The following is a 144,179-nucleotide window of genomic DNA, read 5'->3' on the forward strand; positions in this document are numbered from 1 at the left end:
TGATATGCACCCACCCCCATATATCTGTCCACTGCTGGTAGTGATATGCACCCACCCCTCATATGTCTGGACACTGCTGGGAGTCATATGCACCCACCCCTCATATGTCTGTTCACTGCTGGAAGTGATATTCACCCACCCCCATATGTCTGTCCACTGCTGGTAGTGATATGCACCCACCCCTCATATGTCTGGACACTGCTGGTAGTGATATGCAACCACCCCCATATGTCTGGACACTGCTGGTAGTGATTTGCACCCACTCCCATATGTCTGTCCACTGCTGGTAGTGAGATGCACCCACCCCTCATATTTCTGGACACTGCTGGTAGTGATATGCACCCACCCCCATATGTCTGGACACTGCTGGTAGTGATATGCACCCACCCCCATATGTCTGTCCACTGCTGGTAGTGATATGCACCCACCCCTCATATGTCTGGACACTGCTGGTAGTGATATGCACCCACCCCCATATGTCTGGACACTGCTGGTAGTGATATGCACCCACCCCCTTATGTCTGTCCACTGCTGGTAGTGATATGCACCCACCCCTCATATGTCTGGACACTGCTGGGAGTCAGATGCACCCACCCCTCATATGTATGTTCACTGCTGGTAGTGATATGTACCCACCCCCATATGTCTGTCCACTGCTGGTAGTGATATGCACCCACCCCATATCTCTGTCCACTGCTGGGAGTCATATGCACCCACCCCATATATGTCTGTCCACTGCTGGTAGTGATATGCACCCACCCCTCATATGTCTGGACACTGCTGGTAGTGATATGCACCCACCCCCATATGTCTGTCCACTGCTGGAGTCATATGCACCCACCCCTCATATCTCTGTCCACTGCTGGGAGTCATATGCACCAACCCCCATATGTCTGTCCACTGCTGGTAGTGATATGCACCCACCCCCATATGTCTGTCCACTACTGGGAGTCATATGCACCCACCCCTCATATGTCTGGACACTGCTGGTAGTGCTATGTACCCACCCCCATATGTCTGTCCACTGCTGGTAGTGATATGCACCCACCCCTCATATGTCTGGACACTGCTGGTAGTGATATGCACCCACCCCCATATGTCTGGACACTGCTGGTAGTGATATGCACCCACCCCCATATGTCTGTCTACTGCTGGTAGTGATATGCACCCACCCCTCATATCTCTGTCCACTGCTGGGAGTCATATGCACCCACCCCCATATGTCTGTCCACTGCTGGTAGTGATATGCACCCACCCCATATGTCTGGACACTACTGGGAGTCATATGCACCCATCCCTCATATGTCTGGACACTGCTGGTATTGATATGCACCCACCCCCATATGTCTGTCCACTGCTGGTAGTGATATGCACCCACCCCTCATATGTCTGGACACTGCTGGTAGTGATATGCAACCACCCCCATATGTCTGGACACTGCTGGTAGTGATTTGCACCCGCTCCCATATGTCTGTCCACTGCTGGTAGTGATATGCACCCACCCCTCATATGTCTGGACACTGCTGGTAGTGATATGCACCCACCCCCATATGTCTGGACACTGCTGGTAGTGATATGCACCCACCCCCATATGTCTGTCCACTGCTGGTAGTGATATGCACCCACCCCTCATATGTCTGGACACTGCTGGGAGTCATATGCACCCACCCCTCATATGTCTGTTCACTGCTGGAAGTGATATGCACCCACCTCCATATGTCTGTCCACTGCTGGTAGTGATATGCACCCACCCCCATATGTCTGTCCACTGCTGGTAGTGATATGCACCCACCCCTCATATGTCTGGACACTGCTGGTAGTGACATGCACCCACCCCATATCTCTGTCCACTGCTGGGAGTCATATGCACCCACCCCTCATATGTCTGGACACTGCTGGTAGTGATATTCACCCACCCCCATATGTCTGTCCACTGCTGGTAGTGATATGCACCCACCCCTCATATCTCTGTCCACTGCTGGGAGTCATATGCACCCACCCCCATATGTCTGTCCACTGCTGGTAGTGATATGCACCCACCCCATATGTCTGGACACTACTGGGAGTCATATGCACCCACCCCTCATATGTCTGGACACTGCTGGTAGTGATATGCACCCACCCCCAAATGTCTGTCTGTTAGAAAGGATAGACGGACCGGGAGGGTCGGCCGGGGTCAGGAGGAGAGGTCTCCGGGGAGAGCCGTCTCCAGCGATCGTACAGACAAGTAACTTCCCCCCCACAGACAGATACCACACACGGATAAGGTTCAGTGTTCTTTATAAGCACTTCTTAAGGTACGGTTGAATGGTACAAGGAGGTCTGGACTCAGGGGTCCCCTCGATTCAAGTCTCTCAAAGTAGGGTAAGGGGTAGCGGGACAGTCTGTCTACCAGTCAGGTAGTTTGGATGAGATGATGATTAGCTCACAATCCTCGAGCTTAGTTGGTGCGGGCCGCGGCAGCGCCAGCAGGTCCCGGAAAGATGGTCGATGTACGGTCCGCGGCAGCGCCAGCAGGTCCCGGTGAGGATGGTCGTTACAACGGGCCGCGGCAGCGCCAGCAGGTCCCGGAAAGATGGTCGATGTACGGTCCGCGGCAGCGCCAGCAGGTCCCGGTGAGGATGGTCGTTACAACGGGCCGCGGCAGCGCCAGCAGGTCCCGACGAGGATGGATGTTGTAGAAGGCCGCGGCAGCGCCAGCAGGCAGGACGATGGTTCACAAGAGCGGGCTACGGCAGCGCCAGTAGTCCGTCAAGGCTGAGTTCTCTCGGTGTCTCTCGACTCCAGGATACAACTGCCTTCCTGCTCCGGAGTTGCCCCAGTTATAGGGCAGGCGCTCTTTGATGTCCGGACCCTCGCACTTGGAGGTCGGAGGGCCCGGGATGAAGGTGTCCAGACACCCAGCAGGGGGTGGAGCCAGCGCCTGGGGGAGTTGGAGGCGATCGGCACCTGGCGGGGGAAGAGCTCTTGACACTTCGTCCTCCCATTGACCTGCCAAGTGGTCCGCTCACCTCCCGGGTGGAGGGTGGTGCCGGGATGTCGGGGCCGGTCAGGCCCGGGGTTAGGGTCGGGGCGAGGCCACGCGGCCTCGTGGTGCAGGGCCCAAGATGGCGGCTTGAACCGGCCGGGGGAGCCGGTGGGGCTGGGCCCCGTGATGAGTAGAGGTCCGAGGGCAGAAGATCCGTCGGGAGACGGGGTACGGGTGCTTTTCGTGGGTTATGCCTGGTGGGCCGGAGCTCGGGCCCTGTCGTGCGGGGAGGGAGCAAGCCCTTCGTGTGGCCTGTCCAACATGCGTCCCCCCCAGCTGAAGGCGGGGAGAGTCACCCATCTCCTTGGGGACTCTCTTCGTCGAGGCGGAAAAAGCGGGACAGGCCATCCGCGTTGGCGTGGTCTTGGCCTGGTCGGTGCTCCACAGTGAAGTCCATTCCCTGCAGGGAAATGGACCAGCGCAAGAGTTTTGGGTTCTCCCCCCGCATCTGCATCAGCCACTGCAGGGGTCGATGGTCGGTTTGTACCCGGAAGTGGGTACCGAAGAGATAGGGCCGGAGCTTTTTGAGGGCCCACACCACTGCGAAGGCCTCCCTCTCGATGGTGCTCCAGCGCTGTTCTCGGGCCAGGAGACGTCGACTGATGAAGGCCACCGGCTGGTCATGACCTTCGGGGTTTAACTGAGAAAGGACGGCTCCGATGCCGTGGTCGGAGGCGTCGGTCTGTACCATGAATTCCCGACTGTAATCGGGGGCCTGGAGCACAGGGGCGGTGCATAGAGCGGCCTTCAGCTTCTCGAAGGCCGCTTGACAATCGGGGGTCCAGTTAATCCGCTTCGGCTGGTTCTTGGACGTGAGACCCGTGAGGGGCCCCACGATGCTGCCGTAGTCCTTCACGAACCGCCGGTAGTAGCCGGTGAGCCCCAAGAAGGCTCGGACCTCGGTCTGGGTGACGGGGGGCTGCCAGGACTGGATGGCAGCAATCTTAAGTTGTAGCGGGGCCACCAGCCCGCTTCCCACTTGGTGCCCAAGGTAGGTCACAGACCCTTGGCCAATTTGGCACTTGCCTGCCTTAATTGTGAGGCCGGCCCGCTGGAGGGCCTGTAGGACCTCTCGGAGGTGACGGAGGTGGTCGGGCCAGTGGTGGCTGTATACAGCGATATCGTCCAAGTAGGCAGCGCTGAACTCTTCGAGCCCCGCCAAGACCTGGTTCACGAGGCGTTGAAACGTGGCGGGGGCATTCTTCATGCCGAAGGGCATGACCTTGAATTGGTAGTGGCCATCGGGGGTAGAGAAGGCTGACCGTTCCTGAGCCCTGGGTGTGAGGCCGATCTGCCAGTAGCCCGCTGTTAGGTCGAAGATACTGAGGTAGCGGGCGGCCCCCAGCCGGTCGATCAGCTCGTCTGCTCGGGGGATCGGATGAGCGTCGGTCCGGGTGACAGCGTTCAAGCCCCGGTAGTCGACGCAGAATCTCAGTTCAGGTGCGGTGCCGGGGGCAGCGGCTTTGGGGACCAATACAACCGGACTGGCCCAGGGACTGTCCGAGGGCTCGATGACCCCGATGGTGAGCATCTTGGCCACCTCCTCCTGTATGCAGGCCCGTACCCGATCTGGTACGCGGTAGGCCCGGTGTCGGACAGGGGGACTGTCCCCGGTGTCCACGTCGTGCAAACACCAAGGGGTGACCCCGGGGGTGAGGGAGAACAGGGTAGCGAACTGCAGCAGGAGGTTCCGGCAGCCCTGGCGTTGCTCCGAAGTGAGGGCGTCAGAGAGCCGGACCCCGTCCACGGAGCCGTCATTCTCCTGAGTCTTCAGAAGATCCGGGAGGGGTTCGGAGTCTTCCTCTGCCCCACTGTCCGTAGCCATCAGGAGGCTGAGTTCTGAGCGCACAAAGTGTGGTTTGAGTCGGTTGGTGTGGAGGACCCGAAGGGGGTTCCGGGAGGTCCCCAGGTCGATGAGGTAAGTGACGGGGCTTTTGCGCTCGACCACTTTGAAGGGCCCCGTCCACTTATCTTGCAAGGCACATGGTTCGGTGGGGGACATCACCCATACTTGTTGTCCAGGCTCGAACTCAACGGAGGAGGCATTGTGATCATACCACTTCTTCATGTCCTCCTGGCTGGCCTCGAGGTTCGCCTTGGCCATCTCCCTGAAGCGCCGGGTCTGATTGCGTAGGGCCAGGAGGTATTTGAAGACGTCTGGAGGGGTCTTTAGGGGGGCCATCTCCCAACCTTCTTTTACTAGGCTGAGGGGCCCTCGCACAGGGTGCCCGTACAGGAGTTCGAAAGGGCTAAAACCGAGGGACTTCTGGGGAACTTCGCGGTAGGCGAAGAGGAGGCACGGGAGTAGTACATCCCACTGGCGACGGAGGGGCTCTTCCAATCCCCCAATCATCCCCTTGAGGGTGCGGTTAAAACGCTCCACTAGTCCGTTCCCTTGGGGGTGATAGGGGGTCGTGAATCTGTAGGTGACCCCGCATTGTTGCCAGAGGGACTTCATGTATTTGGATATAAAGTTCGTGCCTCGGTCACTGACGACTTCTCGGGGGAAGCCTACCCGGGAGAAGATCCCCATTAGGGCCCGGCCAACCACCGGAGCTGTCACGGTCCGTAGGGGCACCGCCTCGGGGTAGCGGGTGGCATGGTCCACCAGTACTAAGATGAACCTGTGTCCTTGTGCCGTGCGGGGGTCCAGAGGCCCCACGATGTCTATCCCCACCCTCTCGAACGGGGTGGTGACCACAGGGAAGGGTTGCAGAGGGGCTTTCAGCTTCCGACCACTCTTCCCGCTGGCTTGGCATGTGGGGCAAGATCGGCAGTGGTTCAGGACGTCGTTCCTCATCTTCGGCCAGAAAAAGTGGGTCACTAGGCGGCTGTACGTTTTATCTTGGCCCAGGTGTCCAGCCAGGGGGACATCGTGGGCCAGGTTGAGCAGAAAGTCTCTGAAGCGGAGAGGTACCACCAGTACTCGACCGGCCCCCAGCTCGGCGATTCTTTGCTCGCTGTATAGCAGGTCGTTATCCCAGTAGACCCAGTGAGTTCCGGTGGAGTCCCCTGCGTTCTGGGCGCTGGCTTGTTGGCGGAGTCCCTCGAGGGAGGGACAGGTCTTTTGTTCCTGGCGGAACTGTGCTTGGGTGGGCCCCCCCTCTTGACGCCACTGAGCCAGGTCAGGAAGGTCCTGGGGTTGCGCGTCCCCTTCGGCCGTCGGGTCTGGGAGGCTGGCCTCGTCGTTGTCTTCTACTGGGGCGACTGGGGGCGGAGGTGCTGGCCATTCTGGTTCTTCTGCTCGAGGGACGGCACGGGCGGCCATGGACCGGGTGGTTACGCAGGCCCAGTCCGGGAGGCCCAGCATCCCCAGGTGCTCTCTTCTCTCAACGGTGGCCCACGGGGAACTCTCGAGGTCATTCCCTAGGAGGCAGTCCACGGGGGCATCGTCCCGGACCGTCACCTTCAACAGGCCGGAGACCCCTCCCCATTCGAATGGAACGCAGGCCATTTGACACATACTTTCAGAGTTGTCTGCCGAGCGGACGGGGCAGAGAATGTTCGGCAGGATCTGCTCGGGCTTCACCAGGTGACAGCGGACGGCCGTCACACTGGCGCCTGTGTCACGCAAGGCCTCGGCTCGCTGTCCATTAATGGTCACCCACTGACCGTATTTCCTGGTGTTAGCGGGTAGGGGAGCCCGCGGGACCATGTCTCTTCCCCCTAAGCACGCCAGGACCATGGCGGCCGGTTCCCACTCTTGCTGGGCCGGCTCATACTCCTCTGGTTCCTCCAATGATCGCTCTTCCCCCAGGGCGGCGGCAGCTACCTGGCGGGGCTTGGGTGTTTGGTTCTGCGGGCAGCTCGGGTCATTGGCGTAGTGGCCGACTCGCTGGCATCGGTGGCACGTGACGTTGGCTCTGACCCCAGGACGCCACGGGGGGTTGCCCCGACCGGCCGGAGCCGGGGTGCTGGCCATGGGTGTTGCGGGCAAGGCGTCTCTCCCTCGCCCCTGGCCCCCTCCTCCTCCCCGAGGACGGTGCTGGCCTTGGTTGTTTCTGTTCTGTTCGTGTGGCCCCCTCCGGCCCACTCGGGTGCTTTCCCATCGGTCAGCTTCGGCGGCGAGCTGCCGGGGGTCAGTCAGCTTACTGTCGAGGAGGTGCTGCCTGAGCTCGACGAAGCAGTTGTTCGACAGGTGCTCCCATACCATCAGGTTAAAGAGTTGTTCGTAGGTGGTGACCTGGCTCCCCTTTATCCAACCCTCGAAGGCACGGCTGAAATAGTTCACGTATTCTACCCAAGTTGTACCTGGGATCCGGGTGCAATCTCTGAACCTCTGGCGGTACATCTCGGGTGTGAGGCCGTAGCGGGTGAGGAGGGCAGCCTTCATGTGGTCGTAGGACGACATTTGGTGATCTGGGAGCTGCAGTAGGGCATCGCGCCCCTCGTTGATAAACCTCCCCCAGAGTCCGGCTCCCCAATCACTCCGGTCGATCCGGTGGGAGGTCATGGCGATCTCGTAGGCTTTAAACCACTGTTGTATGTCGTCTTCTCGGACATACTCGCGGACAACATCCTTGGGGATGTGGACTTTTTTCTCGATTGGCCCCGGGGTGTGTGGTCGCTCAGGCACCCCCAGTTCTTTATTCTGTTTCCGAAGTTCTATTTCGGCCAGTTTGCGCTCGTGCTCGAGCGTTATTTTTTTCTCCTCCAGCTCTCTCTGTCTCTGCTTCTCTTCTCGTTCATCTCGGAGCCGCATGTGCTCGAGGTTGAGTTTCTGTTCGGCTAACTTGAGTTCCCCATCCATCTTGAGTCGTGCCATTTCCAACTCGTGCAATCTGGTTCTTTCTCTTTCTCGGATCTCCTCCTGCGAGAGGCCCGTTCCCCGCTCCTCGGGAGCCGTGGCGTTCCCCTCTGGTGTGATGCTGCTTTGGTCGGAGGGTCCGGCGACCCCAGTTTCTGTCCACGACTCTAGGGCGTGCTTTAGATCATCTTTGGTACTCAGGCCGGTGGTAGCAATGCCAAGTTCTATGCAGAATTGTCTCAGTTCGCGGTGGTTGTATTCTTCTAATTTATCCATTTGGAATTTCTCGGTGGAGTTGCTATCTTTGGCTGACATCGTGTTGTTGTCGTGGGGTGAGCTACTCTCTGTACGATTACGCGTTGATTCGGATCGCGCCGCTGGCCACCAATGTTAGAAAGGATAGACGGACCGGGAGGGTCGGCCGGGGTCAGGAGGAGAGGTCTCCGGGGAGAGCCGTCTCCAGCGATCGTACAGACAAGTAACTTCCCCCCCACAGACAGATACCACACACGGATAAGGTTCAGTGTTCTTTATAAGCACTTCTTAAGGTACGGTTGAATGGTACAAGGAGGTCTGGACTCAGGGGTCCCCTCGATTCAAGTCTCTCAAAGTAGGGTAAGGGGTAGCGGGACAGTCTGTCTACCAGTCAGGTAGTTTGGATGAGATGATGATTAGCTCACAATCCTCGAGCTTAGTTGGTGCGGGCCGCGGCAGCGCCAGCAGGTCCCGGAAAGATGGTCGATGTACGGTCCGCGGCAGCGCCAGCAGGTCCCGGTGAGGATGGTCGTTACAACGGGCCGCGGCAGCGCCAGCAGGTCCCGGAAAGATGGTCGATGTACGGTCCGCGGCAGCGCCAGCAGGTCCCGGTGAGGATGGTCGTTACAACGGGCCGCGGCAGCGCCAGCAGGTCCCGACGAGGATGGATGTTGTAGAAGGCCGCGGCAGCGCCAGCAGGCAGGACGATGGTTCACAAGAGCGGGCTACGGCAGCGCCAGTAGTCCGTCAAGGCTGAGTTCTCTCGGTGTCTCTCGACTCCAGGATACAACTGCCTTCCTGCTCCGGAGTTGCCCCAGTTATAGGGCAGGCGCTCTTTGATGTCCGGACCCTCGCACTTGGAGGTCGGAGGGCCCGGGATGAAGGTGTCCAGACACCCAGCAGGGGGTGGAGCCAGCGCCTGGGGGAGTTGGAGGCGATCGGCACCTGGCGGGGGAAGAGCTCTTGACACTTCGTCCTCCCATTGACCTGCCAAGTGGTCCGCTCACCTCCCGGGTGGAGGGTGGTGCCGGGATGTCGGGGCCGGTCAGGCCCGGGGTTAGGGTCGGGGCGAGGCCACGCGGCCTCGTGGTGCAGGGCCCAAGATGGCGGCTTGAACCGGCCGGGGGAGCCGGTGGGGCTGGGCCCCGTGATGAGTAGAGGTCCGAGGGCAGAAGATCCGTCGGGAGACGGGGTACGGGTGCTTTTCGTGGGTTATGCCTGGTGGGCCGGAGCTCGGGCCCTGTCGTGCGGGGAGGGAGCAAGCCCTTCGTGTGGCCTGTCCAACACTGTCCATTGCTGGTAGTGATATGCACCCACCCCTCATATGTCTGGACACTGCTGGTAGTGATATGCACCCACCCCCATATGTCTGGACACTGCTGGTAGTGATTTGCACCCACTCCCATATGTCTGTCCACTGCTGGTAGTGATATGCACCCACCCCTCATATGTCTGGACACTGCTGGTAGTGATATGCACCCACCCCCATATGTCTGGACACTGCTGGTAGTGACATGCACCCACCCCCATATATCTGTCCACTGCTGGTAGTGATATGCACCCACCCCTCATATGTCTGGACACTGCTGGTAGTGATATGCACCCACCCCCATATGTCTGGACACTGCTGGTAGTGATATGCACCCACCCCATATGTCTGTCCACTGCTGGTAGTGATATGCACCCACGCCTCATATGTCTGGACACTGCTGGGAGTCATATGCACCCACCCCTCATATGTCTGTTCACTGCTGGTAGTGATATGCACCCACCCCCATATGTCTGTCCACTGCTGGTAGTGATATGCACCCACCCCCATATCTCTGTCCACTGCTGGGAGTCATATGCACCCACCGAATATATGTCTGCCCACTTCTGGTAGTGATATGCACCCACCCCTCATATGTCTGGATACTGCTGGTAGTGATATGCACCCACTCCCATATGTCTGTCCACTGCTGGTAGTGATATGCACCCACCACTCATATGTCTGGACTCTGCTGGTAGTGATATGCACCAACCCCCATATGTTTGGACACTGCTGGTAGTGATATGCACCCACCCCCATATGTCTGTCCACTGCTGGTAGTGATATGCACCCACCCCTCATATGTCTGGACACTGCTGGTAGTGATATGCACCCACCCCCATATCTCTGTCACCTGCTGGGAGTCATATGCACCCACCCCTCATATGTCTATCCACTACTGGTAGTGATATGCACCCACCCCCATATGTCTGTCCACTGCTGGTAGTGATATGCACCCACCCCCATATCTCTGTCCACTGCTGGGAGTCATATGCACCCACCCCTCATACGTCTGGATACTGCTGGTAGTGATATGCACCCACCCCCATGTGTCTGTCCACTGCTGGTAGTGATATGCACCCACCCCTCATATGCCTGGACACTGCTGGTAGTGATATGCACCCACCCCCATGTGTCTGTCGACTGCTGGTAGTGATATGCACCCACCCCTCATATGTCTGGACACTGCTGGTAGTGATATGCACCCACCCCCTTATGTCTGGACACTGCTGGTAGTGATATGCACCCACCCCCATATGTCTGTCCACTGCTGGTAGTGATATGCACCCCCCAGATGTCTGGACACTGCTGGTAGTGATATGCACCCCCCCCATATGTCTGTCCACTGCTGGTAGTGATATGCACCCACCCCTCATATGTCTGGACACTGCTGGTAGTGATATGCACCCACCCCCTTATGTCTGGACCCTGCTGGTAGTGATATGCACCCACCCCCATATGTCTGGACACTGCTGGTAGTGATATGCACCCCCCCCCATATCTCTGTCCACTGCTGGTAGTGATATGCACCCACCCCCATATGTCTATCCACTGCTGGTAGTGATATGCACCCACCCCTCATATGTCTGGACACTGCTGGTAGTGATATGCACCCACCCCCATATGTCTGGACACTGCTGGCAGTGATATGCACCCACCCCCATATGTCTGTCCACTGCTGGTAGTGATATGCACCCACCCCCATATGTCTGGACACTACTGGTAGTGATATGCACCCACCCCCAGATGTCTGACCACTGCTGGTAGTGATATGCACCCACCCCTCATATCTCTGTCCACTGCTGGGAGTCATATGCACCCACTCCATATGTCTGTCCACTGCTGGTAGTGATATGCACCCACCCCCATATGTCTGGACACTTCTGGGAGTCATATGCACCCACCCCTCATATGTCCGGACACTGCTGGTAGTGATATGCACCCACCCCCATATGTCTGTCCACTGCTGGTAGTGATATGCACCCACCCCTCATATGTCTGGACACTGCTGGTAGTGATATGTACCCACCCCCATATGTCTGGACACTGATGGTAGTGATAGGCACCCACCCCCATATGTCTGTCCACTGCTGGTAGTGATATGCATCCACCCCACATATGTCTGGACTCTGCTGTTAGTGATATGCACCCACCCCCATACGTCTGGACACTGCTGGTAGTGATATGAACCCACCCCCATATTTCTGTCCACTGCTGGTAGTGATATGCACCCACCCCCATATGTCTGTCCACTGCTGGTAGTGATATGCAACCACCCCTCATATGTCTGGACACTGCTGTTAGTGATATGCACCCACCCCCATATGTCTTGACACTGCTGGTAGTGATATGCACCCACCCCCATATGTCTGTCCACTGCTGGTAGTGATATGCACCCACCCCTCATATGTCTGGACACTGCTGGTAGTGATATGCACCCACCCCCATCTGTCTGGACACTGCTGGTAGTGATATACACCCACCCCCATATGTCTGTCCACTGCTGGTAGTGATATGCACCCACCCCTCATAGGTCTGGACACTGCTGGGAGTCATATGCACCCACCCCTCATATGTCTGTCCACTGCTGGTAGTGATATGCACCCACTCCTCATATGTCTGTACACTGCTGGTAGTGATATGCACCCACCCCCATATGTCTGGACACTACTGGGAGTCATATGCTCCCACCCCTCATATGTCTGGACACTGCTGGTAGTTATCTGCACCCACCCGCATATGTCTGGACACTGCTGGCAGTGATATGCACCCACCCCCATATGTCTGTCCACTGCTGGTAGTGATATGCACCCACCCCCAAATTTCTGGACACTACTGGTAGTGATATGCACCCACCCCCATATGTCTGTCCACTACTGGTAGTGATATGCACCCACCCCTCATATTTCTGGACACTGCTGGTAGTGATATGCACCCACCCCATATGTCTGTCCACTGCTGGGAGTCATATGCACCCACCCCCATGTGTCTGTCCACTGCTGGTAGTGATATGCACCCATCCCCATATGTCTGTCCACTGCTGGTAGTGATATGCACCCACCCCTCATATGTCTGGACACTGCTGGTAGTGATATGTACCCACCCCCATATGTCTGAACACTGCTGGTAGTGATATGCACCCACCCCCATATGTCTGTCCACTGCTGGTAGTGATATGCACCCACCCCCATATGTCTGGACACTGCTGGTAGTGATATACACCCACCCCCATATGTCTGTCCACTGCTGGTAGTGATATGCACCCACCCCTCATATGTCTGGACACTGCTGGTAGTGATATGCACCCACCCCCATATGTCTGGACACTGCTGGTAGTGATATGCACCCACCCCCATATGTCTGTCCACTGCTGGTAGTGATATGCACCCACCCCTCATATGTCTGGACACTGCTGGGAGTCATATGCAGCCACCCCTCATATGTCTGTCCACTGCTGGTGGTGATATGCACCCACCCCCATATGTAGGTCCACTGCTGGTAGTGATATGCACCCACCCCTCATATGTCTGGACACTGCTGGTAGTGATATGCACCCACCCCCATATGTCTGTCCACTGCTGGTAGTGATATGCACCCACCCCTCATATCTCTGTCCACTGCTGGGAGTCATATGCACCCACCCCCAAATGTCTGGATACTGCTGGTAGTGATATGCACCCACCCCTCATATGTCTAGACACTGCTGGGAGTCATAGGCACCCACCCATGCACCCCTTTGGAGCTGTACACTGCTGGCCTGGACCTACACACACACCAATATGATGTTAACATGCTGGGCCAGTCCTCTAAGTCCACATTCATGGCGTGTGAACGCCTCGTATCCCAAATTTACTGATGCTGTAGGGGTACGTGTGGTACACACCGTACCCACACATTCATATGTGGGTACGGTCTATACCTGAGTTGTCATGGTGCCCTAGGGGTACGTGTGGTACGCACCATACCCATGCATTCATGCATGGGTACGGTCCGTACCACTGTTGTAATGGTGCCGTCGGGGTAAGTGTGGTACGCACCGTTCCCACGCATTCATGCGTGGGTACGGTCCGTACCTGAGTTGTCATGGGACCGTAGGGGTACGTGTGGTACGCAGCCTACCCACGCATTCATGTGTGGGTACGGTCCATACCTGAGTTTTCATGGTGCCGTAGGGGTACGTGTGGTACGCAGCCTACCCACGCATGAATGCGTGGGTACGGTCCATACCTGAGTTGTCCTGGTGCCGTAGGGGTATGTGTGGTACGCACCATACCCACGCATTCATGCGTGGGTACGGTCCGTACCTGAGATGTCATGGTGCCATAGGGGTACGTGTGGTACGCACCGTACACGTCCACTTCCATTGTTGCGGTACGCAGGGGTTGCTGGACAAGCCACCCCCCCCAAGTGACCAGAGCCTGGTGGTAATGTACGGTCCGGTCCAGTGAAGACATGGCTTGGCAGTTCGGGCTGGACTGTTCCCATGAGGCACAGGGTCAGACTGATTTGCATATGGCCATGTCTGAACTGGGGTGGCAGAGTGGGCTAAAGAACGGTGATGGATTAAACCCAGATCAGTTGACTGGTTGTGAGTGCTTGCAATGTTCAACACTCCGTCCATCATTTCCTTTGGTTTTTGCTTTGTTCGCAATAAGTTGGCAGGGTATGCTCAGACGTGAGTCCCTTGCTCACTTTGCCACTGGATTAAAGCAAGCCTGGCTGAAGACGGCTGAAATGCCAGAAACCGGTCCTAGGAAGCTTGTTTCCGGCCGAGGGAAGACATGGCTTGGCAGTTCGGGCTGGACTGTTCCCATGAGGCACAGGTCAGACTGATTTGCATATGGCCATGTCTGAACTGGGGTGACAGAGTGGGCTAAAAAACGGTGATGGATTAAACCCAGATCAGTTGACTGGGGGTGAGTGCTTGCGATGTTCAACACTCCGTTATTCATTTCCTTTGGTTTTTGCTTTGTTCGCCATAAGTTGGCAGGGTATGCTCAGACGTGAGTCCCTTGCTCACTTTGCCTCTGGATTCAAGCAAGCCTGGCTGAAGACGGCTGAAATGCCAGAAACCGGTCCTAGAAACCTTGTTTCCGGTCCAGGGAAGACATGGCTTGGCAGTTCGGTCTGGACTGTTCCCATGAGGCACAGGGTCAGACTGATTTGCATATGGCCATGTCTGAACTGGGGTGGCAGAGTGGGCTAAAAAACGGTGATAGATTAAACCCAGATCAGTTGACTGGGGGCGAGAGCTTGCAATGGTCAACACTCCGTCCATCATTTCCTTTGGTTTTTGCTTTGTTCGCCATAAGTTGGCAGGGTATTCTCAGACGTGAGTCCCTTGCTCACTTTGCCACTGGATTCAAGCAAGCATGGCTGAAGACGGCTGAAATGCCAGAAACCGGTCCTAGGAAGCTTGTTTCCGGTCCAGGGAAGACATGGCTTGGCAGTTCGGGCTGGACTGTTCCCATGAAGCACAGGGTCAGACTGATTTGCATATGGCCATGTCTGAACTGGGGTAGCAGAGTGGGCTTAACAACGGTGATGGATTAAACCCAGATCAGTTGACTGGGGGTGAGTGCGTGCAATGTTCAACACTCCGTCCATGATTTCCTTTGGTTTTTGCTTTGTTCGCCATAAGTTAGCAGGGTATGCTCAGACATGAGTCCCTTGCTCACTTTGCCACTGGATTCAAGCAAGCCTGGCTGAAGACGGCTGAAATGCCAGAAACCGGTCTTAGGAAGCTTGTTTCCGGTCCAGGGAAGATATAGCTTGGCAGTTCGGGCTGGACTGTTCCCATGAGGCACAGGGTCAGACTGATTTGCATATGGCCATGTCTGAACTGGGGTGGCAGAGTGGGCTAAAGAACGGTGATGGATTAAACCCAGATCAGTTGACTGGGGGTGAGTGCTTGCAATGTTCAACACTCCGTTCATCATTTCCTTTGGTTTTTGCTTTGTTCGCCATAAGTTGGCAGGGTATGCTCAGATGTGAGTCCCTTGCTCACTTTGCCACTGGATTCAAGCAAGCCTGGCTGAAGACGGCTGAAAGGCCAGAAACCGGTCTTAGGAAGCTTGTTTCCGGTCCAGGGAAGACATGGCTCGGCAGTTCGGGCTGGACTGTTCCCATGAGGCACAGTGTCAGACTGATTTGCATATGGCCATGTCTGAACTGGGGTGGCAGAGTGGGCTAAAGAACGGTGATGGATTAAACCCAGATCAGTTGACTGGGGGTGAGTGCTTGCAATGTTTAACACTCCGTCCATCATTTTCTTTGGTTTTTGCTTTGTTCGCCATAAGTTGGCAGGGTATGCTCAGACGTGAGTCCCTTGCTCACTTTGCCACTGGATTCAATCAAGCCTGGCTGAAGACGACTGAAATGCCAGAAACCGGTCCAAGGAAGTCTGTTTCCGGTCCAGGGAAGACATGGCTTGGCAGTTCGGGCTGGACTGTTCCCATGAGGCACAGGGTCAGACTGATTTGCATATGGCCATGTCTGAACTGGGGTGGCAGAGTGGGCTAAAGAACGGGGATGGATTAAACCCAGATCAGTTTCCTGGGGGTGAGTGCGTGCAATGTTCAACACTCCGTCCATCATTGCCTTTGGTTTTTGCTTTGTTCGCCATAAATTGGCAGGGTATGCTCAGACGTGAGTCCCTGGCTCACTTTGCCACTGGATTCAAGCAAGCCTGGCTGATGACGGTTGAAATGCCAGACACCGGTCCTAGGAAGCTTGTTTCCGGTCCAGGGAAGACATAGCTTGGCAGTTCGGGCTGGACTGTTCCCATGAGGCACAGGGTCAGACTGATTTGCATATGGCCATGTCTGAACTGGGGTGGCAGAGTGGGCTAAAGAACGGTGATGGATTAAACCCAGATCAGTTGATTGGGGGTGAGTGCTTGCAATGTTCAACACTCCGTCCATCATTTCCTTTGGTTTTTGCTTTGTTCGCCATAAGTTGGCAGGGTATGCTCAGATGTGAGTCCCTTGCTCACTTTGCCACTGGATTCAAGCAAGCCTGGCTGAAGACGGCTGAAAGGCCAGAAACCGGTCCTAGGAAGCTTGATTCCGGTCCAGGGAAGACATGGCTTGAAACTTCGGGCTGGACTGTTCCCATGAGGCACAGTGTCAGACTGATTTGCATATGGCCATGTCTGAACTGGGGTGGCAGAGTGGGCTAAAGAACGGTGATGGATTAAACCCAGATCAGTTGACTGTGGGTGAGTGCTTGCAATGTTTAACACTCCGTCCACCATTTCCTTTGGTTTTTGCTTTGTTCGCCATAAGTTGGCAGGGTATGTTCAGACGTGAGTCCCTTGCTCACTTTGCCACTGGATTCAAGCGAGCCTGGCTGAAGACGGCTGAAATGCCACAAACCGGTCCTAGGAAGCTTGTTTCCGGTCCAGGGAAGACATGGCTTGGCAGTTCGGGCTGGACTGTTCCCATGAGGCACAGGGTCAGACTGATTTGCATATGGCCATGTCTGAACTGGGGTGGCAGAGTGGGCTAAAGAACGGTGATGGATTAAACCCAGATCAGTTGACTCGGGGTGAGTGCTTGCAATGTTCAACACTCCGTCTATCATTTCCTTTGGATTTTGCTTTGTTTGCCATAAGTTGGCAGGGTATGCTCAGACATGAGTCCCTTGCTCACTTTGCCACTGGATTACAGCAAGCCTGGCTGAAGACGGCTGAAATGCCATAAACCAGTCCTAGGAAGTTTGATTCCGGTCCAGAGAAGACATGGCTTGGCAGTTCGGTCTGGACTGTTCTCATGAGGCACAGGGTCAGACTGATTTGCATATGGCCATGTCTGAACTGGGATGGCTGAGTGGGTTAAAAAACGGTGATGGATTAAACCCAGATCAGTTGACTGGTGGTGAGTGCTTGCAATGTTCAACACTCCGTCCATCATTTACTTTGGTTTTTGCTTTGTTCGACATGAGTTGGCAGGGTATGCTCAGACGTGAGTCCCTTGCTCACTTTGCCACTGAATTCAAGCAAGCCTGGCTGAAGACGGCTGAAAGGCCAGAAACCGGTCCTAGGAAGCTTGATTCCGGTCCAGGGAAGACATGGCTTGAAACTTTGGACTGGACTGTTCCCATGAGGCACAGTGTCAGACTGATTTGCATATGGCCATGTCTGAACTGGGGTGGCAGAGTGGGCTAAAGAACGGTGATGGATTAAACCCAGATCAGTTGACTGTGGGTGAGTGCTTGCAATGTGTAACACTCCGTCCACCATTTCCTTTGGTTTTTGCTTTGTTCGCCATAAGTTGGCAGGGTATGTTCAGACGTGAGTCCCTTGCTCACTTTGCCACTGGATTCAAGCGAGCCTGGCTGAAGACGGCTGAAATGCCAGAAACCTGTCCTAGGAAGCTTGTTTCCGGTCCAGGGAAGACATGGCATGGCAGTTCGGCCTGGACTGTTCACATGAGGCACAGGGTCAGACTGATTTGCATATGGCCATGTCTGAACTGGGGTGGCAGAGTGGGCTAAAGAACGGTGATGGATTAAACCCAGATCAGTTGACTGGGGGTGAGTGCTTGCAATGTTCAACACTCCGTCCATCATTTCCTTTGGTTTTTGCTTTCTTCGCCATAAGTTGGCAGGGTATGCTCAGATGTGAGTCCCTTGCTCACTTTGCCACTGGATTCAAGCAAGCGTGGCTGAAGACGGCTGAAATGCCAGAAACCGGTCCAAGGAAGTCTGTTTCCGGTCCAGGGAAGACATGGCTTGGCAGTTCGGGCTGGACTGTTCCCATGAGGCACAGGGTTAGACTGACTTGCATATGGCCATGTCTGAACTGGGGTGGCAGAGTGGGCTAAAGAACAGTGATGGATTAAACCCAGATCAGTTGACTGGGGGTGAGTGCTTGCAATGTTTAACACTCCGTCCACCATTGCCTTTGGTTTTTGCTTTGTTCGCCATAAGTTGGCAGGGTATGCTCAGACATGAGTCCCTTGCTCACTTTGCCACTGGATTCAAGCAAGCCTGGCTGATGACAGCTGAAATGCCAGAAACCGGTCCTAGGAAGCTTGATTCCGGTCCAGGGAAGACATGGCTTGAAACTTCGGGCTGGACTGTTCCCATGAGGCACAGTGTCAGACTGATTTGCATATGGCCATGTCTGAACTGGGGTGGCAGAGTGGGCTAAAGAACGGTGATGGATTAAACCCAGATCAGTTGACTGGGGGTGAGTGCTTGCAATGTTTAACACTCCGTCCACCATTGCCTTTGGTTTTTGCTTTGTTCGCCATAAGTTGGCAGGGTATGTTCAGACGTGAGTCCCTTGCTCACTTTGCCACTGGATTCAAGCGAGCCTGGCTGAAGACGGCTGAAATGCCAGAAACCGGTCCTAGGAAGCTTGTTTCCGGTCCAGGGAAGACATGGCTTGGCAGTTTGGGCTGGACTGTTCCCATGAGGCACAGGGTCAGACTGATTTGCATATGGCCATGTCTGAACTGGGGTGGCAGAGTGGGCTAAAGAACGGAGATGGATTAAACCCAGATCAGTTGACTCGGGGTGAGTGCTTGCAATGTTCAACACTCCGTCCATCATTTCCTTTGGATTTTGCTTTGTTTGCCATAAGTTGGCAGGGTATGCTCAGACATGAGTCCCTTGCTCACTTTGCCACTGGATTAAAGCAAGCCTAGCTGAAGACGGCTGAAATGCCAGAAACCAGTCCCAGGAAGCTTGTTTCCGGTCCAGAGAAGACATGGCTTGGCAGTTCGGTCTGGACTGTTTTCATGAGTCACAGGGTCAGACTGATTTGCATATGGCCATGTCTGAACTGGGATGGCAGAGTGGGTTAAAGAACGGTGATGGATTAAACCCAGATCAGTTGACTGGTGGTGAGTGCTTGCAATGTTCAACACTCAGTCCATCATTTCCTTTGGTTTTTGCTTTGTTCGACATAAGTTGGCAGGGTATGCTCAGACGTGAGTCCCTTGCTCACTTTGCCACTGAATTCAAGCAGCCTGGCTAAAGACGGCTGAAATGCCAGAAACCTGTCCTAGGAAGCTTGTTTCCGGTCCAGGGAAGATATGGCATGGCAGTTCAGCCTGGACTGTTCCCATGAGGCACAGTGTCAGACTGTTTTGCATATGGCCATGTCTGAACTGGGGTGGCAGAGTGGTCTAAAGAACGGTGATGGATTATACCCAGATCAGTTGACTGGGGGTGAGTGCTTGCAATGTTCAACACTCCGTCCATCATTTCCTTTGGTTTTTGCTTTGTTCGCCATAAGTTGGCAGGGTATGCTCAGATGTGAGTCCTTTGCTCACTTTGCCACTGGATTCAAGCAAGCCTGGCTGAAGACGGCTGAAATGCCAGAAACCGGTCCTAGGAAGCTTGTTTCCGGTCCAGGGAAGACATGGCTTGGCAGTTTGGGCTGGACTGGACTGTTCCCATGAGGCACAGGGTTAGACTGACTTGCATATGGCCATGTCTGAACTGGGGTGGCAGAGTGGGCTAAAGAACAGTGATGGATTAAACCCAGATCAGTTGACTGGGGGTGAGTGCTTGCAATGTTCAACACTCCGTCCATCATTTCCTTTGGTTTTTGCTTTCTGCGCCATAAGTTTGCAGGGTATGCTCAGACGTGAGTCTCTTGCTCACTTTGCCACTGGATTCAAGCAAGCCTGGCTGAAGACAGCTGAAATGCCAGAAACCGGTCCTAGGAAGCTTGTTTCCGGTCCAGGGAAGACATGGCTTGGCAGTTTGGGCTGGACTGTTCCCATGAGGCTCAGGGTCAGACTAATTTGCATATGGCCATGTATGAACTGGGGTGGCAGAGTGGGCTAAAGAACGGTGATGGATTAAACCCAGATCAGTTGACTGGGGGTGAGTGCTTGCAATGTTCAACACTCCGTCCATCATTTCCTTTGGTTTTTGCTTTGTTCGCCATAAGTTGGCAGAGTATGCTCAGATGTGAGTCCCTTGCTCACTTTGCCACTGGATTAAAGCAAGCCTGGCTGAAGACAGCTGAAATGCCAGAAACTGGTCCTAGGAAGCTTGTTTCCGGTCCAGGGAAGACATGGCTTGGCAGTACTGGCTGGACTGTTCCTATGAGGCACAGGCTCAGACTGATTTGCATATGGCCATGTCTGAACTGGGGTGGCAGAGTGGGCTAAAGAACGGTGATGGATTAAACCCAGATCAGTGACTAGGGGTGAGTGTTTGCAATGTTCAACACTCTGTCCATCATTTCCTTTGGTTTTTGCTTTGTTTGCCATATGTTGGCAGGGTATGCTCAGACGTGAGTCCCTTGCTCACTTTGCCACTGGATTCAAGGAAGCCTGGCTGAAGACGGCTGAAATGCCAGAAACCGGTCCAAGGTCGCTTGTTTCCGGTCCAGGGAAGACATGGCTTGGCAGTTCGGGCTGGACTGTTCCCATGAGGCACAGGGTCAGACTGATTTGCATATGGCCATGTCTGAACTGGGGTGGCAGAGTGGGCTATAGAACGGTGATGGATTAAACCCAGATCAGTTGACTGGGGGTGAGTGCTTGCAATGTTCAACACTCCGTCCATCATTTCCTTTGGTTTTTGCTTTGTTCGCCATAAGTTGGCAGGGTGTGCTCAGACGTGAGTCCCTTGCTCACTTTGGTACTGGATTCAAGCAAGCCTGGTTAAAGAAGGCTGAAATGCCAGAAACCGGTCTTAGGAAGCTTGTTTCCGGTCCAGGGAAGACATGGCTTGGCAGTTTGGGCTGGACTGTTCCCATGAGACACAGGGTCAGACTGATTTGCATATGGCCATGTCTGAACTGGGGTGGCAGAGTGGGCTAAAGAACGGTGATGGATTAAATCCAGATCAGTTGACTGGGGGTGAGTGCTTGCAATGTTCAACACTCCGTCCATCATTTCCTTTGGTTTTTGCTTTGTTCGCAATAAGTTGGCAGGGTATGCTCAGACGTGAGTCCCTTGCTCACTTTGCCACTGGATTCAAGCAAGCCTGTCTGAAGATGGCTGAAATGCCAGAAACCGGTCCTAGGAAGCTTGTTTCCGGTCCAGGGAAGACATGGCTTGGCAGTTCAGGCTGGACTGTTCCCATGAGGCACAGGGTCAGACTGATTTGCATATTGCCATGTCTGAACTGGGGTAGCAGAGTGGGCAAAAGAACGGTGATGGATTAAACCCAGATCAGTTGACTGGGGGTGAGTGCTTGCAATGTTCAACACTCCGTCCGTCATTTCCTTTGGTTTTTGCTTTGTTCGCCATAAGTTGGCAGGGTATGCTCAGACGTGAGTCCCTTGCTCAATTTGCCACTGGATTCAAGCATGCCTGGCTGATGACGGCTGAAATGCCAGAAACCGGTCCTAGGAAGCTTGTTTCCGGTCCAGGGAAGACATGGCTTGGCAGTTTGGGCTGGACTGTTCCCATGAGTAACAGGGTCAGACTGATTTGCATATGGCCATGTCTGAACTGGGGTGGCAGAGTGGGCTAAAGAACGGTGATGGATTAAACCCAGATCAGTTGACTGGGGGTGAGTGCTTGCAATGTTCAACACTCCGTCCATCATTTCCTTTGGTTTTTGCTTTGTTCGCCATAAGTTGGCAGGCTGTGCTCAGACATGAGTCCCTTGCTCACTTTGGTAGTGGATTCAAGCAAGCCTGATTAAAGATGGCTGAAATGCCAGAAACCGGTCTTAGGAAGCTTTTTTCCGGTCCAGGGAAGACATGGCTTGGCAGTTCGGGCTGGACTGTTCCCATGAGGCACAGGGTCAGACTGATTTGCATGTGTCCATGTCTGAACTGGGGTGGCAGAGTGGGCTAAAGAACTGTGATGGATTAAACCCAGATCAGTTGACTGGGGGTGAGTGCTTGCAATGTTCAACACTCCGTCCATCATTTCGTTTGGTTTTTGCTTTGTTTGCCATAAGTTGGCAGGGTATGCTCAGACGTGAGTCCCTTGCTCACTTTGCCACTGGATTCAAGCATGCCTGGCTGAAGACAGCTGAAATGCCAGTAACCGGTCCTAGGAAGCTTGTTTCCGGTCCAGGGAAGACGTGGCTTGGCAGTTCGGGCTGGACTGTTCCCATGAGGCACAGGGTCAGACTGATTTGCATATGGCCATGTCTGAACTGGGGTGGCAGAGTGTGCTAAAGAACGTGATGGATTAAACCCAGATCAGTTGACTGGTGGTGAGTGCTTGCAATGTTCAACACTCCGTTATTAATTTCTTTTGGTATTCGCTTTGTTCGCCATAAGTTGGCAGGGTATGCTCAGACGTGAGTCCCTTGCTCACTTTGCCACTGGATTCAAGCAAGCCTGGCTAAAGACAGCTGAAATGCCAGAAACCGGTCCTAGGAAGCTTGTTTCTGGTCCAGGGAAGACATGGCTTGGCAGTTTGGCCTGGACTGTTCCCATGAGGCACAGGGTCAGGCTGATTTGCATATGGCCATGTCTGAACTGGGGTGGCAGAGTGGGCTAAAGAACGGTGATGGATTAAACCCAGATCAGTTGACTCGGGGTGAGTGCTTGCAATGTTCAACACTCCGTCCATCATTTCCTTTGGATTTTGCTTTGTTTGCCATAAGTTGGCAGGGTATGCTCAGACGTGAGTCCCTTGCTCACTTTGCCACTGGATTCAAGCAAGCCTGGCTAAAGACGGCTGAAATGCCAGAAACCGGTCCTAGGAAGCTTGTTTCTGGTCCAGGGAAGACATGGCTTGGCAGTTCGGCCTGGACTGTTCCCATGAGGCACAGGGTCAGACTGATTTGCATATGGCCATGTCTGAACTGGGGTGGCAGAGTGGGCTAAAGAACGGTGATGGATTAAACCTAGATCAGTTGACTTGGGGTGAGTGCTTGCAATGTTCAACACTCCGTCCATCATTTCCTTTGGATTTTGCTTTGTTTGCCATAAGTTGGCAGGGTATGCTCAGACGTGAGTCCCTTGCTCACTTTGCCACTGAATTCAAGCAAGCCTGGCTGAAGACGGCTGAAATGCCAGAAGCCGGTCCTAGGAAGCTTGTTTGCGGTCCAGGGAAGACATGGCTTGGCAGTTCAGGCTGGACTGTTCCCATGAGGCACAGGGTTAGACTGATTTGCATATGGCCATGTCTGAACTGGGGTGGCAGAGTGGGCAAAAGAACAGTGATGGATTAAACCCAGATCAGTTGACTGGGGGTGAGTGCTTGCAATGTTCAACACTCCGTCCATCATTTCCTTTGGTTTTTGCTTTCTTTGCCATAAGTTGGCAGGGTATGCTCAGACGTGAGTCCCTTGCTCACTTTGCCACTGGATTCAAGCATGCCTGGCTGAAGACAGCTGAAATGTCAAAAACCGGTCCTAGGAAGCTTGTTTCTAGTCCAGGGAAGACGTGGCTTGGCAGTTCGGGCTGGACTGCTCCCATGAGGCACAGGGTCAGACTGATTTGCATATGGCCATGTCTGAACTGGGGTGGCAGAGTGGGCTAAAGAACGGTGATGGATTAAACCCAGATCAGTTGGCTGGGGGTGAGTGCTTGCAATGTTCAACACTCCGTTATTAATTTCTTTTGGTTTTCGCTTTGTTCGCCATAAGTTGGCAGGGTATGCTCAGACGTGAGTCCCTTGCTCACTTTGCCACTGGATTCAAGCAAGCCTGGCTAAAGATGGCTGAAATGCCAGAAACCGGTCCTAGGAAGCTTGTTTCCGGTCCAGGGAAGACATGGCTTGGCAGTTCGGCCTGGACTGTTCCCATGAGGCACAGGGTCAGACTGATTTGCATATGGCCATGTCTGAACTGGGGTGGCAGAGTGGGCTAAAGAACGGTGATGGATTAAACCCAGATCAGTTGACTCGGGGTGAGTGCTTGCAATGTTCAACACTCCGTCCATCATTTCCTTTGGATTTTGCTTTGTTTGCCATAAGTTGGCAGGGTATGCTCAGACATGAGTCCCTTGCTCACTTTGCCACTGGATTAAAGCAAGCCTGGTTGAAGACGGCAGGAATGCCAGAAACCAGTCCTAGGAAGCTTGTTATCGGTCCAGGGAAGACATGGCCTGGCAGTTCGGGCTGGACTGTTCTCATGAGGCACAGGGTCAGACTGATTTGCATATGGCCATGTCTGAACTGGGATGGCAGAGTGGGTTAAAGAACGATGATGGATTAAACCCAGATCAGTTGACTGGGGGTGAGTGCTTGCAATGTTCAACACTCCGTCCATCATTTCCTTTGGTTTTTGCTTTGTTTGCCATAAGTTGGCAGGGTATGCTCAGACGTGAGTCCCTTGCTCTCTTTGCCACTGGATTCAAGCAAGCCTGGCTGAAGACGGCTGAAATGCCAGAAACCGGTCCTAGGAAGCTTGTTTCCGGTCCAGGGAAGACATGGCTTGGCAGGTTGGACTGGACTGTTCCCATGAGGCACAGGGTTAGACTGATTTGCATATGGCCATGTCTGAACTGGGGTGGCAGAGTGGGCTAAAGAGCAGTGATGGATTAAACCCAGATCAGTTGACTGGGGGTGAGTGCTTGCAATGGTCAATACACCGTCCATCATTTCCTTTGGTTTTTGCTACATATTATAAGTTTGGGTTTGTGTATGGGGTATGTTTCTTGCCCTTCACCCCCCCCCCAGGCCCCTGGGTGTTGTTCTCACCTTCTGCGGCGTGTGCGTCAGGTGCGATGCACCAGGTCGTAGGCCAACAGGACCGGGATGACACGTATGATGGGGTTCATGGCGTGTACGTCGCGTACGGGGGCTCCGTTGCGTAGTGGTTCACGTCGAACTCTGCTTTTCCGGCTGTGTTTGACTCCCGTAAAAAAAGGGCCGTACGGAGTGACGTAGGGACGAATCGTACTTGCTGGGCCGGAAACCGCTGCCTGAATACGTCCGGACGTTGCGTGCAAGCTGTTCCGGATTAGAATCGTAGGTATTTTTTCCACGTACGGTCTTTTGTACGATTCGTACGGAAATAGGCTTTCTGTACGAATCGTACTTCCTAGGTTGTAGGGACAGTGTACTGGGTGCGAGTCGTACGGAGAAAACGCTCCGTACGACGATTCGTAGGGCCTTTTTACAGGATCGGAATCGACCCCTTATTTGGTAGAAAAATGTTTTCTCTTTAATGCGGTGAGAAATGTATATGTATTTATTTTAATTTTTTATAATAACAATATTATAATTCACAATATATTTTGTTTATAACTTATTTTTAATTAGATTGTAAAATAAGTGTGTTGTTTAATTTCTAATTTAAATTAAATTGATTCCCTTATTTACTTTTTTATGTTTTTGGTATATTTAAATATGTTTACATATATTTTTGATAATAATATGCTATTTAAGATTTCTTCAATTAAATTATTAGCTTACATTTTTCATATATGTATATATATATCTATATATATATTCACTGAAAAAACCACAGGTTTCAGGGGCGTTATAGTTAGCTGGACTTTTCACTCGTACAAAACCATTAAAATTCCCCCGTTATAGTTAGTTCAGCTAACTATAACTCATGCACCCACAATACACTGCTGATGACGTCACATATTACATCACTCATGACATGGTCAGTGACATCACTCATGACATCACTGATGACATCTCAAATGACATCACTGATTACATCATCCAGTGAATGTGTGTTTTTCTGAAAATTACATATGTTTTATATATGTATATCTCAAGGTCAATGGAAGAATAAATGGGTATATAAGTGTTTGAATGGATGATTTGTTTTTGAAAAATTGATTGTATAACTGACCGATTAAGTGTATCTTAGTGAATACATGGCTTAGTGAGTAATGTTTAAATATGTAAATATCTGTATCAGTCTCTCACTTTGTTTATAAGTGGCTGCATGGGTTGGTGAGTAGCTACATAAGTGTCTATATAGGTCATTAGTTGTTTTTTTGGGTATCAGTATGAGTGTCTGAGTGTCTGTATGGTTCGGTGGGGGGTATTACGTAGTGCATAGGTGCATGAATGAGTGACTCACTGTTTGTATGTGTTGAAGACAGCATGTGTGCAGGACTGTATGGGTGGATGAGTGTGTGCATGGGTGTGTTAGTGAGGGAATGACTGATCAATAGTGTCTTTATGAGTAACTACATATGTTTTAAACTAGTATATGTGACTATTGGTGTATATAAGTGAGTATATGTGAGAGTGAGAGATTGGAAGAGTTCCAGTATGAATAGGTATGTGTTTCTATACGTGATTGTTTAAAAGACTAAGTATGTGTACGTTTCTGTAGAAGTAAGTGTGGTGGTGTGTGTATAACTGTATATGCAAGTAAATGGCATTGTGTAACAGGATGTATAGGTGTATGAGTACATATGATGAGTGAGTACATGTATGAGTGACTGTATAGGACTGCTGGTGAATGAGTGGATGTGTATGTAGATCTTAGAATTACTGAATAGGTTGTTGTAACTGGTATTGGTATATCCATTGTTTTGAAAATTTTAGCTTCTATTTTTGAATGTGTGTATCAAAGGTTATATTAGGGGGAGAGGAGGTCTGCCACTCTATAACAAGGATGGTGTCATCAGTGATGTCATTTGAGATGTCATCAGTGATGTCATGAGTGAGGTCACTGACCATATCATGAGTGATGTAATATGTGACGTCATCAGCAGTGCATTGCGGGCGCGCGAGTTATAGTTAGCTGAACTAACTATAACGGGGGAATTTCAATGGTTTTGTACGAGTGAAAAGTCCAGCTAACTATAACGCCCCTGAAACCTATGTTTTTTTCCAGTGAATTTCTAAGGTTTTTTAAATGCTAATTCCTAACTATAACGTGCCTGAAACCTATGGTTTTTTCAGTGAATTTCAAAGGTTTTTTTAATGCTAATTTCTAACTATGCCTACAGAGATAGGACATGTGAAGAAAGAAGAAAAAACGCACAGAAAAAAAAGAAATGCAGAAAGAAACAACAGAAGTCCTCAAAGACGAAAAAAAGTGCAGGAAGAAGGATAACGTGCAGAAAGAACAAACAGAAGAGCAGAAAGAAGCCTTGTTGCAAAATCACCCTGTACCCTCAACTTTTTCAGACGTACACTGGTGGTAACTGAGTCTGACTAACCAGTCCTAGAGCCAGTGTTATGTTAAAAGACACTCAGAATACAGTGAAAACACCTACATACACTAGGGAACACTATGCGTTGGGGTCCCCCTGTGATTAGCATGACCTCCTCTGTAAGCCCCTAGTAAATAATAGGGCAGGGGATTAAAACTACCTCTTAAAACTCACCACATGGCGTGTTTGCACACGTCACCTCAGGCCCCGTCCCCTCCCTTCCCCACTGTGTAAACACGCCCTGTGGCCGTTTTTAGTTGGAAGGTTAAGTCCCCTTGAATCCTGAGGGTCCCTAGGGTCCAACTAGACCACTAGGTACCTCCAGTAAGCGCCACAGAGCTGCGTTGCAGAGAGGTGTAAAAAGTGGCACGGCCTGAACCACCTCTCTGCAACGCAGCTCAGTGGCGCTTACTGGAAGCACCTGGTGGGCTAGTTAGCCCCCAGGGGCCCTCAGGATTGAAGGGAAATTATTTCCCCAACTTAAAACGCGCCATAGGGCGTGTTTGAACACGACACCTCGGGCCCCGTCCCCTCCCTTCCCCACTGTGTAAACACACCCTGCGGCCATTTTAAGTTGGGAGATTAAGTCCCCTTGAATCCTGAGGGTCCCTAGGGGCAAAATAGCCCACTAGGTACGTCCAGTAAGCGCCATTGCAGAGAGGTGTAAAAAGGTGCACGGCCTGCACCACCTCTCTGCAACGCAGAGCAGTGGCGCTTACTGGAAGCACCTGGTGGGCTAGTTGGCCCCCAGGGTCCCTCAGGATTGAAAGGCAATTATTTCCCCAACTTAAAACACGCCACAGGGCGTGTTTGCACACGTCACCTCTGGCCCCGTTCCCTCCCTTCACCACTGTGTAAACGCGCCCTGTGGCCGTTCTGAGTTGAGAGATTAAGTCCCCTTGAATCCTAAGGGTCCCTAGGGTCAAACTAGCCCACTAGGTACCTCCAGTAAGCGCCACAGAGCTGCGTTGCATAGAGGTGTAAAAAGGGGCGTGGCCTCAGAACACCTGTCTGCAACGCAGCTCCCTGGCACATACTGGAGATACCTGTTGGGCTAGTTGGCCCTCAGGGATCCTCAGTATTGAAGGGGAATCAATTCCCCAACTTACAACTGGCCAGGAAGCGCGTTTGCAGAGTGCTGCAAAGAGGGGGCGTGGCCTCCGGGGCAATGCCTGTCTTTTATTTATTTTATTTTTTTAAGAAGGAGGGCTGTGTGGCCCCCCTTCTTTTTCAAATTTATTGGCCCTGGGGACCCCATCCCCCAGGGCCTGCATCCTAATTTTTTGTTGTTGAAAAAAATAAATTTGGAAGGGGGCCGCGGGGCCCCCCTCCCTAGGCCTTAATCGGCCCCGGGGACCCCAACCCCCGGGTCATGGCCTTTTTTTTTTTTTTTAAATTCTTTGTGAGGGGGGCTGCATTACTCCCCTCCTCAGGCCACTTATGGCCCCGGGGGCCCCATCCCCCGGGGCCGGCCTTTGTTTTTCATTATTTTTTTAAAAATATATATTTTGCGTGATATTCATTAACCCCTTCCATGCTGCGCAGATTCCGCCGCTGTGCTGACGGAATCTTGCGCGGGCGTGATCATGACGGAACGGTTCCGTCATGAGCACAGCTCAACCGTGGCTCATGACGGAACCGTTCCGTCATGAGCACCGAAGGGGTTAAAAGGCGACTATGCATACAATGAATCCACGTGGAATGTATTTACACCGCTAGTGAAGCTCTGACGTGTCTGACGCCCTACCATGCCTAATCCCGGCGCCCCCGCCGGTGGGTACTCTCCAAGTAGACACCCTTGTCGTTTATTTATACAAACATGGGTAGCTATTGACGGGCACATTTAATACACACGCACACCAAGCCATTCAAAGGGGATTCGACAAAAATTCAACCAAACTATTCAAGAAACCCCCCTCACGGTTAATAAAACACACATCCACCGCCGGATGTGTAATACTTTTTATTTTACTCTCTGGAAAGGAGACGAATCTCACTTGAGACGCACAGCGTGCTCCTGGCTGAGCCCAATGCTGTGTTACACCCACCAGTGCCCGCCGAGTGCCACACACCTCTGTGTTGTATTCCACTAGCTAGTGCGTATGCTATGACACTCTCTAGCCCATGTGCACTGTAACACCACCCTGTGAATATGTCATGCCACACTTGCCTTCGCACGGGTTATCTTGCCCCATCTAATGTGCCTTCCTCGATGCCTATGTTATAACGCACAGCGCTATGCCATACATATTACAATCTGGGATCCATATCTTTGTCACAGTGCATATGCAACGTTACACTCCCCAGCACATATTTTATATTACACCTTTAGAGACTAGTTAGGTTACACAACACTGCCCTGTGCATATTACACTCCAAGGCGCATATCGCATAGCACGCGCTAGTGCCTGTGCTATCTCGCGCTCTCCAATGAATCTGTCATTGCGCACAATGTATTGCATATTATATTTCACGCCCCGGTTCATCTTATATCACACTTTTTGGTGCATAGTTTATACCATATACTATATCTAGTTTTCATTTTCAATCGTGCTCTCAGGACTATGTTCTATATAACACTGCGTCCACCTACCCTTTTCAAGGGCATCACTTTTTGCGATGGGGGTGGAGGGTCAAGGGGTGTTTCTGCCAAGTGAGCCCGGAGTCACAGTTACAAACGTCCTCTTCTTCCTGAATAAAAGTGAGATTATGCTGCATACTTGTTCATATTTTAAGTAGTTCGCACAGACACACATTTTAAAAACAATAAAGTTCCTAATACCCACCTTTTCTGAACAGTTAGCTTGCTGCCCCATCCTCCTCCTCCCTATCCTCTGTTGTCTGAATCCATGGACTAGCCTCCTCCCTCCTGCCATGCATGGTCTGAATGTGCTGCCACTGCCCTCCATTTAGCATGATGTACCAGTCCACTCTTCCTGCCCTCTATTGCCCAATTCTATGGCCCATCATTGACCTCCTGCTTAGCCTCTGTGCTTAGCATGCTGTCCCTATTCTCCTTCCCCCTGCCCTCCGATGTCTTTGTGCATGCCCCTGCTCCATCCTTTTTGCCCACCATGTTCCATGGACCTACCGCTCCTATCTACTCTGAGTGTTCTGTTGAGCTGTCACTCCCCTCCCACCTGCCTAGCATTGTCAGATGACTGTAACCTGTCCCTGCCACCTCCACCCTGCCTGTCCACATGCCATGCCCCTATCCCCTTCCTCCTGTCCTCCATGGTCCATTTTACTGCCACACCCTTCTGCCCTCCCTGGTCTGTTGTGCTGCAACTGCTCCTCCTGCCTGCCCCACGCGGTCTGTTGTGAGGCCCCTTCCCCTGAACTCTCTTGTCTGTGCCCAGGTCCTGACCCTCCCATCTATCCTCCATGATCCTTTGTGCATGCCCCTGCACCCTCCTTCTTGCCCATCATAGCCATTGTGCTGCCACTAACCCTCCCGCTTGCCATGCATGGTCTTCTGTGCTGCCATGGCCCCTCCCACCTTCCCTGTGTGGTCAGCTAGCTGCCCCTGACCCTCTCCCACCTTCCCTCCATGGTCTGTGTGTATGCCATCATAGTCTCACTGTAGCTCTCCATGAATGAATGAATGAATGAAAAAAGTATTTAATAAAGCGCACTGTGGCCACGCGGCTTCCTGGCGCTGAGAACTCCGGCCAGCAATCACAGAAATAACCCAGAGAGATTAACAGGAGTAAGCCTGAGAAAACAAGAGGGTTTTCAGGGCTTTGCGGAAATGAGAGTAGATAGGGAGAGCACGCAAAGACATAGGAAGACTGTTCCAAAAGCGGGGGGCCAGAACAGAGAATCGGGTGCCTCCCGTTCTGGACTTGCGAAACCGGGGAACATTGAGGCGGGCCAAGGAGGAAGAACGAAGAGGGCGGGCAGGACTATAAGAAGAAATGACAGAGCAGATAAAGACCGGAGCAGAACGAGCAAGAGCCAGGAAAACCAAGCAGCCCAGCTTAAAAAGGGATTGCTGATGAACAGGGAGCCAGTGGAGGGACTTAAGTACAGGGGAAATGTGATGAGTGCGAGGAAAATGAAGAATAAGACGGGCAGCCTGATTCTGAATTGCTTGTAGGCGACGTGTTTCATAGGCTGGTATGCCCACATACAGGCTGTTCCCGTAATCAAGGCGAGAGGTAATCAGAGCCGAGATAATGATTTTAAGAGCTTCAAAAGAAAAAAAACGAGATATTTTTCGGATAAGCCGAAGAGAAAGAAAACAGGAAGAAACAACAGAACTAACTTGGGCGTGCATTGAAAGATCCTGACTAACCTTAATGCCTAAGGTCCTAACAGAAGAAACTGGTGTGGGAGAGGGACCTAAGGCAGGGGGCCAAAAAGCAGAGGACCACGGACTGGATGAGCCACCCGTCAAGACCAACTCGGTCTTATCCGGGTTAAGCTTAGGATGATTTGCGCTCATCCACTCAGAAATGAAAACCAAAGTAGAACGGAACTTAGAAAAAGACATAGAAGAAGAGGAAAGATCAAAAACGAGCTGGAGGTCATCTGCGTAGTTATACACTGAGACCCCCAGATCGAGAAGAGAAGTAATAAGAGGATAGATATAAAGATTAAAAAGAAGAGGAGAAAGAGAGGAGCCTTGGGGAACTCCACAGGAAACTGGACGAGCGGGAGTAGAGAATCCGGAGAGATGAACCGCTTGGGAGCGACCCGAGAGAAAGTACGCAAGCCAGGAGAATGCGGATCCTCGAATGCCCGCTGCACTGACACGGTTGAGAAGAATGGAATGGTCAAACGTGTCAAACGCAGCGGACAGATCGAGGAGGACCAGAGCTTGAGGAAGAGAGGAGTCGGCTTTCGATTTCAACTCGTCAAGGACTGCGAGGACCACCGACTCCGTAGAGTGGCCCGAACGAAAGCCTGCTTGATGGGAAGCCAAAAGAGGGTTCTCCTCGATGTAAGAGGAGAGGCAAGAAGTGACGTGGCTTTCCAGGATCTTGCCCAGAAAGGGAAGAAGAGAGATAGGCCTAAAGTTGGAGGGAAGAGAAGAATCTAAGCCAGATTTTTTAAGAATAGGCAGCACGATAGCAGATTTGAAAGATAAAGGGACTATGCCCTGAGAGAGAGAAGCATTAAGAAAAGAGAGAGGGGGGACAGGACAGTTAGAAAATAGAGCTCTCAAGATACGTGCCGGGGCACAGTCGGCCGGAGAGCCAGACTTGATTTTTGTGAGCAGAGTAAGAAATCAATCGAGGGAAATAGAGGAAAAAGAGTCAAGAAAAGAGCGGGGTGCAGGAAGAGGAGAAGAGGAAAAGGAAGAAGAAACAGAAGGGATGTTGGATTTAATCTTAACGATCTTCTCGATGAAGAAGTCGTTGAGTGAAGAACAGAGAACCTGGGAAGGAATAAGATTGGGATTGGCGCGATCAGAAATCGCCAAGTTGTTAACCAGAGAGAAAATCTCTTTGGATTTGTTGGCGGAGAGGGCAACTTGCTCAGAGAAATACTTGGTTTTGGCCGCAAGGACAGCTCTCTTATATTCATTGAGGAGAAGTTTGTATTTGGCCTGGAGAACCGGGCAGTAGTTACGTCTCCAATGACGCTCAGAACGTCTAAGGTCCAATTTTAGAGCTTTAAGCTCCTTATTGAACCACTTGTGAGCATCATGAGGGCGAACGGCCTTAATTTTCCTGAGCGGAGCAACCCGATCGCAAGAAGAGGATAACCAAGTGTTGACTGCTTCGGCTTGAGAGTCAAGGGAAAGTTCAGAAAGAACAGGAGTAGAAGAAGCAAGAGAAAGAGAAAGGGAATTGAGATCAACCCGGTTCCAGCTACGTGCAACCATTTTCTTAGGTAAGGAGGGTTTGTGAGGAGCACCAAGGTTTACAGAGAAAGATATGAGGGAGTGATCAGACCAGATGCAGGGAAGAATGCTAGGAGAAAGGACCGTGCAGCAAGATGACCAAATTTGGTCTAGTGTATGACCCAAGGCGTGGGTAGGGGCAGTGACATGGGACAAGAAATTAAGACACTGAAGGGTGGCCGAAAAATCTTTGGAGGACGTATCCTCCTTAGGATCACCCGCCCAGAAATTAAAGTCTCCCAATAGGAGAACCGAGGAATTATTAACCACAAGTGTGGCAAGGAGTTCCTGCAGGGTGGCTACGAACAAGGGCATGTTCTGAGGAGGTCGGTACATGAGGACAACTGTGAGGGGAGCTAACAGATTGAGAGAGCGGGCCACCAAAAAATCCACACTAGGTATAGGGGAGTGGGAAAGAAGCTGAAACTGCAAGTTAGAACGGACGATCATAGCCACCCCCCCGCCTGCTTTGCCATTAGGGCGATCCGCCCGGAGTGCATAATAGGTGTCGGGGAGAATGGCCAGGACGTCGGGAAGAGAATCAGAGGAAACCAGGTTTCAGTAAGGAACAGGAGGTCAGGAGACTCGGTGTTCAGAAGGTTAAATAGTTCCAGTCGATGCTTGCCGGCCGAGCGAGTATTAAGAAGACAAGCAGAAGCAAGATAGGAACAGGAGGGGGTTTACAAAACAAGGAGGAGAAATTGATGAGGCAGAGGACAAGGGGGTGTGACCAGGTGAGAGGATGCCCAGGGAATCAAGGCGCTGCAGCAATGAAGGAGAAAGAGGTACATTGACTGAAAGAGAAAACAATTGAGCAGAAGAGTATACCACTAAAGGAGCAGGGTCAGTGGCCCCTGGTCCCGGCCCGTCGTGGACGGGCGCAGACGGGCTTAACTTAGGCGCAACTTCGGCGCGCCTTCGTCGCGCCCTCTGCGCTCGTCCGCTGCGCTGCCGATGCTGTAGCGTCATAAATAGGCTGTGCAAAGGTACAATGTGGGCGTGGCAGGGGAGGGAGGGGCCAAAAGGCTGCACCGCCAACCCCAGAACAGCCCAAGATGGCGAGCTCGCCCGTCCCCGCTCCAGCAGCCAGACAGGCGGAGGAGAAGAGCGAACGGCAAGGGGCGTCCAGGAACAAGTGCAGGCACAGGTAAGGAGACTTAAAATGAGGGGAATGCGCAAGTCCAGAGCGCAATCACGCCAGAGTCAGTAAAATGCAGGAGGCAGGCAGGTAACGGTGCTCCCGGTGAGTGCCTCGGGAGATCTGCGAAGCAGGTCAGAGCTGAGCGTAGACACTGTCAGGCACAGGATATACTTGCCAGGGGGGGAGGGGCCAAAAGGCTGCACCGCCAACCTCAGAACAGCCCAAGATGGCGAGCTCGCCCGTCCCCGCTCCAGCAGCCAGACAGGCAGAGGAGAAGAGCGAACGGCAAGGGGCGTCCAGGAACAAGTGCAGGCACAGGTAAGGAGACTTAAAATGAGGGGAATGCGCAAGTCCAGAGCACAATCACGCCAGAGTCAGTAAAATGCAGGAGGCAGGCAGGTAACGGTGCTCCCGGTGAGTGCCTCGGGAGATCTGCGAAGCAGGTCAGAGCTGCTGTGGTGTGGTGTGTCTTGTTTCTAGTGCCCATCCTGCCTGACCTCCATGGTCATCTTGCTGCTCCTGCCCTGCCCCCTTGTCCCCAGCCCTCTGTTTCCATGTGCAGACCCCTATTCCCTCCCTCCTGGCTTCTTTGTTCCATTGTAATGCCCCTGATCCGTCCCTTCTGCCCTTTATGGTCTGTTATGCTGCAGCTTTCTCTCCTGTCTGTCCATTATGGTCAGCTAGCTACCATTGACTCTTTCCCCTCTGTTCTCTGTTGTCCATGTGCATGGTCCTGTCCCCTCCCTATTGCTTTCTATGGATTGTTGTGCTGCACTCCCGTCCCGCATGCCCTGTGTGGTGTATTGTGCTGCTGCAAACCCTGATGCCTGCCCTGTAGGGTCAGTTTGGTGCACCTCTCCATGTCCCTCCTGGCCTCTGTTATCCAAGTCCATGTCCCTACCCCAATTCCTCCTGCCTACCATGAGCCAATGTACCATACTTGCGAACATTTTGAACTTGGTAAGAGGGAGATTTTGAAAACAAACTGGGGTATTGATTTTCCCCTTTGAGTTACATTGAAAAAGAGGAGATTGTAGACAGCAGACAGATCAAATAAAGCCCATTTGAGCTTAAAAACATTGAACGTTTCCTGGCTGAAACGGGTCTATTGGCATGTATGGTTGTACTACCACTGCCTCTTCCTTCTGCCCACAATGGTCTATTATATTGCCACAGCCTCTCTTGCCAGTCCTGTATTGTTGGTTTGTTGCCCCTGCCCCCCTTTCCACTGCCCTCCATAGTCTGTTGTGCTGCCACTGCCCTTCCTGCCTGCCCAGTGTGGTCAAATTGTTGCCTCTGCACTCTCCTACCTGCCTTCAATTTTCAGAGTCCGTGCCCCTGGCCTCTGCCTCTCAACAGTATCCCAATGAACAACTAGATTGCTAACATTCTATATTTATTACAAAAGTGTGCAACGCCTGACGTCATCTTGATGTAATCAAAACTGTAATACCTAGAGCATTTCCTTTAGAAATTACATATATGAGAGGGCCTTATTTGTATCAAAATTATGGTTAGTGCTCTAAAAAACTAAAATGAGGACATATTTTCTGAGTTTTCAAATAGCCACAAAGAACTTTTAAATTATTTGTAATCTTTATGTTTTTATCCAGTTGACCACTTGATTAAATGTTGCACTTAGGGGAGAGGATGTGGTGTTACTTCCAGAGCTGCAGACTTTGCAAATGGGGAACCAGGTTGGAGTTTCTGCTTCAGCTCAACATTCTGTGATTCTGGTCAAATTTCCCCATGTCTACACTATATAAAACTGCAAATACACAAAAAATAAGTGTTTTTCACACTTCTGTCATTGGGCTACATGTGGGCTACATCTGGGTGATATTTGTGCTGCATTTGGGCTCTTTTGTCTCTGGTGGCCATCTTGGGAGATTTATTTGTTATGAAGTTTCCTAATTTCCTCATTTACTGCAGTCTCCTCAGTAGGAAATGCTTTCAGTTTTTTACTTTGATTCCATCAAGAAGGTATTCAGATATGTCACACATTTGCCATAAATTCTGAATGTTAGCACTCTAGTTGCTCATTAGATCACTGTAGTAAAGCTACGCTCATTAGATCACTGTAGTAAAGCTACTGCTCACCACGGAAGTCTGCTGCTGGTATTAAAAGTGCATGTTTCAGTCTGCATATCAGCATTTTTTAATGAAATAGAAGAGGGTTTGAGTCACTCAAAATGTGCCCTAATTTTTCTTTCTTCAGCACTAATCATAATTTCTATGGCAAAATGAACCCCCTCATTGTGTTCCTTTTTAAATTAAATGTTTTAAGTGTTACCAGTATATTCCAATCAAGATGGCTTAAGGTGTGCCATACTTTTGTCATAAGTAAGACAGTAAGCGCTCTAGTTGTTCTTAAGAACACTCTGGGACATTCTGTCATTGGGCTATACTTGGGCTACATCTGGGTGATATTTGGGCTACATTTGGGCTCTTTTGTCTCTGGTGGCCATCTTGGGAGATTTATTTGTTATGAAGTTTCCTAATTTCCTCATTTACTGCAGTCTCCTCAGTTGGAAATACTTTCAGTTTTTTACTTTGGTTCCATCAAGAAGGCATTCAGATGTGTCACACATTTGCCATAAATTCTGAATGTTAGCACTCTAGTTGCTCATTAGATCACTGTAGTAAAGCTACTGCTCACCAGGGAAGTCTGCTGCTGGTATTCAAACTGCATGTTTCAGTCTGCATGTCAGAATGTTTTTATGAAATAGAAGAGGATTTAAGAAGTCAAAATGTGCCCTAATTTTTCTTTCTGCATCACTAATCATATTTTCTATGGCAAAATGAACCCCCTCATTTTGTTCATTAGTAAAATAAATGTTTTAAGTGTTACCACTTTATTCCAATCAAGATGGCTTCAGGTGTGCCATACTTTTGTCATAAGTAAGACTGTTAGCGCTCTAGTTGTTCCTTAAAACACTCTGGGACATTCTGTCATTGGGCTATACTTGGGCTACATCTGGGTGATATTTGGGCTACATTTGGGCTCTTTTGTCTCTGGTGACCATTTTGGGAGACTTATTTGTTATGAAGTTTCCTATTTCCTCATTTACTACAGTCTCCTCAGTAGGAAATACTATCAGTTTTTTACTTTGATTCCACCAAGAAGGCATTCAGATGTGTCACACATTTGCCATAAATTCAGAATGTTAGCACTCTAGTTGCTTATTAGATCACTGTAGTAAAGCTACTGCTCACCAAGGAAGTCTGCTGCTGGTATTGAAAGTGCATGTTTCAGTCTGCATGTCAGAATGTTTTCATGAATTAGAAGAGGATTTGAGAAGTCACTCAAAATGTGCCCTAATTTTTCTTTCTGCAGCACTAATCATACTTTCTATGGCAAAATGAACCCCCTCATTTTATTCCTTTTTAAATTAAATGTTTTAAGAGTTACCACTTTATTCCAATCAAGATGGCTTCAGGTGTGCAATACGTTTGTCATAAGTAGGACTGTTAGCGCTCTAGTTGTTCTTTGGAACACTCTGGGAAGCTGCAGTAGAACACAAAGGAATCAACTGACACGTCTCTGCCCTTGTTGGATGTACATGTTTTACTGAGAATGTCAGACTTCATTCTCACATGACTGAGAAAGATAATGTGAATTTACAGAAAATATGCTCTCAGTTTAGCTTATAGATCACCTTCCAAACCTTTGTGGGAAAAGCATGAGAAAATAGTTTTCTCTCAAACATGATTCATGATATCACAGCAGAAGGCTTTTTCACATGGTAAAATCACCTTAGAACACACCACAATTCCTAAAATGAGTATGGTACCATCAACAAATGATTTATAATGTAACTAAAGTCTTAAAACCTTCTATTAACTGCAATGCTTTTTAATGAGGTGCTATCATGTATATTGGTCCAGGTCCTATGGGAAAATGCATGGGGAAAAAGCGTTTTGGGACCCCCCTTTTTTCTCGGCCCCCGCTTGACGAATCACCGTGAAATTTTCAGGATTGGAGCGGACCGGAGCTGGCCAAACGTTTGGAAAATTTCGCGAAGATTCGTCAATCGGCGCCAATGTTATTCCAAATAGAATGTTGCGGATTTCTTATGGAAAATAGGTCCTAACTATAACTACCTACTGGCGACTGCCAGTAGGTAATATATATATATTTATATGTGTGTGTTTTCATTTTTAAAAGGAAGTTTATTTGTTGTAGTTGTTAAAATATACATTTATTATATTTTTTTATAAAGTAAAGTTAGTATTTAATTTATGTTTATTTTAATATTTTTAATTATATATATTTTAAAATTGATAGTTAATACAACTATATTATTGTAAACAATATTTTTTCCCGATATTTTTGTACTTACCTTTTTAAGTATAGGGAGTCGATATTTTTGTATTCTATATCTCTACCTCAATAATTTTTAGATCTATGTTTTTGTGGTCAATATTCTGTCAGTGAACCATTGTTGGGGACTCAACTTCCCCTTCATATAGTTCTTTTTCCAGACACCAAACGTGATTTAGGGTCGATGTTTTATGTTGGGGTTCTGCTTCTTTTGAAGTGGACACTGCTCTCTTCTTTCCTCATAAAAGATGACTGTCATAGCAAGCATGACTCTGAAGTGGATTGACCCAAAACACAATTCACAGGAGTGACCATGAGTCACACCTGGATGTTAGCCACAGTGATATGTGCATCAAAAGGTTAATCCCAGGCTCCTGGCCCTGTGATTCCCTTATCAGATCCATCTCCCTTCCTGAGATATGTCCAGGGCCCTTCTCTATTAGTCAATCAATGAGCAGTCTTTTGAAATGTAAAGGGAGTCTGTAATGATAAACTCAATGTTAGCATTAAAAAGGATTTATCATTTCAATTCCAGTAAACATGACAGAGCTATCTCCTTCCAATTGGGAATTAAACATATTAGATGTAAGAAGGTATCCCCAATGCTAACCTATGGGAGGGGTATGCTGCACTGTAGTGACAAACAAATTTGGGAGTATTTCACTACCAGGGCATGTAAAACTTAAACGTACATGTTCTAACGTTTACTTACAGAGTACCCTGCCGTATGGGCTACCTAGGGCCTAGCATAGGGGTGACTTATATGTAATAAAAGGGGAGTTTAAAGCTTGGCAAGGGGTATTAAATTGCAAGTCGACATGGCAGTGTACACTTTATCCACTGGCCTGAGACATGTTTTAAAGGGCTACTCAAGTGGGTAGCATAATCAGTGCTGCAGGTCCACTAGTAGCATTTAAATTACAGGCGCTGGGCACATGTAGTGCACTTTACTAGGGACCTATAAGTTAATTAAATATGCCAATTGTGGATAAGTCAATCAAACTATGTTTAGGGAGAGAGCACATGCATTTTAGAGCTGGTTAGCAGTGGTAAACTGTCCAGTGTCCTAAAACCAACAAAAGCAAGATCAGAAAAATTGGAGGCAAGGAGGCTAAAGATTTGGGGGAAGACCACCCTAAGTCTGGTAGGTCTAACACAGGAGCAATCAAACCATTCCCCAGGAGATATCCATCTCCTTGCTTTTCCCCTACCCCAACATCAATCATGGCTGCCTTGCCACTGAGCTCAATCTCAACCCTGGCAAGTGAATACTCCATGCCCTCTCCACTGGCTACCAATCCTGTATCCTTGGTTCCAGGGAGTATCCACTCAGGCTTAAGCTACTTCCTCACAACCATAATGCGAAAGGCTCCAGTATTGCTCAGGGCAGGCACTTTCTTACCGTTGATACTAAGGGGTCCATAAGGATCCGCCCGCCATCCTCCTGGTGCTGGGACCGGCCGCCAAACATGCGGCGGTCCCGCACCACCAATTAGGTGGTGCGGGACCGCCAGGGTGGCGGTCGCATTCTGCATTTCCAACATTGCGGCGGGTGCTGCTATGAGTAGCACCCGCCGCAATGGTGAAAAGGCATGTTGTGCGCGGTGCCTGCCACCTTGTGCATGGCAATGTAGGGGGTACCATAGGTACCCCCTAAGTGCAGCCCCCCACCCTTCCCTCAGGGGCCTGAAACGGGCCCCCAAAGTGAATCCCCACCAGCCTTTCGCCACCATGGAAAGGCCTTGATTCACACCTACCCTAATATGGATGGCAGTGCCTGCTAGAAACGATTGCCGACCGGCGGAAAAGCAGCAGACGCACTTTGCGTTCACCACGATACCTCCCGCCATAACAATATGGCGGGGGGTAAATCAGGCTGATATGGCCGGCGGATCACCGGTGGCGATCTGCCCCCCATCATAATCATCCCCTAAGTTCCTGCACAAATCCCATTGTGTTAGTTTGGATCTATTTCAGAGCATCTGGAGCCCTCTCCAAAATGTTCATAACTACTGGGTTAAGCCCAACCGGTCCCTCTCAGGTACCTTCACCCATTTGTAACATGCTTGTTATCACCAGTGTTGCTGTGTCACGTTCCTTACCTTGACAGTCTCTTTTGTAATGTCCCACCTTGTGGTACCTAAAATAAGCCACCAAGTTGGATTTAGAAGGACTTTCTTGCCACTCTGTCTCATGATGCTCCTTCCCGAACACACTATGGCCATTTGCATGTTTCCTGGGCCCTCTTTGAGTCCCATGAGAATTACCCTGGCCCTTATCCTGCGGCTTCAAACCAGTGGAGAGTTCTTCTCTTCCCTTGCATTAGAACCATACTGCGCCAGCCCTTTGTGAACCCTGTTAGCTAACTACTTATCAGCTAACGCTGCAAGTTTGGTTGCACCCCTCTCTATCAGACCAAACAAGTATTGCCTAAGTGGAGTAGAGCACTCCTCCTTGAGTCTCTCTTTCAGCATCAACTGTTTACGGAACTGAAAATCCTTGGCCTCCATCCCTCTTATTCACTCATTACAATCAGGCAATACACCAGGAATCCAAGACTCAAACGGAACACCACCTGCTCTCTTGCAGTCACAGAATATCTGCAGTTACTGAGCTGGCTTCAGCCCAAACCTCCTAATGAGAGCTTTCTTCATTCACTCATAGACCATCTGGTCTGCCACAGGTTGTCCCTTCCAATTGCATACGCCCCATTAAGGCAGCTGCCTTAGACACCTCATTTAAGGCCTGCGCTTTACAAGCGACCTCAAAGCTTACAAACCATTCCAAAATATCCTCACCTTCTACATACACATGACAAGATCTTTTGGAACCTTGCCAAAATCTGGTCTGAAATAGAAGTAGAGTCACTTATCCCAGATGGAATTGTTTATTGCTGCTATTCTAAGTTTCTCTCTATAAAAGGCTATCCTTTCCCTTACCAGCTCTTTTCTTTTCTGTTCTCCTGCAGCTCTCATTAGTATTCCTCCCCTTCTCTCCCTTTCTCTTCTCTCTCTCTCAATTTCTTTTACTGAGCCAATTCCTCCTGTTTCTTCCTCCTCCTCTCTGCATGTCCCCAGTGAGTTATCCTTAGCTTCTCCCCCTCAAACCTTCAGGCTTATCTTTCTCAGCCTTTGGTTTCTGAAGTGCCAGCTGCAAGTTCAGAGTCTCTGCTATCAAGGTCTCTGCTAGACTCAACCTATTAAAGTGGTTTACTCCTGGAATTGGGGATAGCGGTTCCCTAGAAATCTGAGGTGGTGTACACACCGTAGATATTCTAGAAACTAAGGGGTCTATTAGGATGGCGGTCGGATGGCTGCCGCTGGGCAGGCAGTGGTCATCCACCCGCGATCGCAGCCCAGAAAACTGCCAGTCCCATTAGCATGGCGGTGACGACCGCGGTGGTGAGATTTACCCCCGCCACTTTTTCGCCGGTAGCAGTCCACACTGAGCTGGACCGCTAAAATGGGTCCGGAACAGGATCAGGCTCCACCGGCATGATTATGATGCCGGCGGTAGCCAGCCTTTCCGCGGCGGTGGAACCGCCATGGAAAGGCATGCGGAGAATGTCTCTGCGGGCCCATTGCGGGCCCCCAATGTGTTTGGCGGGGTGTGGGTGCACTGGGGGGGTACCATGTCCCTGTACCAGGTGGCAGGCACTGTGCAGTGCCTGCTACGCAGTGCAGGGAAATGCTGGACATGTTTTGGACATCACGGTGGTGCTGCTGGCACCACCGTGGCGGTCGGAGTGATTTTCTGACCTCCATCATAATTTCTATGGCAAAATGAACCCCCTCATTGTGTTCCTTTTTAAATTAAATGTTTTAAGTGTTACCAGTATATTCCAATCAAGATGGCTTAAGGTGTGCCATACTTTTGTCATAAGTAAGACAGTAAGCGCTCTAGTTGTTCTTAAGAACACTCTGGGACATTCTGTCATTGGGCTATACTTGGGCTACATCTGGGTGATATTTGGGCTACATTTGGGCTCTTTTGTCTCTGGTGGCCATCTTGGGAGATTTATTTGTTATGAAGTTTCCTAATTTCCTCATTTACTGCAGTCTCCTCAGTAGGAAATACTTTCAGTTTTTTACTTTGGTTCCATCAAGAAGGCATTCAGATGTGTCACACATTTGCCATAAATTCTGAATGTTAGCACTCTAGTTGCTCATTAGATCACTGTAGTAAAGCTACTGCTCACCAGGGAAGTCTGCTGCTGGTATTCAAACTGCATGTTTCAGTCTGCATGTCAGAATGTTTTTATGAAATAGAAGAGGATTTAAGAAGTCAAAATGTGCCCTAATTTTTCTTTCTGCATCACTAATCATATTTTCTATGGCAAAATGAACCCCCTCATTTTGTTCATTAGTAAAATAAATGTTTTAAGTGTTACCACTTTATTCCAATCAAGATGGCTTCAGGTGTGCCATACTTTTGTCATAAGTAAGACTGTTAGCGCTCTAGTTGTTCCTTAAAACACTCTGGGACATTCTGTCATTGGGCTATACTTGGGCTACATCTGGGTGATATTTGGGCTACATTTGGGCTCTTTTGTCTCTGGTGACCATTTTGGGAGACTTATTTGTTATGAAGTTTCCTATTTCCTCATTTACTACAGTCTCCTCAGTAGGAAATACTATCAGTTTTTTACTTTGATTCCACCAAGAAGGCATTCAGATGTGTCACACATTTGCCATAAATTCAGAATGTTAGCACTCTAGTTGCTTATTAGATCACTGTAGTAAAGCTACTGCTCACCAAGGAAGTCTGCTGCTGGTATTGAAAGTGCATGTTTCAGTCTGCATGTCAGAATGTTTTCATGAATTAGAAGAGGATTTGAGAAGTCACTCAAAATGTGCCCTAATTTTTCTTTCTGCAGCACTAATCATACTTTCTATGGCAAAATGAACCCCCTCATTTTATTCCTTTTTAAATTAAATGTTTTAAGAGTTACCACTTTATTCCAATCAAGATGGCTTCAGGTGTGCAATACGTTTGTCATAAGTAGGACTGTTAGCGCTCTAGTTGTTCTTTGGAACACTCTGGGAAGCTGCAGTAGAACACAAAGGAATCAACTGACACGTCTCTGCCCTTGTTGGATGTACATGTTTTACTGAGAATGTCAGACTTCATTCTCACATGACTGAGAAAGATAATGTGAATTTACAGAAAATATGCTCTCAGTTTAGCTTATAGATCACCTTCCAAACCTTTGTGGGAAAAGCATGAGAAAATAGTTTTCTCTCAAACATGATTCATGATATCACAGCAGAAGGCTTTTTCACATGGTAAAATCACCTTAGAACACACCACAATTCCTAAAATGAGTATGGTACCATCAACAAATGATTTATAATGTAACTAAAGTCTTAAAACCTTCTATTAACTGCAATGCTTTTTAATGAGGTGCTATCATGTATATTGGTCCAGGTCCTATGGGAAAATGCATGGGGAAAAAGCGTTTTGGGACCCCCCTTTTTTCTCGGCCCCCGCTTGACGAATCACCGTGAAATTTTCAGGATTGGAGCGGACCGGAGCTGGCCAAACGTTTGGAAAATTTCGCGAAGATTCGTCAATCGGCGCCAATGTTATTCCAAATAGAATGTTGCGGATTTCTTATGGAAAATAGGTCCTAACTATAACTACCTACTGGCGACTGCCAGTAGGTAATATATATATATTTATATGTGTGTGTTTTCATTTTTAAAAGGAAGTTTATTTGTTGTAGTTGTTAAAATATACATTTATTATATTTTTTTATAAAGTAAAGTTAGTATTTAATTTATGTTTATTTTAATATTTTTAATTATATATATTTTAAAATTGATAGTTAATACAACTATATTATTGTAAACAATATTTTTTCCCGATATTTTTGTACTTACCTTTTTAAGTATAGGGAGTCGATATTTTTGTATTCTATATCTCTACCTCAATAATTTTTAGATCTATGTTTTTGTGGTCAATATTCTGTCAGTGAACCATTGTTGGGGACTCAACTTCCCCTTCATATAGTTCTTTTTCCAGACACCAAACGTGATTTAGGGTCGATGTTTTATGTTGGGGTTCTGCTTCTTTTGAAGTGGACACTGCTCTCTTCTTTCCTCATAAAAGATGACTGTCATAGCAAGCATGACTCTGAAGTGGATTGACCCAAAACACAATTCACAGGAGTGACCATGAGTCACACCTGGATGTTAGCCACAGTGATATGTGCATCAAAAGGTTAATCCCAGGCTCCTGGCCCTGTGATTCCCTTATCAGATCCATCTCCCTTCCTGAGATATGTCCAGGGCCCTTCTCTATTAGTCAATCAATGAGCAGTCTTTTGAAATGTAAAGGGAGTCTGTAATGATAAACTCAATGTTAGCATTAAAAAGGATTTATCATTTCAATTCCAGTAAACATGACAGAGCTATCTCCTTCCAATTGGGAATTAAACATATTAGATGTAAGAAGGTATCCCCAATGCTAACCTATGGGAGGGGTATGCTGCACTGTAGTGACAAACAAATTTGGGAGTATTTCACTACCAGGGCATGTAAAACTTAAACGTACATGTTCTAACGTTTACTTACAGAGTACCCTGCCGTATGGGCTACCTAGGGCCTAGCATAGGGGTGACTTATATGTAATAAAAGGGGAGTTTAAAGCTTGGCAAGGGGTATTAAATTGCAAGTCGACATGGCAGTGTACACTTTATCCACTGGCCTGAGACATGTTTTAAAGGGCTACTCAAGTGGGTAGCATAATCAGTGCTGCAGGTCCACTAGTAGCATTTAAATTACAGGCGCTGGGCACATGTAGTGCACTTTACTAGGGACCTATAAGTTAATTAAATATGCCAATTGTGGATAAGTCAATCAAACTATGTTTAGGGAGAGAGCACATGCATTTTAGAGCTGGTTAGCAGTGGTAAACTGTCCAGTGTCCTAAAACCAACAAAAGCAAGATCAGAAAAATTGGAGGCAAGGAGGCAAAAGATTTGGGGGAAGACCACCCTAAGTCTGGTAGGTCTAACACAGGAGCAATCAAACCATTCCCCAGGAGATATCCATCTCCTTGCTTTTCCCCTACCCCAACATCAATCATGGCTGCCTTGCCACTGAGCTCAATCTCAACCCTGGCAAGTGAATACTCCATGCCCTCTCCACTGGCTACCAATCCTGTATCCTTGGTTCCAGGGACTATCTACTCAGGCTTAAGCTACTTCCTCACAACCATAATGCGAAAGGCTCCAGTATTGCTCAGGGCAGGCACTTTCTTACCGTTGATACTAAGGGGTCCATAAGGATCCGCCCGCCATCCTCCTGGTGCTGGGACCGGCCGCCAAACATGCGGCGGTCCCGCACCACCAATTAGGTGGTGCGGGACCGCCAAGGTGGCGGTAGCATTCTGCATTTCCAACATTGCGGCGGGTGCTGCTATGAGTAGCACCCGCCGCAATGGTGAAAAGGCATGTTGTGCGCGGTGCCTGCCACCTTGTGCATGGCAATGTAGGGGGTACCATAGGTACCCCCTAAGTGCAGCCCCCCACCCTTCCCTCAGGGGCCTGAAACGGGCCCCCAAAGTGAATCCCCACCAGCCTTTCGCCACCATGGAAAGGCCTTGATTCACACCTACCCTAATATGGATGGCAGTGCCTGCTAGAAACGATTGCCGACCGGCGGAAAAGCAGCAGACGCACTTTGCGTTCACCACGATACCTCCCGCCATAACAATATGGCGGGGGGTAAATCAGGCTGATATGGCCGGCGGATCACCGGTGGCGATCTGCCCCCCATCATAATCATCCCCTAAGTTCCTGCACAAATCCCATTGTGTTAGTTTGGATCTATTTCAGAGCATCTGGAGCCCTCTCCAAAATGTTCATAACTACTGGGTTAAGCCCAACCGGTCCCTCTCAGGTACCTTCACCCATTTGTAACATGCTTGTTATCACCAGTGTTGCTGTGTCACGTTCCTTACCTTGACAGTCTCTTTTGTAATGTCCCACCTTGTGGTACCTAAAATAAGCCACCAAGTTGGATTTAGAAGGACTTTCTTGCCACTCTGTCTCATGATGCTCCTTCCCGAACACACTATGGCCATTTGCATGTTTCCTGGGCCCTCTTTGAGTCCCATGAGAATTACCCTGGCCCTTATCCTGCGGCTTCAAACCAGTGGAGAGTTCTTCTCTTCCCTTGCATTAGAACCATACTGCGCCAGCCCTTTGTGAACCCTGTTAGCTAACTACTTATCAGCTAACGCTGCAAGTTTGGTTGCACCCCTCTCTATCAGACCAAACAAGTATTGCCTAAGTGGAGTAGAGCACTCCTCCTTGAGTCTCTCTTTCACCATCAACTGTTTAAGGAACTGAAAATCCTTGGCCTCCATCCCTCTTATTCACTCATTACAATCAGGCAATACACCAGGAATCCAAGACTCAAACGGAACACCACCTGCTCTCTTGCAGTCACAGAATATCTGCAGTTACTGAGCTGGCTTCAGCCCAAACCTCCTAATGAGAGCTTTCTTCATTCACTCATAGACCATCTGGTCTGCCACAGGTTGTCCCTTCCAATTGCATACGCCCCATTAAGGCAGCTGCCTTAGACACCTCATTTAAGGCCTGCGCTTTACAAGCGACCTCAAAGCTTACAAACCATTCCAAAATATCCTCACCTTCTACATACACATGACAAGATCTTTTGGAACCTTGCCAAAATCTGGTCTGAAATAGAAGTAGAGTCACTTATCCCAGATGGAATTGTTTATTGCTGCTATTCTAAGTTTCTCTCTATAAAAGGCTATCCTTTCCCTTACCAGCTCTTTTCTTTTCTGTTCTCCTGCAGCTCTCATTAGTATTCCTCCCCTTCTCTCCCTTTCTCTTCTCTCTCTCTCTCAATTTCTTTTACTGAGCCAATTCCTCCTGTTTCTTCCTCCTCCTCTCTGCATGTCCCCAGTGAGTTATCCTTAGCTTCTCCCCCTCAAACCTTCAGGCTTATCTTTCTCAGCCTTTGGTTTCTGAAGTGCCAGCTGCAAGTTCAGAGTCTCTGCTATCAAGGTCTCTGCTAGACTCAACCTATTAAAGTGGTTTACTCCTGGAATTGGGGATAGCGGTTCCCTAGAAATCTGAGGTGGTGTACACACCGTAGATATTCTAGAAACTAAGGGGTCTATTAGGATGGCGGTCGGATGGCTGCCGCTGGGCAGGCAGTGGTCATCCACCCGCGATCGCAGCCCAGAAAACTGCCAGTCCCATTAGCATGGCGGTGACGACCGCGGTGGTGAGATTTACCCCCGCCACTTTTTCGCCGGTAGCAGTCCACACTGAGCTGGACCGCTAAAATGGGTCCGGAACAGGATCAGGCTCCACCGGCATGATTATGATGCCGGCGGTAGCCAGCCTTTCCGCGGCGGTGGAACCGCCGTGGAAAGGCATGCGGAGAATGTCTCTGCGGGCCCATTGCGGGCCCCCAATGTGTTTGGCGGGGTGTGGGTGCACTGGGGGGGTACCATGTCCCTGTACCAGGTGGCAGGCACTGTGCAGTGCCTGCTACGCAGTGCAGGGAAATGCTGGACATGTTTTGGACATCACGGTGGTGCTGCTGGCACCACCGTGGCGGTCGGAGTGATTTTCTGACCTCCATCATAATTTCTATGGCAAAATGAACCCCCTCATTGTGTTCCTTTTTAAATTAAATGTTTTAAGTGTTACCAGTATATTCCAATCAAGATGGCTTAAGGTGTGCCATACTTTTGTCATAAGTAAGACAGTAAGCGCTCTAGTTGTTCTTAAGAACACTCTGGGACATTCTGTCATTGGGCTATACTTGGGCTACATCTGGGTGATATTTGGGCTACATTTGGGCTCTTTTGTCTCTGGTGGCCATCTTGGGAGATTTATTTGTTATGAAGTTTCCTAATTTCCTCATTTACTGCAGTCTCCTCAGTAGGAAATACTTTCAGTTTTTTACTTTGGTTCCATCAAGAAGGCATTCAGATGTGTCACACATTTGCCATAAATTCTGAATGTTAGCACTCTAGTTGCTCATTAGATCACTGTAGTAAAGCTACTGCTCACCAGGGAAGTCTGCTGCTGGTATTCAAACTGCATGTTTCAGTCTGCATGTCAGAATGTTTTTATGAAATAGAAGAGGATTTAAGAAGTCAAAATGTGCCCTAATTTTTCTTTCTGCATCACTAATCATATTTTCTATGGCAAAATGAACCCCCTCATTTTGTTCATTAGTAAAATAAATGTTTTAAGTGTTACCACTTTATTCCAATCAAGATGGCTTCAGGTGTGCCATACTTTTGTCATAAGTAAGACTGTTAGCGCTCTAGTTGTTCCTTAAAACACTCTGGGACATTCTGTCATTGGGCTATACTTGGGCTACATCTGGGTGATATTTGGGCTACATTTGGGCTCTTTTGTCTCTGGTGACCATTTTGGGAGACTTATTTGTTATGAAGTTTCCTATTTCCTCATTTACTACAGTCTCCTCAGTAGGAAATACTATCAGTTTTTTACTTTGATTCCACCAAGAAGGCATTCAGATGTGTCACACATTTGCCATAAATTCAGAATGTTAGCACTCTAGTTGCTTATTAGATCACTGTAGTAAAGCTACTGCTCACCAAGGAAGTCTGCTGCTGGTATTGAAAGTGCATGTTTCAGTCTGCATGTCAGAATGTTTTCATGAATTAGAAGAGGATTTGAGAAGTCACTCAAAATGTGCCCTAATTTTTCTTTCTGCAGCACTAATCATACTTTCTATGGCAAAATGAACCCCCTCATTTTATTCCTTTTTAAATTAAATGTTTTAAGAGTTACCACTTTATTCCAATCAAGATGGCTTCAGGTGTGCAATACGTTTGTCATAAGTAGGACTGTTAGCGCTCTAGTTGTTCTTTGGAACACTCTGGGAAGCTGCAGTAGAACACAAAGGAATCAACTGACACGTCTCTGCCCTTGTTGGATGTACATGTTTTACTGAGAATGTCAGACTTCATTCTCACATGACTGAGAAAGATAATGTGAATTTACAGAAAATATGCTCTCAGTTTAGCTTATAGATCACCTTCCAAACCTTTGTGGGAAAAGCATGAGAAAATAGTTTTCTCTCAAACATGATTCATGATATCACAGCAGAAGGCTTTTTCACATGGTAAAATCACCTTAGAACACACCACAATTCCTAAAATGAGTATGGTACCATCAACAAATGATTTATAATGTAACTAAAGTCTTAAAACCTTCTATTAACTGCAATGCTTTTTAATGAGGTGCTATCATGTATATTGGTCCAGGTCCTATGGGAAAATGCATGGGGGAAAAAGCGTTTTGGGACCCCCCTTTTTTCTCGGCTCCCGCTTGACGAATCACCGTGAAATTTTCAGGATTGGAGCGGACCGGAGCTGGCCAAACGTTTGGAAAATTTCGCGAAGATTCGTCAATCGGCGCCAATGTTATTCCAAATAGAATGTTGCGGATTTCTTATGGAAAATAGGTCCTAACTATAACTACCTACTGGCGACTGCCAGTAGGTAATATATATATATTTATATGTGTGTGTTTTCATTTTTAAAAGGAAGTTTATTTGTTGTAGTTGTTAAAATATACATTTATTATATTTTTTTATAAAGTAAAGTTAGTATTTAATTTATGTTTATTTTAATATTTTTAATTATATATATTTTAAAATTGATAGTTAATACAACTATATTATTGTAAACAATATTTTTTCCCGATATTTTTGTACTTACCTTTTTAAGTATAGGGAGTCGATATTTTTGTATTCTATATCTCTACCTCAATAATTTTTAGATCTATGTTTTTGTGGTCAATATTCTGTCAGTGAACCATTGTTGGGGACTCAACTTCCCCTTCATATAGTTCTTTTTCCAGACACCAAACGTGATTTAGGGTCGATGTTTTATGTTGGGGTTCTGCTTCTTTTGAAGTGGACACTGCTCTCTTCTTTCCTCATAAAAGATGACTGTCATAGCAAGCATGACTCTGAAGTGGATTGACCCAAAACACAATTCACAGGAGTGACCATGAGTCACACCTGGATGTTAGCCACAGTGATATGTGCATCAAAAGGTTAATCCCAGGCTCCTGGCCCTGTGATTCCCTTATCAGATCCATCTCCCTTCCTGAGATATGTCCAGGGCCCTTCTCTATTAGTCAATCAATGAGCAGTCTTTTGAAATGTAAAGGGAGTCTGTAATGATAAACTCAATGTTAGCATTAAAAAGGATTTATCATTTCAATTCCAGTAAACATGACAGAGCTATCTCCTTCCAATTGGGAATTAAACATATTAGATGTAAGAAGGTATCCCCAATGCTAACCTATGGGAGGGGTATGCTGCACTGTAGTGACAAACAAATTTGGGAGTATTTCACTACCAGGGCATGTAAAACTTAAACGTACATGTTCTAACGTTTACTTACAGAGTACCCTGCCGTATGGGCTACCTAGGGCCTAGCATAGGGGTGACTTATATGTAATAAAAGGGGAGTTTAAAGCTTGGCAAGGGGTATTAAATTGCAAGTCGACATGGCAGTGTACACTTTATCCACTGGCCTGAGACATGTTTTAAAGGGCTACTCAAGTGGGTAGCATAATCAGTGCTGCAGGTCCACTAGTAGCATTTAAATTACAGGCGCTGGGCACATGTAGTGCACTTTACTAGGGACCTATAAGTTAATTAAATATGCCAATTGTGGATAAGTCAATCAAACTATGTTTAGGGAGAGAGCACATGCATTTTAGAGCTGGTTAGCAGTGGTAAACTGTCCAGTGTCCTAAAACCAACAAAAGCAAGATCAGAAAAATTGGAGGCAAGGAGGCAAAAGATTTGGGGGAAGACCACCCTAAGTCTGGTAGGTCTAACACAGGAGCAATCAAACCATTCCCCAGGAGATATCCATCTCCTTGCTTTTCCCCTACCCCAACATCAATCATGGCTGCCTTGCCACTGAGCTCAATCTCAACCCTGGCAAGTGAATACTCCATGCCCTCTCCACTGGCTACCAATCCTGTATCCTTGGTTCCAGGGAGTATCTACTCAGGCTTAAGCTACTTCCTCACAACCATAATGCGAAAGGCTCCAGTATTGCTCAGGGCAGGCACTTTCTTACCGTTGATACTAAGGGGTCCATAAGGATCCGCCCGCCATCCTCCTGGTGCTGGGACCGGCCGCCAAACATGCGGCGGTCCCGCACCACCAATTAGGTGGTGCGGGACCGCCAGGGTGGCGGTAGCATTCTGCATTTCCAACATTGCGGCGGGTGCTGCTATGAGTAGCACCCGCCGCAATGGTGAAAAGGCATGTTGTGCGCGGTGCCTGCCACCTTGTGCATGGCAATGTAGGGGGTACCATAGGTACCCCCTAAGTGCAGCCCCCCACCCTTCCCTCAGGGGCCTGAAACGGGCCCCCAAAGTGAATCCCCACCAGCCTTTCGCCACCATGGAAAGGCCTTGATTCACACCTACCCTAATATGGATGGCAGTGCCTGCTAGAAACGATTGCCGACCGGCGGAAAAGCAGCAGACGCACTTTGCGTTCACCACGATACCTCCCGCCATAACAATATGGCGGGGGGTAAATCAGGCTGATATGGCCGGCGGATCACCGGTGGCGATCTGCCCCCCATCATAATCATCCCCTAAGTTCCTGCACAAATCCCATTGTGTTAGTTTGGATCTATTTCAGAGCATCTGGAGCCCTCTCCAAAATGTTCATAACTACTGGGTTAAGCCCAACCGGTCCCTCTCAGGTACCTTCACCCATTTGTAACATGCTTGTTATCACCAGTGTTGCTGTGTCACGTTCCTTACCTTGACAGTCTCTTTTGTAATGTCCCACCTTGTGGTACCTAAAATAAGCCACCAAGTTGGATTTAGAAGGACTTTCTTGCCACTCTGTCTCATGATGCTCCTTCCCGAACACACTATGGCCATTTGCATGTTTCCTGGGCCCTCTTTGAGTCCCATGAGAATTACCCTGGCCCTTATCCTGCGGCTTCAAACCAGTGGAGAGTTCTTCTCTTCCCTTGCATTAGAACCATACTGCGCCAGCCCTTTGTGAACCCTGTTAGCTAACTACTTATCAGCTAACGCTGCAAGTTTGGTTGCACCCCTCTCTATCAGACCAAACAAGTATTGCCTAAGTGGAGTAGAGCACTCCTCCTTGAGTCTCTCTTTCACCATCAACTGTTTAAGGAACTGAAAATCCTTGGCCTCCATCCCTCTTATTCACTCATTACAATCAGGCAATACACCAGGAATCCAAGACTCAAACGGAACACCACCTGCTCTCTTGCAGTCACAGAATATCTGCAGTTACTGAGCTGGCTTCAGCCCAAACCTCCTAATGAGAGCTTTCTTCATTCACTCATAGACCATCTGGTCTGCCACAGGTTGTCCCTTCCAATTGCATACGCCCCATTAAGGCAGCTGCCTTAGACACCTCATTTAAGGCCTGCGCTTTACAAGCGACCTCAAAGCTTACAAACCATTCCAAAATATCCTCACCTTCTACATACACATGACAAGATCTTTTGGAACCTTGCCAAAATCTGGTCTGAAATAGAAGTAGAGTCACTTATCCCAGATGGAATTGTTTATTGCTGCTATTCTAAGTTTCTCTCTATAAAAGGCTATCCTTTCCCTTACCAGCTCTTTTCTTTTCTGTTCTCCTGCAGCTCTCATTAGTATTCCTCCCCTTCTCTCCCTTTCTCTTCTCTCTCTCTCAATTTCTTTTACTGAGCCAATTCCTCCTGTTTCTTCCTCCTCCTCTCTGCATGTCCCCAGTGAGTTATCCTTAGCTTCTCCCCCTCAAACCTTCAGGCTTATCTTTCTCAGCCTTTGGTTTCTGAAGTGCCAGCTGCAAGTTCAGAGTCTCTGCTATCAAGGTCTCTGCTAGACTCAACCTATTAAAGTGGTTTACTCCTGGAATTGGGGATAGCGGTTCCCTAGAAATCTGAGGTGGTGTACACACCGTAGATATTCTAGAAACTAAGGGGTCTATTAGGATGGCGGTCGGATGGCTGCCGCTGGGCAGGCAGTGGTCATCCACCCGCGATCGCAGCCCAGAAAACTGCCAGTCCCATTAGCATGGCGGTGACGACTGCGGTGGTGAGATTTACCCCCGCCACTTTTTCGCCGGTAGCAGTCCACACTGAGCTGGACCGCTAAAATGGGTCCGGAACAGGATCAGGCTCCACCGGCATGATTATGATGCCGGCGGTAGCCAGCCTTTCCGCGGCGGTGGAACCGCCATGGAAAGGCATGCGGAGAATGTCTCTGCGGGCCCATTGCGGGCCCCCAATGTGTTTGGCGGGGTGTGGGTGCACTGGGGGGGTACCATGTCCCTGTACCAGGTGGCAGGCACTGTGCAGTGCCTGCTACGCAGTGCAGGGAAATGCTGGACATGTTTTGGACATCACGGTGGTGCTGCTGGCAGCAGCAACCGCCGCAATGTTAAATGCCGCGATCGTACCCCCGAGTTGGATTTTGACTGTGGAGCATACTAATTGGACTGGCGGTTATGCCCGGTCCTAGCGGGTGGTGTTTTCCCGCTACCATGGCGGTCGGAGTGATTTTCTGACCTCCATCCTAATAGATCCCTAAAGGTGGTGAGTGTTTTGGTGAAACTCTGGAAAATACATTAGGGAACACAATTGGCGTGTGTCTGGGATATATTTTTGCTAAGGGGATCGATCCTAGGGCCCACATGCACAGCCCTCTCTTCCTGGGATCCTACCATGTTTTCCTCCCGAGAGTCAGCTACAACCTCCTCCCTTTCACCCAGTATCTCAAACTGGTCCCTAATGAAATTAGCAAGAATCTCTCTTTCCCTACTCCTGGGAATTATCCACCTTTTGTCCCTACATAGATCCTTCATCTGATCTATGGACCTAGTGCTGAGGTCAATTCCCAAATCTAGGTTTTCCTTTGCCTATGCATGTTGCCTTTGTGCTTAGAAGAAAAAAGAACTGGACTTATTGCAGTACTGATGGAAATGGACAATGCCATCTCTGTATCTAAAGGTTTGATGCCCTTCCCTTGCCGGCAGTTGTCAGAACCCCTTTCAGAGGGCCACTGGGCATACCGGGGCTACTGGGCCCAACCGTTGTGGTTGAGGCCTTTTACTCCTGATGTCCTAGGGCCTGAACTGCTATGTACCCCACTTAATTGGGCCATGTACCTATTCTGTACTTCACATAGGCATGTGGTCTTGGTTCCCCTGCATGATGTAGTCTCACCCAGTGGGGAGACTACCAGGCTTTGGCTGCTCATCTTGATCACAGGCAGAAGTCTTGCAGAGCTTCCCACTGCTTGGCTAATGACACATTTTTGGTTACTCAACATTGCCTTTCTATAGTCCTTTTCCAGACACCAAATTTGATTTAGGGTTGAGTCTTCGAAGTTTTATGTTGTGGTTCTGCTTCTTTTGAAGTGGACACTTCTATCTTTCTTCTTTCCTCATAAAATATGTCTGTCACAGCAGGCATGACTCTGAAGCTGATTGAACCACAATACAATTAATGGGAGTAACCAGAGATCACACCTGAATGTCAGCCACAGTGATGTGTGCATCACAAGTTAAATTGCAGGCTCTCAGCCGTACTCCTTGTGATTCCCTTTGAGCCCCAGCAGCAAAAACTTAAAAAAGGTAAGTGAGCATGTAGGCCTCACTCCAGTGACAAACTAAAAAGATGTTGTTTACTGCTACTGATCACTACACGGTATGCTGCCACCACTCCTCTTGTGCTGTTTAACTCCTGGCAAAGGTTTTAGCCTTCCACCACTATTAGGTTAGCTCTTTAGATTCCCCTCCCAATCCAACAAGACCGCAATCTGTGAGACAGGCCTATGTAATGGCGTACACACAGGATCCATACTTGCCTATGACAAAATAAATCAGCATTAAGGATCCAGACAGTCTATACAAATCAGTGCAGCTGTTTGGGTGGCGTGGGGCTCCCACGCCTGGATGGCATCGACCTTCAACTGGAGGGGCGCCACCTGGCCACTCCCCACCTGATGGCTCAGATAGGTCACTGATCCTTGACCGATCTGGCACTTGCTGGCCTTAATCGTGAGCCCGGCCCTTTGGAGAGCGGCCAGGACTTCTCTGAGGTGTCCTAGGTGCGCGGCCCAGTGGGTGCTGAAGACTGCAATGTCGTCTAAGTAGGCCGCGCTGAAGGCTTCTAGTCCGGCCAGGACCTTGTTCACCAGTCTCTGGAAGGTCGCTGGGGCGTTCTTCATACCGAAGGGCATCACCCGAAAGTGGTAGTGCCCATCGGGGGTGGAGAAGGCGGATCGTTCCTGGGCGCCGGGTGTGAGCCTGATCTGCCAGTACCCAGCGGTGAGATCAAAAGTGCTTAGGTAGCGGGCGGCCCCTAAGCGGTCGATCAGCTCGTCTGCCCGTGGCAGAGGGTGGGCATCGGTCTTGGTGACTGCGTTTAGGCCCCTGTAGTCCACACAAAATCTGATTTCCCGGGGGGTGCCGGGGGCGGCGGCCTTCGGCACCAAGACCACAGGGCTGGCCCACGGGCTGTCGGATGGCTCGATGACTCCGAGGGCGAGCATCTTGGAGACCTCCGTTTGTATGCAGGCTCGGACCCGGTCGGGCACTCTGTAGGCGCAGTGTCGCACAGGGGGGCTGTCCCCGGTATCCACGTCGTGGACGCACCAGGGGGTCACCCCGGGCGTGAGAGAGAAGAGGGCAGCGAAGGGTTGCAGCAGCTGCCGGCAGTCATGGCGCTGTTCTGGGGTCAGGGTGGTGGAGAGTTTGACGCCCTCCAGGGAGCCGTCTTGGTCCGAGGACCCCAGGGGGTCGGGTAGGGGCTCGGAGTCGCTTTTGCCCCCATCGTCGGTAGTCAGCAGCAGGCTTAGTTCGGTTCGGGCAAAGTGGGGCTTGAGCCAGTTGGCGTGTAGGACCCGGAGGGGGTTCCTTGGGGACTCCATGTCGACCAAGTAGGTGACGGGGCTCTTCTTCTCAATAACCTTGAAGGGCCCGGTCCATCTGTCCTGAAGGGCGCAGGGGTCCACGGGCGACATGACCCAGACTTGCTGGCCCGGCTCGAACTCGATGGTCGAGGCATTTTCGTCATACCAGCGTTTCATGTCTTCTTGGCTGGCTTCGAGGTTGGCTTCTGCCAGGGCCCGGAACTTCCGAGTCTGGTTCCGCAGGGTCAAGAGGTACCTGTAGACATCGGGGGGGGGCATCTTGGACGCTCGCCTCCCAGCCCTCTTTGACCAGGCTGAGGGGCCCTCAGACGGGGTGCCCATACAACAGTTCGAAGGGGCTGAAGCCCAGGGATTTCTGTGGAACCTCTCAATAGGCGAACAGGAGGCATGGCAGCAGGACGTCCCATCTCCTCCTCAGGGGCTCTTCCAGGCCCTTGATCAATCCTTTCAAGGTTCTGTTGAACCGCTCGACCAGTCCGTTCCCCTGGGGGTGGTAAGGGGTGGTGAACTTGTAGGTGACCCCACATTGTTGCCAGAGGGATCTCATGTATTTCGAGATGAAGTTCGTACCCCTGTCGCACACCACCAACACACGGCCGGCTCCTAGTTCGGCGACTTTCTGTTCGCTATATAACAAGTCATTGTCCCAATAGATCCAGTGGGTTCCCGTGGGGTCCCCCGTGGCCTGGGCGGCCGCTTGCTGTCGGGCCCCCTCGAGGGACGGGCAGGCCTTCTGTTCTTGTTGGAACTGTTCGCGGGTGGGGCCCCCGTCGTGGTGCCACTGGGCCACCTCAGGGATCTCGCTGAGGGAGGCGGCCTCGTCGGGGGAAAGTTCGGATGGCCCGGCCTCATCGTCAGGCTCCTACGTGCCGGAGGAGGGTGGCAGTTCTGGACCCGCAGGCTCGGCGGGGGCCGCTGAAGCGGCTGGTTGGGCGGTCATGGACCGGGTGGTGGCGCAGGCCCATTCGGGCAGCCCTAGCATCCCCAGATGCTCTCGGCGCTCCACCTGGGCCCAGGGGGAGCTCTCCAGGTCGTTCCCCAGGAGGCAGTCCACTGGAGCGTCGTCGTGGACAGTTACTTTCAGGGTGCCTGACACTCCTCCCCACTCGAAGGGGATCCGGGCCATCCGGCACATGCTTTCGGTGTTGTCCGCGGTCCGGACAGGGCATAGGACATGCGGCAGGATCTGTTCGGGGGTCACCAGGTGGCAGCGGACAGCGGTCACACTGGCCCCAGTGTCACGGAGGGCTTCGGCCCGTTGACCATTGATGGTGACCCACTGCTGGTACTTCTGGGTGTTGCTCGGGATGGGGGTTCGGGGCACCATTTCTCGGGTGCCCAGGCATACGAGTGACATGGCAGCCGGTTCCCACTCGGGGGACCCGACATCGCGGTTTTCCTCCTCTTCTTCTCCTTCCCCCAGGGCTGCGGCGGCTATTTGTCGGGGAGGGGGCCCAGCGGTCCCGTTTCGTCGGTTCACGGGGCAGGCCGGGTCGCTCGCATAGTGGCCTGTCTGTTGGCAGCCGAAGCAGGTCACTGTTGGTCGGGGTCCAGGCCTGGCGATGGGGGTCCCCCTACGGACCAGGGTCGGGGACGTGTGGTTGGCGGCTTGGCCTCGTGGCGGGCTTCGGGGCAGCCCGGCCGGGAATTCTCGACTGCGGTGGGGCCCTCCTCCTCCGCCCCGCTGGCGAGGAGGTCCCGTGGTACTCCGTTGGTAGTCCCCCACGGGGTTCCGGGGGACCCGGGTGTTGACCCATCGGTCGGCTTCGGCGGCGAGCTTCCGGGGCTCGGTCAGTTTGCTGTCAAGGAGGTGTTGCCTTAGTTCGACAAAAAAGTTGTTGGCGAGGTGCTCCCAGACAATGAGGTCGAACAGTTCGTTGTACGAGGTGACCTTGCTCCCTCTTATCCACCCTTCAAAGGCTCTGCTGAAGAAGTCCACGTATTCGACCCATGTGGTACCGGGGAGCTTCTTGCAGTCGCGGAAGCGCTGCCGGTACATCTCGGCTGATAGTCCGTAGCGGGTGAGTAGGGCCTCTTTCATGTGGTCGTACGAGGTCATCACCGCGTCGGGGAGTTGCAGCAGGGTATCCCGGCCCTCGCTGAGGAACCTCCCCCACAGGCTGGCACCCCAATCCTTCCGGGGTACCCGATGGGAGGTCATGGCTACCTCATATGCTCGGAACCATTGCTGGATGTCGTCGTTTTTATAGTACTCCTTGACGACATCCTTGGGGATATGAACCTTTGGCTCGGTCAGTGGCAGAGCGTCCCGGGATCCGGGGGTGCTGGTCTCCCCCGTTTTGGATTTCAGTTCGAGTTCCTTGAGGCCCCTCTCGTGCTCGAGGGTTAGCCGTTTCTCTTCTAGTTCTCGATGCCGTTTCTTTTCTTCGATTTCCCCCTGCAGCCGTAGTTGCTCGAAGGCCAACTTTTTCTCCGCCAGCAGGAGTTCACCGTCCAGCCGGAGTCGTGCGAGTTCCAATTCATGTGTCCGGACCCTCTCCCGTTCTCGCATTTCTTCGTGGGATAGGCCGGCTTCCGGGATGCTTCGTCCCCCATCTGCCGGGGTCATGGTCGGCGGCAGGTTTTCGTCCCGGGCCGAGGTCCCTTCGCCTTGGGGTGGAGTGGCCTCGGATTCTGCCCAGGCTTTCAGGGCTTTTTGCATTTCTTCCTTGGTGCCCAATCCTGTGGTTGGGATCCCTTTGTCCTTGCAGAATTGTTTCAATTCTTTGTGGGTGTATTCTTCCAACCTTTCTTGTTGGAAAGTTGCGGCCACGGTTGTTTCTTGGCTGCTCATGGTTCTCTTTCTTTTTCCGTCTGGTTAGGCAGCGGGTGCGTTACTTGCCTGTACGATTGCGTCTGGCTCGGATCCCGTCGCTGGCCACCAAATGTTGGAGGGAGGACCACCGGGGAGTCAGGGGGCCCACTCCGGGGTACCTTCCTACCGCAAGGTTATAGCCGAGCGCCGCTGAGAAGCCTCCTAGGAGAGGTCTTTCTCCTATGATCGTACTAGGCCCAGTAACACCACCACACAGGACTCCGTATCAGTTGCTTATCTAGGTACTTTATCAATAATAGCACATTCGAAATATTTACAGGAGGATCGAGAGATCCAGAAAGAGTCTCAATGTCTTTGCAGGGACAGGGTAGCGGGACAGTCTTGGTACCAGCCTGGTACGGGGAAGCTCTGCGCCAGACCTTGCGTTAGGCCGAAGGTGGCTCCGGGGACCGGAGCGGCAGGTGCTGGTCTCAAAGCAGCTCGGACGTGGAGAGCCGCGACGGGGTCTGCAGGGCTCGGGTGGTAGTTCCGCTTGGGTCGAGCCGCGACACAGTCAGCAGGGCTCCGGTGATAGGTCCGCTTCGGTCGAGCCGCGACGAGGTCAGCTGGGCTCTGATGGCAAGTTCAACAAGGTCGGGCCGCGACAGCGTCAGCAGGGCCCCAAGGGTTCGTGAAGGTCTTTAAGCACGGTGGAGCCGCGACGTAGTCAGCAGGGCTCAGAGCGTGGTTCCAGGATGAGTCTTTCTCCATAGGGTCAGCTGCGATCCGATCAGCAGGGCTCTTGACTCCGGGATACAACTGCTGTCCTGTTGCAGGGTCGCCCCAGATATAGGTCTGGAGCCCTTTGATGTCCGGACCCTTGCGCCCGGGGGGGCGGAGAGGCCGGGCTGGGAGAGGCCAGACGCCCAGCGGGAGAGGCGCCAGGCCCAGGAGAGCTGTGGGGTGATCGCACCTAGGTGTGGGAGGATGGTTGGGGGTCCCATCGATACTGCCCTCCGCCGGAAGTGGGGAAGTGTTCACGTGGTACCCCCTGGCCAGTTGTTGGTGCCTTGATGTCGGGGCTTGCTGGGGCCGAGGCCGGGTTGAGCGGGGTCACGTAGGCTGGCGCGCAGAGTTACGTACAATCGAAAATGGAGGAGCCCCGAGGTGCAGGGGACCTCGTGCGGCTTGGCAAGGGGGAACAGGACCACGCCACGAGGCCGGCTCCAACAGGTCTCCTGATAGATTTCAGGTTCCTGAACAACGTTCTCCTCATTCTTCACAGGAAACATCGGTCTCACAGTCCGGTGAAGGAGAACGTGGCAAAGGTCGGGGTGCCCAACAAGGACGTGAGGAGCCCCGTCAGGCTGACGGTAAAGGCAAGCAGGACGAATTTGCACGACAACGACCCCCGTTTCAAAAGAAGAAAGTTGCTGCACTAACAGCGAGGTATGCCACAGATAGTGAGAACGCAGCTTCGGAACCTGACATGGGCACTAACACTGCTAGACAGCGCAGCAGAGGTTACAGTAGTGCGGCAAGCACTGCGTCCATATCTGAAGGTGACAGCAACTGACATATTCATTACTGTAGGAACTGCTGATACTAGAGTGGCTCCCCCTGACAGACTATATGACATAGTCCTTTTAATTGAAGGTGACATACAACGTACCATAAAAGGGATTTTTTGGGAAAATCTGACCTCTACATATGACATTCTGTTAGCAGAGGCAGACTGGCCCCCAACTTTCGTTTTGGCCTCTCCTAGAGCGGAGGAGGTAATCCTCCCATCTTTCGCACACACTGTGCCAAAGGAGCAAGCTCAGAACTTTGCAGAAGAGTCGGCTCAGGTACTTGCTCCGGCGTTGTACTGTACTCAGGTTGGATAGGATAAGTTGTCGCCAAGCCATGAGATTCCATTATGGTCTATGCCCCAGCCACAACCCCAATATCCCATGCACCGCGAAGCTAGATCTCACGTCGCAGAAATCCTTGAACAGTTGGAATATCAAGGTGTTATTGAAACATGTGTGTCACCCATGAATAATCCTCTATTGACTGTAACAAAACCTGATGGGTCTTATCGCCTATGACTGTAACAAAACCTGATGGGTTTTACCACCTAGTTTTGGATTACCGGCATTTGAACTCTCATTGTCGGACGTACGCGGTACAGAATACCCACAGTTCTGCCCTCGTTGATAGTCTCGTGAGAAAAAGGTTTAAGACCACACTTGACATCTCCAATGGCTTTTATAGCCATAATCTGTCCTCTATTAGTAGTCAGTGGACAGCCTTTACTTCTGGCGGCAAACAGAAACAGTTTAAAAGATTAGCCATGGGCTATAAAAACAGTCCTGGAGTCTTTGCCGCATGTGTAGTCTCTCTGTTAGAGAGCATTGACCCTGATGCGTACTCGTATGTTGATGATATCTATCTCACAGACGACGAATTATGGCCGCATCTGTGTTGCGTTGACCGCATCATTGTTATGTTTGCGGACTTCGGTTACAAATTTAACTTTGCAAATTCACACATTGCAGAGTATACAGTGTTGTTTTTGGGCTATGAACTCAACATTGAAGGTCGGGGTTTAGCACCCCACTTCCTGGAGAAGTGCGCATGTTTGCGTGCTCCAACAACACTGAAAAAATTACAATCTTTGCTGGGTTTTTTGAATTTCATGTGTACTTACATTCCCGATTATGCCAAGCATATCAAGCCGCTATATGCCTTGGTACAACCTACTTTTTCTAAATCGAGCTGGCTGCCAGAACATTCAGCTATCCTGCAATCTTTGCAGGTTGATCTTCTTGCTTTGAAATACTTACTGACGCGTGATAACCACACTAACCTGGTAATAAGAATTGTGCCTGGCGCAGTGGGTTACACGTACTTAACGTTCAATGAGGGCGACACAGTCCCCATTGCTTACAAATCGCACTTGCACACATCGGCTGAAATGCGCTTTTCCACTGTCAAAAAAGTTTTGACTGCAATGCAGATGGCGATTCTGAAGGAGAGAGCGCTGTCGTTGGGGAAACTCATGTTGGTTGTTACACCATATCCTGCCCTAGAGGCAGTGACGAAAGCCAGTGTACCTAATTCTAAAGCTTTGCATCCACGTTGGATACAATGGGCCACTTCTTTGACATCACCGGATGTCACTTACATCTTTGATGCCTCATTGCAGACTCAGGAGTATTTGCAGTATATATTTGTTCATCCGGCTCCTCTGTCCTTGCGACCGCTTGAGGATTACCATTGTATCATTTACACTGACAGTTCGGCGCAACCGGCGACGGAATCTAAGCATGCTTATTCGGCAGCCTGCGCAATAGTGGCTGGTACTTTCGTGAATGGTGAATTCAAATCTGATGTCGTGCACACGCAGACATTGGGTGATTGTACCGCCCAGTTGGCAGAGCTACGTGCTCTGGTGCTTGCACTGGAGTTTGCTGATCCTCGAGTTACTACTCTTATAGTGAGTGACTCTTTTTACTGTGTTCAGTCTTTCAATGACAATTTATTCTTTTGGTCTCACAATGAGTATCGGGATTCCAAAGGTAGCACAATCAAGCATAAAATGCTTTGGGTTCGAGTCGCAGACCTTAAACAATGTCTGCCGCTCGTGAATGTAATTCATGCTCTTGGGCACCAGCGAGTAGGTGTCCGCTCTGTCGGAAACAGCTTCGCTGATGAAGCAGCGAACACAGCAGTGACAACATATCTAGTAGCAGCAGTTACAAGATCCAAAAGTAAGATTGATGATGACATCTTGGCAGCTATTGCTGCGACAGAGAAGGGTGGTAATTACCCTCGGGGTTTCCCTTCTAAAGACTCTTATCATTTAAGTCCTGATAAAGTTCCCTATGTGAGAATTTACGACGTTGGTGACAGATTGATTCCCAACGTGGACTGCAGACTTTCTTTGATAACAGCGGCCCACGAAGGTATGGCTTCTGCCCATGCCGGCGTTTCGGCAACTGTTACTCTCTTACAACAATGTTACTGGTGGCGCGGATTGTATAAACAGACTTGTGCTTATGTCCTTAATTGTGACATCTGCCAGCAGATCAAGCCTTCGACTGCTGTGCGTCCACCTCAAACACAGTTGTACATATCTAATAAACCACTTGGGTGTGTTGATTTAGATCACTGTGTTCCTTTCTCCTCTGATACTGCGTATAAGTACATCTAAGTTGCAGTGGATTTGTGCACACGTTTTCTATGGGTATGGCCATAACGGAGTGCTGATGCTCGAACTGTCATCAGGGATTTGCGTGTCTTTGTGGGAATTTTTGAATGTGTTACCCTATATTCTGACCAAGGTCCTGCCTTCGCCTCTAAGGCGTACAAAGATGCCATGAGATCTTTGGGGGTCCAAGTCAAATTTTCGTCTCCATACCGGCCTGAGGGCAATAGTGTTGTGGTCTGGTGGCCCCCGGTGATTTGCTGCTGAGGGTGCTGTGGCACCATAGACACTTTTGACTAAAATCCTGAAGAGTCAAAGGGAACTCTTGAGTATGGCCTCACATGCTGCAGTCCATGAAGTGGCCACCAGTGAATGGATAATAACCCCAAACATGTTACTCAAAGGAGGGAGGGACATGAATGTGCCTGACAACTACTAGAGCCCCAACCTCAAGGGGGATCGTGATGGTGCCTTTGAATGTCTCATTTCTTTTCTGGCGTAAAGTTAGAAATAAAATAGTACTTTTTCTTAGAAAAGCAAATATTCGGCTGGACATTGATTTATCATTCATACTGGTTGCACTTTGAGTTATGATTTGCGTTCACTGATCTGTATCTACATCCCCCCCTTAGGGAGTCTTGACTACTCAATCACAGATACTACCTAGAGTGAAGTACAGAATAGGTACATGGCCCAATTAAGTGGGGTCCTTAGAAGTTCAGGCCCTGGGACATCAGGAGTAAAAGGCCTCAACCACAACGGTTGGGCCCAGTAGCCCCTGTATGCCCAGTGGCCCTCTGAAAGGGGTTCTGACAACTGCTGACAAGGGAAGGGCATCTAACCTTTAGATACAGAGGTGGCATTGTCCAATTCCATCAGTACTGCAATAAGTCCATTTCTTTTTTCTTCTAAGCACAAAGGAAACATGCATTGGCAAAGGAGAACATAGGTTTGGGAATTGACCTCAGCACTAGGTCTATAGATCAGATGAAGGATCTATGTAGGGACAGAAGGTGGATAATTCCCAGGAGTAGGGAAAGAGACATTCTTGCTAATTTCATTAGGGACCAGTTTGAGGGTCTGGGTCTTTGATGTTTAATTTGGGGTTTCTGCTTCTCTTGAAGTGTACACAGTTCTCTCTTTTTTCCTCTTGAAAGGCTCTCTGCCACAGCAATAGAGTCTCCGAAGCTGATAGTCCCACAACACAGACCATCTCCTTCCTGAGATGTGTCCAGACCGATTCCTTGTGATTTATCACTGAATCAAAGAGCACCCTTCTGAAGTGTACTGGGGAGTCTTCCTCTCTCCCTTATCTTTTGTGGCTGTTGTGGGGGCTTCCTCTAATCTGCAGTCTTCGGCAGACTGGCCTGCGCTTCCCAAAATGGAACCCTGGGCCATCCATGTAATGTACCATTGCAGGCAAACTTGCACTTAGTGTATATACACAGTGCACAAACTGTCCAGTACTGTTGCCTCCTTGTATTGTACAACCCAAGGTGCACATACACCCAATAAACAATTGCACTGTGCGCACTGCTCAGTACTGTACCCTTTCTTTAATGTGCAAGGGTGTGCTACACACACTGCTAGCACACACACTCACTATGCATGTGCAGCACAACACTCCACCCTTCGTGTATTATACTACTTGCAAGCACACATACACCCATCACATGCTTTAATTTCGCATGCACTGCACAACACTACATCTCTCATATAATGGATTCCTCTCAAATAACAAAAACACGCCAGTGCTGCACCTGCCTTCAAGTTCAAATTATAGTGCAATGAACCAAAATCAATGTCATGCGAACCACTGTTTCTGTTGGATTTAATCAAAAATAATTTCGCAATTTACATTAGAATTTTACACAAAATATTACAAAAATTATTTTTGTTTTTTATCACCAATTTTTTTTAAAATAAATCGTCACTCTCTCCAATGAAAGTGCTTGACTCACCATCTCAATTAACTTGTGCATGCTCTCAACTACACCATTCACTCACTCAAAGATTTCAACGTTGTCAAACAATCATTACATACCACTCACACTACTCCTCATTAACAATCATACATCTATACCAAAAGACATATTTTGACAAACAAGTTTTTTCTTATACTTGGTAGAAAGCCAAGAACAAGCCATCAAAAGAATGTTGAACTAAGTTGCCGACATAAACAAAATTTCTGATTGATTGGCCGACACTCCATGGTCTACGCGTTTCGAATCTCTCCAGATATGGAGATTCTTATCAGGACCAATATAGCTTCACAACTGAGCGACATTCACTCATTCAACTTTCAACTGTTAGCCTTTGGATAGGCTGGAAACGGCGTCAAGCTGATGGCAGGTCAATACTGTTGTTTATATATCTGTTTAAAATCTTGGTCTTCGCCTAACTCAAATGTAGCGGCATAGGTCGAGAGGAGGCAATTCACGAAAGTCTCTTACTTTGTCTCATGTAGTCAAACGGGGAAGTCTCGCTGTTTCTTCTACCCGGAATTGAAAAATAGATTCCGGGTAGAAGAAACAACGAGACTTCCCCGTTTGACTACATGAGACAAAGTAAGAGACTTTCGTGCAGTGCTGGGCGTGAGTGATGCGATGCCTGGAAGTCAGTGCGGTCACCCTCACCTTTAAGACGGGTTGATCGAGACAGAATGCTCACACCAGCACCTCCTCCGTCCCACATGTGGCCATTACACTCTCTTCCACAGGCAGCACTCTCTGAGGTGCCCAAACAAGCCACCAAACAGGAGTGAGCCCGGGAACCTGCCCCGAGGCAAACAAGTCTCCACAGAGCCAGCGTGAGGAGGAGACAGAAAATGTAATAGTGACAAGCACTGTGCAGCTCTCTGTAAGCTCCGGTCTCCTCTCCTAAGGGCAATACTCTAAAATGTTGGCAGGCTCTTTAGGGACATTAAAAAAAACTTGGAAGCACTCTTACCTTCCGTCAAGTCCTGAGGTAGTATGAAAGTGTAGAGAGGAGCACACCACCACCACAATCCCTAAGGTCTGCAGCCTCCCTGCTGCGACTCACCTTCACTCGCTCCACAAATCCATTAATCTAATCAATCATCTCTGTCTGCCACTGCTTCCCCCTCCCTGCACTCCCCTTCCTTTTCTTGAACTGACTGAGTGATGATGATTTGAAGTTGCTCATGATGTCAATCAGCTGAGCTCTGTGACTCCACTCTGTGAGGTGTAACTTGACTGTAAGGAGGCCACTGATTTGTGTGCTGCTAAGTCCAACCTGTTAGCAATTATCCACCGAGCAGCCCATTCTGCTTGGCGTTTAGATGTATGATGTATTTCCTTTGTGTGTGGGGGAGGCTAGGCACTTGGCATAGGCTTGGGTACAGAGGCACTGGCAGACTGTGGGTGGCAGTGCCGGTAACTCTGCCACGTTGTGGAGTGGAGTTTTTGGCCAAATTCTACGCTCGAAATGGAGTGTGGAGTAGCAAAAACGTTGCTAACTACACCGGCGGAGCGGCGTTGACAGTTCGCATTCCCTCAGGACCCACGTCTGGGCATACCCTTCCCACCTAGAACAACAAAAGAAAAAGAACAAATGAAGGACGGAATGCTGAACAAATCAAACATTTACCCCCAGTCACTGATCTATGTTTAATCCATCGTTTTTTAGATTATCAAGCCACCAATGTTTGGCATTGTTCAGCATTCCATCTATCAATTGTTCTTTTTGCATCAGTGTTAGCCGGCATCACCGGGTCACCCCCAGATGGGAGAACCCTGGTAAATGTATCCAACCTGCCCTGTTTTGGGCAGGCTTCATCAATAATCATGACTGCAGCTGCCCTCCGTGGGAGGGGAGATGGGAAGAAGAGAGTGAGGATGGGGTAAGGGAGCACCCCTCCCTCTCCGAGTCTCTGGTGGGCTGCATGCACCAGTCAATACGCTTGGGGGCCACCCCAGACCCTGCCCAGCCTATGGGAAGCACACGCAGTCAAATAGGAGTAAAATATATAGGGGTCAACCAATCCAAACACTGTCCAAACACTGAACCGATTGGGACATCAAAGAGATATGGCCTCACTCTGGCCCACCAGGTGACGAACCTAAGGGCTATGTGGAGCACTAGGGTAATGCAACGTGAGGGGTCTCCCCCTGCAAACTACATGGAGGGCCACCTCCCTCCAGACTCAGCCAGGAGTTGTCATGCCAGGGTACTGTGCTGAGGGGTGCCCCCTGGACACGGGAGCCTTTGTTACGCCACTGCTGCTCTTTCAGTCTCAATTTGAGAGCAAGCAAATGTTTCTTCTCCTCCATGGTCCTTTGGGCAGCAGCCTCCTCTTCGGCTGCTTCTATTTTTACCTTGGCCAGCTGCAGCTGGAAATCTCTCTGAGTCCTCCTGTCCTCCAGTCTCTTCGAAGGCATGGGTTTGAATCCCAATGAAAACCAATATTGGGGCAACCACCAAGATCCTTGTTAGGGTGAACCACAAAAGTCACTAAACCTGTGCTTAACCCTTTGGTAGTTTGGCACAAAGCAATCAGGGTTAACTTAGAAGCAAAGTGTAAAGTTTTTATGCAGCACACAAACAGCAATAAAGTAAAAACACAACGCAAGAAAAATCCCAAACTGATTTAGTAAAAGTAGAATACATTTTAAAAAATAAAGTGATACCAGAACAAAAAAAATCCAATAAGTAGAACTGGAGATCTGCAATCTCAAAAATGTAGGTGGATATAGTACCTAAAAGCACGGAGCACCACTCGCGGTCATCTGGTCATGCTAGACCGGAGAAAATGCTATTGGCAAGTTAATAAACAGAAATGAAGTGAAAACACACCACAAGAAAAATTCCCAAACCAATTTAGAAAACAGACTAAATTTTAATCAATATAATACAAACAAAACAAACAAAATCCAATCAGTAAACCCAGATATCTTAGAGTTTTTGGTGAAAGCAGCGCCAAGAAGCACAAATCAGGTCTGTGTTATCTTGTCATGCTGGACAGGGGGAAAGTCACAAGTTCAGGCCGACTGCGATGGAGCGCAGACCAGATACAAGGACCAGAGACCAGGTTAGTCCCGCTGAAAAAGTTACCTTCTCAAAGTCCGGCACAAAGAATTCCGTTCTTGGTGGAGGAGGACGCAAGGAGCGGGGAGAGTGTTGCAGATGATCATTGCTGTAGCGTGGAAAGCACTTTGAGCATGGCAGACGGTCGTAGCTGGGCGTTCACATTGGCAGTCACTGATGGCTGCTATTTCTGTAGAGCAAAATGCAGATCTCACATTGTTGGTCGCCACTCACGGGAGGTGTAGTGGGAAGAGTCAGGGCCACTGGAACTTCACGTTGGCTCATCGCGAGCAGCAGAGTTTCAGGGCAAACAGGTCCATTTGCGGTCGCAAGGAGCCCAAAGTGTCAGGATTCCATCTTTCTTCAGATGAGGTGCTCAACCAATGCCAACTGCGAGTCCAGGACCTGGTAAGTCACCTTTTGGGGATCAGGAACTATCTCCAGGAAAGGCAAGCAGGGCTTAGGCAGGTCCAGTTGCAGGTTGAGGCAGGTCAAGTGCAGCAGACCAGCTGAGCAGTTGCAACAAGCTCACTGGAGCTTGTTGTGACAAGCTCCAGTCAGCCAACCGACCCATGTAGTCATTCTGGTAAACCTGGGATGAAGGGAGCAGTCCAGTCTTCCGTCTCAGAGATCAGGGCAGTCCTAAAGCTGCGAGGCAGCCCTCTGTGGAGTCATGACAGTCCCCAAGCAGCAGGGCAGTCCTCTGGTAGCTGTAGGACAGTCCTCTCAGGAGCAAGGAAGGCCTTAAGCAGCAGGGTAGTTATCTGGCGAGCAAGGCAGTCCTTCTGTAATGTCCACAGATCCAGAACTTTACTGAAAAGTGGCTGTAGATACTGAAGAGTGACTGTGCAGTTCTAATATTTATACCTGGTGCCAGGCTTTGAAGTATGGTGATTCCCTCCATTAGCCATGCATCTGGTTCTGGAAAGTTCTTCCCTTCCCCTTTCATGGCTCCATGAAGTCTGGGGTGTCACAAGACTAGCGTCAGGTTCATTTGTGTGGACAAGATGAAAGTCCTTTAAATGTAAATGGGGCCGAGTACAGCTTTGCCCTCAGCCATCCTGGCAGGATGACCCATCCTGTCCATACCTAATCCCCTTTTGTGTCACTGTCTGGAAGGAATACGCAAACTCCAACAGCAGAACCATTCTCAGTCATGTGACCCAGGTTACTGGCAGAAGGCACAAATGGTTGCGATACGAAAATGCTAACTTTCAAAGTTAAAATCTGCCTTCACTATTAAAGAGGATTTAAAATGGCAATTAATGTGTGTCCAAACATGACATCCCCACCTATTCCCAATCTGAAGTTAGTACTTATTAAATGTAATAAGGTAACCCAATGCATGTCTATGGGAGAGGTAGTTCTTACCATAGTAAAAACATGAATTTAAGAGTTTTTCACTACCAGGACATGTAAGACTTAAGAACACATGTCCTACTTTTTAAATACAAACATCCTGACCAGCAAGCCTCTAGCGCCTACCTTAGGGGTGACCAAAGTGCATTATGTTAAACTTGGCCCTTTCTGCAGGGTCATTCCCAGATGTTTTGCCTTTGTCCTCCACTTTTTGCTGAATTCATTTTCATTGTCTTTAGGACTGTGCACAATTTATCACTGCTAATCAGTGCTAAAGCGCTTGTGCTCGTTGCCTAAAACATGGTAACACTGACTTATCCCCAATTGGTATATTTAAATTAGTTGTAAGTCCCCAGTAAAGGGGCACAACATATGCCCAGGGCATGTAAATTAAATGTTACCAGTGGGCCTGCAGCTCTAATTGAGCTACCTACTTAAAGTAGGACTTATGTGTTGTTTTTAACTGCCATTTTGACCTGGAAAAGTAAACCTTTTGCCAGGCCCATACCATCCTTTTTAATACTTATAAGTCACCCCTAGGGTAGGTCCTGGACAGACCAGAGGGCAGGGCGCAATGTATTTAAAAAGTAGGACATGTACTTTTAAGTTTTACATGTTCTAGTAATGAAAAACTTCAATTTGTTTTTCACTACTGCAAGGCCTACCTCTCCTATAGGATAACATTGGAGTTAACTTGTTATATTTTATAAGTTTGCAATTTGGATTAGGTCACCAATTTTGGTGTCTCTGGAAAACAATTTAAAATCCTGACTTATGGTGAGTTCAATTTTAAAGTGCAATTCTGAAAATGCCACTTTTAGAAACTTTTTATACAAACATGCTCGTAACCCCTGACTTAATGAGGCTGTTTATTGATTAAACAGACTAAGACCATTTTCTGCTTCAATTGGTCTGAAGTATTTTATTTACTTCTATTTACCTCTTTTTTTGCATATTAAAACATTATTGAAACGTCTTTCAAAAAGACAGACTACCTGCAACATTTAACATATATGCACCGTGCTCGACGTTTAATTAAACATAACTTACATTATATACAAGATGCAACATAAATGAGTTTACAATCAAACTACAACCTGTCAATATTGAACACACCAGCCATTTAGATGGTTATTTCTACACCATTAGTAGCTAGAACTGTAAAGGCTGTTGCCTGCTGGGTACACATTTTTAGAGGTCTAACAGGGCAAAATAACTTCTAACAAATTGCTCCACATAGACAAGTATTATTCATAAGTGTGTTATTCCAGAACAAGTTAATTCTGACGCGTTTCGAGCCCCTAAACAATTTTAGGGGTTCTCTTCAGGGCTTTTGACTGGATGAAATCTGGAATGAAAGTTCCAGCACATTTAATTGTATCTTACTCTGTTCTCTAAATCATTTCATAAATGCTACAATTTATTCTTTATAGTGTAAATAAAGTACATATTTAAATTCTTAAAGAAACCAAGAATCCTTTGTGAATTAGGATTTAGTGTACGATTAAGTAGACTGCAGATTCAGATTAATTACTCTGCAAAATAAAGGGAAAGAAGGACTTTAGGATTATCGATTGTCAATCATTTGGGGCTGAAAACCAGTATGGGCAAAATAGTGTCGCTCAACTTACTTTCGAGTACTTTCTGTTTGTGTTAATTAAACCATGAAAGAGTGTGGTGGTCCGTAACTGCTTTTCGTTTTAATCTGGCTCTTTTACCTCCTTTTAATGCCCAGCAACATCAAGCCGTGATTAGTTTGTACGTTGTCTCGCAATACTGAAAAAGAAGAGAACGCACTGTTATTGGTAACTTATTTGAGGCTAGAAACGAGTAAGGGCGAGATAGTGTCTCTCAACTAACTTTTAGAGCTTTCTGCTCGTGTTAATTAAACCATGAAAGAGCGTAGTGGGCTGTGGCTGCTTTTCATTTTCACCAGGCTCTTTTAGAAACTTGGCATTTTCTAGTCTTAGTCATTTAGCGCCTGCAACCTGCCTTTGGTCACATGACTGGGTGTAGTCAACAGTTATGCCTTATGTATTCCTACTAGACAGCCACACACAATGGGAAGCTTAGGTGTGATTGGATGCCATCACTGGCAGGATGGGTTGGAGGAGCTAGGCCCAAACCTACTTACACTTGAATAGGCTGTGTCCTGTCTCCAAACAAAGGGCTGCAGGCCCCCTGTAGTTAGTCTGTAGCCAGAACCAGGAAGGCAGGGCATCTGTGCACTTCAAAGGCAATACCTCTAGAAGCTTCTCCTCACTTCAAGGGCACAACCTCAGACACAAACTCTTCAGTACACTTCTGGGCCTGTGGATACTCTGCCAGGAAGAAGGATTGCTGTGTTGCCACAAGGACTGCCACTCTGCTGGACTGCTGCTCTAAAGGAACTACTGCCCTGCTGTGCTGACTTCCTGCCCTCTCGCATGGGGAAGGAGAACTGGACCAGCAACTTCATCTTGAACCAGGAACCCAGAGTGACTCCAAGGGCTCATCTGCTGGTCTCCTGATTTGAGCCACAAGGACATACAAGGCTCCCCAACAACCTACAGAGTTCCTGAACCCCAAGTGGAGCCTCTCAGATCCTGGACCCCATGGTGTGGCTCACGGGTGCAGAAATCAAGCTTTTGGGCTCTTCATGACTGCAACCGGGTCGTTCTCACAGAGACCTTTCAACTTGCACTGCAAATCAGCGCGAAACTTCATGAGCCCGTAGCATCAGTAGCATCGGCCGCTCAAGCCGGCTCCTCGTGCTTTGTTGACAGCCTGCCACAACGCTCTCCCTGCTCTTCGCGGTCCTCTGCAACACGAACAGGACTTTTGGGACAAACTTGAAAAGTTAAACCTACAGCGGGACTAACCTGGGACTGTATCCGACCTGCGCTTCATCGCGGTCAGCCCGAACTTTTGACCTTGACCCGGTTCAAGGCGACCACATATTCAGAGTTGATGCTTTGTGCTTTTAAACACTATTTAACACTTTATTCTTTAAAACTTCATAACTCCAGTTCTACTGATTGGATTGTTGTCCTTTTGATCTTGTTGAATTCATTAAATTGTGCTCTATGTTTCAAACTCGGTGTGGGATACTTTTTGTGTGGTGTTTTAACTGTTTTACTGTTTGAAGTGTTCCACAAATATTTTACACATTGCCTCTAAGTTCAGCCTGATTGCTCTATGCCAAGCTACCAGGGGGTTGAGCAGCACAGGTTAATTTGGGGTTTGATGGTGCCTTATACCCTGACAAGGATTGTGGTTGTTGCTTGACCGGGGCTTACACCCCACACAACGAGTAACCCAATTTATTACATATTATTAAAAGAAATGTTTAGTCTTTGCAAAAGGTTAATTTTTCCAGGTCAAAATGGTAATTTAAACCTGCCCAACAGACTGCAATGGCAGGCCAGAGAAATGTTTTAAAGTGCTACTTTTGTGGGTGGCACAATGAGTGCTGCAGGCTCGCTAGTAGTATTTCATGTACAGTCCCTGGGTACTTGTAGTACCATATACTAGGAACTTATAAATAAATTAAATGTGACATTAAAGGGCAAGCCAATTTTACCTTGTTTTAGGGCGAGAGCACAGCACTTAGAATTGGTTAGCAGTGGTAAAATGTACAGAGTCCTAATGTCAACAAAAACGAATTCAGCAACAGAAGGCACAATTCTGGGGAGACCCTGCAAAAAGGGCCAGGTCCAACAAGTGTAAACTCCTGTTTGCACCTGTAACAGTACATCAAGTTGGGCACTATTTGCTCATGTGCTGATTGCACATATGCAGTTTGCCTATGTGTAAATTACATGCCCTCGCTGCTTTTGGTATTCAGAGTTAGAATTATTAGCTTTTGGCAAACGGGTTGATTTGTGATTGTGAACTGATGTGGTTTTCCAGTATGAAGCCTAATGACTTGATGCATTCTATAATGTTAGGGTTGCTTCAAAGCAGTGTCTTCTCCTTGAGCTAGTTCTGTACTTGTATGGAATTGCTGGAAGAAGAAATTGTTAAGAACTCTTGGCCGGATGAGCAAATATCTGTTCAAACACCAGTATGTGAAAACTTGCATCTCAACGGGTTTATGAACAGGTTTGCAATTTGCAATACGTCTTTTGTACAAAGAGGTTGCAAGGCAAAATGCCCATTCACATGAGGTCGCAAAACAAACAACTTAATGCGTATTAATTATGCAGGTCACTATTTGCCCACCCTGCCAATGGCTGCAAACATAAAGATTGCAGCCTGCAAGGAACAACAGATGCCTGGTGCAGAAACCTGATTTTGGATATAGGACGGCATTTGAACCATTCCAAAATCTAGATCATTCATGATGCAGGGAATTCGAGCAAGTTTTTTTTTAAAGTGTTTTGTTATGATTCGCTTATAACAGGAAGTCAAGAAATTTGGAAAATTCAATAGCAACTGTCATATCGACACTTGATTGTATCAGTACCCCACAAGTGTGGATGCGGTTATCATTGGTACATGAAAACTCCCAGGCACGCAACCATGGAAACTACATGGAATTAGAATGATTATTGGGATGTGGGGAGCTGCTATATTTTGACCCTTGGTCGTTCCACAAATAGGGAAATCTCTCAAATGTCTGAAAATTACACACCCACGAGAGTCCTGGGTTTTGTTGCATGTGTGCATGCCATCACACTTTCTTACCCAGAATGCCATGCAGATGTCTACATTTGATGCAATAATCAAGAATTTCCTTACATTTCTTTGATATAAAGTTGCTGAATTTGCGGAAAACAGCAAAAGTCCCACCACCCAATAATACTGGTTAAAAACATTACCTCATATGCTTGGTTGGCCATTGAGAGAAACAAGCCAACACTGTGACCGTGTGAAGTCACTGTAATATCCATGTGGGATTCACACGGTCAGAGTTTTGACTACTTCCTATTCTATGCAAACACTCACGCACACATGCATGGCAACATTTTTAGTAGGAGAAGTGTGGTTACCTTGGGAAGTATAATTTTTGCCATTTTCCAAAAGCTCTGAAGATTTCTGTCACAGAAAAGTAAAGAATGTTCAGACTTTAATTATTGCAGTGCATTTATGTTAATTAAAGTGCATGCATTCGTTCACTGAAGCCACCTCACTCAGCATGGAGCCTTGGGTGTCCTCTTCTAGTAATGTCTGTAGTTAGTCAGTGAACCTGGTTGTTGGCTCGAACTGAACCCAAATACTGTGGACATCCCCTATGGACGACCCCCCAACAAATATATCCCATATTGCATAGTGTGCCCAAACCAATTGAAAACCTGTGCATGTCTGGTGGCTCTACACGCAGGAAACCCAATGGAACACAGATATGGGTCAAGCCTCGATAGAGATACTTCTCTTCATGAAGAAGACTGAGAGCAATTACCATTTGCTTACAAAAAATGCTGAAAAGCATCATGTTCAATGTGTAGTTCCAGTCAGCCTATCAAGGCGAGGGAGGTTTTAGTTTCACCAGCTTGTTAATCAGGGGAAGGAAGCTGTTGTTTGCACCAAATAAACACAGCACCACAGCCTCTCTCATGCTTGAGGGAGGTCTCTTGCTTTAGTTGCCTGGGACTGCCTGTGGGCTGCAGATGTGCCTGTATCTGGACAGCTGCAAAGCCACCTCAGAGCCACTACCCAGTCACTCGTGCAATGTCAGGGGTGGATGTGTCCTGGTCAGAATATGCTCTCGCTACTGGGATCAGGGTGCAAGTCAGTTGAACATGTGGTTCTTCAGATCATCACTGGTGCTTCTTGTCATTTTATATGGTAATGGTGCAGGACTTGATGCTCCAAGGTAGGTGGTCATGCGCATGGCAATGATGGAGTGGTTGCCCTTAAACGACCTGTAAGACAGGTGGCGATGACTTGTGTGGAGTAAGGGTGACTGGAGGGACTTTGCCGCCATGTAGCTCATTGCATAGTTAGTGCAGCTGTTCTTCTTTGGCATGTGCGATTGCAAGCAGGGATGCTGTATGCTTTAAGCAGCCGGTGACAGGTGGCTGGTCGGTCACACTGTGAAGTGTGTGGCAGAAACACAGTTTGCGCATGCAGGCGGCTTACGTTCGGTGCTCCCACTGAGCTGTCTCCTGTGACGTCACTGCACCCTGGTGACTGGTTTGTGTTAGTAGGTGCACTCAGGTAGTGGTACAAGTCCTCGTTCTTTTCCCCTTGTTAGTTTCTCCTGCACACCTGTGGTCCTCCATTCTTCAGTGTGACAGGTTTGTCACACTCCTTTCTCTCATTATTTCTTCTTCACGACAGGCTTCCCTCTTCCTCGTTGTTGCTTGCAGTGTAATGTGGCGTTTGGCCACATGTCTACTCCACACATGCTACAAAAGTGGTGACAGGCCACTGATTACATGTCTTTTCTACACATGCTGCAAAGTGACGACAGGCCACGTGTTGCATGCCTTCTCTGTACATGCTAAGAAAATAGTGTCAGGCCACGTGGTGGCAATTCTATTTCCATGGAGCTCTCGCCGGTCCCGTCCTGTCTGTAGGAATGGGTGTCTTCTCTTTGTGTTGTAGTGGTGGCAGCTTGCCACTAGTGGTGTGTGACTCTCCTCTTGACTGTAATGGGCCGATGTGTGTCCCAGTCTTAAGGCAGTGTTGGGGGTACTCCCTGAATAGTCTCTGGCCCATTGCGGGGTGGAGCTTCTCCTCCGGGAACTCCTTGGTGCTTCGTACATGGTGGGTACTCTCCCTTCCGCCTCCTCTTCGCTCGAGGGCATTACACAGGTGCCTCAAGGCTATGCTTTTGCGGCGCTCAGTCCTGCCTAGGTGTTTGTGTCTCTGGCATGGTTGTCCACTCCATCTGACATTCTAACTGACAGAACAACGGTGGCCATGCAGTGCTGGTCGGCCAGCTGGTGCTGCTCCTTTCATGCAGCCATGCATTGTCTAGATGTCCTCTTGGCATTGTCTCTGCTCAGGCAGAGGTGTGGCTATCAGCTAGTCCTCATGGGTGCTGTCTGCTGGCTCCCTTGGGATTGCTCATTCTTGCATTGGTGGCCTTCTGCCAACAGGGTCCATAATTGATCCTCCCCCCTTTCAGTGGAAAATCTGTGATTTTTTGCTTCTCTGCCAAGGAAGATTTCTTGGCTGGGGCAGCTTTTCGCTCAGCAGTTCTTTGTGGGGTTTAGCAGTTTCTCCCCTCAAATCGACAGGCAGCCACTAGGGGCGTGCAGCGCTATGTTCATGAGCACGGTGGCGGCAGACAGTGCTTTCTCGACCAGCCTGAGTTTCTCTTTTCAGTAAAGGCAGCTTGTGGCAGCGGCAGTTCAGCACCAGGGAGTGTGCAGCACTCTCTCAGCCAAGCTCAGGTGTGCTTCTCTGAGGGCTTGCCTCACTTGGTCTCATGCTAGCTTGTCAGTCACTTTCTCCGGTGTATGCAGGAGCCTCAGCGCAGTGGAGGGCTGATATGCTGAGGTCCGGTCACTGTTGCTGCTGACCCTTGGCAGTATTGGGCATCGCCACAAGAGTCAGGGTACATGCTGCATTGGTAGAGTACTGAATTCAGGCAGGGATTGGCCTTCTTGATATAAGCATAGAGCTTGAGTCAATCTATGCTTGTTTGTAAGGTGAGTTGCATTTTAGTTCATTTTATTGTTTATGCAATGGCGCCTGATAGTGACCCTCTGGCAGCACTGCAGCTTCTCAATCATGCCTGTAGGCAGAGACGTTTTAAGGATTTTGGGGGGCCCTTTTCGGGACAGCTTTGATTTTATGATCCAGTTTCAGCTCTTTCATGCCTTTTTTGGACAAATTCTAAGTGTGTGTACATCTGACATTCAGGGATAGTCATGTGTATTTTTAGCATTGTACCACAGCAGCAGCTCACTATTATTACTGCAAATAATCTCGGTGACAATTCTATTTCTTATACGAGGTCTTGTATTGTTCTAAAAGAAACTTTTTATATGGATGTTGCATGAAACAATCACATTTTGTCTGCAAAATGTCTGTAATAGATTCTCACACATTAAAAATAAATGATCGAAAAACACTATTTACAATAATCTGTTTAATTTGTTTCCAGGTCATCAGGATAAGACTCTGCAGAACAAAGCTGGCTCTATCAGGGGCCCCCCTGAAAGGTGGAGGCCCTGGGGCAGAGCCCACTTTGACCAAGCCTTAAAACGTTTCTGCCTGTAGGACCTCTGTTCAGGGGCTGTCTGCTCTGTTAGGCAGATTTTAAAATTTGAGCATAAGGGCGAGGATTCTCTACTCACTGCGACTGAGGTGCGGGTTGCTTCATAGGGATGCAATTTGGCAGACACACCCTTCAGCCGACCTTCAGTGCATCTCACCCATCTTCAGAAAATGCCTGTACACATGCTTGCCTCTGTTTGGCTGTGCTCTCGGCGTGGCATTCCTCGTTACCTTTCCCCCTCTCTTGCACGGGAGCAATGACGATGCAGCAGGTTGGTATTCTTACCCTCCTGTCAGTGATGGCAGATGCCACCAGAGGGCAAGTGGTGCTCCTTGTATTAGTTGCGAAAAGCTATCAAAAAGGCCGGAGCCGTTCCAGTCGGGCTCAGGGTAAGGCCGGAGCCGTTCCAGTCGGGCTCAGGGTCGTTGTGTAATCACAGTTTGTGTGCTTACTTTGTGTTTTTAGGCCACACTCTTCTATGTTAGCTGTTCTGGACAGAGACATGAGTTGGGAGCCTCCTGGACAGACCTTCCTTTCATAACACAACATGCCCTCTTGTGTGGGCGCTATGCAGAGAGGCACCCGGGGCATTCGTTTTAGGTGTTCTGCTGCTGCAGGCAGTATCAGCACAGCAGGGGAGTTTTCTCTTCCCAGGGGCTGGTCGCAATGCAGCAAACCACTGCCTGGTGGCTCTGCTGTCACCTGCTTAGCCTGTCGGCTCTTTACGCCGTAATGCCGGCTGTCCTGGCGCCTCTGAGAGTGACCGCTGCAGGGCTCGCAGGATGGGCAGAGTAGCGGTAGCTGGGGCTGGCCGCATGAACCCATGGAGGCTCCTCTCACCACCAGGTAGGGAGACCGTGTCGGTCAACTGCTGGGGGATGCTGCGGCTCCTTTGATAATATTGGTTGGCTTGCTTATGGGTGGAGGCTCATCTGCCGGGTACACGGCCTAGCTCAGGGATGGACAGCCTGCAGGGTGGCATACTTGTCACTATCTCTTCTGTGCTAGCCCTGGCCGGCGCCTCCACATGTGAGGTACTCGGTACTGCAGCAGCATCCTAATGCTGCAGGTATGACACCCCTTATGGGTGCTGCAGGAGCAGGTGCAAGAGAGGGGGTTTATCACTCAAAGCGGGGCACTGCTCACTTCTCAGGGCTTCTGCCCACTGAATCACTCTTTACCCTCCTTGCCGGGACTGATGGAGGCATGCGGGGGTAGGAGGCAACCAGTCTCCTTTCGCTCCTACTCTACAGCAGAGGGCTGCAGCGGCAGTGCTGAGTCCACTCTCCACCCCAGGGCAGGCGATAGTGGCGAGGCTGACCCCCTCTCTCCTACTCAACCACGGAGGGGACCTTTTCTGTCTGTGTCGTTTCTCCTTTCCTTTCCCGCTGGGATGAATGGTGGTAGGCTGGGCATTGTCAGGCGCTTCACGCACAATGCTTCCAAACAACCTCGTGAGCCCTGGCATAACTTGCCGTAGACTCCTTCCTTGAAATCATGACAGTGGCACCGCTGTCTGCTTCGGTAGCTGTCGCACTGGCAGCAGGTGTTTTTAACAGAGCCCTTTCATTGAAAGTTGGGAGGGAAGAAGAACACATTCCAATGTAATGTTTCAAGGGCAAACTTCAGTTTGGCTGAGTCCACTAAAGCAAACTAAAATCACATGGTTTTCTACACTGTGAAACACAATTCAGCACATTTCTACTCTTGCAAAAATACATGATGCCATTTTGAAAGTGCAAATACATTTTCTAAATGAATGTGCATTCTATAGTGAGATCAGGCCCTATGTTTTCATCTTGCTTTTCCACAATCTGCGTGCCATTTTAGAACTCATGTCTGCAGCGTTTTGTCATATAATAATGCATACATTTTATAGGTGAAATCTAAGCTCCATCAATTCACCTTTTTGATAAATATCAAATCATTGTACCTCAAATGATTTCGAAATTTATCACACTAATTAAATTTCACATGTTACATTTGTTTAAAAAAAACCACATCATTAGTTGAGTCAAATATATGTTTTTCTCTACCTAAAATATTACTACTCATCTTTAGTACACAGGTGTCTAAAAGAAAACCCTACTAAATTAGTATGTTCTTTATCACTGGTTATTACAAAAGTTGAGCATATAACAATGTTACCTCTATTTCTAAGGCCACACAAATTTGGTCTGTAAGCAGATCATATATGGCCAAGCTCAAATGTTGTGCAGATTTCTGTAAGTAGCTTCTTGGAACAGTTTGACAGTTCTCATTTATTTGTTTCAGCTGCTTGCCTTCAGGGTGGCTCAAACAGTGTGGCATACTTTACTTTTTCCATTTTGACCACTCAGGTGCTGAAAAACTCTGACAGAGCACCATCAATTCCGTGCACTTTTCCAATCCAAGCTTTTCCCTTTTATTTTCACTTTGATCAGATTCAGATGTTTCAGCTATGGGTGCAAATCTGCAAACTTTTTGGATTCCCTTTCAGCCAGCTTTTTCCTACCTCCACTCGTAGGCCCACAGCACTAATTTCTTCTTCAGAGGCTGCATCTGACTCTTTCACCCTTTGGATACCGCTTTCATCTGAGTCAGTTTCCACTTTTTGCTTTTCCAGTGCCACTTCAGTTTTCTCTAGTGCTGCTTCAAACTCTGTGTGTTCCCTTACAGCTTACATTTTTTCTTGAAGAGGAGCTGTTTTATCAGGGGGACACAGGACCATATGTGTGTATGCACCCAATTTGGAAGGCCACCACATTTCACAACAGTCTTTGCCAGGATCATTTGGAACAGGCCTTTCCATTTCACAGCATCTCTCAGATCAAAGTTTTGACACCATTCATTATGCAGATCTTGTGTAGCAGCTGCAATCTGGTGAGAAACTGCACGCTCCACATCAGTCAGATCTTCACGGCAATGGCTAGTCTTTTCATTAGTCGTTTTCACAAGTGCATTTGCATGTAAATACTCAAGCCACTTTGGTGATGCTGAAACACAGTCTTTTGCAAAGTGCAACTTTGTGCTGCCTTTGTGTTGCTTTATTATGCTTGAAACTTCAGGCAGATAGCTACAATCCACTTCTTGTCCAGTCTGTGGTTTTGCACTCATCATCTTTTGGACCTCATTATGATCTGATTTCAGAGAAACTGGCAATCTATACCTGGGCATCAGCTTTTGCAATAACACATTTGAGACTAACAGGATACAATATTGTGCAACTGAATTAGCATTTCTCTTTCCCAGGACAACAGTGACTCTCAATTGAGAAATTATATTGCATGTTATGGTAAGGGCAATCAATCTCGAATTTTGGGCTGAGGTAACTGCTGACAGCCATGACACTTTGACAACATAATATATAGGAAGCACAGCATGTGCTGCTCTTAATGTGTCATTGTTACCTTTCAAATATGGGCCATCTACAAAATGGTTGGGCTGAATCAGACGTTCATCATTAAAGTCTAACTTTGATTTCAGGCAGAAATTCATGACATTTAAACATTTAGGTTCAGTTTGATCACAAACAATTTCATTTGCTGACAGTAAGCTAAATACATTTGAATTTAGACATTTCTTGGTCACAGTATTTTCCCAAAACAACTCCACAAAGAAGCAACCATTACAATAATTGGAAATGCCATTATTATGAACTCACTCTTTTTATGACTGACATCTACCACAGCTACTAAATTAACCCCTTCGGTGCTCATGACGGAACGGTTCCGTCATGAGCCACGGTTGAGCTGTGCTCATGACGGAACCGTTCCGTCATGACCACGCCCGCGCAAGATTCCGTCAGCACAGCGGCGGAATTTGCGCAGCATGGAAGGGGTTAAGGCAGCTGGGCATTTCTGTGACGTTGGGGTCAAGGGTCATTGGGAAATACGTCACAGACCTTTGAACAAATTCATGATTTTGAACAGGCACTGAGAGAGCGCAGCCCTCCCTCTCACTGCACATTGGTGTATTTTCTTTTAAATAAACTTGCATTCCTAGTGCCGGGGCGCGACACCTTTTCACTTTCAACTCTAGGAATGTTTTTGTGCAATTGTTGTCCAATGGAAGCGGATCAGACACATCCTTGTGTGTCAGCCTCAGTAAAGGCTTAGCTACTAGGGAAAGGTTTAGTAACCACTCACTACAGCAGCGAACCATTCCCAAAAACTTCCTGACTTCTTTCTGAATTTAAGTTGGATTCATCTGGTAAATTATTTCCACTCTCTCTGGTGACACCTTCCTACCTCCCTTTCCTATTATGTGTCCCAGCCATTCATTTTCTTTCTGACAGTACTCCTCACTAGCTTCATGCAATGGCACAGTGACATGAACTTGGCAAAAATCAATAACAGTAAGCCATTCTTCAGCACATGGAATGTGAAATAATATATTGGCTGGATTCGGTACCACAGGACAACATGGAAAAATTATGCTATTAATCTCCTGCTCTAATCTGTTCTTTTCATTTAGTTTCTGCGAACCTGTGATCAGAAAGTTACATAAACTTCCAATCAATTCCATCAAAAATCCTTTTATTGGTAAAATTCCTGCAACTGATGCTGTTCTTGAATACATGTCATCTAATTCTAATTTGAATGAGACATGCTCTGCACATTTTATTAATCTGACATCTTTCTCTGTGAACTCTCTTATTTCTGTGTTCATTATTGCTTTCAAATCAGAAGGTAATTTTTCAACTGTCTTTTCTGAAAACAATGCTACAGCTATCTCTTGTTGGGCCATTTTAAAATGTGCATCCTCGTCGGGAATCTGAAAATTAACATTATCTGGTGTACAGTAATCTGTGCTGTTTAATTTGCAAAACAATTGTTTTTCTGTCAGGCCTTGTTTCTGGAAATAATTCACATTTGCTCTGGACAACTTATTTAAATTAATTTTAGCATTTTCCATATTTTGTGGGACAATTTGGGCTTGAAACATTCCTTCCATTGGTACCTGTTTCTGAACTGACATTTGCATTTGCTTAGCTGGCACCTCTTGCACCTGCATTTCTCTCTGTTTTTGCACATTTCCTACTCCTGCATCACGTTTAAATTTAAATGTCTTCTTCCAGTGGTCAAATCTTTCACAAAGATGGCAAAAGGACACTTTTTTCCAGCAGTACAACATCCATACCTGAATTTGCACACACCAAACCACCTTTATTTCCATCCTGTGGAACACCAAATCTTTCTTGAGCACTTATTACGTCTGCTCATGAAACATCACCCTGTACCACAATTGTATTCTCTGCAAACAGCTTATTCTGACAACGTTTCTGTGCAAACCTTCTCTGTACCATCATAGGTTTTTCTACAAACTCTTTTGGCTTCATTCTCTGTCCAGCACAATAGTAACCTTCATCCTTCAGATGCCATTCTATCAGCTTTTGCTGTATGTGCACACTCATCTGATCAGAAAATATTAAACCAATAACCAACTGAGTCACAAAGGATCTTATGCTAGTGGCATCAGGACATTGTCTACCACTGTGTTGCTGAAACATTAAACACACACTTTCACAAAACTCATGAACCAATTTTAGCTCCTGTTTTGTTCTTTTAATCTGTACCCAATTAACATATTTTCCTGGCACTCTGCCCTTCAGAAAAGTAATCACTGCTTCATTTTTCTCAACAACAAGAGAAAAAAATGATGGTGCATTCATGCAAACATTTTTCACTGTCTCCTCGCCTGGCCTTTGCACCACAACTTTAGATTCAAACCATAATTCAGTTTGCATGGCAGTGTCAAAAATCATTTCCAAATTAATACACAACTCCTTTAAAATTTCGATAAATCCATCAACTTGTGGGTACCACAGCATAAGTTTGTCTCTCAATTTCGGGAATGTGTTCAGAAATTCTGCAAGTTCACTTTTGTTCCGTGGCGCATGAACATGCACTTCTCCCACCATTTTTCTCAATGAGCAAGCAAAAGCTTCTCCCTCATTCTGCTTATTATTTTTCTCAACTAAATCTGGTGGTTTCTTTTTCTTATCCAATTTCCTTGCTAGGTCTGGTGGTTTCTTTTTCTTCTCATGTTTTCTTGTGCTCTTGTCTCCTAATTTCTCAAACCTATTGCATTTAAAAATATATTTAGTATCTGCAATGTGCAATTGCATTTCTGAAGAACACATTGTCTCATTTGCCTCATCATCCACATGTACCCAGAAACTTTTCTGAAATGGAAAACTTCCTGAAACATTAATTTCATATTTTTGAGCCAAATCGGTCAGTCTACCATGTGTAGTAACTGCACATGTATTTGTTTCCTTACTCAGGGAAATTAATTCTTTTTCCTGACACTAGTTCACATTTTCATGATTTAAATAGCAAGGACTGTTAATTTCTCCATGATCAAATGTTGAATTTAAAACACTAAGGTGCCGATCACGATCCGGTAAAAAATGTCCCCGTACGACTCGTATCGGGTCTTTTTACCGTACGAATCGTACAAGTGCCGTACGAACTGGCAATCACGATTCGCATGGTAAAAAGTCCATACGAACCGCACTGGGAATCATTCCCCACACGTCCTCGGGTCGGAAAATGTGTCCGACACGTCCTCGGACGATTTACCTTACAAACGTGAAAATCCAAGTCCGACCGAGGAATCACGATCCATCCCGTGCGTCCGAGGTCACAACCGTATGGAAAAAACACCGTCCGCACCGAACTCCTACAGCAACCATGGAGACATGTGCCCGCATACGCGCCCAACACTCCCCCCAGCCCCCGTACGTCCGACACGTACCCCCCGTATATGTATACCCCCACCCGTCTAGGTACACCCCAGTACGTTCCAGTCGAACCCCCACCCCAGTACGTGTCATAGCCCCGTCTACCTACACCCCAGTACGTGTCGTACCCCCCGTGTACCTACACCCCAGAACGTTCGAGCCACACCCCCACCCCAGTACGTGTCATACCCCCCGTGTACCTACACCCCAGTACGTTCCAGTCCTACCCCCACCCCAGTACGTGTCGTACCCCCCGTGTACCTACACCCCAGTACGTTCCAGTCGTACCCCCACCCCAGTACGTGTCGTACCACCGTGAACCTACACCCCAGTACGTTCGAGCCCCACCCCCACCCCCACCCCAGTACGTGTCATACCCCCCGTGTACCTACACCCCAGTACGTACCAGTCGTACCCCCACCCCTGGACGTGTCGTACCACCGTGAACCTACACCCCAGTACGTTCCAGTCGTACCCCCACCCCAGTACGTGTCGTACCACCGTGAACCCACACCCCAGTACGTTCGAGCCCCACCCCCACCCCAGTACGTGTCATACCCCCCGTGTACCTACACCCCAGTACGTTCCAGTCGTACCCCCACCCCAGTACGTGTCGTACCACCGTGAACCTACACCCCAGTACGTTCGAGCCCCACCCCCACCCCAGTACGTGTCATACCCCCCGTGTACCTACACCCCAGTACGTTCCAGTCATACCACCACCCCAGTACGTGTCGTACCACCGTGAACCTACACCCCAGTACGTTCGAGCCCCACCCCCACCCCAGTACGTGTCATACCCCCCGTGTACCTACACCCCAGTACGTACCAGTCGTACCCCCACCCCTGGACGTGTCGTACCACCGTGAACCTACACCCCAGTACGTTCCAGTCGTACCCCCACCCCAGTACGTGTCGTACCACCGTCAATGTACACCCCCCCACCCCAGTACGTGTCGTACCACCGTCAATGTACACCCCCCACCCCTGTACGTGTCGTACCACCGTCCATGTACACCCCAGTACGTACCAGTCGTACCCCCACCCCTGGACGTGTCGTACCACCGTGAACCTACACCCCAGTACGTTCCAGTCGTACCCCCACCCCAGTACGTGTCGTACCACCGTGAACCCACACCCCAGTACGTTCGAGCCCCACCCCCACCCCAGTACGTGTCATACCCCCCGTGTACCTACACCCCAGTACGTTCCAGTCGTACCACCACCCCTGGACGTGTCGTACCACCGTGAACCTACACCCCAGTACGTTCGAGCCCCACCCCCACCCCAGTACGTGTCATACCCCCCGTGTACCTACACCCCAGTACATACCAGTCGTACCCCCACCCCTGGACGTGTCGTACCACCGTGAACCTACACCCCAGTACGTTCCAGTCGTACCCCCACCCCAGTACGTGTCGTACCACCGTCAATGTACACCCCCCCACCCCAGTACGTGTCGTACCACCGTCAATGTACACCCCCCACCCCTGTACGTGTCGTACCACCGTCCATGTACACCCCAGTACGTACCAGTCGTACCCCCACCCCTGGACGTGTCGTACCACCGTGAACCTACACCCCAGTACGTTCCAGTCGTACCCCCACCCCAGTACGTGTCGTACCACCGTGAACCCACACCCCAGTACGTTCGAGCCCCACCCCCACCCCAGTACGTGTCATACCCCCCGTGTACCTACACCCCAGTACGTTCCAGTCGTACCACCACCCCAGTACGTGTCGTACCACCGTGAACCTACACCCCAGTACGTTCGAGCCCCACCCCCACCCCAGTACGTGTCATACCCCCCGTGTACCTACACCCCAGTACGTACCAGTCGTACCCCCACCCCTGGACGTGTCGTACCACCGTGAACCTACACCCCAGTACGTTCCAGTCGTACCCCCACCCCAGTACGTGTCGTACCACCGTCAATGTACACCCCCCCACCCCAGTACGTGTCGTACCACCGTCAATGTACACCCCCCACCCCTGTACGTGTCGTACCACCGTCCATGTACACCCCAGTACGTTCCAGTCGTACCCCCACCCCAGTACGTGTCGTACCACCGTCAATGTACACCCCCCCACCCCAGTACGTGTCGTACCACCGTCCATGTACACCCCAGTACGTTCCAGTCGTACCCCCACCCCAGTACGTGTCGTACCACCGTGAACCTACACCCCAGTACGTTCGAGCCCCACCCCCACCCCAGTACGTGTCATACCCCCCGTGTACCTACACCCCAGTACGTTCCAGTCCTACCCCCACCCCAGTACGTGTCGTACCACCGTCAATGTACACCCCCCCACCCCTGTACGTGTCGTACCACCGTCAATGTACACCCCCCCACCCCTGTACGTGTCGTACCACCGTCTATGTACACCCCAGTACGTTCGAGCCCCACCCCCACACGTGTCATACCCCCCGTGTACCTACACCCCAGTACGTTCCTGGCGCACCCCCAACACAACCTCCTAAGTACGGAGCGCACCCCATGCCCCAACATCACAACCGCATGGACGAGTCGTACAAAGCCACACACAAGGACATAATCGTACAACCAAATGGCCCATGTACACACCGTACACACGCTCAAAACGCACGTACACAACAAGGACAAAACAAAACAACACAAGAATACACCATTCGAAAGGCACACAGCCACTAAACATGGCCAACAACCACTAAAATAACACAATCACTGACCTGCAACTGTCAAAAACAAACAGAGGACCAATACACCACCACTCCTTATAACACACCCACCCAAAATTCAAACACTGCCACACCCACCCATGGACCAATGAAAAGGGCCCACACACACAAACCATGAGCCTTTGCAACAGACTCACTGCTGCCAGACACCACAGAACCAGACTACAAGCTACACCACATCTTACACTTGCACACCTTCACACGACCACCCTCACAAACACCCTCTCATCACATTCACACACACACACAACCATCCACACCCCCCCCCAACATCCACACACCCCCCACACCCACACCATCCCCACCCACACCCCTCACCATGCCCACTACCAAGAATCCAAAGTTCAGTCACCGAGAGTTGGAGGTCCTTGTTGATCAAATCCTCAGAGTCGAGCCACAGATCTTTGGAACATTGGTCAGAAGCACCAGCCAGGCAGCCAAAACAGCCATGTGGCAGACCATCGTCGATGCTGTGAATGCTGTTGCGGACACCAGGAGGACCAAGCAGGATTGCCAGAACAGGTGGTACGATCTGCGGAGGAGGGTCAGAGCCAAGAGGCAGGAGGAACACGACCAGGCCAACGCCACCGGAGGAGGGCCCTCCCGCAGAGCCGTACAGTACCATCCCTGGGAGGAGAGGGTGATGGCCATACTGCCGGTGGAGGCAGTTGAAGGAGTAGAAGGACTCCGAGACCCGTGTGAGTACACAAACAACGCACCTCACATGGGGGGAACTGCAACCACAACCAAAATTAATAACAGGCACGCAACCACCACAAGCCATCTCATGACTCAACCACACTCCATGAGCAGGCACATGCCACTACTGCCACCATGCCCCATGCACCCAGCTGGACAATGTCAAGTCACAGGCCACAGAAGACAACAACACATGACACGGTAACCCAGATGGCGGGAGGCTGGGCACCAAGAATCACATAGTGCGACTCCAAAGCAGACAACAATGCCCTCTGCCCATATGGCCTAGGTCACAGCCAGACAAACACTGTGTGCCAACACAGGAATGACTTGCCAGCAAATGGCGGACGCCTTGCATCAACACATGGGGGTGAAGGCACTGTTTTGCACATGACAGCAGCTAATGAACAGCCAACATTGTGAAAGAGTGGCAGCACACACCACCACAGCAGCAGCGCACAGACACACAGCAGACAAAATGGGTGCCTGGAGATCAGAAACAAACTCACATCAACAGGCCAAGGGCCACTCAAAGATCTGCTAACAGTGTGTGCCCAGGAAGCTGGGCCAAGGTGACAGAGGGTGACACATGGAGGGAGGGAGAGGGGGACACAGAGGGAGGGAGAGGGGGACTGAGAGGGAGGGAGACGGACAGAGGGAGGAGGCTGACACACAGAGGGAGGGAGAGGGGGACAGAGAGGGAGGGAGAGGGGGACAGAGAGGGAGGGAGACACAGGAAGATGGACAGAGGGAGGAGGCTGACACACAGAGGGAGGGAGAGGGGGACAGAGAGGGAGGGAGAGGGGGACAGAGAAGGAGGGAGACACATGGAGAGCAAATCAGTCCTTTGGTGTGTGGGAATGTCTGCTCGTCAGCAGGTGAACTGCGTGCATGTAGACAAGGGTGGCCAGTGCCAGAACCCCCCCTCTTCATCATGGCAAAACGCAGGGCCATGTCACAACCTGTACACGAGCACAAGGACAGCCACCTGCAACATATAAGTGTGTGGATCCACTCCATGTGCACATGTACAGTGCTACAAGGAAGGCGCAAATGCATGGCTCGCCACACATGCACACTCCACTGCTGACTGCAGTCACACTTGACGCAGCAAGTAAGACTGTGCCACACATAGTTAAAGGGGCCAAATTGGTGCCCAAGGGACACACCCATGCACAAGTGCACTGTGAGTGGAATGCAAGACAGATCCTAATTCCAAGAGGAAATGTGCCAACTTTGTAACGGATGAAACATGGATGTTGCATGGATCAAAATTAACATTTTCTCTCTCACACACAGGTCAACGTCGTGCTGCACCCCCCAACACTGGGGGGGAACACTCACAGGACCCGGATCTGCAGGAGACCGATCCCACCGGCAGCGACCACTCTCACCACTCTGCGGACGACCCCGACCGACCTGGCCCCTCTGGTGTCCAACCACCTGCAGCACCTGCGTCAGGTACAACCGTGCCAACCACCACCCCCACTCCTGCCACATCCCAGGAGACACCCAGGATCCCTGCCCCAACACCACAATGCAGCCAGGCTCGCCAGGAGGGACACGGTGTCCCGGGCACCCAGGAGGAGGCAGGCGACAACGCCAATGCCACCCCTCAGGGGTCCCGGAGACCCGATGTTCCCACAAGTGCAGGCCAGACGCAAGTGGGCAGGGGTGGTGGGAGTGGAGGACGGCGGAGGCGCGAGCCTGACCAGTTGGCTGGGGATCCGGTATTTTCACATGTCCGTAACATCCTGGACTCATACCGGCAGGACACCACGGGCATGGCCCAGGTTGTGTCCGTCCTCGAGGGGATCAAGGTCCAGCAGGCCCAGCAACATGCGGAGCTAATAGCCTGTCTACAGCTACACCAACGGAGGATGGAGGACAGACAGGCTGAGCAAGTGACGGCGTCCCAGGGGATTCACGCTGAACTCCGTCGGATGGCCGACACCATGGCCGACCCTCCCTGTGCCAGAAGGCGGAGAACATCACCACCCACAGGGAGGGATCATGAGGAGGAGGAGGAAACATCCGACGGAGCATCCCAGACGTCGTCACGGCCTGCTGCTGAGGTTCCCCGCAGGAAGCCGGGTCGTCCACGGAAAGGACCGTGAGGGTGGCTGCTACATCACCATCTCCCAGGACACCTGGCCTGGCACCTGGCCCACTGGAGCAACAGCATCACAGCATCAAGAGACATTCTCTGCCACATGGCCCTGCTGGTCACTGGCTGACCAATGTTGACAAAGACTGTGGCATGGACTCTGAGGATTTCCAATGGCAAGGACACCAACTTCCCTACTGAACTTTGGATTCCCTAATCCCGGAAAGCCCCTCACTTTGTCCCCCCCCCCCCAATAATAAATCACACTATTAAGAGTAGATGCCTGCTGGTAGCATTATTACCTAACATGTGTCTTGTACAGTCTAAACATGCCTGAGTCATCTGTTCACTTCAACCATCCACACCCTGGGGCCTGAGTCTGGCACAGGACACATGGGTCACAGTTTATTAGGCAAGACAGACATGGAGCACCATACACACCCGTGATGGTCAGAACCAGCTGAGGGGGTGGCCGAACAACCTTGCTGACAGACACATTGAGTACAGCAACAGTCATGCGCAGAGGTCAGGGATCCTGGCCCGTGTCCTGGGGGGCACCCAGGTATGTGTAGACAGGTGGCAGAACCATGTCCTGCAAGCTTGAGTCCGGTGGATGCAGAGAATGGGGTCATGGACAACGTTGGATGCATGGGGATGGCACATGTCACAATACCCACACAGTCATGGACATCATGCCCAATACACAGTCTCAGCACACACACACAGCTTGCATCTTGCCACTCGACACATTGACACATAGCCACAATCAGGGAATACCATGCCAGACATGCAGGATGCACCGTGCCAACACACCAGCATTGACTGAGAAGAGGCACCTTGGAGGCATAGGGACACCTTTATTAGTCATGTTTTTGGGATTGCAGAGGCAACTTGAAGTACACATGAACACATCATGTGGAGTAACATGTGGCTCCAACACTGGCACCCCCCTTCTGCAGCACAAATTGTGATAGCCAGGGAACTGGCACACAAGCGTCGGCTAACAGCTAAACACCCACAGCTGCTCACGGAGAGCCTGCCATACACCATACATCCGCTGATGTGGAAGTCCCACGCCATGTCAAGACAATGTTAACCGTATGTGTCCGAGGGCAGTGTCACACACATTGATGCCATCATCACAATCCACTATCCCATCACTGATGACTGACAACCAGGCAGCCCATCTATTCAGGTGTACCCAGCTGCATGTCGTGTCCCATGGGGATGCCACATGTCTGCAGAGGAACCAAACCCCGACCGGGGCAGTGTGAACACATCGTGAACAACTGCCACACCCAATACACCCCAGATGCATCCCTTACCCCATGGAGACTTCCAAACGTGTCCATGCCTGTAACGCTGAGTCAGCCCACGATGTCATGTCCATGAGGAATAGCAGTGCCACAACAATGCAACCAGCAAACGGCATGCGCAGGTACCTGGGGAAGAGAGACACACAAGAAGTCAGCCACAAAAAGCACAGCCACTTGCATGTGCAGTTACTCGACACATGTATGGATGACAACATGCTAGGTCACAATTATGACTGGGGAAATACTACCATCACTGCCACCATCACTCCAGTGACACACCCACACACACCTCTGACCCACGTGCCATACATGCAGGTGGAGACACACATCACAACGCATGCCACACGGGGACCAATGCGTGCACACTCAGACCCTGGTACTCACCACTAAGCAAAGAAGTCGCGTATGAGCCGAGTCCGGATGTCCTCTTGCGGCTCCACATCCTCCACATCACTAGCCCCATTGCCAAGCCCTTCGTCCTCCACGGGTGGATGGTCCTCGTCATGTTGATTCAGGATGAGTGGCACAGCTCTTTCAACTGCCATGTTGTGCAGCATGCAGCAGACCATGAAGATCTTGCAGACCTTCGCCGGGGCATAAGGGAGTGCACCGCCGGTCTTGTGGAGGCACCGGAATCGGCTCTTCAGCATGCCAAACGTCCTCTCTATCACTCGCCTTGTCCGGCCATGGGCGGTGTTATAGCGGAGCTGGGCCGGCGTGATGGGGTTGCGGAGAGGTGTCAGCAGCCAAGGCATGTTGGGATAGCCAGCGTCCCCTACATGGGAAGCACATGGACATCGTTAGAACTGGTGTAGCGGTCGTGCTGGTCGGCTATACAGAATACAGGACAGACAGACTGTACCCACCAACAACACATGCCCGTTCGTTGCGCAGCTGCATCATCATATCAGGCATCCCGCTACGCCTCATGATGTAGGCATCGTGTGCTGATCCTGGGAAACGAGCACAGACATGTGAAATCACCATATTGGACAGACACACCACAAGGGCATTGATGGAGTGGTAGTGCTTCCGATTGCGGTACGCCACCTCCCGTGCGTGTGGTGGTACCAAACCTACATGTGTCCCATCTATGGACCCAATGACATGGGGCATCCCTCCCAGGGCATAGAATCCACGCTTGACCTCAGTCATCTGTTCAGGGGTTGGGAACTTGATGAAGTCATCCAGGTGAATCAACATGGCCTCCAAGAAATCATGCAGCACACCGCTGAACATGCTCTGGGACATGCCACCAACATGAGCTATGGTATTTTGGAAGGTACCCGTGGCAAGAAAATGTAGGGCAGCCATTACCTTCAGCTGGGGTGTCAGTGCCGTAGGATACCTGTGCTGCGGTTGCAGGTGTGGTGCCAGTCTCGCCGTCAGCTCCAGAATCAACGGTTGGGTGAAGCGGTAGAGCCGGATCCTGTCATTCTCCTGCATGGTAGCCAAGTCTGGAATTCTTCGGGCAACAGGAGGCGCTCTGCAGTAATTTGGAAGTGACAAGGAAGAGTGAGTGCACTACGAGAACAACTCATGTCTACTGAGCACATGTAAATCTGGCAATACACACATGCCACATAGGGAGTCAGGCATGTGCTACATGCCCAGGACACGTATGGATGCAAGGTGACACTCCTTCCAAGACCCAGCTACACACGGTGATTGAGAACCTCCCCATGCCACGCCATGGAAATAGCTGTGTCCCAGTGCAAGTGCACTGCCCGACGCAAGACAGGAGTGACATACACCCACACATCAGCAGAAGTGTGATGCCGATTGCAGAGACTGGTAGCGGAACACTGGAGCCACAGGTCACATGACATTACACTAGTCCAGCCCACACACCTTGCCATGAAGGTGCACATGTCATGACTCACCACACATTCCTTGTGAGTTTGCTGACATGGCCTTGTCACGCTACTCCGTGTCCCATGCATACATGTGCACCTCACATCCGATAACACATGTGGCATGGTGTTGGGAACAGTGTGCAATGACAATCTACACACAGCCACATGTTGGTTGCTGCAACGGCTGCAGCTTTTGAGGGTGCTACAACATCAACCTGATGTAAATCCCGGACACATATATGACATAGTCACATTGTGCACTGTGGGTAGTGACGAGTCATGTGTCATGACCCCTGTACCGGGCATCATGGGACACTTCCGTGTGTTGGTGTCCGTGCCATGCCAGTGACGCTCACCCCAAGTGCGCAGTCCCACATGCACACATGTCAAAGGAGTCAAGGGCATGCCTGGCACACATTGCACCCTCACACAGTACACATGTACACATCTCATCATACATCTGGTGCCTTCTCCACTCAGGAGGCATGTTCCACATCACAGCCTGTGACACCTGTGCCCCACACATGTAGTAATGCACAGACGATGCCTTGATGTCCATTCCTGGACAAGTATGTCCATCCATGGACAAGTATGTCCGCCCTATTCCTACATGTGTGTCGCCTATCACCACAGTGATGTGTAAAAACCGCCGTACTGCTGCTGAGAGGGCCTGTGCATGTTCCCAAATCACTGTGGGAGTGCTGCCGTATGTGTACCCATCGTGATGGCGAGCGTACAGGCATTTGTACGGTCCGTAGCACTACGGGTACGCATACGCGTGCAGACCCATAGTGATAGTGAGCATAGATGCGTGTGTACGGCCCTATCACTATGGGTCTGCACGCGTATGCGTACCCGTAGTGGTACGGACCGTACACTCGCATCTACGCTCACTATCACTATGGGTCTGCACGCGTATGCGTACCCGTAGTGGTACGGACCGTACACACGCATGTACGCTCACTATCACTATGGGTCTGCACGCGTATGCGTACCCGTAGTGGTACGGACCGTACACACGCATGTACGCTCACTATCACTATGGGTCTGCACGCGTATGCGTACCCGTAGTGGTACGGACCGTACACACGCATGTACGCTCACTATCACTATGGGTCTGCACGCGTATGCGTACCCGTAGTGTTACGGACCGTACACACGCATGTACGCTCACTATCACTATGGGTCTGCACGCGTATGCGTACCCGTAGTGGTACGGACCGTACACTCGCATGTACGCTCACTATCACTAGGAGTACGCATACGCGTGCAGACCCATAGTGATATAGAGCGTACATGCGTGTGTACAGTCCGTAACACTACGGGTACGGATACGCGTGCAGACCCATAGTGATAGAGAGCGTACATGCGTGTGTACGGTCCGTAACACTACGAGTACGCATACGCGTGCAGACCCATAGTGATGGAGAGCGTAGGCATGCATGTACGGGCCGTTGCCATGCATTTGGGGTGCCCTAGGGCCCCGAAACGCACCGTACCTGTGTGTGATGCTCCAAATTACATAGGGGACAAGTATTAAGGCCTACATACATGCTGGTTGTCATGGAGACCAAGTTCAAAATTCGAAATTGTTCTGGAAGGTGGACAGCAGAAGTCAGTTGGAATTCTTCTACTTTGTTGCAATGTGTTTGTGGGGCTGACATCATGCAGGAGAATGAAACCGATAGAGAACCCACAGACTGCTAGGTTTGAAGGGATTGGTGGAAACATAGGATGCAAATGTGAGTGACCAATCACTCTGTACTCCTGTGCATGAGACTGGGCAGAAGGGCACATATAAGGCAGCCAGGTCCCATGAGGGAGCACTTGCCTGCACATCTTTGCATTCGTCGACCCAGCTGCTGCTACTGATTCCCTGGAACCATGTCAAGGGCTGTGGAGAGGACACAGCCATTCACCCTGGAGGAGAACATGGCTCTGCTGGATGTGATCCTCCCACAGTACTCCATGCTGTATGGGCGACCAGGGTATCAGGTGAGTGCATAGGCCACTGCCACAGACTGTCCCTATGTTGTGACTGTGACTTCTGCCATTGCGTCCAGGTGTAACACACATGCCATGTACTGTCGGGAGGGTCCCAGGGGGGGGTGCCTGATGTCTCCCAGCAGTGCCCTGAGACAGGAGGGGTGGGGGCCTATCACTCCCAGCAGTGCCCTGAGACAGGAGGGGTGGGGGCCTATCACTCCCAGCAGTGCCCTGAGACAGGAGGGGTGGGGGCCTATCACTCACAGCAGTGCCCTGAGACAGGAGGGGTGGGGGCCTATCACTCACAGCAGTGCCCTGAGACAGGAGGGGTGGGGGCCTATCACTCCCAGCAGTGCCCTGAGACAGGAGGGGTGGGGGCCTATCACTCCCAGCAGTGCCCTGAGACAGGAGGGGTGGGGGCCTATCACTCACAGCAGTGCCCTGAGACAGGAGGGGTGGGGGCCTATCACTCACAGCAGTGCCCTGAGACAGGAGGGGTGGGGGCCTATCACTCACAGCAGTGCCCTGAGACAGGAGGGGTGGGGGCCTATCGCTCACAGCAGTGCCCTGAGACAGGAGGGGTGGGGACCTATCACTCCCAGCAGTGCCCTGAGACAGGAGGGGTGGGGGCCTATCACTCACAGCAGTGCCCTGAGACAGGAGGGGTGGGGGCCTATCACTCACAGCAGTGCCCTGAGACAGGAGGGGTGGGGGCCTATCACTCACAGCAGTGCCCTGAGACAGGAGGGGTGGGTGTGATGCACAGTGTGAGCCTTGATCATTGATTGTGACATTGCCATCATACCACCTGTGTACCCACTGTGGCACGTACTGCTTTTTCCCTCACCAGGGGATGATGTCCCTATGACAAAGGTGCAATGCGCTGGCTGCATGACATGCCTTGTTGTAACCAGCTAATTTGTACCCATATGTCTCTCTGTGACATGTGGCTGGTGTATTGATGTGGTGTCACTTGTTCCTCCTCACAGGTAGGCGCCACTGCCAAGGAGCAGATCTGGCTGACCGCCGTCAGTGCCGTGAGGGGTGTGGATGGTCGGAGGCGGAGCCTGCCCCAGGTGAGAAAACGCTGGCAGGATATCCGGTGCTGGACGCGGAGGATTGCACGGCTCCTGCTGGGGGACTCACCTGAGAGCCACAAGATCCGCGGCCGCCGCCGTCTGAGCCACCTCCACAGGCGTGTGCTGCCGGTGGTCTTTCCAGACCTGGAGAGGCGCTTACAGGCGATGCAGCAGCCGGAAGGGGGTAGGTACATGTGTGTTCGTTGTGTGTCACCGGCATTTGTAAGGGCACAGTAGCATGAATTAACTGGCAGGGTTTAAAGGTGCTGTGCAGATCCTGTTTGCCCCAGTATAGCGCTGTGCCCCTGCCACCCTTCCCCTCCTTGCAATGTGTTCCCTGGTCTGTGTGTAGTCACTCCTTCACAAGGTGATGTAGGCTGGCGCTTTGTCCACGAGAACAATGACTGTAGCATCATGTGTGGGGGTGGTGTGTAACAGGTTGTGGGACCTTGCCTGTGCACTGTCAAGTTCACTGCATGTGGGTTCCATGTCAGTTGGCACTGATGCTGACTCCAGACATGGGAGTTGGTCTCTCATGTGTCATGCCTTACAGCGCGCATGTCCTATGTAGTGGCCTGTGACATGATGTGCATGAGTGTGCGATACACATAGTGCAGGGATGGTGACGTGTGTTGCAGTCATTACTATTGAGTAGCATGTATTTGCGTGCCCACTACTGTCCCCTGGGGCACCTTTTCCTCAGTGGTGTATGTGTCATCATAAACGTGGACAATCTCAGTGTCTACAGCGTAGGTTGTGCTCTGTGCCATTGTCCCCTGTCACCATGTATATAGACGTGCTATTTTGTACAGGTGTCCACTGTGCAGCCTGACCTGATTGTCCTTCTACATACTCACAGTTGCCAGTGCCTGTGTGTCTTGTTATACTCATCTGAGGATGGGCACTGGTACCTCATTATTTGTACAGGCGCACCTTGGCTGTTTGGCGTACACTCTTGCTTTTTGCCTGCCCCTGTGGGTATCAACCAGACTATGAGATGTTGGTGCCACCTGTGTCTCAACAATTTGCCTCGTGTAGGGTCTTGTTGGTGCGGGCAATGCCTATGTGTCAAATCCTGATTTCTACTTGCTGGGTCTGGGCAGTGTGTGATGTGTCTGGACACACACGCAATGTGCAGTGACCGAGTCATGTTGGGCATGTTTTCAGCATTACCTATGCAGCATGTGTCTCAAGTTCATGGATATGGTCCCTGGTCATCGGTATTTTCGCCAACGCTGTGTGGTGCAGATGCAGTGCTGGATTGTCCCCAGGGCCTGGGTGCTATGTCAGACTCCGTTTCCTGTCTTTAGCTATTGTCTCATGCTCTCCATGGTGTTGCAGTGGCATGGTGGCTCAACCAACTGTGTGTTTCATGCCCTACATCGGTACCTTGTTTAGTAGATGTTAGGGATCTTCCTTTTCAGGCTATGCAGTGTTACCTATGTCGATTGGACTCATGTGACTGATGTGTACAGCTGTCTGATTAATTTCTGTCTCTCCACCCTGCCCACAGCATCGTCGGGGGACACAGAGGGAGACATGGACACAGGCAAGGCGGAGGGACCGAGCACCAGTGCCAGCCGTGACATTGGGGCTGGCATATCGAGTGGGACAGAGGTGGAGGATAGTGCGGCCGAGGACCTGTCGACTGGCACGTCAGAATACGAAGCTGACAGGTCCGAGGAGGATGTCTCCGAGTGGGCGGTGGCTGCACCAGCAGCTGACAGCGGAACAACACCTCGCACCGCCCCCTCAGTTCCCACCAGCCGCCTCCCACTTGCTTGTGTCCCTTCCCAGCGTGCCCGGTCACAGCATGTCTCCTTCCTGCCAGGCACCGCACCCCCTGCCCCTCTCTCCACTGCTGTCGCCAATGCAGAGTCTGTGGACATCCAGCGGCAACTGCAGGTTGGTCAGGCTGCGATCCTTAATGTCCTCCATGCCCACGGCAAAACCCTCACCAACATCGAGGCTTTCTTGGAGGGCATTCATTCATCGCAGGCTGACCAACGCAACTTGCTGAGGTCCATCGACTCCACACTGACTGCAGCAGTGGGTCTCCTGCAGCGCGACCTCCCCCCACCTACCCCTGCCCCATCCACACTTCCCACTCCCATGCCTGTCCCACGTACACCCAGACGTCGGCATGCACCCACTTCAACAGACACGGGCACCACACCAGCAGGGAAGGTCCACCGCACTCCTCCTGACACGCACACACAGGGTGAGGTAGGCACACCCACTGGGTCGGGGGGCAAACGTGTGACACGCAGCCATAGTGGGAGTCCGCATTCCACCCAGTCCACTCCCTCCAAATCCCCTCCCCTCAGCTCTCCTGGCCACATCTCCCCCAAGGACTCCTTCATGGCCGCTCTGTCCCTGAGCCCCACAGTTACACCACCACGCAAGCGGTCAAGGAGGTCCACGGTCAGGGTGGTTGAGTCTCCCCCCCTGTCTCCACCCTCCCCCGGTGGCGCTGCGACCCATCCCTCTGACCCCCCCCCCTCCTTGGGGCCTGAGGTCCCTTCGGGTGCAGGGGACTCCCTGGAGGACCTTGCAAAGGTGTGTAGTGCCATCCTGGCCTCCGCCTTTGGCACTGACCCACCCCCTGTGGTGGAGTCCTCCATCCCTGCACCCACAACGCCGCCCCTTTGCCCTGATGTCCCTGCGGTGCCTGTTGCTTCCCCCCCCCCTGATGCCCTCACCAGTGTGGAAGACGATGCCATTTGACTGTGCAGGCAAGGTAGGGGACACGCATCCCACTGTGTCCCCCATCCAGCTGAGAATCATTGACTGCCCTATGGGCTTTGTGAAGATTGAACTGCCTGCGATCCACGGACATTGTGCTCATGCTGAATAAAGCTTAATTTTGTTTTCATTATCACACTACTGCTATGCTGGTATTGGTGTTGGTGGGGCTGCTACATGGTTTTTGGTGGTGTGTAAGGATTTGGGTGTGTGGGATATGTAGTGGTGTACTGCTCATTGGTGGGACCCTGGGATCTGTGTGCCATCACAAGGTGTTGGCTAACTTTCTTTGTTCATGTAAGCAGTTACTGCATGGTGCACTTGTCCCAGGGTGTATTCCTTCCTCTGTGTACCCAGCTTTCTTCCCTGCAGGGTGTTCCCAATGTTTAGCGCAGAGCTGTGTCTACATGAGCTGTGTGTGTGACGGAGCCCTTCTACTTTGGCCATGCATGCAGGGCCATGTCTCCACCTGCAACAATCGTGGCATCCTTGATGATCACTGTACTTGTGTGTGGAGTCTGTTGACATGAGTTCATGGGGACATGTTCCCTTGTAGCCAGTATGCATGTGGATAATTCTGGCCTCACACACATGTGTTACACCCCTCCTGTCTCAGGGCACTGGTGGGAGGACTCCACACCCACCCCTCCTGTCTCAGGGCACTGCTGGGAGTGATAGGCACCCACCCCTCCTGTCTCAGGGCACTGCTGGGAGGACTCTGCACACACCCCTCCTGTCTCAGGGCACTGCTGGGAGTGATAGGCACCCACCCCTCCTGTCTCAAGGCACTGCTGGGAGGACTCTGCACACACCCCTCCTGTCTCAGGGCACTGCTGGGAGTGATAGGCACCCACCCCTCCTGTCTCAGGGCACTGCTGGGAGGACTCTGCACACACCCCTCCTGTCTCAGGGCACTGCTGGGAGTGATAGGCACCCACCCCTCCTGTCTCAGGGCACTGCTGGGAGGACTCTGCACACACCCCTCCTGTCTCAGGGCACTGCTGGGAGTGATAGGCACCCACCCCTCCTGTCTCAGGGCACTGCTGGGAGGACTCCACACCCACCCCTCCTGTCTCAGGGCACTGCTGGGAGTGATAGGCACCCACCCCTCCTGTCTCAGGGCACTGCTGGGAGGACTCCGCACACACCCCTCCTGTCTCAGGGCACTGCTGGGAGTGATAGGCACCCACCCCTCCTGTCTCAGGGCACTGCTGGGAGGACTCTGCACACACCCCTCCTGTCTCAGGGCACTGCTGGGAGTGATAGGCACCCACCCCACCTGTCTCAGGGCACTGCTGGGAGGACTCTGCACACACCCCTCCTGTCTCAGGGCACTGCTGGGAGTGATAGGCACCCACCCCTCCTGTCTCAGGGCACTGCTGGGAGGACTCTGCACACACCCCTCCTGTCTCAGGGCACTGCTGGGAGTGATAGGCACCCACCCCTCCTGTCTCAGGGCACTGCTGGGAGGACTCTGCACACACCCCTCCTGTCTCAGGGCACTGCTGGGAGTGATAGGCACCCACCCCTCCTGTCTCAGGGCACTGCTGGGAGGACTCTGCACACACCCCTCCTGTCTCAGGGCACTGCTGGGAGTGATAGGCACCCACCCCTCCTGTCTCAGGGCACTGCTGGGAGGACTCCACACCCACCCCTCCTGTCTCAGGGCACTGCTGGGAGGACTCTGCACACACCCCTCCTGTCTCAGGGCACTGCTGGGAGGACTCTGCACACACCCCTCCTGTCTCAGGGCACTGCTGGGTGGACTCTGCACACACACCTCCGATTTCAGGATATGTACGCTTGGCACATACACGGTGGGGGTACGCTGAATGCATTCGAGGTGAGGGTACGAGTCTACTTACACTGGTGTGGTGGGGGTACGCTCCATGCATACGCGGGTGAGGGTACGGGTCGAACTTACACTGTTGGGGTGGGGGTACGCTCCGTACGTCCGCAGGTGGGGGTACGGGTCGTACTTACACTGTTGGCATGGGGGGTACGCTCCTTGCATACGCGGGTGGGGGTACGGGTCGTACTTACACTGTTGGGCTGGGGGGTACGCTCCTTGCATTCGCGGGTGGGGGTACGGGTCGTACTTACGCTGTTGGGCTGGGGGGTACGCTCCTTGCATTCGCGGGTGGGGGTACGGGTCGTACTTACGCTGTTGGGCTGGGGGGTATGCTCCTTGCATACGCGGGTGGGGGTACGGGTCGTACTTACACTGTTGGGCTGGGGGGTACGCTCCTTGCATTCGCGGGTGGGGGTACGGGTCGTACTTACACTGTTGGGCTGGGGGGTACGCTCCTTGCATTCGCGGGTGGGGGTACGGGTCGTACTTACGCTGTTGGGCTGGGGGGTACGCTCCTTGCATTCGCGGGTGGGGGTACGGGTCGTACTTACGCTGTTGGGCTGGGGGGTACGCTCCTTGCATTCGCGGGTGGGGGTACGGGTCGTACTCACGCTGTTGGGCTGGGGGGTACGCTCCTTGCATACGCGGGTGAGGGTTCGCGTCGTACTTGCACTGTTGGCATGGGGGGTACGCTCCATGCATACGCGGGTGGGGGTACGGGTCGTACTTACACTGTTGGGCTGGGGGGTACGCTCCTTGCATACGCGGGTGAGGGTTCGCGTCGTACTTGCACTGTTGGCATGGGGGGTACGCTCCATGCATACGCGGGTGGGGGTACGGGTCGTACTTACACTGTTGGGCTGGGGGGTACGCTCCTTGCATACGCGGGTGAGGGTTCGCGTCGTACTTGCACTGTTGGCATGGGGGGTACGCTCCATGCATACGCGGATGGGGGTACGGGTCGTACTTGCACTGTTGGGGTGGGGGTACGCTCCTTGCATACGGGGTGGGGGTAGGGTCCGTACATATCCGTCCCCACGCTATGTGATGTTTGTGCAGCCCGTACCCAGGCCTTTGCCACGTGGGTGCGATCCGACCCGCCATTGTTGGGGTGACGTGTGTGGGCGTGGTCCGACTCGTACCCACGCTCTTCAGGCGTGGGTACGGGACGTACCTGTCTGGTTGTGTTGCCGGTTCGCGTGGTGACGGACTTCCGTTGTGGCGGTCGCTGGCTTATCAGGACACGCCCCCACCCCCTCGTGGTGACCAGGGCATGGGAGTCAGGTATGTCCAGGCCATGTGTGGTGTGTGACTTATGTGGTTGTTTTGTGGCCTGCCCTGGTCGTGCCACCCCCACCCCACCCCACTTTCCCCCCTCCCTTAGTGATTCTGACCTTCTGCGGCGTCTGCGTCGTAACCTGTAGAGGAGGTGTACTGCTATGAGGGCAGGGATGACTCGTAGGTTCGGGTCCATGTCTGTCCGTCGCGTACTGGTACTCCTTGCTCGCGTCGTCCTGTCGCGTACGGGTCCTCCTTGATCGCGTCGTCCTGTCGCGTACGGGTCCTCCTTGGTGGCGTCGTCCTGTGTGTCCGTCACGTACTGGTCCTCCTTGTTCGCGTCGTCGTCTGTCCGTCGCGTACTGGTGGTCCTTGTTCGCGTCGTCCTGATTTCCCGGCAGTTTTTGGCTGCCGCAAAATATTCACCGTGCGGGGTGACGTCGGTGCGAATCGTGATTCCTGGGTCGTGAATGGCTGGCTGCGAGCGTCCCGACGTCAGGTCGGCGCTTTCCCGGATCGCATTGGTAGGTGTTTTTTTGTTCGGTCGGGCTTTTTTACGATTCGTACGGTAATGGTGTACCCGTGCGAATCGTAATTCCTTGTTTGTGAAAATTGACGAGCGGGTACGCGTCGGGCGGAGATTGTGCTCCGTCCGACGGTTCGTACCCGGTTTTTGCAGGATCGTGATCGGCACCTAAGCTGTTTCACTTTTTCTGGGTCTGGGTTAATTTGTTCCCCCATGCATTCTATCTTTTTAATTACTGCTGCTTCCTCAAAGTAGGTTTGAAAAATCCCATCTTCAAATATATTCATTTTATCCTGGGCTGTGGGTGCTGTAAACACAATTTTTCCCCATCTTTCAATGCTTGGACTGTCTGGGGTAATTTCTGTTCAATAATCTGTGCATTCTGAGTTTCTGAAATAAACCCTGACATATGTACTCCTTCTACAACTCTTTGAACCTTTTGAGTAGGGCCTGTATTAATTGGGACAGTCATAATTTGTCTAGGCACTGTCTGTACATCTGCAGCTTGTAGTTTTTTCACTGAATCAGTCACATTTAAAGCAGTAACACCTGGAGGTATCACTGTCAGTGCTGAATCAACAGGTAGTGGGTCAATCTGAAATATCTGCACATTTCTCTCATTCTGTATTTCTCTCTGTTCAACAGAAGCAGTAGCCACTGTAGTACTTACTGGTACACTATTTTCAGTATTTTCAATGGGAACCACATAAAATGGCGGACACTCAGTTAACAATGCATCCATTATTTCATCCCCTGAATCATTATTTATTTGAAGCTTTTTATCATCATTAATTCCTTTCTCCTGCATCTGGTGCTTTACCTTTTTATCCTCACTTGCTTTGTCTCTTGCTGCTTTTTCCCACATGCTTAAGGCCTCAAATTGTTCATCTCTAGATGGTGTCTTTCTTTCACATAACACTTCCCTTAATTTGTCAATAACTTGCAATTCAAAAGAACCATCTTTTGGAAACGTCAAAGGACCCTCTTTTTCAGTAATCCTGCACCATTGGTGAACCCACATACATGAATTTTGTCCCAAATTGGTAGACATAAAATGCACAGGTGTTCCTTCAGGAGCATCACCAATAAAAAACGAATGTTTCACTTTACCTCCAAACAGCTTCTTTAAACCTTTAAACAATTCCATTTCTGCAATATTTTAATGCAATTTATTTTCTCCAATCCTGCACCAATTGACAGTTTCAGTCTGTTTAACTCCTGCTACAGACAATTCGCAGGGTGTGAAAGGCAAATGGCGCTATCAACAGAATTGCACAGAATCAAATGTATGAAAATCAAATTCACAGCAGTGCAAACAACAGTGGGAACAACACCCAAAACCCACAAAGCTCAATACAAAATTGATAAAGATGCAAGAAAAAAGAGTCCTCCTGCTACAGACCCCTTCTTTTTAAACAGGGCTCACTACACACCCACTGTCTCGTCCAGTGCCAGCGTGGCCCTTTGGGACGTTAGTTTTCCTCCTGCTACTAGCCCTCCCGTTACAAAATCTTAAGGCAATCTTTTTCTTACGTTCTCTTTTACTCAAAATATGTTAATAATGCATAACAACGCCACCATTATCTGTTTCGCTAACCAAAGTATAGTTAATTACCTTTTTCACAAGAATTCCGTCTTTCCCGAGAGCAGCGCTTACCTCTGCTCTACTACGGAATCGTTACTTCCGTTGATAAAGTAGCACATCCCTCTACTTCACCCTTCTAACAAGCAACAGCTAACCGTTTCTCCAGAATTAATACACATAGGTGCCAATTCCGATCCGGTAAAAAAATTCCCCGTCTGACTCGTATCCGGATTTTTTTCCGTCCGAATCGTCAAAGTAGCGTACAAACTGCCAAGTACGATTCGATCGGAAAAAAGTCCATACGAATCGCATTGGGAAGATTTCCCCACACGTCCTCGGGTCGGGAAAAGTCACCGACACGTCCCCGGGCGAGAAACCCACCGTGCGGAAAAATAAAGTCCGACTGCGCAAGTACGATCCCTCCCGTCCTCCCCATTTCACAACCGTACGCAAAAAACACCGTCCGAACCGAACTCCCATAGCAACCATGGAGACATGTGCCCGCATACGCGCCAAACACCCCACCACCCCCCGCCCGCGTATGTACGCCCCGAACCCCCACCCGTGTATGTACGGACCGAACCCCCACCCCAGCAGAGTATGTACGCCCCGAACCCCCACCCGTGTATGTACGCACCAAACACCCACCCGTGTATGTACGCCCCCGAACCCCCCCCAGCCGTGTATGTACGCACCGAACCACCAGCCGTGTATGTACGCCCCCGAACCCCCCCCAGCCGTGTATGTACGCACCGAACCACCAGCCGTGTATGTACGCCCCCGAACCCCCCCCAGCCGTGTATGTACGCACCGAACCACCAGCCGTGTATGTACGCACCAAACCCCCACCCCAGCCGTGTATGTACGCACCGAACCACCAGCCGTGTATGTACGCCCCCGAACCCCCCCCCAGCCGTGTATGTACGCACCGAACCACCAGCCGTGTATGTACGCACCAAACACCCACCCGTGTATGTACGCCCCCGAACCCCCCCCAGCCGTGTATGTACGCACCGAACCACCACCCGTGTATGTACGCCCCCGAACCCCCCCCAGCCGTGTATGTACGCACCGAACCACCAGCCGTGTATGTACGCACCAAACACCCACCCGTGTATGTACGCACCAAACCCCCACCCGTGTATGTACGCACCAAACCCCCACCCCAGCCGTGTATGTACGCACCTAACCACCAGCCGTGTATGTACGCCCCCGAACCCCCCCACAGCCGTGTATGTACGCACCGAACCACCAGCCGTGTATGTACGCACCAAACACCCACCCGTGTATGTACGCCCCCGAACCCCCCCCCAGCCGTGTATGTACGCACCGAACCACCAGCCGTGTATGTACGCCCCCGAACCCCCCCCAGCCGTGTATGTACGCACCGAACCACCAGCCGTGTATGTACGCACCAAACACCCACCCGTGTATGTACGCCCCCGAACCCCCCCCCAGCCGTGTATGTACGCACCGAACCACCAGCCGTGTATGTACGCCCCCGAACCCCCCCCCCAGCCGTGTATGTACGCACCGAACCACCAGCCGTGTATGTACGCACCAAACACCCACCCGTGTATGTACGCCCCCGAACCCCCCCCAGCCGTGTATGTACGCACCGAACCACCAGCCGTGTATGTACGCACCAAACACCCACCCGTGTATGTACGCCCCCGAACCCCCCCCCCAGCCGTGTATGTACGCACCGAACCACCAGCCGTGTATGTACGCCCCCGAACCCCCCCCAGCCGTGTATGTACGCACCGAACCACCAGCCGTGTATGTACGCACCAAACCCCCACCCCAGCCGTGTATGTACGCACCGAACCACCAGCCGTGTATGTACGCACCAAACACCCACCCGTGTATGTACGCCCCCGAACCCCCCCCCAGCCGTGTATGTACGCACCGAACCACCAGCCGTGTATGTACGCCCCCGAACCCCCCCCAGCCGTGTATGTACGCACCGAACCACCAGCCGTGTATGTACGCACCAAACCCCCACCCCAGCCGTGTATGTACGCACCGAACCACCAGCCGTGTATGTACGCCCCCGAACCCCCCCCCAGCCGTGTATGTACGCACCGAACCACCAGCCGTGTATGTACGCACCAAACACCCACCCGTGTATGTACGCCCCCGAACCCCCCCCCAGCCGTGTATGTACGCACCGAACCACCACCCGTGTATGTACGCCCCCGAACCCCCCCCAGCCGTGTATGTACGCACCGAACCACCACCCGTGTATGTACGCACCAAACACCCACCCCAGCCGTGTATGTACGCACCGAACCACCACCCCACCAGGGAATGTACGGACCGCACCCCCACCAGTGCATGTACGGACCGTACTGACGCCAAAAAAACACGTACTGAACTCGGACAAACCATATTTACACAAGGAGAGTCAAGTAGAGTTTCCCCACACCACCAAACAGGCCCAACAACCCCACAAACATCACATACACTCACCTGCAACTGCCAAACTGCCAAACAGAGGCCCAAAACTCAATCACTCCTCATAACACACCCACACAAATTTCAAACACAGCCACACCCACAAATGGACCAATAAAAATGGACCACACACACAAACCATGAGCCTTTGCAACAGACCCACTGCTGCCAGAGCCCACAGACGACCCACACCACCATACTTGAACCTCACACTTGCATACCTTCACACAACCACCTACACAAACACCCCCTCATCACATTCACACACACACCTCCACTACCACACCCACACACCCACAGCCATCCACACCCACACCCCCACAACCACACCCCACGCCATGTCCACCACCAAGAATCCAAAGTTCACAAAGGAGGAGCTGGAGATCCTTGTCGACGAAATCCTCAGAGTCGAGCCACAGCTCTTTGGGACATTGGTCAGACAGACCAGCATATCCGAAAAAACCGCCATGTGGCAGAGGATCGTCGATTCTGTGAATGCTGTTGGGACAACCAGAAGGACCAGGCACGAGTGCCAATCCAGGTGGTACGATCTGCGGAGGACGGTCAAGAGGAAGATGACTGACAATCACAACCAGGGGAACATCACTGGAGGAGGGCCGCCCCCCAGACCGGTACAATACCATCCCTGGGAGGAGAAGGTGATGTCCACGCTGGCGGTGGAGGGACTACACGGACTGCCAGGACTCCCAGACCCTGGTGAGTACACAAACAACTCACCTCACATGGGGGGGATGCCATACACAATCAATCATGCATGCCACCCCCCCCAAGCCACCACCGGACACAACAACACTCCACAAACACACACATGCCACTGGCGCCTCCATGCCCCATGCATCAATCAGGGCCATGCCAAGTCACAGGCCACACAAAACACCAACACAACACAGGATGTGGTCGATGCTGGGAGTGGGGGCAGCAAAACTAACATTGAGCAACTCACAAGCACACAACAATGCCCTCAGCCCATATGGCCCAGGGCACAGCCATACAAACTGTGTGTACCCACACAGTACTGTCTTGCCTGCAAATGATGGCTGCCATGCAGGATGCCATGGGTCTGAAGGCACAATTTGCACATAACAGCAGACAATGAAGATGCATCGCTCTGATAGAGTCTCAGCACACACCGCCACAGCAGCAGCCTACACTCAGACACACTGCCCAATGGGTGCCCGGAGAACAGGGACTAACTCACATGAACAAGCCAATGGCCATTCAAAGACCGGCTAACTGTGTGTGCCCAGGAAGCTGGCCTGAGGTGACAGAGAGTGACAAAGAGAGGGAGGGAGAGGGGGAATGAGAGGGAAGGAGACAGAGGGGGGACACAGGGAGACAGACAGAGGGAGGGAGTAGGGTGACAGAGGGAGACCGACAGAGGGAGGGAGGAGGGTGACAGAGGGAGGGAGGAAGGGAGACACAGGGAGACTAAATCACCCTTGGGTGGTGTGGCCATGTCCACTCGTCAGCCGGTGGACTGTGTGCATGCAGACCAGGTCTGGCAGTGCCTCAACCCCCCCTTCCCTAGATGAATACCGGTCCATGTGTCAATCTGTGCACGAGTCCATCCGTGCTGCAGGCACAGACCTAACCACACACCCAGTATACCCACCCACCGTGTCGGTAAGAACCCTGTCACAAATGCTTCAGTCCCCTACCTGCAACATCAAATTGCCTTGCCAAAACACCATTTGGCCACGTACAGTGCAACACGTAAGGCGCCTCTGCATGGCTCGCTACGCCCGCACACCACACTGCTGACTGTGTACCCAAATAGATGCATCAACTAAGATTGTGTCTCACACATGCGTAAAGCCCTGACAGCTGTGGCCAAGGGACATAGCCATGCACAAGTGCACTGTGAGAGGAATGCAGGACAGATCCAACTACCCAGAGGAAGAGTGCCAAATCAGAAATGCATGCAACATGGATGCCACATGTGACACTGTTAACATTGTCTCTCTCACACACAGGTCAACGTCGACGAACACCCCCCAACACTGGGGGGGAAGTCACACAGGACCAGGCTCCGCGGGATGATGACCCCACCGCCAGCGATGACTCTCACCACTCCGTGGATGACCCAGACCAACCTGGCCCCTCTGGTGTCCAACCACCTGCAGCACCTGCGTCAGGTACAACTGTGCCAACCACCACCCCCATTCCTGCCACATCCCAGGAGACGTCCAGGAGCCCTGCCCGCACACGACCACCCAGCCAGTCTGCCCAGGAGGGACACGGTCCTCCGGGCACCCAGGAGGAGGCAGGCGGCAACGCAGATGCCATCCCTCAGGGGTCCCGGAGACCCGATGCACCCACAACGGCAGGCCAGGTGCACGTGGGCAGGGGTGGCGGGAGTGGAGGACGGCGGAGGCGCGAACCTGACCAGGCAGCTCAGGACCCGGTAGTGTCCCAGGTCAGCAACATCCTGGATACATACCGGCGTGACACCAGGGGCATGGACCAGATTGCGTCCACCCTCAATGACATCAAGGGGACCCTCCAGGAGATGAAGACCCTGCAGTCCCAGCAACATGCCTGTCAACTGCAACACCAAGGAAGGATGGAGGATAGACAGGCTGAGCTCGTGGCGGTGCAAACCCAAATGACCGGTGTACTCCGTCGGATTGCCGACAACATGGGCAACCCTCCCTGTGGCACCAGGCGAAGGCCATTACCAGACACAGGGAGGGATCAGGAGGAGGAGGATTCATCCGACGGAGCGTCACAGACATCGTCACGGACTGCTTCCGAGGGTCCCCGCAGGAAGGTGGGTCGTCCACGAAAAAGACTGTGAGAGTCAGCAGAACATCACCATCTCCCAGGTCACCTGGCCTGGCACCTGGCCCTCTGGCCCAATAGCAGCACATGACATTCTCTGCCACATGGACTTGCTGGTCACTGTCTGACCTATGTTGACGAAGACTGTGGCATGGACTCTGACATTTTGCTACGACAAGGATACCAACTCCCCCAGTGAACTTTGGATTCTACACTCCCGCTGTGCACCTCTTGTCATCCCCACAAACCCGTACCCCACCACAAATAAATTAATCACACTTACAAGATGATGCCGTGATTCTACATTATTACAAGACATGTGTGTGTCGTACAGTCAAAGCATGCCTGATCTCAGAATTAACTCCAACCATCCAAACCGTGGGGTCGCAGTCTTGCCCAGGACACACATGGGTCCCAATGTCTCATCTGATACAGACATGGAGTACCAAACTCACCTGTGCTGGGCCCAACCAGCTGAGTGGTTCCCGCACAACTGTGGCTACAGACACATTCAGGGGAGCAACAGTCATGCGCAGAGGTCAGGGATCATGTGGAGTGACCTGGCTTGCCGCTCCCAGGTATGTCTAGACATGTGTCCCTACAATGTGCAGCATGCTTGCGTCAGGCGGATGTTGAGAATGGTGGCTAGGCCAAGGTTGGATGCATGGAGATGCCAGAATGCAGTTTAGGATCACTGTGCCACATGGTTGTGTTGGGGTTGTGGGCTGCATCATGAGTGTGGGCGTGGATCTAGAAGGTCATCCTGCAGCTGGCTGTGAAACATTCCCCCCATCCCGTTAGGACGTTGATGTGGCCTGGTTGCCCGACGCAGTAGCAGAGCTGTGCAGATGCACTCCGGATATGGACAAGTACCATGGGAGTCGTGAGGCACATGTCCGTAGACTGCAGGGTAGGATTCGACACGGATGTTGTAGTTGCCCTGGGGGATGGTCTCTCTTGCCTTGAGGTGGATGGAACTGTGCATCTTGTGCATAATACAGTTCCCACTCCCTGACAAACCCCTAGCATCTTGTCACTCTACACATAGACACATATGCACCACCTATGAAAACTATGCCAGACCTGCGGCACGCACAGTGGCAACAGGGCACCATTGACAGGGAAGAGGCACCTTGGAGACAGAGGGACAAATTTATTAGTCATGTGTGTTGGAATGACAATGATACTCTGTCAACACATACACAGGTCATGTGGATGTACATGTGGGAGCAACACTGGCACCCCCCATTGCAACACAGATGCTGGCATCCCATTGACCTGGCACACAAGTGACGGATAACAGCTAAACACCCCCTGCTGCCACGGAGAGGCCGCTATACACCATTGAGGCCCTGATGGGGCAATCACACACCATGTCAACCCGGTGCAACCTGTATGTTTCCGAGGCCAGTGTTACACACAATGATGGCCTCATCACAATCCCCAATCCCCTGCCACATGACAGTCACCAAGTCTGAGCATGGCTCCAGGTGAAGCCTGCCCCATGTCATGTTCCCCATGTAGGATCACCATGTATGCAAATGGAACACACATGAACCGGAGAAGTGCACACAGACTACAAACAATTCACACACCCAAAACGACGTGAGGCATCCCTTACCCTGAGGAGATTTCAACACTTGCCCGTGCATGTGACGCTGAATCAGCACATGTCGCTGTGTTCATGAGGAGTAGCAGGAGCACAACAATGCCACCAGCAGACAGCATGCACATGGACCTGTGGAAGAGAGACACACAAGGATTCAGCACAAAGGAGCACATCCGCAAGCATGTACTTAACACGTATCATGTTGTTAACATGACAGGTGACAATGATGACCCTCAGACAACATCCTTCCATTGCGCCATCACTTGAGTGACACTTCAATACACACCACTGACTCACTTGGCAGACATGCAGATGGACACACACATTGCAACACATGCCACACACGGCCCAATGCGTGCACACTCAGACACTGGAACTCACCACTAAGCAAAGAAGTTGCGTATGAGCCGACTCCGCATGTCCTCCACAGCCTCCTCCTCCTCCACATCACTTGCCCCGTCACCAAGCCCTTCATCCTCCACGGGTGGATGGTCCTGGTCATCTTGATCCAGTATGAGTGGAACAGCTTCCTCCACTGCCATGTTGTGCAGCATGCAGCAGACGATGATGATCTTGCACACCTTCACCGGGGCATATGGGAGTGCTCCGCCGGTCTTGTGGAGGCACCGGAATCGGCTCTTCAGAAGTCCAAACGTCCTCTCAATGACTCTCCTGGTCCGCCCATGTGCGTTGTTGTAGCGGTGCTCGGCAGCCGTGCTGGGGTTGCGGACAGGCGTCATCAGCCATGGCATGTTGGGATAGCCAGCGTCCCCTACAAGGAAACAACATGGACAGAAGTGTGTCAGCACAGGCAGTGAGATTGGAAGATGACGCCAAACACTGAACTGCCAGAGTCTACCCACCAACAATACATGCTCGCTCGTTCCGCAGCTGCAGCATCATTTCTGGCACCCTGCTACGCCTCATGATGAAGGCATCGTGTGCTGATCCTGGAAAGCGAACACAGACATGTGAAATCACCATGTTGGACAGACACACCACAAGGGCATTAATGGAGTGATAATGTTTGCGATTCCTATACACCACCTCCTGTGCCTGTGGTGGTACCAACGCAACATGTGTCCCATCTATGGACCCAATGACATGGGGCATCCCTCCCAGGGCATAGAACTCACGCTTGACATCTGTCAACTGCTCACGATTTGGGAATTTAATGTACTCATCCAGGTGAACCAACATGGCCTCTAAGAAATCATGCAGAACACGGCTGAACATCGTCTGGGACATGCCCCCGACATCAGCAATGGTATGTTGGAACGTACCCGTGGCAAGGAAATGTAGGGCTGCCATCACCTTCAACTTGGGTGTCAGTGCACTTGGATACCTGTGGCGCGGGAGGAGTTGTGCTTCCAGCCGGCCAGTCAACTCATCAATCAACCGTTGGCTGAATCTGTAGCGGCGTATACAGTCCCGTTCATGCAGGGCAGCAATGTCTGGCATACGTCGAGGGAGAGGCGGAGCCCTGCAGTGAAATGGAAGGAACACCTAAGAGTGAGCACTGTACAACAACATCGTCAATGCACTGAGCACATGTTACACAGCCAATACACATATGCCACGTTGTGAGTCAGGTCTGTGCCACAGTTCCTGGACACGTACGCCAGTCAGGTTACACTCCTACCAAGGGACAGCCACTAACGGAGGGGGGCAAGATCACGATGACATGGCATGAGACTAGCTGTGGGCCAGTGTAAGTGAACATGCACACGCATCACAGGATTCACAGACATCCACACATGTGCAGAAGTAGTATGCGTATGGTACAGACAGGTAGTTGGATGCGATATGCACTGGTCACATGTCATAGGAATAGGACAGGCCACACACATTGCCTTTGAGGAGTACATGTCGAGACAGAACATACATAGGGAGCATGTGGATATGTACTTGTGTTGATACTCCGTGTAGTTGGATACATACACACCTCATGGCAAATCACATATGTGGGCTGGTGTGCGGAACAGTGTGCCATGCCCATCGACACACAGACACATGTTGGCAGCAGCAACTGCTGACGCATTGAACCACACACCTACAGCAAAATCATGGAAAGACATGCCACACACATGACATGGTTGCAGCATGCAACGCAGCCATACACGTGTCATATGTAATATTCCGTGTACCTGGCATCAGGGGACAGGTGCGGGTGTCCGTGACTGGGACATGCAAGTGACTCATGGCTCCACTAGTGTGTACGACATGCACACATGTCAAAGGAGTGCAGGGGATGTGTGGTACAATGCGCACCATCACACACGACATGTGTACACAGCTCATCGTACATGTGCTTTGCCCACACCTCAGGGGTAAAGTGCCACATCACATCCTGACACACCTGTGTCACACACAGGTGGTATTGCACAGACAATGCATTGGTGTCCACCCTTGGCAATACCTGTCCGCTCCATTCCTGTCTGTGTGCCGCCTGTCACCACTGACAGTTGTTATACGCACCGTACATACGCTCGGAGCGCGTGTATAGGGTCCCTGGGCCAATATTGCCGCTGGCGTATGCGTACGCCACAGTAGTACGGACTGTACACGCGCTTGTGCGGTCCGGATCACAATATGGGCGCTGGCGTATGCGTACGCCACAGTAGTACGGACTGTACACGCGCTTGTGCGGTCCGGATCACAATATGGGCGCTGGCGTATGCGTACGCCACAGTAGTACGGACTGTACACGCGCTTGTGCGGTCCGGATCACAATATGGGCGCTGGCGTATGCGTACGCCACAGTAGTACGGACTGTACACGCGCTTGTACGGTCCGTACTACTGTGGCGTACGCATACGCCAGCGCCCATATTGTGATCCGGACCGTACAAGCGCATGTACGGTCGGTATCACTGCTTGTGGGGTGCCCTAGGGCGTGGAACGCACCGTACCTGTGTGTAAATGTATGAAAACACATAGGGGACACATGAGGGACAAGTATAAGGGCCTAAATGCCTGATGGTTGCCATGGAGACTGAGTTAAATTTTTGAATTTGAGCACCAGGTGCACAGCAGAAGTCAGTTTGAAAGAATCTACATTGTTGCAATGTGGATGTTGACTTGACATCATTATCAAAACTGAAACCATGCAAAGCCACACACTGGGGTAGGTTTGAAGGGATTGGATGAAACGTAGGATGCTAATGTGACTGACCAATCAATCTGTACTCCTATACATGAACAGGCCAGCCAGGCATATATAAGGCAGCCAGGTCCCATGAGAGAGCACTTGCCTGCACATCCATTCATCCATGACCACTGCTGCTGATAGTGATTCCTCTGGCACCATGTCCAGGACTGTGGAGAGGTCACAGCCATTCACCCAGGAGGAGAACCTTGCCCTGATAGATGTGATCCTCCCACAGTTCCAGAGCCTGTATGGTCGACCAGGGGTTCAGGTGAGTGCAGACTCCACTAGCTTAGACTGTGCCCCTTTTGTGTGACAGTGACTTCTGGCATTGTGTCCATGTGTGACAGACATGCACTGTTGTTTGGAGTGGGTCCCAGGGTGTGGAAGGCCTCATGTCACCCATGCAGAGCATGCTGTGTTTCCTGTGTGCACTCCTCACTTGCATAGTGCCTACTGTGACAATGAATGCAAGGTGCATGCCACATTCTGCCTGCATACTCCTCCTGGGGATGTTGTTTCCACAGTCCTGATGTGATCCTGTGTTCCCCCCAGTGTGACAGGTGTCAGTACCCATGGATGTGTGTTTGTTCAGTGTACCTGTGCTGTGAGTGTCCAAAGGCCGTGTTCGTCCCCTGCACATTGGTGTGTGTGTTAGTCCCCTGTCATGTGGGTGAGTGCATATGGGGAGTGTTGCACACAAGCAGCATGAGGGATGGATATGGCCTGGCCATCGGATGTGAGCAGGGAGCAGTGCTGTGTGCATGCCGTGCTGAGCCAGCCCCACACCTGTGACACCCCCGTCTACTGGCACATGGGCAGAGTGAGGTGTGTACCCGCAGTTGGCAATGCCATGTGATTGTCCTGTACCTGTGTGTGTCTGTGTACTCTGCTGAGGTAGCATCAGTGTGCTGGGGCAGGTGACTGCTGTGAGGTGCTGTACATAATCCTGGTGTAGCCTGTGAGGCACAGTGTGATCCCTGGTCAGTGAGTGTGTGGTACCCCTCATGCCACCCGTGTGCTTCCACTGGCACGTAGTGCATTTGGCCTTCCACAGTGGATAATGTCCCTATGACAAAGGTGCAATTAGTTGCATGCATACCATGGCCTGTTCATAATGAGGATTGTTCTATATGTGTGTCTCTGTGTCTTTGCTCATGTGGATTAATGTATTCTCTCTTTTGCATCCTCACAGGTAGGCGCCATTGCCAAGGGGGAGATCTGGAGGGAAGCCGTCAGTGCCGTGAGGGGTACAGAGGGTCGGAGGCGGAGCCTGTCTCAGGTGAGGAAACGCTGGCAGGACATCCGGTGCTGGACGAGGAGGATTGCACGGCTCCTGCTGGGGGACTCACCTGAGAGCCGTAAGAACCGTGGCCGCCGTCGTCTGACCCACATCCAGAAGCGTGTGCTGGCGGTGGTCTTCCCCGATATGGACAGGCGCCTACAGGAGAGGCAGCAGCAGGAAGGGGGTAGGTACATGTGTGTCAGTTGTGTGTCCCCAGCCAATGTAAGTGTGCAGTTGCATGGATACACTGCCAGGGTTTGATTGTGCAGTGCGTCAACTTCTCCACAAAGTAGCACAGTGCTGTTCTCACTCCCTCCCTTCCCCTCCTTGCAATGTGTTCCCTGGTCTGTCGCCACTCTTGCACAAGGTTATTTAGGCAGGCAGTTCATGCAGGTGCCCTATGCTATCAGCATCATGTGTGGGGGTGATGTGCCACAGGTATGGGGACCTTGCGTGTGCCATGGCCAATTTCAGTCATTGTGGTGTCCATGTCACTTGGCACTGATTGTGAATCACGACATAGGGGTGTGTCTCCAAAATGTACAGCCTTCCAGCATGCATGTCCAATTGTGTGCCCTCTGACATGATGTGCCTGAGTGGGAGGCCTGCTAAGTGCAGGGACGGTGCTTAATTTGCAGTCATGTCCATCCTGGACCATGGAGGAGTGTGGGCACTACTGTGCCCTGGGGCACCTCTTCCTAGGTATCATGTGCGTTATCCAACAATATGGCCATTCACTGTGTCTTTGCCATGGGTTGCGTAGGGTGGCATTGTACCCTGGGCTCAACTGTTAGGACCTACAGGTTGCTACATGTGTCCACTGTACAGGGGGACCCATTTTGCTTGTGCATACTCACAGTGGGCATTACCTGTGTGTGTTGTTGAGACAATCTGATGATGTTTGCCTGTCAATGATGTGTGGACATGGCCACCAGGGGCTGTGTGTGTACAGTCATGAATTAGTGGAGGCCATGTGTTTCCATCCCAGAGTAAGAGGTGTACATACTTTCTCCGTCTCAATGAGATTGTCTCAGGTGTGGGTGGTTTGTGCGTACAAGGCCTACATGTCAGAAGCTTCATCCTCCTTGCTGGGTTTAGCCTGTGTGTGATGTTTGACTGGACATACGCTCAAGGTGCAGTGACCCTGTCATGTGTGGCCTGGTTTCATGTATTGCCTTTGCAGCATGCGGCAAGAGTAAATGGATATGATTCATGCTCATCCCTTTTTGACGACGCAGTGTGGTGCAGGTGCTGTGCACATTTGTCCCCAGAGGCTGACTCCTCTCTAAAATTTCAGGTGCAGTGATTTGCTGTTGTGTCATGATCTCCATTGTGTCTCAGTGGCATGGTGGGTAGAAAAACTGTGTGTTCCATGGCCTACATGTGTACATTGTTTTGTAGGTGTTACTCCTGTTGCTTTTCAGGCTATGCAATGTGACCTATGTATATTTGACTCATGTGACATAAGTGTACAGGTGTCTGATTTTCTCCTGTCTCTTCACCTTGCCCACAGCATCGCCGGGGGACACGGAAGGAGACACTAGCACGGACCGGGAGGAGAGATTGAGCACCAGTACCAGCAGTGCTGTCCTGTCTGGCACATGGAGTGGCACGGAGGCCGAAGGGAGTGAGGCGGAGGACCTGTTGACTGCCAACACAGACTATGACGCAGACGGGTCCGAGGCTGAGCTCCCAGAGGTGGCGGAGTCTGCCCCCCCAGCTGATGGCAGCCCTCCACATCCCCCCGCCACCTCAGGTTCCATCACCGGCCTCCCACATGCTCGTGGCCCTTCCCTCCGTGCTCGGTCCCCACATGTCTCCTTCCTGCCAGGCACCGCACCCCCTGCCCCTGTCACCACTGCTGCGGTGAGTGCGGAGTCTGTGGACATCCTGAGGCAGTTGCAGGTTGGTCAGACTGCGATGCTAAATGTCCTCCATGCCCACACCCAGGTGCTGACCCAGATGGAGGCATACATGGAGGGCATGTCGGCTGCGCAGTCTGACCAACGGCAGTTGCTGAGGTCCATAGACTCCACACTGACTGCAGCACTGGATCTCCTGCAGCGCTGCGTAACACCCCCTACCCCTGCCCCATCCACAATTCCCACTCCCGTGCCTGTCCCACGCACATCCAGACGTCAGCGTGCACGCACCCCAACAGACACAGGCACCACACCACCAGGGAAGTCGAAGCGCACACCTCCTGTCACGCACACACAGGGTGAGGAAGGCACACCCACTGGGTCGGGGGGGAAACGTAGAACACGCAGCCACAGTGGGAGTCCGCATTCCACACAACCCACTCCCTCCAAATCCACTCCCCTTAGCTCTCCTGGCCAACAGTCAGTGACAGCATCATCCACTGCGAGTGTGCCCCCCAGCCCCAGGATGACACCACCCCGCAAGCGGTGGAGGCGGGACCCGGCCAGGGGAGTTGAGTCCCCCACCCTGTCCACACCCTCCCCCAGTGGCGCTGCGACCCATCCCTTTGCCCCCCCCCCCTCCTTGGGGCCTGTGGTTGGATTGGGTACGGGGGAGTCGCTGGGGGAACTTGCCGACGTGTGCAGCGCCATTCTGTCCTCCACCTTTGGCGCTGGCACCCCCCCTGTGGCAGATTCATCCCTCCCTGCACCCACAACACCTACCCTTTCCCCTCCTGTCCCTGCGGTGCCTGTTTCCACCCTCCCCCCTGATGCCCCCTCTTCTGTGGATGAAATGGACTTGTGAACTGTGCAGGCAAGCTAGGGGACACACGTCCCGATGTGTACCCCCCCCCCGGACATTGCTGCTGGGCTGGCCCATGGCCCTTGTACATAGTGGACATTTTCTCTGATATATTTTCCTGCTGAATAAAGCCTTTTCTTTTTGTTTTGCACACTGATGCTTTCCTGGACTTGCTGTTGGTGCTGGTGCTCCCTGCGTTGGGGTGGTGATAATGTGTTAGGGGTCTGTGAAATGTTGGAGTGTGCTGCTCATGGGGTGTACCCTGCCATCTGCGTGCCATCACAAAGGTCTCTGCAAATGGTATTTGGTCATGTTTGCTCTCACTGTATGGTGACATTGTCCCAAGGTGTGTTCCATCCTCTGTGGCCCAGGCCATTTTTCCTGCAGGGTGTCTCCCAAATGCTGTGCTGTGCTGTGTCTACATTTCCTGGATGTGTGAGGGTTGCCTTTCAATATAGCCATGCTGGCTCAGCGATGGCTCCGCCTGCATCTGGGGTATCACCCTTGTAGGTCACTGAACTTGTTGATGGGGTATATTGTCCGATGTCTGGGCACTGCTGGGAGTGATAGGTACACACCCCTCCTGTGTCTGGGCACTGCTGGGAGTGATAGGCACACACCCCTCCTGTGTCTGGGCACTGCTGGGAGGACCCTGCACCCACCCCTCCTGTGTCTGGGCACTGCTGGGAGTGATAGGCACACACCCCTCCTGTGTCTGGGCACTGCTGGGAGGACCCTGCACCCACCCCTCCTGTGTCTGGGCACTGCTGGGGGTGTTTTGCACACCCCATTCTTATAGCAGGTTCGGTGCGTACATGCACGGGTGGGGGTTGGGTGCGTACATACACGGGTGGGGGTTCGGTCCGTACATACACGGGTGGTGGTTCGGTGCGTACATACACGGCTGGGGTGGGGGTTTGGTGCGTACATACACGGCTGGTGTGGTGGTTTGGTGCGTACATACACGGGTGGGGGTTTGGTGCGTACATACACGGGTGGTGGTTTGGTGCGTACATACACGGCTGGGGTGGGGGTTCGGTGCGTACATACACGGCTGGTGGTTCGGTGCGTACATACACGGCTGGGGGGGGTTCGGGGGCGTACATACACGGGTGGTGGTTTGGTGCGTACATACACGGCTGGGGTGGGGGTTCGGTCCGTACATACACGGGTGGGGGTTCGGGGCGTACATACTCTGCTGGGGTGGGGGTTCGGTCCGTACATACACGGGTGGTGGTTCGGTGTGTACATACACGGCTGGGGTGGGTGTTAGGTGCGTACATACATGGGTGGTGGTTCGGTGCGTACATACACGGCTGGGGTGGGGGTTTGGTGCGTACATACACGGCTGGTGTGGTGGTTTGGTGCGTACATACACGGGTGGGGGTTTGGTGCGTACATACACGGGTGGTGGTTTGGTGCGTACATACACGGCTGGGGTGGGGGTTCGGTGCGTACATACACGGGTGGTGGTTCGGTGCGTACATACACGGCTGGGGTGGGGGTTTGGTGCGTACATACACGGCTGGTGTGGTGGTTTGGTGCGTACATACACGGGTGGGGGTTTGGTGCGTACATACACGGGTGGTGGTTTGGTGCGTACATACACGGCTGGGGTGGGGGTTCGGTGCGTACATACACGGGTGGTGGTTCGGTGCGTACATACACGGCTGGGGTGGGGGTTTGGTGCGTACATACACGGCTGGTGTGGTGGTTTGGTGCGTACATACACGGGTGGGGGTTTGGTGCGTACATACACGGCTGGTGGTTCGGTGCGTACATACACGGCTGGGGGGGGTTCGGGGGCGTACATACACGGGTGGTGGTTTGGTGCGTACATACACGGCTGGGGTGGGGGTTCGGTCCGTACATACACGGGTGGGGGTTCGGGGCGTACATACTCTGCTGGGGTGGGGGTTCGGTCCGTACATACACGGGTGGTGGTTCGGTGCGTACATACACGGCTGGGGTGGGTGTTAGGTGCGTACATACACGGGTGGTGGTTCGGTGCGTACATACACGGCTGGGGTGGGGGTTTGGTGCGTACATACACGGCTGGTGTGGTGGTTTGGTGCGTACATACACGGGTGGGGGTTTGGTGCGTACATACACGGCTGGGGGTTCGGGGCGTACATACCAGGGTGGGGTGGGGGTTCGGGGCGTACATACACGGGTGGGGGTTTGGTGCGTACATACACGGCTGGGGGTTCGGGGCGTACATACCAGGGTGGGGTGGGGGTTCGGGGCGTACATGCACGGGTGGCGCTTGGGTGCGTACGTACACGGGTGGGGGTTCGGGGCGTACATACCAGGGTGGGGTGGGGGTTCGGGGCGTACATGCACGGGTGGCGCTTGGGTGCGTACATACACGGGTGGGGGTTCGGGGCGTACATACCAGGGTGGGGTGGGGGTTCGGGGCGTACATACACGGGTGGCGCTTGGGTGTGTACATACACGGGTGGCGGTTCGGGGCGTACATACACGGGTGGGGGTTCGGGGCGTACATACACGAGTGGGGGTTCGGGGCGTACATGCACGGGTGGGGGTATGGGCCGTACTTCCACGGGTGGGGGTACGGTCCGTACATACCCCTGCCCACGCTCTGCGTGCCTGGGTACGGGCCGTACCCATGCCTTTGGTGAGTGGGTACGGTGCGTCCCACCATTGTTGCGGGGCCGTGGGGTCCGCACCGTACACAGGCCTTGGGGGCGTGGCTACGGGTCGTACCACGCGTACCCCTACATGACCCCAGCAATGCTGGTACGAGCTGTACCAAGGCCTTTCTGACGTGGGTACGGGCCGTACCGCTATTGTTGGAGTGACGTAGGGGGACGCGTGGTACGTTCCGTACCCACGCTCTTGCGGCCTGGGTAGGGTACGTACCGGTTCGCGTGACCATCCACTTCCGTTGTGGCGGACGCTTGCGTTGCTGGCCTCGCCCCCACCCCCTGGAAGTGACCAGGCCCTGATGGTCAGGTATGTCCAGGCCATGTGTGATTTGGTACCATGTGTTGGTGTTGTGTGTCCTGCCCCTGCCCCCCCCTTTGCCCCTGGTTGTTGTGCTGACCTTCTGCGGCGTCTGCGTCGGTTCCTGTACGCCAGGTGGACTGCTAGGAGGGCAGGGATGGCACGTAGGTTCGGGTCCATGTCTGTTCGTCGCGTCCAGCTGCTCCTTGCGTGTGTCGTCCTGATTTCCCGGCAGTTTTTGGCAGCCGGTAAATATTTTCCGTGCGGGATGACGTTGGTTCGAATCGTACTTCCTGGTTCGTGAAACGTAGGCTGGATGCGTACCGACGTCACGTCGGCTCCTTTCAGGATCGGAATTGTGTTTAGTTTCTGTTCGGTCGGTGTTTTGTTCGAATCGTACGGAAATGGTGTTTCCGTATGAATCGTACTTGCATTTTCGGATGGATTTCGCACCGGGTACGAGTCGGACGGAGAAAAGGCTCCGTCCGACGGTTCGTACCCGGTTTTTACCGGATCGGAATTGGCACCATAGTTGGAGACCCAATGCTCATGAGAAATAAAACTAGAGTTTCACAATTAACCTGAATGCCTTCACATTCACACAAGAAAATGTAGTACATTCACACAGAATACTGTCTTTCCCAAGAACAGCGAACAGTCTGTCCTACAGAATTATGACATACGTTAACAAAGTAGCACTTCCCTCTACTTTATCCTTCTAGCAAGCTCAGAGAACACCTGTTACCTTTCCAGTGATAAGCGTTATCGGAATGCCATTTGGACTCCTGGTACCTAAGACCAAAATTTCACAGGTGACCTTCGCTATCATATACACTTCTCTCACACAGAAAATGTCTCTAATGGCAACACACGGCGATGTCACCGAATCGAACCCAGACAATGCGTCGTGCAACTTCAATCGTTACACGTGTTCCCTGTGTACCTACAGGGCAACAATAATTCCGTCTTTCCCGAGAGCAGCGCTTACCTCTGCCCTACTACGGAATCATTACAAACATCCGACTGCCTACATCCCAGAAGTCGTCAAAAACAACATAAAACGCGACGCGACTCAACATAGAATGTTAGTACATAAATCAATAATCAATAAATCTGCCCTATGAAATTACCAATTCAATCAATAAAACAAAATAAAATTTATCAAGTCAAAATGATCAAACTTTCATCCACAGTCAAAACCCTTACTATTTTTCAACACCTCAAAAACATACCTGCAGGCACATTAACATTTCAGAACCCTATTAATACTCACGCCACTCCAGCAATCTCATTCTTGTATTACCTTTCCAGTACTGCTTTGCCAGTCTTCAGGTTCTGAGCACAGGAATCAGGACTTTATCTAGCTTGGGTAATTATTTTCTAGCACTAGACATTAAACTAACTATGCTCCTTTTGGTGATGGCACTAACCTTAACTCTGCTACCAACAACTGATCCAGCGGTAATTACCTGGTAATTTCTCTATTCAAAACCACATCACCTATGGTTTACCGCTGTAAAGGGTGAAAAATGATGGATCTTTTGATGACCGTGTTTCACCAAACAGGAGACTTTACATAAATATAAAAATTAAATGCAAACAATATTGGAGGCAATAATGAGAGAGGTGAGTTATTTTAAAGGGTTTTATTTTAAGTCAAAAGTTAAGGTTCTCTGACTCTTTATTCATTAGTCAAATATCAATCAGGTTACAGAATTGAAAAATAGGAAAAATAGCATTAATACAGAACATATAAGCATCACATATAGGAAGGGAAATGTGGCGCAAATTGTCAGTCGAAACTCTTAAAGAGTTTCTAAGAAAAAGAGTAAGTCTTACAAGGTTAATCAATAATTAATAATGGCAAAAATATCCCATGAAAAGAAATAAATGCAGTTTAGCACCTAAAATCGAAATCTGTTCTGATCCTTTCAGCTCTTTCCCTCTGCCTCTGCTTCACTGTGCTAGTCTGTGTCTCTGTCTCAAGCTGCACCATAGCCCCCACAGAATGCAGCCCCTCCCTGTCTCTGTGTCCAGCACAGAAACTGGGCCTGGCCCTCAGAAAAATGAAAAAAGAAGAGCGAGGCAAAAAGCAAGGCAAAAAGGCACTCCTCCCACTTGTAATCCATATTTCAAGTAAAAGTTCACGTGCTCAGTCCTCATAGCTGGTCCAATCAGAACTTCAAGACATATCATCTCCCCATGGGCTGACTGGATACGTCATTTATCAGGCTTGTTCCTGTTCAAATTTCAGTCTTGTGATTTATGAAAAAAAAGTGTGTTCTTCTCTCCACGTTTAAACAGGCTACAAAAGTATGCAACATTGTGTGAAGGTCGAAGGAAGCTGTAGGCAGGATTTTTAACAGAGTCCTTTCATTGAAAGTTGGGAGGGAAGAAGAACACATTCCAATGTAATGTTTCAAGGGGAAACTTTAGTTTGGCTGAGTCCACTAAAGCAAACTAAAATCACATGGTTTTATACACTGTGAAACACAATTCAGCACATTTCTACTCTTGCAAAAATACATGATGCCACTTTGAAAGTACAAATACATTTTCTAAATTAATGTGCATTCTGTAGTGAGATTACATATGGATTAATCACATATAAGCATGGCTGTTCAACTAATTAAGCATGTTTTCACATAAAAGCACCTCCAAACTGAAGCCCTATGTTTTCATCTTGCTTTTCCACAATCTGCGTGCCATTTTAGAACTCATGTCTGCAGCTTTTTGTCAAACAATAATGCATACATTTTATAGGTGAAATCTAAGCTCCATCACACCCACTTGCCAGTCCCTAAACCTTCCCTTTTCTTCATATCAGACACCCCTATGGTAGGCCCAAGGGCAGGGTGCATTGTAAGTATAAGCTAGGACATGCCCTGGTGTGTGTGGCATGTTCTAATAGTGAATTACAGCCATTTTCGTTTTTCACTATTGCAAGGCTACCTGTTCTCCATAGGCCAGAATGGGCAGTTTGATTATTACATCTTATAATCCTAACTGACTCAGGGAACATGTTAGAAATTCGAATTTAGTATGCCTGAACTCAGAATGATAAAATACATTTTTAGTGAAGTTGGTTTTAACATACTTTGTTTGAAAATACCACTTTTAGAAAATAGGTATTTTCTTGTCTAACCATCCAAACCTGCCTCTGCTAGGCTGTGTATTCCTTGTCTGGAGTTTGAGTGACAGGGCTGGGGGGATTCCAGGAGACAGGGTGAGTCAGCACAGGGCTGAATAGAGAGATCTGCATCTAGATGGGTGGGAGGAGTTGCACCTGGGACCTGAATAGGGCTGTGCCTTCATGCCACAATGCTGGCTCCATCTCCTGTGGTGCGTCTGATGTCTCTGCCCTGCTCTCTGAAAGGAAAGAAGGAGTCATGTAAACAAAGTGCTCCAGGACTGACCAGAACTGGTTTGGACTAGGCATAGGCCTCTCTGCCTTCAGAGAACAAAGAGAAACTGGGTATAAATATTGGGACCCAAATCCAAGAATTTTAGATCACATTTAGACAAGAAGAAGAAACCTTTGCTGAGGAGAGGAACCAGAAGAAACTGAGGAGAGACTATCCCTAAGCTGAAGTGCTGCTTGGGGGATTGGCCTGCAGTGGTTGCCTGACTGCCAAAGAAAGGAGAAAGGAACTTTGGGTGCTTTATTTCAACTTGTAAAGGATCTCCAAGGGCTTGAGAGAAGAACTTGCCTTCTTCTGAAGTCTCAGGGACAACAGACTTCAACCCCCAGCTCCCCAAGAGTTCTTTAGAAGTGCCTGCAGTTGTTTAGGGCCTTCTGAGGGACTGCGTGTCGCAAGGACCTGGAAGCGTCTTGCAACGAAAAAGAAGCGTGCCACTGTCGCAGCCGCTGCCGTCGCATCACGGAACAAGGGTGTCGCCGCTGTAGCTGTCGCATTGCACCCCATCACGAGAAGCGTCTTGCAACGAAGAAGAAGCGTGTTGCCGTTGCATCCGCTGCCGTCGCATCATGGAACAAGGGTGTCGCCGCTGTAGCTGTCGCATTGCACCGCATCACGAGAAGCGTCTCGCAACGAAGAAGCGTGTCGCCATCGCAGCCGCTGCCGTCGCATCATGGAACAAGGGTGTCGCCGCTGCAGCTGTCGCATCGAGTGGAAGCATCTCACATCGTTGGAGAAGAGTGACGCCACCAAAGCCGCTGTCGTCGCATCACGGAACAAGGGTGTCGCCGCTGCAGCTGACGCATCGAGTCGAGACGTCTCACAACATCGGAGAAGCGTGCCGCATCAAGAAGACGACAACATCTTTATTTCTTTGCACCAAAATTTCATCGCATCACGGCGTTGCTTGCCACATCGCCCCGGAGGCGCAGTAAGGAATCAACGCACCACCATCTTTGCAACACTTTCGTTGCCCTGCGTGTCGCATCTAAAGGTACATTGACTCAAAGTGTCGCATTTTAAGATCTAAAAAGAACTAAGCCAATTCTACCATTTTAAGTACAGTATTGTGGATTTTTGTCTTTTGTAGTTTTGTGTTAAATATATATAAAGAATACTTATTTTTAATATACAACTGTGTGTTGTCCATCTGTAGTGTTGTCACTGGATTACTGTATGTGTTCACAAATGCTTTACACACTGCCTCTGAGATAAGCCTCTCTGCCTGTGCCAAGCTACCAATGGGGTGAGCAGGGGTTATTTTATGAGTGTACCCCCTTACCCTGACTAGAGGCAAGGATCCCTATTTGTCACAAGTGCCTACCTGTGCCAACTAGAGACCCCCAAATCTAACATTGGTGGCAGCAGTGCGATTCTGGACTTGCATTTGTGACTCATGTACAGTGTTTGGTGAACACTACTAGTGAGTGCAGACTAAGACTCAACCACATACTTTTGGTAGATTTCTTTTTGGGATTTTCTGTTTTTTGCCAAGTTTAACCATCATGGAGAGAGCAGAATCCATAGCCTCTGTTGATATTGAGTGGGAAGAGGAGAAACTGAAATGCTACAAAGTAAAGCAGCTGAAATACTTCTGCAAGAAATTCAATGTTTCCATTATTGGGCTCTCCAAGAAGGAAGAGTTCTACAAGGCGCTGAGGACCTGGGTAGAAGCTAGGAATACTCCTGAGAATGAGGAGGGGGATGAGAATACAGATAGGCAGCTGGATGGGTCACTGGGTCCAGGAGGAAGGGGAGCACCTTCCCCCGCAGGTAGCAGTGTTTCTGCCAAGAGTCTGTCTCCAGAGGAGCTGGAGGACAGAGAAAGATGCAGGAGGCATGAGATGGAACTGGCCAAGCTCAAGTTGGGTGGGCAACTGGAGTTAGAAAATAAGAAATTAGCCCTAGAGGAAAAGAAAATGCAGTTGGATCATGAGAAAATTTTGAAGGAGTTGGAATTGAAAGCCAGGAGCTTAGAGATTGCTCCCTCTGGTGGCAGCACACCGTCATTGCCTGTTGAATCTAGAGTGTATATTCCCAAAGATGTGGTGAAATAATTTTTTTAGAATGAGGATATTGGGCAGTGGTTCAAGGCCTATGAGGTAGCCATGTCTTCCCACCGGGTCCCTGAGAAGGATTGGGGAGCGGGGTTGTGGGGGCGGTTCCTTAGTGAGGGGCGGTACACACTGTTAGACTTGCCTTCTGAAGGCTATAATTCATATCCCCACATGAAAGATGCATTAATGTCCAGGTATGGTTTTACTCCTGAATTGTACAGACAGAGGTTCAGGGTTTGCAAGAAGATAGAGAACAGTACCTGGGTGGAATATGTAACTTTTTTCTGCAGAGCATTGGATGGTTGGGTGAAGGGTAGCAAAGTTGATGATTCTCAGGGGCTCCTTGATTTGACCACATGGGAGCACTTGTTCACTAATTGTTTTCCAGAGCTACGCCAGCACCTGATTGATAGTAGGCTGACTAATCCTAGGAAGCTTGCTGAAGAGGCGGACCGCTGGGTTAGTACTAGGGTCCACAAGGGTCACATGGGAGATTCAGCCAAGAGTGGGCAGGGTCCCCAGCAGAAGAGTGGGGGGGACAAGGGTAAACAGAGGGAGTTCCAGAGAAGGCCCCAAAGTAATCCCCAAGGGAATCAAGGGAAAGGTTCCCAGCCTCCCGAACAGAAACAGTCCACCTGTTCAAGGGGGACCCCTGAGATGCTACAAATGTGGGGACCTGGGTCATAAAGCGAATGATCCCAGGTGCCGCCAGTTTGTGAAGACAGCACCCCCTGGTGCAGCCCCCCGGCAGATGGCTAGTGTAGCCCTGGGTGAGGAGATGGGTGCCCAAGGTGGGTGGGGGCCAGCAGAGATGTCCCTTGTCTCTTTAGGAGACTCTGAGGTGGTCCCCAGGACCCAAATGCCTGATAACACTAAGAAATACAGGCAGTGGGTGACCATAAATGGCCATAGGGTGGAGGCTCTTAGAGATACAGGAGCCAGTGTGACAGCTGTCAAGTGTCACCTGGTTTCTCAAGAGCAGGTTGTCCCCAATGCATTCTATCCAGTTGTTGCCTCTGACAACACAGAGAGCCACTGCAAGGTGGCTCAGGTTCCCTTTGAGTGGGGGGGGGGGGTCTCTGGTACTCTTCAGGTAGCTGTGAGGCCCGCCATGCCTGTTGACTGTTTGTTAGGGAACGATCTGGAGAGCTCACCTTGGGCGAAGGTGGAGCGGAGTGTTCATTTGGAAATGTTGGGTCTGCCTGACTGGGCGTGTGTCACCACACTGTCCATGGCAGCCAGTAGTGGTTCTCGAAATGACCTGGAACCTGGGAGGGAGGCCCAGGTACCTGCCTTAGGGAGAGGAGGCAGGGGGCACGGGAAACTGGCCCCGAAGTTCCCACGGTCCAGGAGGGAGCAGATCCTGAGGGGGATGCCCTGGAGCCTACAGGGGAACAGGTAGATGAACTGGGGGACCTGCCTGAGCTGACCCATTGGCAGCAAGAAGGAGGACCCTCCAGGGAGGAGTTCTGTGAGGAGCAGAACAAGTGCCCTTCTCTCGTGGGTCTGCGGCAGCAGGCTGCAGACCAGGCAGCAGGTGATCAGTCTGGGTCACACTGGGTCTACTGGGAGAATGGTCTCCTGTATTCTGAGCCTAAGGTTGCTGAGCCTGGGTCAGCCCGTGTGCTGGTGGTACCCCAGCGCTTCAGAGCCTTCCTACTGGGACTAGCTCATGATGTGCCATTGGCAGGACATTTGGAGCAGGACAAGACCTTTGAGAGGCTTGTCACCCACGTTTATTGGTTCCAAATGCGCAGGAGTTCAGACACTTACTGCAGGACATGTCAGACTTGCCAGGCAAGTGGAAACAGTGGGAGGAAGCGCAAGGCTCCTCTCCAGCCATTCCCTGTGGTCAGCACCTCCTTTGAACGGGTGGGTATTGACATTGTGGGGCCACTGGACCCCAAGACAGCCATGGGCAACAGGGTCATCCTGGTCTTGGTGGACCATGCCACCCAGTACCCAGAAGCTATACCTCTGAGGACAGTGACGGCCCCCATGGTGGGACAAGCACTGATGGAAATCTTCTCCAGAGTGGGATTCCCTCGCGAGGTAGTGTCTGACCGAAGTACTAACTTCATTTCCAAGTATATGAAGTCCCTGTGGCAGGAGTGTGGGGTAACCTACAAGTTTACCACTCCCTACCACCCCCAAGGAAATGGGTTGGTTGAAAGGTTCAACCGAACCCATAAGGGCATGATTATGGGACATCCTCTTACCATGCCTACTCTTTGCTTACCGTGAGGTGCCACAGAAATCTCCAGGGTTCAGCCCCTTTGAGCTTCTCTATGGACACCAAGTTAGAGGACCTCTAAGCCTGGTCAAAGAAGGCTGGGAGCAATCTCCCAGGAAACCTCCCCAGGATGTATATAGCTACATGCTGGCCTTTAGGAACCAAACTAGGAGTTTCAGGCAACTCGCTGAGGTGAATCTGGAAGCCAGCCAGGAGGAGATGAAGTGGTGGTACGACCAGAATGCCACTCTGGTAGAGCTTCAGCCTGGTCAGAAAGTGTCGGTCATGGCCCCAGTGGAGTCCTGCGCGCTCCGGGATAAGTGGACCGGACCATTTGAGGTTGTGGAGCGCAAAAGTCCGGTTACCTACTTGGTGCACTTGCGGTCTCCCAGGAACCCCTTGAGGGTCCTGCGTGTCAAGCACCTGAAGCCCCACTTGGAGAGGTCCCAAGTGGACATGCTCTTAGCGACAGATGGTGGAATGGAGGAGGAGACCAAGCCTCTTTCAGACTTCCTGTCGGCGACAGAGCAAGATGGGTCAGTGGATGGTGTCAACCTCTCTTCCACCCTGACCCCTGAGCAACAGAATGACTGCCGCCAGTTGCTGGGACAGTTTTCTGATCTGTTCTCCCTGATTCCCGGTGTCACTGATTGGTGCGTCCATGATGTGCACACTGGGGATAGTACATCTGTGAGGCACAAAACCTACAGGGTGACTGACAGGGTGAGAGCTTGCATCAAGGAGGAGGTCTCCAAGATGCTTGCGTTAGGGGTGATTGAGTCCTCTAACAGTCCTTGGGCCAGCCCAGTGGTCTTGGACCCAAAGGCTGCTGCACCGGGTGCCACACCAGAACTCCGGTTCTGTGTGGCCTACCGAGGGCTCAATTCAGTCACCAGGACTGACGCGCACCCCATCCCCAGAGCTGATGAGCTCATAGATCAGCTAGGGGCTGCACGGTACCTCAGCACGTTTGACCTAACGTCTGGGTACTGGCAGATCGCCTTGACTGATGGGGCAAGAGAGAGGTCAGCATTGTCCACACCAGATGGGCACTACCAGTTCCGGGCGATGCCCTTTGGGATGAAGAATGCCCCTGCCACCTTCCATAGGTTGGTCAACCAGGTGTTGGCTGGACTGGACGAGTTCAGTGCCACCTACCTGGATGACATTGCAGTGTTCAGCTCCAGTTGGGAAGAACATCTGCGCCATCTCTGGGAAGTGTTGATGGCGCTGCAGAGAGCAGGCCTCATGATCAAGACGAGTAAGTGCCAGATCGGGCAGGGTTCCGTGGTGTACTTGGGACACCAGGTGGGGAGCTGCCAGGTGGCGTCCCTACAGCCCAAGATTGAAACTATACTGGCTTGGTAGCCGCCCAAAACCCAGACAGAGCTGAGAGCCTTTCTAGGACTCACGGTCTACTACAGGAGGTTTGTCAAGGGGTATGGCAACATTGTTGCACCCTTGACCGCGCTGACTTCCAGGAAGCAGCCTAAGGGAGTGATTTGGACTGACACCTGTCAGAAAGCTTTTGAGGCCCTAAAAACTGCTATGTTCACAGAGCCCGTGCTCTTGGCACCCACCTTCTCCAGAGAGTTCATAGTACAAACAGATGCTTCAGAGCATGGTATGGGGCTGTTCTGGCACAGATGAATGAGGAGGGCCTAGATCAACCCGTTGCCTTCATCAGTAGGAGGTTACTTCCACAGGAACAGAGGTGGAGTGCTATTGAGCGTGAGGCATTTGCTGTGGTCTGGGCACTGAAGAAGCTGAGACCATACCTGTTTGGGACTCACTTCCGGGTTCAGACAGGCCACAGGCCCCTCAGATGGTTGATGCAGATGAGGGGTGAGAATCCAAAGCTGTTGAGGTGGTCCATTTCCCTACAGGGGATGGATTTTACGGTGGAACACCGCCCTGTTTACATAAAGGTACATTGACTCAAAGTGTCGCATTTTAAAGATCTAAAAAGAACTAAGCCAATTCTACCATTTTAAGTACAGTATTGTGGATTTTTGTCATTTGTGGTCTTGTGTTAAATATATATAAAGAATAATTATTTTTAATATACAAGTGTGTGGTGCCCATCTGTAGTGTTGTCACTGGATTAGTGTATGTGTTCACAAATGCTTTACACACTGTCTCTGAGATAAGCCTGTCTGCTCGTGCCAAGCTACCAAGGGGGTGAGCAGGGGTTATTTTAGGAGTGTACCCCCTCACCCTGACTAGAGGCAAGGGTCCCTATTTGTCACAAGTGCCTACCTGTGCCAACTAGAGACCCCCAAATCTAACACATGGCATGAAGATATATAGACCACCCATCCCTGCATTTGAATTCCTACCTTATTTCTTTAAAACTGTTTCCTCTTGCTTATTGAAGACTAATAAACTCATCTTGCTAGGTAACTTTAATATTCATATGGATGATAATTTAGACAAAGGAGCCCAACACTTTCTGGACTTTAGTGAAGCTATCAGTATTTGGACCTAATACTAAGCTCTCCCACCACAGTTACATTTAATAGGACCAGTCAGTTAAAACAGAAAGACAACCGACTCTTATAGTTTAATCTTTCCATTACTAGTTGTACTAATCCCTTCTTTCCAAAATAAGTAGTTATGTACAGACACTGGAGCACACTTAACTCAGAAGAATGGGGTACTAGCTTAGATACCTCTTTCCCTAATTTAAATGTCAATGAGCCAACTCTAAGTTATTAGACTATTGGTTTCTACATCCCTCAATACCATCATTCCACTTAATAAACAACAACCTGTAATGAATCATTCATCTGCTCCATGGTTCACTTCGGAGTTGAAATCCATGAAGCATGGTTGCAAAGTACAAGAAACAAAATGAAGGAAAAACTACTTGGTAATATATAAATCTCCTTATAAAGCTAAACACCAATCGTACTATAAATTAATCAAAGTTACTAAAGCTGGTTCGAAAAATCCAACATTGGAGGTGTTCAAGCTCTATAAAAGCATAGCATGCCCAGCGGCGGAGAATAACTTAATCAGCCCATCACAAGGGCTGCATGAAAGACTGTTGGACTCCTTTCAAAATAAAATCATAAATCGAGTGAAAAAATTCCCACAAAATTCTGATCTAATCTTATCCACCTTCTGCACTCAATCCGTCCACTAGTGAAGCCTGGTCTTTGTTCGCTCCTGAAGTTGTGGAAGAGATCCCCAACATTGTGAGCTCCACAACTTCTCTTTCTCTATTCAAAGTTTGCTCTGTCCACTGTTAAAAAGGTTTCAGAGGTAATCATTCTGTCCCTGACAAATTTGTATAACTGCTCCCTGACTTCAGGGAAAGTAAACTCATCCTTTGTCTGTTTTTTGTTACAGAAACCCTTGCTAGACCCCAATGCACTGTCTAGCTATCCCCCCATCTCTCTCCGCCTTTTTTTTGCCAAATTGACCAAGACCCTGGTGAATAAACAGCTAACTAACATTTTAGAATCTAATCAACTCATACATAAGGCACAATCTGGTTCCAACAAAAGCTTATGTATGGAAACGTTCCTGGCCAAAATAACAGATGACATCAGACAAAATCAGGGATGAGGGTGGAGTGGGGGACCTGACTTTATTAGATCAATCAGCAGCCTTTGACTCCATCCTGTGAAACCATCGAACTGAGGCTGGGATCGCAGGCAAAGTCTGAGTGTTTTTTCATCGTTCTTGTAGGACCAGGGTCAAGTAGTAGACCTGATTAATTAAAGTACCCCCCTAACGTGATCACAAATGGAGTTCCCCAGGGTTCCATTAAGTCTCATCTTGTTCAACCTGTATTTTGCTTCTAATGCCTCACTCATTGAATCCTTTGATATCCTCCTTCATATCTTTACCAATGATACACAGTAGAACATCAGGCGTTTGGTAAGCACGACTACTCACCCATAAGGGTCTCAAGGCGCTGGTGGTGGGGGGGATGCAGGCTCCAGTCCATCAAGGAGGGGGTCTGTCGAAGAGCCAGATTTTGAGGTTTCTTGCGAAGATGGAGAGCGATGTTGTCTGTCTGAGGTGGAGCGGAAGGGCATTCCAGGCTCTGGCTGCGAGGAAGGAGAAGGAGCGGCCTCCCGATCTGGCCTTTCTGGTGCGGGGGACCATGGCGTAGGAGAGTTGGGCTGATCGTAGGGTCCTTTGGGGTGCGTGGAATTTGAGTTGGCTGTTCAGGTATGCTGGTCCGGTGTCATAAATGGCCTTGTGTGTGTGGGTGAGCATCTTGAAGGTGACTCTAGCCTCGATGGGGAGCCAGTGGAGTGTGCGCAGGTGCTGGGAGATGTGGCAGTGTCTTGGCAGGTTGAGTACCAGTCTTGCGGCTGCATTCTGGATGTACTGTAGCTTGCATGTGAGGTTTTTGTTTATTCCAGGGGAGAGTGCGTTGCCGTAGTCTAGTCTGCTAGTGACCAGGGCGTGCATGACGGTCTCTCTGTGTTCGAGGGGGATCCATTTGAAGGTCTTACGTAGGGGGCGGAGGGTGTGGAAGCAGAATGACGAGTTGATCTGGCGGTCCATTTTGAGCTCGGAGTCCCGGCTGATTTCCCAGGTTGCGTGAGTGGCCCGTGGGGGTGGGTGGGTTTCCGAGGGCAGGGGGCCACCAGGTGTCGTTCCAGGTTTCGGGGTTTGGGCCCATGATGAGTACTTCTGTTTTGATGGTGTTTATTTGTAGGCAGCTGTTTTTCATCCATTTGGCGACGGCTTCCATGCCTTCCTGAAAGTTTTGTCTGGCGGTGTTGGGTTTGTTGGATAGGGAGAGGATGAGTTGGATGTTGTCTGCGTACGACACAATGTTGAGTACGTAGGTTCTGACGATGGGGGTGAGCAGAGCCATGTAGATGTTGAAGAGAGTCGGGCTGAGGGAGGAACCCTGGGAGACTCCGCAGGTGGTAGGTGTAAGGTCCGAGGGGAAAGGGGGAGTCTGACCCGCTGCGTTCTGCCGGAGAGGAAGGAGCGGATCCAGTCGAGGGCCTTGTCCCGGATCCCTGCATAGTGGAGTCTGCGTATTAGGGTGCGGTGAGAGACTGTGTCGAATGGAGCTGAGAGGTTGAGAAGGATGAGGGCTACTGTTTCTTCTTTGTCCAGTAGGGTGCGGATGTCGTCTGTAGCGGCGAGGAGGGCGGTTTCCGTACTGTGGTTTTTTCTGAAGCCGGATTGGGAGGAGTCGAGGATGTTGTGCTCTTCGATGAATGTGGCGAGTTGGCTGTTGATGGCTTTCTCAATGACTTTCGCTGGGAACGGGAGCAGGGAGATGGGTCTGTAGTTTTTTAGGTCAGTGGGGTCCGCATAGAGTTTCTTCAGGAGGGGGTTGACCTCGGCGTGTTTACAGTCGTCGGGGAAAGAGGCGGTCGCCAGGGAGCGGTTAATGGTGTGGCGTAGCATGGGTGCGATGGTGTCAGCCGCTCTGTTGAAGATGTGGTGGGGCAGAGGTCCGTGGGGGCCCCGAAGTGGATTGACTTCATTGTGTCTTCGGTGGTGAGGGCTGTCCAGTTGTAAATCTCTGGCTTCAGGGCGTCGGGGGTGGTTGGTGAGGGTTCAATGTGTTGGTTGTCTTCATCGAAGTTGTCATAGATGCTCTTGATTTTGTGGTGGAAAAAGGTGCTGAGTTTGTTGCAGAGGTCTTGTGAGGGGGGATGTCAATAGATTCGCTGGGGGGTTGGGCGAACTCCTTGATGATGTTGAAAAGTTCTTTGTATTGTGTGCGTGTGGAGATTCTGTCTTCAATCGCTTTTTTCCTAATTTTTCTGATGAGTTGGTGGTGGGCGTTGATGACGGCTCTGAAGTTGTTGTGGGCTTCTGTGGATTTGGTGTTCCTCCAGGCCTTTTCGAGGTGGCGGCAAGTGCGTCTGGACTCTCGAAGTTCGGTGGTAAACCATCTGGCTTTCTTGGCGTGGGTGTTGTTTTTCTTGAGGGGGGCTATGGTGTGGGCGCTGTCGGAGATCCATCTGTGCAGGGTTCGGGCTGCGGTGTTGGGGTCATTGGTTACCGCAATGGTTGGGGTGGAGTTGCTGAGTGAGGAGGTGAGCTGGTCGTCGATTATTTTGGTCCAGTTTCTTCATGGGAGCAGGCGCTGGTGTTTGTGGATGGTGGGTGTTCTGAAGGTGAAGTGGACGCATCGATGGTCAGTCCATGGGAGTTCGGTGGTGTGGCTGAAGGTGATGGAGTTTCCTGTAGTGAAGAGGGGGTCAAGGGTGTGTCCTACTGAGTGCGTGGCTCGGTCACGATCTGGCGGAGTCCAATGTTGTGGAGGTTGTCCAGGAGGAATGTGGCGTTAGGGTCCAGTTGGTTGTCGAGGTGGAAGTTGAGGTCTCCCAGCAGGATGTAGTTGGTGGATGCGATGGCCTGCGGGGAGATGATGTCCGTGATGGAGTTGGAGAAAGGTCCGCAGGGTCCAGGGGGTCGGTAGATGAGGGTTCCTCGGAGGTTGGTGGTAGTGCTGGCCAGTATCTTGAAATGAAGTTGTTTCATCAGGTCTGTGGGCTCATCGGGGAGTGTGCTCAGGCGCAAGGTGGATTTGTGGACGATGGCGATTCCTCCTCCCAGGCGCGTGGGCCGGTCCTTCCTGGAGATCTTCTTTCCTTAGGGAATGGCAATGGCGATGGCCAGTCCCGAGGTGGTGCTGGTCCAGGTTTCAGTGAAGAATGCTACGTCCGGGGTGGTGCTGTCGAGGAGGTCCCAGATTTCTGTGGCGTGTTTGTGGAGTGATCGGACGTTGAGGTGGATGCATTGCAGGGTCTTCGGTTTTGTTGTGTTCTTGCGGGCGGATTGTGCTCTGTCAGTGTTACTGGCGGTGCTGTAGGTGTGCCGGCAGCGGTGACTGCTGAAGGGTCTGTGGGTGTCAGCTGGTGATGCTAGTTTGCAGTTATTGTTGCGGCCTGGGTTGAGTGTGTGGAGTGCCGGTGCATCATAGCGTTGGCGGTGCGGAGGTCCAGGGTTCCTGGCGCTGGTCGCGGTCAGGTCGCAGCCGGGCTTGTCTTTAGCATGCGGGCGGCGCGCCAGCAGCGCGCCCGCTTTGTGGCCACTCAGCGGCCGCCATTAAGTAGGGCGCGGGGAGGGTTGGACAGCTAGGAGGCGGGAGCGGGGAGGGGAACTGGATCGGGCTAGTCGCCCGGGGGGGAGGGGCCACAGGGGCAGCATCAGCAGCAGGAAAACGGGTGAAAAGGAGGCCAAAAGAGCGAGAAAAAGAGAGAAAAAGTGAAATACAGAGAATAAGTGAAAAAAGAATAAAGGGTGAAACGGAGCAGAAGGCAGAGAAAAAGAGGAGAAAAGAGTGAAGGGTCAGGAGGCTAAAGGGTGAAACGGAGCAGAAAGGAGAGGAAGAAAGGGGCAGAAAGCAGAGTGAGAGAAGGAGTCAGGGGCCCACTGGACCACCAGGGATGAGGCGCAGGTCTAACCTGCGGGTGTAGGAGGGCCTCGAACACCAGCACTACGGGAGTACAGGGGCTCACAGAGGACCTCACTTAGTGGTGGAGCTGTGAGGGTGGGAGAGCAATCTTACTGACAGTGAGTCAGTGGTCTTAGATTGGATGGTGACAGGACTGAGGCTCCTCGTAACCTTAAAAATTGCCTCTAGGAAGTTACAGAATGGATGGACATAAATTCTCTGTCCTTAAATTGGGAAAAGGTTGAAAGTATAGCGTTTGGACCTGATATAGCATGGACCCCTGAGAGGTGGCTGGAGACTCTAAAGCCCTTGCCCTCTCCCTTGCTCCATGCTAGTTATCTGAGACTAATGACTAATAATACCCTGGCTTTTACAGAAATTGTCAAAAATGTCTGTTCTACAGGTTCTCGTCTATTGTTTATAATCAAGAAGGTTCTCTCTTTCATACCACCGACCTCTAAGAAGGATTTGTTGCAATCTCTCATACTGTCTAACCTGGACTGCTGTAATGCTCTATTAGTCGGCCTTCCTAAACATCTCATTCAAAGATTGCTGCTGCTGCAAAATACATCTGCAGGACTAATTCTGGGACTAAAGAGAAGTGCATCCACCTCCCACAACGTACAAAAGCTTCATTGGCCGACAGTAAAGAAGAGATGCTATTTGAAGGATCTTTGTCTCAGCCATAAGACCATTGATAACACCGGCAAGGAAACATACATGGCAGCTCTTTCTTCCTGGCACAAATCCTCACAGGATCTTAGCTTTGGCTTTACCAATGGCTTCAATCAATCACTCAATCAGTATAACCACTATTAAGGATTACATCCACCGCAAGGCAATTGGAGTACTGGTGCAGGTAGTGTACTTGCCCCCTCCCCCCTCACCACTGTTTAAATCTCCTTAAGGATGTTGGGTCCCTGGGGATGTACATGAGAGCTTTGAAAATGCCTTGCCAAGCACCCCCAAACCGGTGGTAGAAGTGGGCGGGATCGGAAGGGCACGGTGTGCCCCTACTTAAAAAAATTATTCCAGGCCGTTCCTCTACTTCTTTTTTTTTTTTAAAAAGCGCCCCAGGACGGCAGGAATAGGCCTACTTAAAAATTATAACTTTATCATTCAGGCAGTATGGTGCACATCAACGAAGGCCTCTGCAGTGCCCTCAACCTCCTCCCCCTTCCCCTCTGTATCTAGGGGCCTGCAAAGCAACACTGAAAGGGCCATCAGTCTTACTTAAGTTAGCTCGAAAACTGCTACCTCTGATGGCCCTGCTGCTGCCATGATTCACACCTCATTTAGTGATGAGGCCACCTGCCTGCCCCCACTGTGACCAATATGATGGTCACATCAGGATGCTTTGGTATTCCCGCCCTTGACCTCCTCTGCCCTTTATTTTCGGACGCAAGCAGACCGATTGACAGCACCTGGAAAAGGAAAGGGCAAAAGTGAGCAATTCGTGGCTTGCTTTAAATCTGCTCTCCACCGAGTAGGAGGACGGTGGCTGCTGTAGAAGAGGCGCTGAGCTGACCCAGCCCATCCATTCTCTCCTGGAAATTGTTCAGCATGCCTGACCAGAGGTTCCCAGCCGCTCCTTTATAGCTCTGCTCTTTTCTCTGCACTGGGGCCTGCAAGAGGAGCCTGGACTGCCTCTGAACTCCACGCTCTTAAAGGAAAATGAAAGAATACCGGTGCATTTTTTTTTAAACTGGAAAATGTCAAATGTCTTATCAGCTGTTTTTCGTATGTTAGTTTTTTTAATGTGTACCATGCTGTGTCTGTGTTCAGGGATGTGGTCTTTTAAAACAAGCATTTGCAATGCAATAGGTCTTGCATTACTGAAAGTTTGACCTATTGGCGTTGCAAATAATAATGCAACGCCAAAAGCTCAAACTTTCAGTAATGTGAGGCCTCTTGCATTGCAAATACTAGCTTTTTTAGGCACGAGTAGAATAAGTGATTTGCCCAGAATCAAAGGATGCTTGAGCCTACTGCCAGACCCGAACCTGGTTCCCCAGCTTCAGTCTTGTAGGGCACTGCAATATGTTGATTATGGCTACTTCTAGAGCTGCCCCTCAGTAGCTGCCTTATTCACTCTAAAGCAAGATAGAGGTCAGACAGACAAGGGCTGAAAAAATACTGTAAATATGAAAAATAATCTGTTTCCAAGCTCGTGAGCTGTGCTATTACATACACAGCGTTGCAGCAACAGCCTGTGGTTCGTTGGTCAATTGTAACATCAGTTCAACTTGACTCGCGTACACATCCGAATTAGTTGCAAAGCGCTTTATTCCGCTTCTGCCGTTTGTAATCATTGCGTATCCAATCTTGCGATACTCAAATTAACCGACCTAGGAAGGATTCATTGGTTTTGCCAGCGTGATCCATACAATTCACTGAGGTATGTTGGCACCTTAGAAATACTGTCCATTGTGCCTGCTGGCTGTTTCAGTGCGCTTTATTTTGGTTACAAGGTGGAAGCCATGCATGGCACACCCTACCACAAGGGTTGCACAGATACGGAAGAGCGCATTCACTCAGGTAGAGAGGGGCACGGGGGTGGATCTCTAATGAGAACCAGGTCAAGTTCCAAATCATGTGTAATTTACCTGATGGACAATGGTGTACAGGTTTTTGACAACATTATAGTGATAGTTGTTACAAATCCAAATTTGCACTGATGAATCAGCTAAACATAACATTTTATTTTTCTATCAGTTTGAGGGTCCAGATATTGGTACAAAAATTCCCAGCATCCCGGCAATACTACATGCCACTTTTGCAGATCACGAGGCTTGGTCCATAGTGTTTTGCACCTGAGCCTCTGCGCTTAAGACATTCAGTAAAGTGACTGTGCTGTCCGTGCTCAGTTCATGATGAAGCCTGCAGCCAGTGCTTAATTTGAGCTGGTGGTTGCAGGTGCGGATATTCAGCAGGGTGGTTCCATTAGTTAAACACTCACCGCTGAGATCTGCAGGCCATTAGTCGGAACCACAGAACGGCTGAGACCTCGATCCTTCAGAGGATGGTGAATTAAATATCATTTCACAGGGTAACAGTAACATATAGGTGCCAATTACGATCCGGTAAAAAAAATTCCCGTACGACTCGTATCCGGTCTTTTTACCGTACGAATCGTACAAGTGCCGTACAAACTGGCAATCACGATTCGCATGGTAAAAAGTCCATACGAACCACCTTGGGAATTATTCCCCACACGTCCTCGGGTCGGAAAATGTGTTCGACACGTCCTCGGACGATTTACCGTACAAACGTGAAAAGTGAAGTCCGACCGGGGAATCACGATCCGTCCCGGGCGTCCGAATGTACAACCGTATGGTTAAAAGACCGTCTGCACCGAACTCCAATAGCAACCATGGAGACGTCCAAACAGGTGCCCGGTACGCGCCGTACCCCCCCCAGCCCCCGCATGTACGCGCCGTAACCCCCCCAGCCCCCGCATGTAGGCGCCGTACCCCCCGTACCCCCCGTGTATGTACGGTGCGTACCCCCAGCGCGTAGGGGGTACGCACCGTACATACACGGGTGGGGTTACGACTCGACCGTACACGGGTGTACATACACGGGGGGTTCGACACGTACTCGGGTGTACATACACGGGGGGTTCGACACGTACTCGGTTGTACATACACGGGGGGGTTCGACACGTACAGTTCGACACGTACTCGGGTGTACATACACGGGGGGGTACGGCGCGTACATGCGGGGGCTGGGGGGGTACGGCGCGTACGTGCGGGGGCTGGGGGGGTACGGCGCATACATGCGGGGGCTGGGGGGGGTACGGCACGTACATGCGGGGGCTGGGGGGGGTACGGAGCGTACATGCGGGGGCTGGGGGGGTACGGCGCGTACATGTGGGGGCTGGGGGGGGGGTACGGCGCTTACCGGGCCACCTACTCTGGTCGTTTCGCGCCGTACTTCGCTTTTCCGGCACTTTTTGGGTGCCGTAAAAATATTGCCGTCCGGACTGCTGTCGGTTCGAATCGTAATTCCTGGGTCGTGAAACGCGGCCTGAGAGCGTCCCGACGTCACGTCGGCGCATTCCCAGATCCCATTTGAATGTATCTTTTCGTCGGTCGGTGTTTTGTACGACTCGTACGGAAATGGTGTTTCCGTGCGAATCGTACTTGCATGTTTGTAAAGTTTTACGACCGGGTACGAGTCGGACGGAAAAAAGCCTCCGTCCGACGGTTCGTACCCGGTTTTTGCCGGATCGTAATTGGCACCATATTGTTTACAATGCTTGGAAGCGCTGGTTGAAACTCGGCATGAAATGGGTTATTACCCTTAAAATATGGACAAATATAGGATGGGATGTGAGGAAGGCAGATGGGAGACAAAACCACCTGCCTAATGTCAACTTTATTTTAGAGCCACTCATGGCTGAACACGCTGAGGGGTCCATTGAGACCCACGCCCACCCCCGAAAAGAACAGTCTTGCCCTTCCTATTGACCTCCTTCCCCATCCCCTGTTACCCACTCAATTCTCAGCGGCCTGGATGCCCTCACAGTCTCATTCAAGAGTCCTTCTTATATGTGAATGGAGCCCTGAATAGTGAAGGGTGGCACGCATAAAAGCAGTGTTCCCTTCTGCTTCGCCGTCACCCCTCTTCGCTTATGTTCCCTCTCTCTCACATACCTACTCATAATTCTCCTTCTCTCCATCAGTGCTTCGAAGTGGCGTAGTCAGCCATAAAGCTCATTCACGCCACCAACTCCATACATCCCTCTCCTATCCCCTGCAGTGATCTGAAGCGGCCAGCAGATGACTTGTACTTCTATGAGCTAGTGCATACGATGGTTCTTGAACGCTGTGATGCCGCACCTGGCCACACCAAAGATACATTTATTGTCTTATAAAACGCAAACTCCGCACAAGCAGGTCTCAGAGTGCTGTGCATAAGAGGGTGTTCGAACATAAGACAACTGTGAATTAACTGGTGACGAAACAGAACAGAGCAGATTGTTGACAATGCAATATCGGCCCTTGATTATCAGTGGATTCCAGAACAAGGAGTGAAAAATCCTCTGTGTAGAGGCAGCTGTGGTGCAGGGAGGGCACACAAACTAGTGTATTTTAACAAACTGACTACACTGAATGGGGTACCTGTGCACTCTAAACTAGAAACACTGTGAATAACACAAGAGATTTGGGATTAGACAGTGCTGCCGAATCTGGAACTAGTAGAAAGTCCATGTAGAGGCAGGACACCCAGCTCCTACCCTGAAGAGCTGGGCGATCCTCTGCCTTGGCAAAGCACTGGCTGGGTCATGCAGCGTCCAATCCACTTATACCAAGCGTGTGTCTGAACCAGCGAAAGGAGAGCTTAGCCTCTGGCACAACACAGGAACCTCTGCCTCAGCAAGGGTTTGGCTGGGAGTTACCCCGGCCTGGACCCAAACCCATCTCTGCACAATACAGTTTCTCTTCAACTTAAAGTCACAGGGCTGCTGTATGGCATGGCCCTAAAAAATGTATACATTTGTCTAGAAGTTAAAAAAACAATATTATATTGCTTGTTAGAAAGTTTATGTTAAAGGTGCAAACTTTAAAACATCTGCCAAAAAGATTATGCAATGTAAAGCACAGGCAGGAATTGTACAGGACGGTCACAAAGGTAAGTGGTCCTGTGTGAGGGTCTTTAGGAATAATATTAATGTGCTTACATCAGAGGTCTATCCAGAGGCCTTCTTTTGTGTACCAAACTGCTCATGTGTATAATTTAGGCAGGAACCCAATTCAAAGGATATTCAGGAAGAATCCATGTCTTACACTAACAATGATTTGTGACGTTTATATCAAATAAGCATACATATCTGCAGTATTGCATTCAAAAAGGCTTTATAGTAACTAGGCCGGACTGGCCGTTCCAGGCATCAGGCGTTTCCCAGGGCGACAGGAAGGGTAGGGGGCCGGTTTAGTTTGTGGGGACTGGTTTTGTAGCAGTGCAGGAGTTTTAAAAACACTGCAAAGTTCTCTGTATATTCAGCAGGTTTTGGGCAACAATAAAAGTGTCAAGATAACTCTGGTGATCAATGTACCTGCTGGAGAAAGATGGGAGGGGAGTTCTGTCTAATGGCTGTTTTGACTCATCTAAGGTAGTGTAGAGGGTTAATACACCTGCTGCAAAATATGTGTACCATGCATATCAAAGAGAAATATTTTATGTGCATAGCTCAGTGGGTTACTTCTTTTTGTTTACTTCCCGAATGAAAATATAATTTTGCCTTTTACTGTCAAGATCTCTCTTGTTTTTTATGAGTAGAAGAGTTGGCCAAGCAGGACGATTCAAAAGGTATCCTTTGCAGGACACTTGAATACATATATACTATACAGTGTTTGAGCAGCTAGCTGGCTGACATGAATATGAAGGAGCCCTTGTGGGTTTCCGTGAGTCAGATCAGATTCCCCTGAAGAGTCCCTTTCTCTTCTGAGCTCTGCTTAACACATGTGTACAGGAGGGGTGAGCAGTCTATATATCGACTTTTTAATATCGAGGGACATAAATATCTAGTCAAAAATATCTAAAGTACAAAATATCGAAATAGATAATATCGATGTAAAAAATATCGTTTTTTTTTTTAATTATATGTCGATGTAAGTTATATCGTTAGTAATAATATCGACATGTTAAAATATCGTTATTGTATGTTTAGTAAATATTTTGAAGTTGTTTGTATAAATAGTTAAAATGTATATAATATGGGGCGGGATGTTGGGTTATAGGGGATAAGGGTGGGGAGTGTTTTACAAATATTTATTAATTTTGTAATATATTTTTAAATTTAAATAGAAAATTTGAAATAAATTTGGCATTTTATGTTTAATTTTAGGAGCGGGATGTTGGGTTATAGGGGATAAGGGTGGGGAGTGTTTTAAAAAAGTTAAATTTTTTGTAATATATTGTAAAATTTAATTAGTAAATTTTATTTCAAATTTGAAATGTATATTTAATTTTAGGAGCGGGATGTTGGGTTACAGGGGATAAGGGTGGGAAGTGTTTTAAAAATGTTTCTATATTTTAGAATTTTAAAAATAATTTATTTAGAAATTTTAAATTTAATTTAGAATTTTAAAATTAATTTTAGGAGCGGGATGTTGGGTTATAGGGGATAAGGGTGGGAAGTGTTTTAAAAATGTTTATATATTTTAGAATTTAAAAAAAAAAATATTTAGAAATTTTAAATTTAATTTAGAATTTTAAAATTAATTTTAGGAGCGGGATGTTGGGTTATAGGGGATAAGGGTGGGAAGTGTTTTAAAAATGTTTATATATTTTAGAATTTTTTAAAAAAATTATTTAGAAATTTTAAATTTAATTTAGAATTTTAAAATTAATTTTAGGAGCGGGATGTTGGGTTATAGGGGATAGGGTGGGAAGTGTTTTAAAAATGTTTATATATTTTAGAATGTTTTTTAAATTTTTTTTATAATTTTTAAA

Source organism: Triturus cristatus, chromosome 1_1, assembly GCF_964204655.1.
Source record: "Triturus cristatus chromosome 1_1, aTriCri1.1, whole genome shotgun sequence".
NCBI classification, from domain to species: Eukaryota; Metazoa; Chordata; class Amphibia; order Caudata; family Salamandridae; genus Triturus; species Triturus cristatus.